Consider the following 141616-nt stretch of genomic DNA (forward strand, 5'->3'; position numbering starts at 1 on the left):
TCACCGAGAAAGTACTTTCACAGCACCCACACACGTGGTCATGGTAACTACTGCAAAACTTCACTATTTCATAAAAGGTAGTATAAATTCAAAGCTGTTAAATGATCTCCGACATACCTGCTTCTGTTATGAGTACTGATAAAACGTCTATATTTTTAAAAAGTGCAAGAGGAGAGTAGATTTGCTTAAAAGTAAGACAAATTGACATAATGAGGTGAAATACATCCATAAGCAAAACAGCATTCAGTAAACCAGTGGGTGTTTTAGGTGGAGAGAGGAATGAGAGGAACAAAGTGGACAGCTGACCTCAATTTCTCAGACCCTGGTTGGGTACTTTAGTACCGATCTCCTCTGCCAGGTTCTTAATTAAGATGGAAACTGACCAGTCGTTGGAGGAGAGAGGTACCTGGGGCTGAGCTTAGGAGACTGGCTTACTCTTGTTTAGTTACAGAGGTGCCTTCTAACCCCTGGTTACTGCACGTTGATGACTAATCACAACAGCACAAATAATCCAGGTCACCAGGATTAAAGGTCTGTGTACATCAACTTTTTGGAGTTACCTTTTTTTTTTTTTTAACGCCACAATCCACCCCACCTTTTTCCTCATGAGGGAGGTCTCCTTACGCTAGGATTGTATATATACCATATGTAACTAGCTCAGTATCTGTGTATGGTTGTGGTGGATGTCTTTAGACCCTCCTGTCTTCCTCCCCTGGGTAATAACGGTGGTATGGGGGACTTCAGAGACCACATATTTAATACTTCAGACCATTAAGCATGTGGTGGAACAACTTGTGAATGGGATAGCAAGTTCTGTTCTGGTGGTGGCGATAATTCGGGTGATGGCCATGAGTAAAAGAGGTGTTTACATGTATATCGGTCTATGATTGTACGTAGGTTTCTAGGTGAGGTGTGTCTGTTCAATTTACACAGAGAATCCCTTTTTTGGACAATTCATGTTTTATTGTGCTTGTGTGATTTTGAACCACCTCCTGCAAGTCCGTGAGCACTTGCAGTGCTGAGCAATCATTGCTCAGACTTTGAGGATATGCAGTTTTAGTCCTCGCCTTCAAGGGGCGTACAACTTAGGGCGACGAGTTTGAGTGCCTAGAGAGACCATAAGCAAGTGCGGCAAATACTGTGTTACGTGAGAGGAAAGAGGCGCTAATGTTTGGAGGAGGGAGAGAGAATTGGCTGGGCCGTCTGGGAGAGCGCCTGGACGGGGAGAGGAGGTGAGGACTTTAATTTGTGATTCTGTTGTCAAAGCATTTGGTAGCGGACATTGGGATTCCAATTTGCTGAATTTAAAACCTTATTTTGTACGTAGAGAATGGTGCGAGGGGCTGGAAAGTCAAGTTTGAAGATGAGATCTGGGAGAAGGTCATCGCTACAAACAGGGGGGCGGGGAGAAGGAAGAGTGGGCAGAAGAGAGTACACGGAGGGAGGCGCCGCCATGGAGCACGCTTGAGTGGCTGGGGAGGGAGTGACTCATTTTGCCCTGGAAGTCAGAAGGCTTTGCTTTGGAGGTGACGTCGGAGCAGGAGTTTCAGGTTGAAAGGGGGCATTCCAGGCAGAGGGAATTGCAGGCAGAAGCGTCGGCGTGAAAAGAATGGTGGTTCGACTTGAAGTGACTTAAGGGCAAGCGTTGCGCTTGTTTGTGGGCGTGAGGTCAGGAAACTCAGCGGGGCCAGTGAAAAGCCTTGTGGTTGCTCAGCTGTGTACACGGGGCACAATCGAATTGGGTTTGGGGAAGAAAACTGGTGGGAGGAGCCTGGTCTCTAAGAGGTCGGTTGGGAACTGGAGCTAGATAGAGCACCAGGAACGCGGTGGCAGGAGAGGATGCACTGGAAGAAATGAAAATTTGGTGGTGGCTTCCAGGCGTAGGGGGTGGGGGACAACATGACACAGTGTCTGTGCAGCGCCCCGTGGAGAAGTTCCGCTCCGTTCGCAGGAAGGTTGGGAGTTGCCAGCTATTTGAGGCAGTCGGGCCAAGCAGCCCCTTCCTCTTCCCACACGGATGGGGAAATGTCCAGTGTCCCGGCAGGTGTGCCCTGGGAGCTAGCCATGCGGGCCGGCACCACTTTGCCCCTCTCCCCTGCACAGGGGAGGAAGGGCCAGCCCATCGCTGGGGTCCCGGAGGGCTGGTCGCCTAATTGTCCACGCCGTTGCCCCCAGGAGAACCACCACTGGCAACTTCGTTCGATTGGAACCCAGACCTCCCCGGAGCCCAGATTCCGGCCCCTCCTCCCAGCTCCCCTTCGGAGGAGGCGGACGCTCCAAGAGGAACAGGGAGGCCCGGCGTGGGGGAAGCTGCGGGCCGAGCGGAGGCGGCCGCGCCCTCGCGCCGCCCTCGACTGCGCCGGGCTCCCGCCCCGGCCCCCACCCCGGGCCTGGCGCCCGGCGAGCGTGCCGGGCGCGCCGGGCCCCACGAGGGCGCGCGCTCCGGCTCCGGGTCTTGGAGGCGGCCGCGGGGGAGGCGGGCACGTGTTGGGGCGGGGGCTCCACCTGGCCACGCCGCGGGCCCTCAGTGGGCTGGCCCGGCCCGGATGGGCTACGCGACGGGCGCCCGGGGGCGTGGGCCCCGCGCACGCTCCGGAGGAAGGCGGTGCGTTGCTGCCGTCGGGGCGGCGGGCTCCAGACACGGGCCGGCTTGCCCCCGCGGCTCCCTGCCCAACTTCGGGCCCGCCGGTGCCTGCCCCCGTGCGCGCGACCGCCCTCCGCCCGCCTGCCCCGGGCCCGGCTCCCACGTCGAGGTGGGCGGGCGGAGGGCGGCGCTGCGGCCCGGGCCGACCTCCGCGAGGGCACTTGGGCGAGTCGGGCCCCGCCCCCGCCTCGCCGCGGCCCCGCCCCCCGCCCAGGCTCCTCCCCTTCCTGCCGGCCGGCTCCCCGCGGCCGCCCGCCCGCCCGGCGCGCCCGAAGCGAAGCCCGCTGCTCCCCTTGGCCGCCCCGCCCCGCCGGCCGCCCCGCCCCTCCCGCGCGGGCGGCCCGAAAACCCGGAGCGCGGGAGCGCGGCTCGGCCGGGCCGGGCGGCCGCACTGGGCATGCTCAGTAGCCGGGGCAGGTTTTTTGGTCGCAAGTAGGAAGCTTTTTGCACTACACCGGAGAGGGGGAGCCGCGGAGCAGCGCGCCGCCGTGCACCGCCGCCGCGCCCGCCCCAGCCCGGCCCGGCCCCGCGGCGGCGCGATGAGCCCGACCCCGAGCCGGCCCGCCGGGGAGTGAGCGCGGCGCGGAGGGCGCGTTGCGCAGCTGCTCCTGCGCACAACCCGGCCGGCGGCCCGCACCGGCAGGAGTGAGCGGCCGGTCCGCGCTGCGCCCGGCGCCGGAGCCGAGCGGGAGCAGGAAGCGCAGGCCACGCAGGGACCCAACTGAAACAAAGTGTCGGCCGCCGGCGGCGCGGCGCCTCGCCCGGCCCGGCCCCGCGCCCCCCGCCCCGCCGCCCACCATGGCCTCCGAGGAGCTGTACGAGGTACCTCCCCTCCCCCCGGCCCGCGCCCCGCGCGGCCCCCGCCCGACGGCCGGCCCGCCGCCCCCTCCCCCGCGGGCCGCAGTTTGCTGGACGGAAGCGCGTGCGCCCGGGCCCGGCGGCGGGCGCCCGAGTTGTGGGGCCGGGGGTCCCGGCCGCGGGGAAGGAGCGCGGGCGCCGGCGACTTGCTCGGACGGCGCCCGAAGTGCCCGCGGCGAGGCGGTGGGTGCGGAGCCCCCGGCACCGCCCGGCGGGGGCTGTGGGCGGCGCGGGGGTGCTGCCCTGGCCGTTCGGCGGAGCGCTCTGGGCAGGGTTTGCCTCCGGTTCTGGGGGGCCGAGAGGAAGAGTGCAACTGTCTCCCGACTCCGCTGCGGGCCGAAGCGAGGCAGGATATCGCCCCGAAAAGGCTGCGCGCTGACCACATGCTTTAATTAGGTTAGCCTTGTGGCCAGAGCCAGGAAATTTAAATTGAACGCTGATACACCGTCATTCATTTGCGCCGCGGCCGTGCGAGTGAGAAAGGGCACGATCAGGACTATAAGTTGTGGGCGATGGGCTTGCCAGCTTCGGCTTCAAGTTGTGCACTTACCAGTTTGGATCTTGAGACATATTTCGTACGCCTCGATGTAACTTCTTGACGTATTGCAAAGTAGACTTCCTGGGAGTACGGAAGCGTGGAAGGCTTTCTGTTCTCTTGGATAAGTGAGTCTTCGGTTGCACGTGCATACTGACACATCCATCTTCTTAGGAGACTGAAAACTTCTGGATACTCTCCGGATCCACCTCTTTGACGCGTTTAGGAACCTGGGCCTTTAGGGACTTAAGGAAGCCTCTGTAGCAAGTAGAGCCCCTTGGCCCTCGTGAACCCTTCGTAGGTTCCCAGTGAGCCTTCCTGAGGCGTCTTCTCTTGTGGGCGTGTTATGCCGCTGGCACAGAATGGAGCTCTGCTGCCAACAACGATAGCCTTCTAGCAACTTTCTGTTGCTTTTTGAAAGCAAGTGTTTGCAGAAGTTCAGAAGGAGGCTGCCTTCTGTAGATTTAATGGCGAGGTGGTGGCCTCCCCGTACGTTGTACGTGATCAGTGTGCCTTAGCTGGCACTGAAAATGTTCCGTTCTGTCCATTTCACACATTAGCTGTGCCCTACTGTAGTCAAGGTACGATCTTGGGTCCTCTGGGGATGTAAAGAGAAAAAAAATCTCCCTGTTCTCAAGAAGCTTCCCTTCTAGGAAGGCCAGTTTTGTTTGGGGAAGGCCCAGACATGGGGGTTAAGAACTGCAGTTGGGAAAGTACATTGCATGAGGGTGTGAGGAATTTTGGTTTCTACACTTTTTTTTTTTTTTTGATAGTTCAAGCTTGAGTATTCACTCTTCACTCATTTTTGTGATTATAAATACACAGTCAGTTAACCCATTCCATTAGTGTTTCGGTGAGGGTAGCACCTTATACATAAGTTGTACCTTACGTGTATAGGTATTTTTTGAAGCAGCACATTTACCGCTAGTGCGTTATGAACTAAATTTAGTTTTTTCTTTGCTTATTAGCTTCAGGTTTCCTTCGCACTGCTTTCCTGGCAGAATTCATTTAGAAGTTCCATTTTGTACAGAGGTTGCGTTCATTCAGCACGTTTGTTGAATGCTTGCCCTGCAGAGGGTCAGGAACGGGTGAAGGATGAAAACGGGTCCTTCCCTCAAAGGGCATCTGTTGGGGAAGAAATTAGTACGTTGCAAAGAAGTGACCCAGCTATGCAGCTGAACTTTTGACTCTGAGTTTTAGTTTTGGAAAAAAGTGTTACAGGTGTGTAGTTAGTTGAGGTGATAGTAAAGAAGGTAGTGGGTATCTTTGATGGTAAATTTCCTAAGCTCTCCTTCCAGAAGTTCAGAAGGAGGCTGCCTTCTGTAGATTTAATGGTGAGGTGGTTGACTATGTTATGATTGGAAGTTGATCTTTGAAAGTTCTGCTGAGTGGTTGGGAGCCTGGACCTGGAGTCAGAAATCCTGGTTGTTGAAATCCAGCCCTGTCACCTTGAGTAAATTAACCTTGAAAGCTCAGTGTCCTCATCTGTAAAATTGGGATCAAAGCTTACCTCAGAGCTGTGAGGTTTAAGTGAAAAAATATGTAAGCATACCCGCATTCCCAGGGAGAGCGCTCGGTAAGTGATGGTTATTGTTGTGTTTTAACTGATCTGACGTGCCTCCCCGAGGCCTGGTTTTGTTTCTAAAGCTGTAGCATTGGACTGTTTTAATCAAGGCAGTATTACTTGTGAGGCAGAAATGGTAGCAGTTGTCAGGAAGCAACTGACTGGCTGTTGGACGGGCTGGGGAGAGCGCCAAGATGTCTTAGTGGCCAGGTCCTGGGGCATCGCCTGCCGCGTTTTCTCCAGTTCTGCTGCCCAAATCGAAGTACAAGTTTCATGTTTGGCCTCCAGCTCCACAATTCTACAGGGATATAGTCACCGAGGAGGAAGTTCAGAGTCTTGCTTTTTGCGGTAAATTCGTGTGGTGAGAGCAGGGATCTTCACCCCCAATCCCTGAATGTGGAGGGTGGTACCTGATTGCCCAGCCTTGGTTTTATCACCGACCCTGAGCATGGTTCCCGGGAGGTGGTGGTAGGTCCTTGGTGAATATTTAAGTGGTTACTATAACTATGCCTTGTGAATAAAAAATAAGGAAACAGAACCGAGACAAGATGGGATGGAAGGGTCAGCCTTCCTGAGCTGGAGGAGCTACTGTTAGTTGAAGGACAGAGTTCATTTACCCTCTGCATCTCCAGCAGCTCCAATCGGGGAAGAGCCTAGAGGTTTTTTATTTACTCATGCTACGAACTTTATAGTTTTCAGAAAAAAGGCAAGCGTTCTTTAGACCAGGGTCCGTGAAGTTCATGTAAAGGACCAGAGGGCTGTTAAAACTTTAGCCCCCGCAGGCTGCGCGGTCTGATGCAACAGCCACGGACCAGGCCTGCAGGAGTGAGCGCTGAGCGCCAAGAAAACTGTCCATGGACAGCAAAATTCACATTTCATAGAGTTTTTACATGTCGTGCAGTGTTCTTTCTTTTGTTGTTGTTGTTGTTGTTTTTAATCACTTAAAAATGTACAAAGCAGTCAGCCCGTGGGTTCTACAGAAACTGGCCGTAGGCGGGACTTGTCCTGCAGGTCTCAGTTTGCTCACCTCTGCTTTAGGTGAGGAGCTGTTCTGGAGCCGAGGTCTAGCCTGGGGTTGGGGTGGATGGAGGGTGGGATGCCCAGTGATGAAGGGCTTTCGAGCTCCAATCCCAGCTCTAGACTTGGAGCCAGCAGCTCTGGGCTCCACTCCTCCCTTCTCTGTAGGAAAGGGAACGGCTGAGTTCCTCCCTCTCCTGAACGTCCACATCTGTGAAATGGAAGTGATGATAACTGCTCCAAAGAATTACGAACACTAAATAACGTTAGCACCTAAAAGCAATTCCGACTTGATAAAATGCTGTACCCCAGGGGCCAGTGGTTCCAGTGTCTTACGAAACATCTTTATCTTCTTCCATTCTTAAACAGAAACAAAACCTCCCAACACTCAAACCCTGAAACCAAGCCTTTTTTTCCTTGGAGCTTTCAGAGTGTCAGGTAAATTGATTATATCACCAAAGAAAACTGTGAGATCCAGAGGGTCTTAATTTATCTAGTGGTCAAATAATCACCATAAGATTTGGTTCACATGGGACTGAGTAAGGAATCCAGTCTAATATAATGGAAGCAGCTGTTTTGTTTGTGTGTCTTAGTCATTCCTTTTTCTCAGTGGATGTGGGGTTTTTTTCCCTGAGAACTACTGTAATAGCGAATTTAAATTTCAGTATGATCTTAGCGATCTAGTCTCGGCCTTCTGAGAAAAATATTTATCCAACACGTGCATGTTTCAAGTGTGGAAGTAAGCTTTTAAGAATGAAATTATACTTGGCTTATAAAACATGTCTTAAAGTTGATTAGTTTCGAAGAATACTCAGGATTTGGGGGAAAGTCGGGTCTTTTGAGTCTCTCCTTACTTTGGGATAAGATTGCTCCTTTCTCCTGTGCACCACAAGAATTTTGTGTGCACTGACCAAAAGCACAGTTATAAATAAAATCTGCAGGTGTGGTTCAAATGGAGGTCACAGAGGTCAAGAGATCTTCCATGGATTTTGGTCAAGACAAACCAGCATCTGTTGTGTGCAGTTAGCTGGCTCTTAAGATCGAGATCCCCAAAATAGGAAAAGAGAAAGTGACTTGACTGCTGGACTTGATCGTGGGGTAGCGGGGGCGAACGTGTGTGTGTTTTGAAAATTAACACACTCTCTTAAGTGAATTGCTGCGGATATTTATGTGTTTGTCTCAACAGGAGTGTGGAGGCATCTCAGGTGCTTTTCCTTTGAATTTTCTTCCAGTTCCCGTGTACTCGAATAAGTTTTCCTGTGACCCTTAAGAATCGTTGATTTTTTTCCCCCTTACGCTCTATAATGATTTTAACCATCGAACATATTTCCACGGTTTATAGGAACTACTTTATTTTCAGTGTTCTGATTCCCAGCTTTGAGTATCTTGAACTGCACAAAGCCAGTCTGAGTCAAGTTTTTGTGAACAAGGAGTCAGCATTTTTATATTGTGTGTGTCTGTAGGTGCAACAGCCTCATCGAGGGTCCTGTTAAGATACAGATTCTTGGGCCCTAACTATGAGATTATAGTTTTCAGTGTTTGGATGGAGACAGGAATCTGTTTCCAAAAGCTTCCTTCTGGGAGGCAGGTGGAGTTAGAGCCTGTGGCTTGCACTGGCCTGTTTCCGACTCAGGCTACAAGCTGAGGTTAGGGAAGTGGGGCTGGGGTCTGCCTTTGTGGAAGTCTGGCTCCAGATGGACCAGATGAGTCCTTTTTGCAGGGTCTTTAACCATTACGGGTGGTTAACTGAGTCATTCCAGGAAGGGAGCATTAAAAACACTCGGTAGGTAGGTAGGGGCGGATTCTGGAATGTCTGTTTTTTGTCCTCCTTGTGCAGCATGCTTGTCCACCAGATTGTCAGGTTGGTGTGCACAGTCTTTAAAACTAGGAATTTCTTTCTGGTCGTTATTTCCCACGGTTCAGATTCTGCAGTGGTTGCATACTTGCTGAATTACACTTCAGCGAGAAGGGGTGAGTTACAGGAACGACCCTATCTCCGGATTCCCTCTCCCCAAAACGGTATGCCCCCTTCTGTTCCTTTCACCCTTAGTTCCTCATCTGAATCTGCTTTTAACTCTAGAATGGGGAGAACTTCTGACTTTGCTGTTTCCCACACAGACTTCATTCTCTCCAGCTTAAGCTGGGGAAGGTCTTCTGCACTGGTCTGAAAATCCATTCAAGTACATGAGAGTGTTTTTCTGGGGGAGAGGATTGACAGTTTTCATCTGTTTCTATGCCCTCCCGGAAGTATTGAAATTGTTCTTGAGACCTTTGAGTTCAGACCTTTGAGTTTCACTGCCCTTCATCGACTGTTTTGACATTATTTTCGCCAGACCCAGCTCTGCCGCAGCCGTGTCCATATTCAGCTTCATGTGGAGCCACAGAGCTGATGTGAAACCCTGTTAAAACCTCACTGACTGGGTTTGGAAGTTGTATGCTATTTCCAGGCTTGAAGTGGCTGTTCTTAAAACTATACCTACATAAAACCTAAAGTTAACCACAGTTTTAGTTCCACTTCTGACAGCAGGGACTTTAGAATCCTTTACCTCTGATCCACCCCCGAACTTACATGCTGTTATTTTCCAGTGTTAATTACTGTCCATGAAAAAAAAAAAAAAAAAAAAAGCCCAGGAAGTAGAGCATGATGACTGCGCACGGACGGTCCTGGCATAGCTTTACTGGTGCCTTTACCAGATCCTTTGACCATCAGTCTTCTATCTCAGAACTGTCTTCTGGGATTTTTTCCCCCCTTGTCTCAAATACATCCTTTAGAGATTTCTTTAGTGAAGGGTTATTGGTGTAAAGTCTTAAGTCTTTTGATCACCTGGAAATGTCTTTATTTTCCCTTCATTTTTGAAAGATAGAATTGATTCTGGATAAGCCGGTTAATGGGTTCTTTTCTCTCCGCGTTTTGAAGCTCTTCTCCCATCGTCCTCTGGCCGCTGTTGTCCTTGAGGTGGTGGGTCTGGACGGTTCCCTCGCAGGATGTCTGTCTGCTGCCTCTGGCTGCTCTGGGATCCTCTCTTTGACTTTGGTGTCCTTACTCTTGACAGTGTAGCCCCCTGTGACTTTCCTTTTGTTAATCTCAGTAGATGTGCTTCTTCGTGGACTTGCCGCTCGCTCACTCTGGAAGGTTGCTGGCCGTCTTACCAGGTGCTGCTGCCTTAGGTGCCCTTCTCTGGAGTCCAGGGAGGCACTTGTTACATCTTCTGTCTCCTCCCTCTCCCTTCCAGCTCCTTGTTTTTGTGTCATTTGCATTCTGGGTACATTTCCTTGAGTCTGACTTTCCTTGAGTCTAAACAGGAGCTGAGTCTAATCTGCTATTTAACTCATCTATTGAGTTTTAATCTTCAACAATTACATTTTTCACTTCTAAATACTCTGGGCACCCCCCAGTCTGTCGGTGTGTGGCTGGCTGGCTTCATCTTTGGTGGGTCTCTTCTTGCCTGATTGACTCGTTCTTTGTGGTTGGGTTGGAGGGTGTTACCAGGCACGTGCATGTTTCCCTTGTGTCCTGCAGGGTCAGTGAAGTAGTAAGAGTTACATTTTCTGAAGATCTAGCTGTTTGTAGTGAGAGTGCCCTTTGGAACCTTGTTCGCTTTTTTTTGCCAGAAACCATATCGATTTGGAATTTGTGGGATCGTGAATAGGGAGGGAGGGTTTAAGCCAACACTTGAGATCTTCCTAAAGATACTGAGCATGCAAATAAAGTATCAGCTAGATTTCAAGGGCACGGTTCCTGAAAATGGAGATCACAGTTACAGCAAATGCTTCTGAAGCAAAATGTTCAGCATCTTTGTTCTGCCTGCTTTGGTTTGTAAGCATATCTTGTCTAACTTTCCTTTACCTGAGGTTGGCTGTTGAGCTGGTCTGAGCCCAAGAAGCCATGGTTGCTGGCTCCCTGGGTCCACACCTGCACACCCCAGCCCTTCCCCGTACCTCTGTGTTGCCATGTCTTCAGTAAGTGGTGGGTCCCCCGCTCGCCAGCCCCCGTGGAAGTCCTCACGCAGGAGCAGGAAGCCTCCCTTTCGAATTCCGTGTGACTAATTCACCTTTTGTTTTGCTCTGTTAATAATTTGTACTTGCTTATGCGTTACTTCCTCTGGGTATTAAGCTCTGTTTTCTCCCGGAGAGGCCAGCTACCTGTCTCTCTTTTGGTTTCTTGCTACTCCTGATCTGAGGATGTGAGTGTGAGTCAGTCATTGCTGACTTTTAGCTAAAATACAAATATTACAGTGACTGGAATTGCATTATTTGAAATTATACCATATATGTGAGAGTTGTGCATTTAGGTACCTTGTTTGAAAAGCCATATGGTGTTTTGGAGGAAAGTTATTTCTAAACTTGATACAAATAATTTAGAGGAAAATTATGTTCCTGGAAAGTCTGTTTGAAATGTTGGCCACAGCATTTATATTTACCCCCCCCCCCACTGAAAATGGGGGGGCTGTCTAACAATAGTGCTCCCTAGTTGGAGAAGTTAGCTGCAGTGTATTTAGGAAATGTCCTTGCTCTTTGTCTCCTTCCATTTGTAATGGTCTCTGTCTTATGTTTTCAAGATGTTGGTAGTTGCCAGTGTTTGCTGATGCAACCCCACAGTGTTGATTGCAGGTCATGAGTATCTTTGGTTAAAATGTTAAAATTTTTCATCAGTAGTTGACTGTTTAGGGTTGCAGAGCATCACAGAGCTGCGTGCAGAAGCATTTCTTATCTTAGCCTGTAACTGATCTGGAAGCCTCAGCTGTTCAGAATATGTGAGAACCAAGACAGAAAAAGGCCTCTTGGCTGTAAAAAGTTGTCGCACCCCGTACACATTGAACACTCTGGGTCTCTCCTTTATTTTCAGCATGGCATGCTTGGACTTAGCTGGCTTCCTTAGCACGTTAGAACCAGATCATTGGTAAGGGAAGGGAGCCGCCAGAGGCAGGTGCGTTGACATGAGTAAGTTTACTCGTGAGGTGCTTGAGGTGGGTCGGGCGCCTCCAGGTCATGGATCACAGGACTCCTGAACCCCATGGAGCAGGTGGGGAGCACATCACAGAGTGAAAAGCCATGTGTTGGAAAGAGCTATCAAAGGTGATTTTTAGAAAGTTTGGGGATATAAGTGACAAAGCAAAGTTTAACTTCATGGTATGTTTTCCAGAGTTTGCACCCAAGTAGTCCTAATGGTGGGAGATAGAGAGCAGGTGTCCTCGTAGGGGTGGAGTGGGGGTGGAGGAGTGCCGGCTGGCCTGTTGTTGAATTCTCATTCTCCTGTTGTCCTGAACCTGACAGTGTGTGCTGCACGGAGTGGCTGGGGCTTGACATCATGCGCTTTAAGGGTAACTGCCATTAGCTCTTCTCCGTAAATCTTTGGGTCGGGTTGATGCTTCAGGAAGATGAGCTGTGAGTTGGTGACTTTGACTCTGTATCCCCTGCTGTGTACACGTGTGTCCCTCCGCCCCCCGGGGTGTGAGCAGGGAACTGCCGGGCCGTCCTCCATGATGACACTTGGTAAAGGAAGGATCAGCTGATGTGGTGAGGTGTAGACGAGAGCACGTGATTGAGTTATCGGTAAAAGGTTAAAAAAAAATCTTGTTTCTGAATGGTTTTTACCGTTGAAGTTTAAAGAGATTTGTCCTTTATCTGAAGTCGTGTTACTGCCGGGCGCTCAGGTCTGCCTGCTGATTCTCCGCTTGGAGGAGCAATGGTGCCGTTCCTTGGAGTGTCCTGGGAGCGTCTGTGGGGTCCCCGCCCGCTTTGTGATTCCTCCCCACCCCCGGGCTGGGCCGGAGCCCCCTTAGAAAACTGTCTTCTCAGGCGTCTCTGTCCGTCATCCCTCTCTCCCTCCTGGATTTTCTTGCCCCGTGTCCAGCTCTGGAACCTGCAACCTGATTTCCATCCCCCAGCCAGGTCCCCTTTGACTCGAGGCTTCATTCATCCTGTGTGGACCATGGACATGGCTTCTGCACTTGCTTGTTGCCCGGGGAAGTACCTTGCTTTCTATCCGTGCAGTTCAGGGAGCAGCCCCCACCAGCCTTACGCCTCAGGCCCCTCCTAGATGCAGATGCGCTTTTGAGCTTAAAGCAACAGGTAGATGATTACTTCAGTATCCTTTTCAGGGACGGAGAGGGGTGTGTGTGTAGTGGTGGGGGTGCTCCCGGGAAAAGGATCTGTAGGGCTCCTTCCTTGGCACATACGGGTGAGAGGAATTTCCCCCGGAATCATTTTACATGCCATTATTCGACACCACTAGCTTCAGCTCATACACGAGCTTTTTGAAACTGTGTTGATTAAATTGACAGGTACAGAGCTAAAAGGGTTCTCCCAGGGGAAGCAGTCTGTCCTGACTAGGTCCAGGCCGGAACTGATAAAAGTGATGGAATTGCAGTGATGACGTAGAAAGAGTGCAGAGGATTGCAGGCATGCGATCCTGCTGAAGCGCGTGTGCCCCTGGGCGGGAGAAGCGTGGAGGCCAGGCGCGCCCTGCTGACCCAGGAACCTGGTTCAGGTCCACAGATGAGAGACTGTGGTCCTGAGTGGGCAGTGCCACCCGGCGCCACACCGCAGCTCTGCCAAGAAGGTGGTCTCGGAGAGGAAAAGGCCAAAACCACCTAGTGAAGGGGGGCAGGGTTGCTCTGAATCCCAGGTTCTTGCTGGCATCATCCCACCAAAAGGAGAACTGACCCCTCGGGCCTTTCTCTTGCCTGGTTTCTGCTGCAGTCGAGGGGCCTGCCCCAGAGTCTGGTGAATGACTTAAGAAGCTTTTTCTTAAGTGGAGCTCCCTTTGGGGAAGAGGGCTCCCTTGAGCGTTTGAGGAGGAAGCCCTGGTGGAGAGAGCTAGGAAGTCCGAGGGGCCCTGAGAACTGCCGCCCGGCTCAGGCCAAAGACCAAACATCCTTGAACCCCTTGCCCTCCTGGGTGGTGCTGGGGAACCAGGCCTGAGATGGAAGTTCCCGTCCCTCCCATGTTTCCACCCCCTCCTGCCTCTCTGGGATTTGGAACCGTCCCACGCCCGCCTCAGGGGACCACAGCCCAGGGCCACGCTCCACTGAGTCTGGAGAACCTGCCCCCCGCCGGGCACCATGCCCCCCTCCCCGGGGACCGGAGGCCAGCTCCAGCCCTGGGTGCTCTCTGAAGCTGGCAGGGGGCCCAGCAGAGGTGAGGGCTGCCTTCTCTCCTGTTCCTGATGCAGCGGGCATCACTGCTTGTCAGAAGCTCTTGGTTTTCAGTGAGGCTTCTGTGCTTCGTAGCATCACCCATCGGGGCGGATGCAGGAGTCAGACCTGGCCAGGCCCGTGGTCGGCCCTCCCTGCAGCCTGTGCGTGCTTCCCGGACCTGGCAAGCCCCCGGCCCCCCTGCACCTCTCAATTCCTGTGGGCAGGGTCCCCAGAGACTCCCACTAACACACCTGCTGCCAGGGAGGAGGGACTGGAAAGCCACACGAGGGCTGCTCGGGGGACCTGTGTAGCCCGGGCCCCTGGGCCTGCAGATTGCTGCGGGGTCTGTTACTGGACTAAGACTCTGGGGGGGGGGGGGGTTTCCTCAGCTCTCTTGCATTTTTGGTGGTTTCTCACTCTGGGTGGAGGGCAATGAGGTAAGGTGTTGCTGGCCTGTCCGCCCGCGTGCTGGCCTCCCCGCCTCTCCTCCCAGCCAGTGGGCGAGCCCGACCCCCTCCCCCATCACATAACATGGACTTGAACTGTTTACAGAAGTTTAATGAAAAAACCCAGCGAACAATAGTACCCTTCCATCTTCCCCAAACAAATCAACCTTCAGACTAAACGAAGCTACCCTTGTATTTGTGCTCCGTCTCGTTTTCCCTGTAGCTGGTTTGTCCTTAGTAGAAAACGGGTTTCTCACTCCTGCTGGACGTCATTATCCATTCAGGACCCGTCATCCGGGCAGGTTTTTGCTGGTCTGTTACGTGTGAGACGTTAGAATGATGCAAAGAGCAGCAGATGTGGAGGGGACTGACCGCTCCCTCCGTCTCTTTGGGACACATGTGAGCAGCAGTTAGCAGGAGCTGTTTAGTAAACATCCTTAAATGATTTGTGTGTTTTTTAAAAATGGCGTTTGAAAATGTTCTTGAAGAGACTTTATGACGATACCCTTTAAATGTGAAGATTGCTTAAATCTTAAAGTTTTGATGTGCAGTTAACACTGACTTGACGATGCTGTGTTTACGCGTACGCGGGCGATCTTCCGCGTGCTTTATGAAAGTTTCTCAGAGTTTGAGAGGTAGTGCCTTGGTGGTTTAGGGTTTACGTTGAGGTATTTGGAGATACTGTTGTTCTGGCACATAGTAACATCTTAACCAAAAAAAGAAAAGGAAAGAAAAAAAACAACCCACTCATTGTTCTTGCTATGAGGACTGGAGTTATAAGGGTTTCTTAAACTCTTTGTAGTACCAGAGTTAACAGAGGATGGTACTTCAGTCACAAAAAACAAACAGGATCTTAACGTCCTAATCTGCCTTTTCTTCCGTGTTCACCACACGGGGATCACTCAGCAGATGTAGAGAAGAGGTGACTAAAACAATGACATTTGCTAGTGTAGCTTGTGGAAGCTCACAATAATTACCTGTAATTTTAAGGTAGCCAGTAGGTTTCCTGTGCACAGCAGCATGGAAAGCTTTTGTATGGACCTAAAAAGGAGTGACTAATTATAGGGTAGAAAATGAATAAGCTTTGTACAAGATGAAGCAGATTTGCAAGGAGCATGAACTTAACACACCAACGTGGGTGACAGCCTTTGACTGTCACCCAAGAGTTTGAGTTCAGCAGGTGTCTATAACGAAGCACAGAACATCAGTGGAAACGGAGGCAAGGCCAGAGATTCCACTTCTCCAGAAATTGGTCCGAAAGATCATTTGAAAGTTTCTACAAAGATGATGAATGAACATGATGATTTGACGTTTACTATCACTTTTAGTTTGTTCTCTTTCTTTAAAAGAAAAAAAAGACGTGTTTGGAGACCACATGAAAGGAGAAGACAGGCCAGTAGAGACCTTAAAGGGCTCCTGCGCAGCCACAGGCAGTCACACCCTCAAGAACCAGGAAGCTCCAATGTCCGAGAAACCAGCATGTGATTTTTGTCACCAGTAGCGTCATTCCTGGTACAGCCGAGTCCTCGGAGTCAAGTAGATTTAGCAAGTGGGAAATCAGACGTCTGAGACCCGGTGGGACGCAGCGGGGGCAGGCCTGAGGCCGTGGGGGCCCTTTACCGGGACACTTCGCTGTGTCTGTGGGAAGCCGCGTCACATTTACAGCGCGTCGTCACCTCAGCTCACCAGCCTTCCTGGTTTTGAGTTACTCTGGTTCATTCCCAGATTCATTTCTGTGGATTTTGGGCACCACGGGGGACATTCCAGAGACGGCGTCCGAGGGCAGCCCTGGACGGGGAGACAGCTCTGAGACTTCTGTGTCACCAGCAGCCTCTTTGAAATAAGAGTTCGCCCCGTTAAGGTCGCTCCTTGAACCGGCTGACACGCACTTGGCAGGCAGGTGCTTTGCATTTCGTAGTCACGCCACCTTGCTCGCGGTTTGTACGTAGAGGCCCCGTGCGTGTTTATTGAGAAAAGAAAGTGGAAATGAAAAAAGAAAAAAGTCGCCCCCGGCTCCGGCACCCAGACTGAGCACCGCAGCCGGTAGAGGACCTCGTTCAGGACGGCTCCGTGCGGGCGGCGACGGAGAGGGGGCGGAAGGTCACCGTGAGCGCGAGAACGGAGCTGTATCCGTGCTGTCTCACAGACGCGCCACTAGGCGCTACTGCTGCAGGAATTGTGGGACGTCCTGTGGAAACCTTTCAGTGTTACCGGTCCGTTCTTCTTTTGCGTTTTTCTTGATTTCCTGGAGTTCTTTGTAATCGATGCTCATCTTTGTTATTTATGGTGCAAGTATCTTCTCATCTGTGCTGTGTCTTCCCTCTTCGTTAAAGGCTTTTAAACCTGAAACATAATTAACATATTTCACCCACCAAATTGATGCGATTCTATATTTCGGTGCAGTCAGATCTGTGTTTCTCATGTTGTTTCTTGTTTAGGGAGTCCTTCCTCCCCCAGGATCATTGTGTTCTATCTTTCTGTCCAAAAGTTTTGCTTCTCACAGTAGCAAACGCCCGCAGTTTTATGTTTTATGGAAGTACAGTTGGTTTGCTTGCAGGTTGTTTTCTGGACGGTATGAAGTTGGGATCTGATTTGGTTTTAACTGTGGGTAATCCGTTGTCCCTGTTTATTGAATGAGTCCATCTCTCCCCCACTGACTTGCCCCCTCCACCGTATATGAGGTCTCGTTTATGTGTGGGTCCCTTCCTCCTGTTCACCTGGCGATTTTTCTTGGTGACACCAGACCATTGTAATTAATGTGGATTTGTAGTGAGTCTTGGAAACTTGCCCTCCTGGATATCTTCATCTTGTTCTCTTTCTGAAAAGCATCTCAGGCGCTTCTTGGATGCGTTTGTCCGCTTCCATGGTGGGATCGTCTTGGTGACACAGGAAACCACGCGGGGCTGGGGTGGGCTTGATGCTGCGTTGTGCCTTCGGGTCCCTGCAGCACTGGAGAGACAGCAGTGGACCCGACAGATCAGTCCCGTCAAGGAGCTGACATGCTAGTGGTGGCCGCAGGTTCAGTGGGATGCGGCTGGTGGCTTGGGGTGTGGGTTAGTTTTATGCAGATTGTCAGAGAAAGCCTCATTGATAAGGTGACTTCGGGGACTTGAAAGCCAAGGAATGCCCCCTGAGGCTAGCGTGTTCTTGGCCAGTTTAAGTAGCAGCAAGGAGGCCTTTGTGTCTGGAGGCTGAGAGGGATGGTATGTGAGGTCAGGGGGCTGGTGGGATCCAGGTGGGCCCTTGGTAGATGCGCTGAATACTTTGTTTTATTTTTACTGAGAAGGAAAGCCCCTGGAGGAGTGAGGTAATCAAATTAGAAATAGTAAATGGTCATGTTGGATGCCAGACAGAGACCAAACCGTAGTAGGACTAGGAGGGACTCAGGGAGGCTGATCAGGAGGCTGGCAGAGAATTCAGGCAGAAGATGACGGTGTGTGGAAGCCGAGTGGCAGGCTGAAAGTGATGAAATGGGAAGAGTGGGAAGAACTCAGGCTTCTCAGGCTTGAGCAGCTGGAAGCGTGGGCTCGGCCAGTTCCTCAGGCAAGTGTCCCTGCCTAGGGCTTGGCTGGGGTGTTGCCGCGCGAGGGCTGATAGGTGATAAGCAGGAGGTGGGTTTTAGGCTGTTGAGCTCAGGATGGCCTTTGTACATCCGGGCGTAGGTGTGGGCAGCAACAGGCTCTGCAAGTTGAGAGCTCAGGGCATGTGCTCAGGCAGGGGATCATTTGGAAGATGTCAGTGTATGCGTGTGGGTTTTTAAACCATAGAGGGACCGAATCATCCAGGGAGTAAATGTTGGGAGAGAAGAGATGTGAAGGTTGGGTCTTGGAGACTTTGTTATCTAGAGTTTGGGGGCAGCTAGAGATGCAGTGAAGGATGGAGAAGAAAGTGGCCAGGAAAGCAGGAGAAAAGAGCAGAGCCCCGGAAGCCAGGTGGAGACAGCTCCCAGAAGGAGGGGACGGCCCACTGTGTTTTGCGCTGCTGAGGAGCTAGACGGGACCGTTAGATTGGGCACCGGCTGTTCTAGGGAGCCCAGGGACATAGACCTGGCATGGGCTCATGAGAAAACTGGAAAAGAGGAATTGGAGGTGATGATTATAGGCAGTTCTCAGGACCAGTTTTTCAAAAAGGGAACTGGGCGGCAAGGTAGGCTCCAGAGTTTGTTTGCTTTGAGATAGAGAAGTGATCGGATGTTGTGTGATGCTGGGAAAGAGCTAATAGAGGGGACATTAAGGGATCAGGGAGGGAGGGCGAGCAGTAGCTTTACCTGGGTTGGCAAGAGGAACCTCACTTGCTCTCCTCTTCCCACCTTTTTGTCCTCCAGTAACGTTTTGTTACGCACTTTTAAAAAGTTTTGCACACCTTTTCTTAGCTTCATTCCTAAAAACTATAGTTTTTGTTGCTCTTATTAGTGGGACCTCTTTAAAGTTGCATTTTCTAACTAGTTAGTACTTGTGCATAAGAAGGCTGTTTATGCCTGATCTTTAAATCTAGTCCTTGTTGAACTTAATAGATTCTTTTGGATTTATATGTAGATAATCGTGTCTTGTGCAAATAGGGATGGTTGTATTTCTTTCTCTTCAAACTCATACCTGTTACTTTTTATTTTATTTCTTTGGCTGGGACCATTTGGTACAATGTTGAATATAAGTTGTAACAACAAGCATTTGTGTTTTATTTCTAATTCTGAAAATTCTGTAAAAACTTTATTATTAAGTAAAAGCTGTAGATGGTTGCTAGATGCCTTTTTAAAGTCTGGTTAAAGTTCTCTTATTTCTAGCATGTGAGGAGTTCTTAATCACGAATGGTTAATAAGTTGCATGGACTGTGCTTTCTGCATTTATTAGAAATTGTCATTTTACCCCCTCTTTCCTGTTAATATTTTAATGTTGTGTATTAATATATTTGGTGTTAAGCCATCCTTGCATTTCTGGGATAAACCTTGCTTAGTCAGTGTATTATTTTATATACCTTATTAAATTCTTTTCATAATCAGTGTTAATAATAGTCACTTAAAGGAAAGGAAACCGACTTGATATTTTTTTCTATTCTGAAACAGCTGCAGAATCCTTGGATCTTCTGGGGGTTTTTTTATTTTCTGTTTTTGAAGATTTTGTTTTACCTGCATTTAAAATCATCTGGACCTCTGTTTCCTTTTAAGATAGGAGAGGGACTGTTTGTTCATTGGAGTTATCTTTTATTGATTTATTGGTGCTTTCTATTTCTTAACTCAGTTGTGGCCTAAAGCTTTTTATATTAGAATATTTTAGGATATTTAAAAATCTATACTGGATTATATGCCTTTATATGATTATATACCTTATATGATTATATACCTCTATGATTATATACCTTTAGCATGCCTTATTTTTTTATGCCTTTTTCCTTACAGATATTTTTGTCTTATTTGATTCTTTTTAAGAATTAAGTTTTTTATCTTATTGATTCGTTCTATTGTTCTTTCTTTCTTGCTCTTTATTTTCTTCTTCCTTCTTTAAGTTATCTGGTTCTTTTACTGGCTTACTGAGTTGAACATTTTGCTCATCTTGTTCTTTCATGAAGGCTATAAGATTACCTTGTAAATACAGCCTTAGCCGCATCATACAAGTTTGGTTATTTTCATACAAGTTTGATTTATTTTTTAAATCTCAAGTATCTTTAGCATTTTCTTTGTTTATTTAAAACAAATTCACTTACTTTTTTATTAAGATATTTATTCATATGTTTTAAAATTCAAAAAGTATAAAAAATTTACAACCACAAGGACTTTGTTTTTGAGTACTTACATGTACTTAAATTTAGATATTTTTAAAGTGAAAATCTTTTTCTTTACTAGCTGTTTTCTAACTGAATTACATCATGGTCAGAGAATGGTCTTTATGATCCTTATTTCATGGGAGTTTCCTTTTGTGATCTTGTAAAATGGTTTATTTGGGGATTAGAGTTCAAGATTTGTTTGGTTTAGAGTTCAGATACATACATAGGCATCAAATAGATATTTATGGAATAGTGACTGTACTTTCAATATGTAGGGCTCCTGTTAATGAAATTTTCCCTTAAAATTTGTTTTCATATGTTGCTACACTAACTTATTTTGGGTATTATTTGCTAGTCATATCTTTTTCCTTTTTAATTTAAAAAAGTCTGTGGTTTTATTTAGAAGTGTCTATTGCAAGCAACATATAGTGAGATTCGCAGGCTTCAGTGTGATGTCTTTTATGAGTTTAATGTATTATGCTTTCTGAAATATCTGAAATATTTGGACTTACTAATGTTTGGTGTTATCCTTCTTTCCTTTTTTTTAGTTGTCTGTTGGTTTGAGAGATTTTTCTCTGTGGGTTGAGTATTCTTTTGCTAGTCGGAAGATACAGATTCTTTGCCTGACCTTGTGGTTTCCCATTAATTTCTTTAGATTCTGCTTAACTGTTAAACTGAATGATCAAATTGTTCAGTGATTTCTACTAAAATGTGACATAGTTTTTTTTTTTTTACCTTTTGAGTGTATCTGCTCTCCCTGTCTTATGCTCATTGAGAATGTTTCTATTTTTAATATAATGAGATATGCATTTAATAGTTAATTTTTATCTGTCTTCCTTGAGGACACAGCAAGGGCACAGCTCACTAGTAACTCTTCATTGAAATCTCCAACCTCACCTCCACTAGATTAAGATTATTGTCTAGTACATGTTCTATCTTTTAAAAATAAACCAACAATTTTTTAAAAATCACAGGTTATTTAAAATTTCTAGCTTTACGTTTGAATGCTTGCTTCATTTATCCCTTCTTTTCTGTCTGGACTGACTTTTGTTCCTGAATTGCACCTTACTTACTTTCTTTTTCTGTTTCTTTTTCTTTTTTAAGATATAATTTGGATACCATAGAATTCCTCCTTTTAAAGCATACAGTTCAGTGGTTTTTAGTATATTCACAAAGTTGTACTTACACCGTTACCTGATTTCAGAACATTTCGTCACTTCAGAAAGGAACTCCGTACCCATCAGCTGTCGGTCCCTACCCCACACCCCTGCACCCCTGGGGAGCACTAGTCCACTTTCTGTCTCTGAATTTGTCTGTAGTGGACATTTCATATATATGGAGTCATACAATATGTGGGCTTTTGTGTCTGACTTTTATAGTATGCTAATAATTTAACACCTGTTTTCATGAATCATTCATGTTGTAGGATATATCAGTTCATTATTTCTCTTATGGCTGAATAATATTCCATTTGAGGGCTAGACCACATTTTGATTATTCATTCACCAATTCATGGATATTTGGAGTTGTGTCTATGTTATGAGTAATGCTGTAATGAACATTTATGCAGAGGTTTTTATGTGGAACATTTATGTAGAGGTTTTTCACTTCTCTTCAGCATATATTGAGGAGTAGACTGAATTTACATCTTTTGGTGATTATTTTGGTAAAGATTTGGGATAGTAAATTCTTGATATTTGTACATCTAAAGATAATATTACTATTATGTAATGGCTTTCTAGCTGGGTATAAATTTTATAGGTTGACAATTAAGATTTATTAGCTTTGCAGCTGATGAAACATCTCCCCCTCTTTCCTTTGTAAGCATCTGAGTCTCTGGTAGTTCACGATTGCTTACCCTTGAGAGTTCTGCAGTTTTATTACTGTGGGTCTAAGAGTGGATATGACATACTTTTGATCTGAATATGAATGCGTCTGAGGATGTTTGGTCCTTCTGATCTGTGTTAATGCCTTAAGGAATTGTTGTGTCTGTGTTCATAAAGTTTATGGGTCTGTAATTTTCTCTCCTTGTTTCATGTCAAAGTTACGCTGGTCTCGTAAAGAAAGTTAAGGAGCATTCCCTTATTTTCTGAAATCGGTTGTGTTGTTCTCTGAAATTGGTTTTAATTCTTTCATGAATGTTTACTAGAATTCACCAGTGCAGCCATCTGGTACTGAAATTTTCATTGTGGTACATTAAATTATGAATGCTATCTTTAATAAATATAAAGCTACTCAGAACTTGTATTTCTTCTTGAGTTTTAGTGTTATGTCTTTAAAGGAATTTACTTTATCTAAAAGTATTGGTGAGGAGGTTATAGCTCAGTGGCAGAGTGCCTGCTTAGTATTAACAAGGTCCTGGGTTCAATCCCCACTACTGCCATGAAAATAAGTAAGGAAGTAATGCTAATGACCCCACCGTAGCAGAAAAAGAAAAGTAAAAGTATTGGATTCACTGGCAGATAATTGCTTCTCTATTACTCATCTTTCACTTTTGGTTTAATTTGGTTTTCTTTTCAGTTTTATAAGGTGGAAGTTTAGGTCATTGGTTTAAGGGGTTTCTCGTTTTCTAATATGAACATTTAACGCTGTAAGTTTCCTTCAAGCCCTGCTGTAGTGTGTCTTGCAGAATTTGGTGTGCTTTCATTTTAGTCTAGTTCAAAACAGGTTCTAATTTCCCTTGTGATTTCTTTGACCCATGGGTTGTTTAGAGTTAGGTTGTTTAATTTTCATATTCTGGTTTTGATTTTTTTAAAAATTCCATTGTAGTCAGAACATTTTCTCTTAAGATTTTTAATTTTTTTGTAATCTATTTTGGCTTGTTTTATGGCACAGTATTTGTTCTGTGTGCGCTTAACAAGGTTATATAACTCTTCGGTTATCAGTGGAGTGTTTCATAAATATCATGTAAATTAAGGTTGATGCTGTTATTTGGATCTCCTATATCTGTACCATTTTTAAAAAATTGGTTTTATCAATTTTTGACAAGTGTGTTAGAATCTCCAACTATGAAAATGCATTTGTCTCCTTTTACTTCTGTTTTTGCTTCGCATATTTTGATGCTCTGTCATTACATATGTATATGTTTATAATATTGGTATGAGTATACCAATGTACTATTCTGTTGACCTTTTAAAATCATTATGAAATGACCTTTTTTGTCTGTACTAATACTTAAAGTCTATTTTGTTTTATATTAATAAAGCCATTCTAGCTTTGATATATATTTGTTCAGCCTTTTAGTTTGTTTCTGTCTTTATAAAGTGCTTCTTTTGAAGCTAGAATGTAATTGGTTCTTACTTTTAAAGAAATCTACCAATCTGCCTTTTGATGAGAACATTTAGTCCATTTACATTTAAAGTAATTATTGGTATGGCTGTATTTCAGGCCTACCATTTTCTACTTTTTTAGGGAAAGATTTTTGTCTGTCTTATGCCTGCTCTTTTGGTTTTTGTGTTAGTCAAAGTTAAATTTCTTTTTAATTTTTTTCTGTTGGTTTTTTAGCCATATTTCTTTGCTTGAGTTGTGGTGGCGGCAGGGAGGGGGGCACATGTTTGCTCTCTAGGGATTACAAGATGCATTTTAGCTTTATCCCAGTCTGCTTAGCATTGGTATTGAATCTCCTCGGGTAAAATGCAGAAATTCTTCAATAATATATTTCAATTTTTCCCTTCTTAGTAATTATTGTTATATATATATTACATCTAAATACTTTGTCCTATAATGTATTTCTACTTCCTCCTCTTACTCTCAGTGTTGTCATGTGTTACATTTATATGCCTTGTAAACTCGCCAGTAGTATTGTAATTTTTGCTTTAAGCTCTCGTCTTTTATAGAAACTAAGGTAAGAAATTTATACGTTTCATATACAGTCGTCCCTCAGTATCCACAGAGCACTGGTTCCAGGGCCCCCTGTGGATACCAAAATCTGCATATGCTCAAGTTTCTTAACGTAAAATGGTGTAGTACTTAACATATAACCTGAGCACATCCTCTCATATACTTTAAATCATCTCTAGATTACTCATAATATGTAATACAATGTAAATATTATCTAAATAGTTGTCAGTGTGGCAAATTCAAGTTTTGCTATTTGGAACTTTCTGGAATTTTTTTCCTCCAAATATTTTCAATCCACGATTGGTTGAATCCATGGATGTGGGACCCACAGATACAAAGGGCCTACCACACCCAAGTAATCACTGTTTCTGGTGTTCTTTATTTTTCCCTGTACATTTTAAGTTGCCGTCTAGTGTGATTTCCGTTCAGACCAGAGAACTTTATTTAGCATCTCTTGTAGTGCAGATCTGCTGGTGATAAATTGTTTTCTACTTGAAAATGTCTTTGTTTCACCTTCACTTTTAAAGGATAGTTTTGCTGGATAAAGAATTCTTGGTTGACAGATTTTTTTTTCCCCCTTCATCAGCAATTTGAACGTTTGGTCCCAGTGTCTTCAGACTTTCTACTTTCTTAATGAGAAACCAGTTTATGTTCTTACTGTCTTTGTTTTCGTGTATAAAGATGTCATTTTTCTTTGGCCGATTTCAAGATTTTATCTTTGGCTTTCAGCAGGATGACTGAGGTACGTCTTAGTGGTTTTATTTGTCTTGATTCTGCGTGGGGTGTGCTGAGCTTTGGGGAGATTTTTCAGATGTTATGTCTTCAGAAAATTATTTTCCTTTCTCTTGTGGGATTCCAGTTAACATGCTGCTTCCTGTTGTCACACGTGTCTTTGAAGTCTGCGCATTTTTTGTCCATCTCTTTTTCTTTTCTTCCGATTCTTCTCTATTCAGCTTTATTACAGATGTTAGATGAAAGCATCCATTTGTTTAGCGAATCTGCTGAGTTTGTTTTACTCATTGTTTTGTTCATTGTTTCTGTGTTGATATTGCTTTATCTGTTCACTCATTGATAGCATATTTTCCTTCAATTCTTTGAGCATATTTTCCAAATTCTTTGACCTGTTTGTTAGCTGCTTTGAAGTCTGTTAAATCCAACATCTGGGCTCACCTGGAGTCAGCTTCTTCTGACTGTCTTTTTACTTGCATGCGGGTCACAATTTTCTGTGTTGTTTTGCTTTTCTAGTTGAAAATTGGATGTGTGGTGACCCTGGGCTCTTGTGTTCTCCTGAGGATCACTGGGGTTTTGCTGTAGCAGTTAAATTGCTTGGGGTCAAACTGAGTTTTGTTTTTCCTGGGACGGGTGCTTCCTTATACCCCTGCTCTGTTCTTCTGTCTTTCCACTGGTGTTTTTTTTGCTCTAGGGCCCCTTGCCTCTCCCTGGTGCCTGCAGGGCCTGGAAGCTGGCTTAGCATCGGGTAGAAGTGGGCTTGCTCTGAGGGCCCCCGGGTTCCAGCTGCCGTGCCAGCATGGCTTTGTGTTCTGAGGTTCCAAGCCTTTCGCAGCCCGAGCTGAGCACAGTTGAGAAAGAGCATCGCATTCACAGGTTTGGGTCCACATTACCCTTTCAGAAGATTTCTTCCTGGTCCCTGACTGCTTTTTCCCGAGGCCACTCCTGGTTTCCTTTGAGCATCCACAGTTCGGCTGTCAGCCCGGGATTTCAGCATTTGATGCTCTGAATTTGAGTGTCACCCCTTCTGTAGTTCTTGTGCTTTCTGAAAGCTCTGAATTTCTAGCTGCTTCCCCAGCTCTGAACTCTGCTGCCTGGCACCTTTAGCTGGTCCGCCTCTGTCTTTCCCAGCCCCTGTCTCTGCAGCCCTCGCTTTGTGGGTTGGGCAGTGCCCTCAAGCCAAGAAGCCACGTACTCTCAGTTCTTACCCCGTAAGTTTGTAGTTTTTGAGATTTAACCCTCTCACTGCCTGGTAAACACCATTTTTAGGTAGGTTTTTTCTTCCCATTCATTTTTTAATAAATGTTATCTGTGTGTGTTCTCTTGACCTCTTTGGTCTTCCTGCTGTTACAGAGAATTGACTCTTGGTTTGTTTTGAAACATTAGGGGACAGTTTATCTGTTTCGAGAACAATGTATTCCTGCGTGCTTTCATTGTTTATAGGGTCATTTTGTTCATTCTTTTTTTCTTGTCATATGTTTGAATAAGATTCAACCAGCCTTCTTTTTCTATTGTTCATTTTTATTTGAGATTAGTCTCTGCGTTTTAGGAAAGGGGGCAGGTCAGGACAGGTTTTCTGAAGTCACAGCTCCAGAGCTCCCTCTTCTGTCACTTTGAAAATGTGGCCTGGTCCCTCCTGAGTCCTGGCTCTGTTCTGCCATCCTCACCCGTCACCCAGACCTCCTCTGACCAAACCTGTAGTCCCTGACACCTGCCTCCTCCTCTCCCAGGGTGAAATGACAGCTCAAGCTGTTGGGTGTGCTCCGATTTTTAGTTAAACGGTTTCTCCATGATTAAATTAGCAATACTCTCTCCCCACCCCTTTGAACAGCATAACAGCCCTCCCTCTGGTCTTTCTCTAGCATGTGTCTCAGACTTGACTAACACAGAAGTGGCTGTTAAGGGGGAAACTCTTTTGCTAAACACATTCCCCACCCACACCACTTAGACATTGCTAGTCCTTTGAGGAGACATCTCTCAGTGACAAATTAACCTTGAAGAAGAGTAATTAGACTTAATGATTGGGTTTTTTTTTTTTTAGTTCATCACTTAAATGAGAACATAAAATCGGAAGATTCTGTAGACCTATCGGCCCGTTCAGCGTAAGTGTCTGTCGCATTTCTGTGCCTTTATCTCACGTGTTCCAGGTTTCTCTTCCTACTGGTGTTTTTTCTACTTTTTTTCCTTGTTTCCTTTTAGGAAGGAGATTATATAGAGATTTCCCTCGACTATTCTGCAGTTAGTTTTTGCACATCTGACATGGTTTTGCACATTGAGTTTAGTTACGTTTGTTTTGAATGTGATAAAAGGAGGAGAAACTTCATAGTAGCTCCATGGTGTTAACAGTGATTTTAGCTAGAATGAAGGTTTCAATTAAATTTTCAAACTAGATAAAAAATTAGACAAAACTGGACGGTGCTTTTGAGTGGGAATAATCCATATGAGCCCAGGTCTAACTCAGGACACTAAACCTATTACTGTGCTAATCACTAAATGAATTAGCTTTTCTCTCTAAACTTATGCATAAATTTTGCTTTACTTTTAGAGGTTTCCAAGACGAATATGGTAACTCCTGTTAGTCTAGCCCTCTTGGCAGTGAAGATGTGTGGTTGGTTACGGAAGAGGATTGGGATCGGTGTAAACAGCAGGAAGGTGGTGCCAGGACTCGCCTCGGGCTCCGTCCGTCCACAGGCGACAGCACCGCTGGTTAAGGGGGCACCTCACGTCCAGGGTTATTAGGCTGCAGGAGCCGGCGAGACTGGCGCACACAGAAGCGGCAGCTGCAGAAGGCTTGTCGCGCCCCGGCGGCTGGGCAGGGGGCTGCGCGGCCGCGCACACCGCCTGCCGGGGACCCGCCGGGCCGCTGCGGGAGGGGCGCCCCGGGCGCCGGCCCCCCGCACCCTCTGCGGGCGGAGGGGGCCGCGGCGTCAGCTCCAGGGCCACCAGCAGGGCGAGGGGGTTCGTTTGTAACTGAGAGACTGTCTGTGTTGTGCCCAGGGTGAGCTTTCTAAAATTTAAAACTGCCCGGACAGGGAGGGTACAGCTGGCAGTGGGTACAGCCTGGCGGTGGGTACAGCTCAGGGTGGGTACAGCCTAGCGGTGGGCACAGCCCTGGGAGGGTACAGCCCGGTGGGTGGGTACAGCCTGGCGGGTGGGTACAGCCCAGGGTGGGTACAGCCCGGTGGTGAGTACAGCTCAGGGTGGGTACAGCCTGGCAGTGTGTACAGCTAAGGGTGGGTACAGCCCGGTGGTGGGTACAGCCTGGCAGTTGGTACAGCTCAGGGTGGGTACAGCTCAGGGTGGGTACAGCCCGGCAGTGGGTACAGCTCCTAGTCAGAGAGTTTGGGCTCTTTCCAACACCCTCATTTTAACTTAATTACTCTTTAAAGGCCTTCTTCCCAGGTAGTTACTTTCTGAGATGTTGGGGGTTAGCAACTTTGAGTTTTGGGGGACACAGTTTGGCCCATAACACCTTCTCCATGCATCACACCAGGAGGAGGAAGGGTACTTGACATTGTCTCACTGCTGCTGGTCCTAACCTCAGTCGCTTGGGTAAGGTGGTGTCTGCCATGCTCCCCGCCTTGTGGTTAACACATGTCTCGGGGGAGGGAACTCTGAGACTCGCAGATCCATTCTTTCTCCCTGAACTTTTCCCGGTCCCTTTAGCGTTCCGTTGGCGAGTCTTGTCTGCAGTAGGCACATCTGTGGGGTTTACCTGCTGCTGACTTTCTATTTCCCTTGCTTCTCCTTTCTTTTCCATTTATTAATTGGAGTTTTTCTGTAAAGGAGGAGCTGTCTCTTCTCTGTATATTCATTCATTCAGTGATTTATATCTTTATGGAATCACGGTTTTTGAAAACTCAATGAGTATAACCCGATGCCCTTACTTTGCTAGTCAGATGGCTCTAGTTCTGGCCCCTGGAAGCTCCCGTGGCCTTTTGGCAGCTCCCGCCCTCTCCTTTCTGGAGCCCGTCCTCATTTTCAGCCATGCCAGATGCTTGGGGCTCACCTTGAAATTTCCTTGCACAGCCCTGGAATCAGCCACCTCCTCAAAGAGCCCTGCTGGTGTCATTGGAGAACGGCATTTAGAAACCCCGATCTGGCCACGGGCTGTGCTCGCTGCCACTGAGGTGTCATTGCATGTGGACCCTCCCCATGGGCGGAGCTGTGGAAACGTCCGTGTGTCCGTATCCGTGCCCACACAAACCTGCACATCTTCGTTGGTTCTGCGTCTGTACTGACACCACCAGGGTTCAGGCTGTGACCACCTCCGTTTCCAACCCAGCAGCACAGTATTCTTGCTAATAATTCTCCTTACCTTATTTGCAGCTTCTTTCTCCACCAGTGAGAAGTCTGGTCACTGTTCAGTATATGTTTGCTCAAGTCTCGTCTGCACATATGAGCAGTTTCAGAATTGCTAACTGGGACCTTGTGAGAAATAGCCTTACTCACGAGACCAGGCGTCAGTGGACTGTGGCCCGTGGACAAGCCTAGTCCACCTCCTGTTTTTGTAAATGAAGTTTTACTGGAATGCACCTGCCCGTTTGTTTCTGTTTGGGGCCCCTCCTCACTCCAGTGGCAGAGTCCAGTCATTGTAATGAGGCGGGAAGCCCCATAAAAAAGACCGGCAGGACCCAGGAGCAGGGCCACTACTCTCCTGCCAGCACCATCCAGTTCCCTGGCCCAGAGGCTCTATCTCACTTTTTGCCTCTGAAACGGCTTACTTGCCCCTAAAATTCTATTGGTTCCCTAAGCTCACTTCTGATTGGGTATTACTTCCACTTCTGATTGGTCCACTTCCCCAACTTCTGATTGGTACATTTGTAGTACTTCATTTGCATGGAGCTCACTCCTGATTGGTTATTTCTCTCACTCCTGATTGGTCCAGTTCTACAAAGCTTGTTCCTGGTTGCTCAACTTCTGTTGTACTCTATTTGCATATGATGTTGCAAAGTGTAAAACTGGCAGCCTATAAAAGCCTGTGTAAACCTACAGCCGGGGTCCAGGGCTTGGAGTGTTAAGTTCTCTGAGCCCGCTGGTGTAATAAACCTGAGTTCTCGTATTCTCCAACTGCTGCTTGGTCTCTTGCCAGGATCCAGGTTACTGTCACAACTGAACTGTTACACCGAGCTGTAACACGTTTTTCCGCGACGTTTTCAGAGACCAGGCTGCAGAGCGAAGCTACTTACTGTCTGGCTGTTTATGAGGAAGTTTGCTGCCTCCTGAACTCTGGAGTGTGGGTTTTGTGTTCAGTTCTTGTCTTCCGACCCGGGGCCTGCCTGCGCCTCCCCGTGGGTGCCCAGTGTGTCTTTTATGTGTGGTTCCTTCACAAACCAGATGCCTGTGCGCTTTCTTGCATCTTCTTTCTTCCAACAGAAGTAGCGTGTTCTCCACGCTGTTCTGTGCTTTGCTTTGCGTTTTTCACTTAGCCGTCAGTCTAGGGACTAGGGAGTCAGTCCAAATCAGTGTATGCAGATCATCCCCATCTTAAAAATAGTCGCATAGGAATTGCATTTATAAAGTATAAACCAGAATTTGTAAAACCACTCCCTTGTGCATGGCATAACTGGTATTTTGCAGTTGTAGACGGTGTTGCGGTGAATAACCTTCTGCACATGTAGTTCTATGATGCTGGGAGGGTCTGTCTTCAGTATAGGTTCCTCCAGGTGGGGATGCTGGGTCCGAAGGTATGTGCAGGTGTGGTTTTGTGAGCTCTGGCCCAGTTCTCCACAAGACCTCGTCCCAGCTTGTATCCCCAGGATCACTGTGTGAGAGTATGCGTTCCCCACATCCTCGCCAGCAGAATGGACGTGTTGTCATACTTTGCCCTGACTTGAAAGGTGCTCAGTGTTTTTGACTTGAATTTCTCTAATTGTGAGTCTCAATATTTCTTCATATGTTATGTATTTTTTTGTGACATTTTAATATGTACATTAATATTTTTATATCTCTTTTTAATTGCTTGTTCACATGTTTTCCCCATTCTTCTATCAGATTTTGGCTCTGTGTCCTTCAAGTTTTAAGAGTGTGAGTGTATGGTAGGGATGTCATCCGTTGGTGCTATCTGTTGCCTGCCCCACCGCATTGGCCTTTGACTTTGATTGTGGCGTCTGTTTCTGCCTTCATGACTCCCTCTGGTCCCTGGGGTGAAGCCCTCATTCTTAAACACACACACACACACACACACACACACACACACACACACACAGCTCACCCTTTGCTGTGCTGTTTGTAGTGAACACTTCCCAGCACTGCTCAGCAAGACTCAACTCAGGGGTCAGTTCCCAGCTGATTTCTCAGGAAGGTATCTTCGGCCTTTCGGAGGGTGCTGGGCTTTTTAAAGTGGTTTGAGCCTCGTAGTGCCTTTAGTGACTGTGATTATGTGAAGAGGACCGCTTGACTAAGCCAGAGTTCCTTTCAGATTTCATCATCACCATGTCTGTGTGGAATGATTCACCACTAGAGTCGAGACTTTTTCCCCAGTTAATTGTCTAGGATTTCACGAGTGCATTTCCACCAGGATCTCTGCCGTAGGATAGGATGAAACGTACAAGTCCCAGTGTTAGCCTGAGTGGCCATTTCTGTACATCTGGTTACTGCAGAGGACTCCTTCAGCGAATAGTGGGACATCTGCCCAGCACACAGTGCGATGGCTGCAAGGCACCCGGACTTAGTGGGGCTTCAGGTTCAGGCCCCCTCACTTGTAAGGGCCGGGCCTGGAGACTTTCTACTAGTTGTCATTAAAGAAGGGACCTTTCTGTGTACTCATTAATTCTTCCGTCATTAAGAAGAATTTCCTCTGGAAGGATTAAATAGCAGGAGTATTACGCAGAGATGAAGCCTAGTGGGCCATGTGAAAAACTCTGGAATTATGTTGCACAGGTATTACTCCCGATAGAAATAACCGTTGTTTATTTTCAATAAACTTAACTAGACTTAAAAAGATTTCAATAAAAATAGAACACCTAACTTAAAATAGTGCTTGTAAAAGTACCTGTGCCGTGGTGATGACGGGCTGGCACCACTGCTACCGACAGACTTTCTCCCCTGCTTCCTCTTCCGGCCAGTTACTGAGCAGTATTGAGGAGCAGAGCCAGCCCATGCTACTTGACCCTCCCGGTGTCCCTGCTGCTGTGAGATTCCTGCAGTTCAGTAACTGTGCACTCAGAACGGGTCTGGGTGGGTTTTTAAAAAACTGGCTCTTAATTGCATGGTACTTAACTACATTGTTCTTATGAAATAAATGAAGACATTGTAAGTCAGGCTGAAGCCTCCTTTTACTCCTGGGACCCTCACCCCCTTCCCACCTCAGTCACCCGGGCACCAGTCTCCTCAGGAGCCTTTAGAGCAACTGTGGTCCTCGCCCCACCCGGGGGTCCCTCTCGTGGAGGCGGGGGTGGAGGTGGTTAGAAGCGCAGAGGCCTGGCACGTTGTAGACCGACTGAGCCAGAAGCTGCCTTTCAGCAGGACCCTTAGGTTTTCATACCACGTGATTTTGTTTACATCTAACGACGTGTAGAAAACGCTGCCAGTGTGTGTTTAAAATTCGCACAAATGGTCTGGTGCTGTAACTTTTCCCCATCGACAAGAGGCCCTAGAAGCTTCTGCAGGTCTCCCCACGCTGGTGTCCGCTGGGCCTGTCTCTTTCCTTGCTGCTCCCCCGCCTGCCCTCCCTCTGCTCCATTGGGAGACCCGTCATTTTGTCATTTCCCTATCGAAGGATGGCCAGCGTGTTTGCCACCCTTTGTTTTTCCTAGACATCAGCGTTGCAGTGAACTCTCCGGGGTCCTGTATCTTGTGTGCGTGCACCAGGGAAATAACTCGGCTTTAATTTAAAATGAACCCTCCAAAGGGGCTGTATCAGTTTGACCCTCATTTTGTTTTGGTGACCACTTTGCATGTTCCTCATTCTTAATGGCATTGTTTGAATTACTGCAACTTTTATGTCTTCTTGTCAGGTTTCATATCAAGACCCATCTTTCGTGTAATTCAGAATTATAATGGCTTTTAAAGAAATTTCACATTTGTCTTCTGTAGGAAATTTAAAGTCAGCTCACCAAGTTCTGTGAAACATTTCATGGCGGGAAACTGCACTGAATTTCTAGATGAATTTGAATGAGAAGGTGGAGCCTTCTGGTAGGCGCTGCTGGGCGTGGTGTTTCTGTTTATTTCAGCCTGAGTGGACAGTGAAGCTTCGTAGTTGGTGGTGGGTGTGTACATGCATCTGTGTCTCTGTGGGTTGTGTAATGTAGTTTTGTTTACGCTCTGCGAGATTTATTCTTAGGTGATCTCTCTAGGTATTGTGAAGGGGATTTCTTAAAAGATCAGTTTTTAATTGATGGCCAGCCAGCAGGAAAATCACAGGGGTTCTTTCGTATGTTAATCTTGTCCCTGGTTCTTTTGCTAGACACTAATAGATTTAATTATCAGTTAGATCACCATGGTTTTCTGAGTAATTATGTCTTAGACTTTTCCGTTAGTATTTATACATCGATTTCATTCTCTCATCTAACATGGGCTGAGTGCTTCCTGCGTAGAACTAGCACGACAGATAACATTGCTATCGCCCTCGGCTCCTGGGGAGTGCTTCTAATGTGTCACCGTTAGCGTGTGACAGTTTCTGAAAACATCTCTCACAGAGCTCTTCTTCTGTGCAGATGTTTTGGCTAAGAGGGCTTCAAGACTTGTTTAAGTCGCGAGTGGCTTTAAGTCGCTGGTCTGCTTTTCCAGCATCTGCCGACACTGTTCCGCGTCTCCTGCACCGGATGGCAGTGACCGTGGCCTTGTGCGGACTTCTGCTGATCCTGGGTCTCACCCCACCGGGTCACCATTTTTTTTTTTTTTTTTTGCCCCAGTGGAGTCAGTTTGCTCACTTATTTGTTCAGGAAGTTTAATTCTGCTCTAAGTCAGGTTGTCCCCACGTTGTTCTTCCTTTGTGCTGTTCTAGTTTGGTTTGGGTATCAGCTGTTGTTAGAATGTACTTACTTGTTTCTTGATGTTTTCGTGGAATTTGTCTTAAAGTTTCCACCTCAGACTCGTAAACAGAATGATTGGCGCTGTGATGTGTTTTTTATTTCTAACAATGAGCAGGAACCTCTGGCAGGTCTGTGCGGTGCTCATAATATTTTCATTTCCACTTTTAGTTAAAATTATTCTTAGCAAACTTTGTGGGACAAAACATATTTTCTGAAAATGTTAGAGCAGTAAGTTTTCTTAAACTTTGTGTAAACTGCTCTTTTTATGTTTAGTAAATTACTTGAGTCAAAATTATGAGGGAAGAGAACCTGTAAGTAAAGACTTGCACCTTCTAGGAAATGAAACTGAGCAGAGAGTTTACCGTTCTTGTGCGCAGCCAACGGGGGAAGTCAGAGGAGCTCAGAATTCAAGGAGGCTCTGCTTCAGGTGACTGAGGATTTACAGCAGTAAGAGCAGAGCTGACGACAATTTTGGGGTTGCAAGTCCATCCTACGAGTCGGCCCTGTAGGACTACTGTCCACTTGCGGGGCTGTTGACATGAATGCATTTGGGGAAGAGACCCAGCCAGAGTGAGATGACATCGCAGGGCCAGCCAGTCTCCGCCCCATGTGTCACAGACATCCCCAGTGTTCCCTGTCCGGGACGGTTACTTTGTCCTCCCTCCAGTCTCAGAGTCAGATTTGTAACCTCTCGGTAGGAACGCGGGCTTTAACAGTGCATGCTGAGATCCCAGTAAAAACAAGTAACTGCAGGTGGAAAGGGCGGGCAGTGGGCTTTCTCAGCCTCCCCCCTCACCTTCCAGAGCATGCACGTGTGTCTGTATACTGGAGAGAGAGGACTTTTAAAATATTCGCTAGAAGTTCATATAAATACAGCTGTGTGGCTTTTTCTTCTTGAATTTCATAATGCTTTACATTACAAAACAGAAACAGACTCACAGACAGAAAACAAACTTACTGTTATGGCAGTGGGGAGAAGGGGATGGAAAAGAAATTGGGAGTTTGAGATTTGCATATACTAACTAATATACATAAAGTAAACAACAAGTTTATACTGTATAGCACAAGGAACTATATTCAATATCTTGTAGTAACTTATGGTGAAAAATGTGAAAATGAATATATGTATATTCATGTATGACTGAAGCACTGTGCTGTGCCCCAGAAATAGACACAATATTGTAAACTGACTACACTTCAATAAAAAAAATCAAAATAATAATAATAATAATAATAATAATAACAATAACAATAACAATAACAATGTTTTATGTCTGGTTACATGGTCATTTGGTACACAGCCACTTGCCCTGCCTCTTTTGAGAGCCTTGTGGATTTTATTCCCTTACTGTGGATATACTATAATTTATTAAGCCATTTCTTTGTTGACATTTAGATTATTTACAGTTTTTCAAGTAGACTCCTGAGTCAAAAAGTTTACACATTTAAATATTCTGTGTCACTAGATGGCCTTCCAAATAGTCTGCTTGTTCACATTTGAATGGAATGTCTTTTCCTGTTTTTGTATCACCTTTGTTTATCAGCGGCATTTACGTTTTGCTAATCGAATGGACAGAGATGGGTATATGAATGTCCTAATAGTGAGAGTTAAGGTATTTTTCTTTGGTCATTTTAATTAGTTTTCTTTTCCAAGGCATGCTCGCGTTAATGTTCCTATCAGTCCGTAGGCACTCTTCATGCTGTAAATAACAGTCCTGTGCTGACGGTGCTGTTCCTAGTCTGCCGCTGGTCCTAACTTTTCAAAATGCACGTCTTTTGCTCTACAGAATGTTTTTATTTTGATAGTCAGCCCTGTCTTTTTCTCGGTGCTGCTGACTTCTGTGTCTTGGAGACAGCATAGATTTGCGATGGACCGTCCGTGGTTCAGCCTCACTCCCGCCGTGCACACGCCCACTTCACGTACGCCCGTAGTTAATGTGGTTGACATTACAGATTTGTGTCCTGCTTTTTACAAATCATGAGCATAGTGCTACATGAAAAAATGTCACATATGAGTTATGAAGCATAACAATAGTAGGAGTCCCTGGGAACCACCTAATTTCAAGCCTTTTTTAAAAAATTGAAGTGTAGTTGATTTATGATACTGTGTTAGTTTCAGCTGTACTGCAAAGTGATTCAGTTACATAAATATATTTTTGTGTATATCTGTATTCTCCTTTTTTTCAGTTTTTTTTTTTTCCATTACAGGTTATTATTACAAGATAGGAGCCTTTCTGATACCCAAGCATGGAACTCTGGGTTCTTTCTCTAAAGACATTCAGTTACTGTTACACATTTATGGTAATACCGTGGCCCACTCTGATCACCCGGCCCCTATTAAGAGGGTGTTTGAAATTGTTTAAATCTGGTGAAAAGACTGGATCAGAAGCCATAATGTTTAGCTTTTTTTTTTTTTTTTTGAAGCCAAATGTTCACTCTCACTGGGGTCATCCCAGTGGTCCCTTCCCTGAATTGGAATCACAGATAAATAAAAAAAAGTAGCTCACTGATAGAAAAGAGTTATCTTTTCATTTGCATTTCTTAGCTAAGTGGCTCAGAAATATTAGCCCTTTTGTAGTTAGATTTTTTTAAAAGTCACTCTTTTTTAAGCTTTTTATATTAAAGATATTCACTCTTTGTGGCAAATATATTTTCTCAGTTTATTTTCTTTGTACTTCTGTGCTTTTTTATTCATCTGAGTTTTACCTTTTAATACGTTGGCACGTCCATTGGTCTTTCTCTTTACAATTCGAACTTGAATAGTGCATTCCCAAGTGCAAAGTTAGTATCTTTATCCTTTGAAACCTTTAAATGTATAATTTATCCATCAAGAATTATTTTGCCCTGTGTTTTTTCTTGACAGGCTGAATCTCACAATCAGCTAGGCGGTATTTCCAGCATCGTTTATGACTCATCACGCCCATTTCCTGAAGTTTAAACTTCTGTGTCTTGGGGTCTCTTTTGGACTGGTGTGCAGATCCAAGTGTGGAATTTATCCACATCGTCCCATTTCTTGGGACAAAGCTTTCCTCCAAAGGACCTTTGAAAGAATACCTTTTTTTTGCATATTAAAAATGTTTATTTCAGTATTGGTAGCTCAGAGGCTACGCACAACGTTCCGTTTTCTCAGCCTTGTAGTTTAGTAGCTAACGAGTGACGAACGTTTAAAATAGAAAACACCAAGGACAGGAGTGGGTGATGAGAATGATCTCAAGAAACCCTTCCGGGGAGGGTGGTTTGTTCCTAGCACTGGAGGGATTTCTGAAGCCTTTGAAGGAGGCGTGGAGTATTCAGACGTGGAGGGGGTTCCGCTAGCCTCTCACTGCTGCCGTCTGGTGCGGGCAGTGAAGCCCTTGCTTCACACCTTTCGGGGTCTCTTGATAATGTACGGAGTATTTCCAGTGAATCCTTTAAATGCTGTCTGCATCATGCACATAACAAAAGGACTCCCATATACGTGACCAATGTGTAGCCCCAAAGCTCCACTTTTGTGCTCAGGAGGGAGTTTGTTTCATCCTGCGTGTGGAACATTACACGACAAGGATAAATCTGGGTGGCTTGCACGCGCCAGCGCCTTTGCAGGATTCGGAGACTCATGAAGCTATTGTGGACTGTGCCTTTGCCCCTGGATGTCTCTGTTCATGTGGTCGGAAGCACTTCCTGCAGGGAGTGTGACAGCCTAGGCTTTGGAGTTTCAGGGTTAAGTGGCAGTTGGGATCTTGCCCCATCTCTGCAGACGGTGGGGACAGGACGATTCAGCATCGTTCCTTAATAAAGGTTAACATTTTGAGTTTGCCTCTCTGTAAACAGGGAGTAGATTTCATAGGTTCCCACTAGTGTTCGTATCTCTGTGATGACCTTTACCTTAAGACTCTTAATCGCACAATCTTTCCATGGTAGGTTTAACAGAAAGAACAAATATTCAGAGAACAGTCCCAATTCCATTTCCCAATTATGTACCTGTACATAGTGCATGTAATAAAATACTGCCAGATTCTGGGGTAACCTTTGGTCTGTCACTGCTGAGGATGTGCGGGTACTGCAGGGATCCCGTGTTCAGGAATCTTGATTGGACTTTGGGCGTCATACCCAATCTGTCTGTACTTTTCTCCTTTATACTGATAAAATGTATAGAACATAAAATTTGCTATTATAGTCATTTTAAGTGTGCAGCTCAGCAGGATTGATTCGGTGTTGTGAAACCATCACCACTATCTGTTCCCAGAACTTTCCATTCCCCCACACAGAAACTCTGTGACTGTTAAGTAGTAACTGCATTGTCTTCTTCCCCTGGCCCCAGGAAACCTCTGTGCTACCATTTGTCTCCGTGAATTTGCCCATTCTGGGTATTTTACTTAAGTGGAATCATAATGTTTGTCCTTTGTGTCTGACTTCCTTCGCTTAGCATACTATTTGCAAGGTTTATCCACATTGTAGCATGCATAAGCACTGTGTTCCTTTTTATGGCTGAATAATATTCCACTGTTTATGTATATATACACACCACATTTCATTCATCCATTCATTTGTTAGGGGACTTGGGGGTGGTTATTTCCACATTCAGACTTTTGTAAATAATGCCGCAGTGAACATTAACATACAAGTATCTGTTTGTGTCCCTGGTTTCAATTATTAGGGATTTACAGCTATTCTCCCACTTTTCAGAGTTTGCTTTACATTACTCTTCACTTTTAGAAAAGACCTACATCGGTACCTATTTTCACTAACCGTGCAGGATCGGAAGAGGATTTTTGCTTTTCTGAAGAAGGCTGAAAAGCAGAAGTAATGAACAGCGTGGGGTTTGCAGCGAGCCGGCGCAGAGGCCGCGGGCGGCCCGGCGGTGAGAGGGCGCCGCCAGGCTCCTTCCCCGGGAACCGCGCGCGGCGCTCAGCGTTAAGCCGCCGTGGCGGTGAGCCGTGTCTGTGAGCATCTGTGCTTTATCTCCGTTCATTTTGTGTGCCTGTTAGCAGGGCAGTTGCTTCTTCACCTCTCACCATTTTGGATTATGAAAGGTTTCCTGGAAACACTCTAGTTTCAGATGGCGGGAGCAACCTGTGTGCTAGGGTTGGGCCCCACGGGCTGTCGGGTGAATCGTTGCTGGGTCACGTGCTCATTCTGTGTTTCACTTTTCAAGGAACCACCGAGCTGTTTTATAGAGCAGTTGCTCCATTTGACGTTCCCATCGGCTACAAACACCAGCACTCAATTTCCCCTTTTGGGGGGACAGTCGTCCTAGTAGGTGGGAAGTGGTATCTCGTGGTTTCGATTTACATTTTCCTAGTGACTAATGGTGCTGAGCACCTTGTCGTGTATTTGTCTGTCTTTGCCCAGTTCTTTTCGCTGGGTGGCCTGTGTTGGTGAGCTGTCGGAGGTCTTCGTGGATTCTGGGCATTAAGCCCTTCTCATACATGTGGTTTGCAGGTATTCTCTCCTGTTCTGTAGGCTGTTTTTTCATTTTCTTGATAATGTCCTTTGAAACACGGACGTTTTAAAGTTGAAGTCCAGTTTATCTATTTTTTCTTTTGTTGTGTGTGCTTTTGGTGTCATAGCTAAGAATCCATTGCTGACTTCAGTGTCATGAAGATTTGTTCCTAGGTTTCCTTTTAAAAGTTTTATGACTTTTTTGCTCTTATATTAGTATTGATATTAAAATCCATTTTGAGTTGAGTTTTGCATATGGTGTGAGGTGGGGTTCCAACTGCATTCTTTTACCTGTGAATGTCTTGTTGTCCCAGAACCATTTGTTCGAGAGACTTTTCTTTCCCACTGAGTCGACTTTGGCATCTGTGTTTGTCTTGTGTCCTGAAACTTTGTTGAATGTGTTTGCTTTAGTGGCTTTTTAATGAATTCTTTATGTGTAATTTCAATATACAAGATTACGTCATCTGTGAATAGTGATAGCTTTACTAATTCCATTTTAACTTGAGTGCTTTTTATTTTTCTTGCGTAATTGCTCTGGCTAGAACTTGCAGCACGCTGTTGAGTAGCAGTGGTGAGTGTGGGGCATCCCTGTCTTGTTCCTGAAAGCTCCACTTCAGTCGTTCACCCCTGAGCATGATGTTCACTGGGGGTTCTTCATAAATGCTTTTTATCATGTTGAGGAAGTTCTCCTCTGTTCTTGGTTTGCTGAAAGTTTATCGTGAAAGGGTGTTGGATTTTGTCAGTGACTTTTCTGCATTGGTTGAGATGGTCTTGTGTTTTCTCTTTGTTTTATAAATATGACATATTACATTGGTTTTCTTATGTTGAACCACCCTTGCATTTCTGGGATAAATCACATTTGGTCTTGATCCGTAATCCCCTTAATATGCTGTTGGCTTCAGTTTGGTAATACAGTTGATCCTCGTTTGTGGATTCCATATGTGTGAATTCTCCTACATGCTAAAATTCATTTGTAGCCCCCAAATGAATATTGTGGTGCTTTCATGGTTACTCAGGGCATGCACAGAGTGCTGAAAAACTGAAATCACGTGACACGCACCTCCCCAGCTGAAGGTGACCAGAGAGATACTAAGCTTTCTTGTTTCAGCTCTCACGCAGAGGTGACCAGAGGATGCGGACAGTAGGGGGCAGTGCAACACAGCGCAAGAAGCTGTGGCTCTGGGGCCAGCTGACCAAGTTGGATGCGCAGCTCTGGTGTTTGTGGTGGGGGGCAGTCTCGGGAAAGTCACTTACCACTTCTGAACCTCACTTTCTGTTTTATGATGTAAAGAAGAACAAGTCCATCGGGGTAAGTTGTTCTTAGGATTGAAGATGGTGATCTACGCAAGGGGTGTGTGTGTACACGTGTACTTCACAGTAGGAGCAGCGGTCCAACGTTCACTAATTCAGTATTTATGGCAGCTTTACAAGACATAACTACTGTTAGTATTGCGAAGCCACTGTATTCTGTTAAGGATTTTTGCTTCTGTATTCATAAGTATGCATAGTTTGGTTTTCTTGTGACCTCTTTATCTGGCTTTGATAGAAGATAACGCAGGCCTCATAGGATGAATTAGGAAGTATTCCTCTTCTGCTTGGGGAAGAATTTGAGAAGGCTGATGATGTTGATGGAATTCACCAGTGGGAAGGGTCTGGAGAGTAGGTGGTTTGCTGCTGGTTGGCTTTCGGATTTAACCACAGGTTAAAACAAGAACTCTGTTCACTGCACGTGTGTCTTGCACACGACTAGTGAGACCATGGCAGAAGCAAGACACACAAAGCAGAGGCTGGAGAAGCTGCTGCTGGCTTCTTGTAGTGTGAGGGCAAACCGCAGGGCTTACTTAAAAATGAAGAAGGACACGTGTGAGGCCAGGTGGACACTGAGGCAGCAGGTGTAAGTCAGGGCTGTCCTAGGCCAACCAGCACATGCGGTGGTTCTTCTAAGTCCGTGAAGCTAGCTTTCCGGGACTCCCTTTCCATTTCCCAGCTTGGAGCCAGAGCAGCTTCCCAGGGGGTTTCAGCCACGGCCTCACATCCGCTGGGCTGCTCTCCTCACCTCCAGTGCACTCGCTGCATTTACACGCCCTGCCTTGCCGGCTGTAAGACCCAAGTCTGATCACGTCCGCCCCACGCCTGAACCCAGCACCGACCACCTGAGAACCACTGATGGTCCCCCAGTGACCACGTGCACCAGTGTCCTCGGGGTGTGAGGGCAGTGGCAGGTTTCTGGTTCCCGGCCCAGAGTGGAGGCACATGGAAATGGCTGTCTCATTAGTCCTTTACCTCCCCCGATCCCCCGACCCCAGTGTCACAGTGGGATGCCACCCAGCTGTGGCAGTCCCCAGCGTCCTGCCGAGTGGACCCGGATGTCTTTTTTCCACATTCTTCCATCAGCCAAGGGGCTGTTACCGCCGGAGCATCTCGAGATAGAGCGGTCTAGGTCTCCGATCACTTCTGTTCTGCGCCTGGCGCCGGAAGCTCACGGCGACAGCCCGGTGGTGCTCACAGGGCGGACGTTCACGGTAAGGCTCCTTCTTCGTGCTGTTGCTCTTGTCCCGAACTGGAGACGCTGAATGAGGGCGGGGCTTGTGCGGTCACTCCCTGAGGCTCGTTCTGCCGGTGGCTGGCTAAGACTGACCGGGGCTTGTGGCTTAGCCCTCGGGCCGCAGGCACTGTCCCCTCACTGACTCAAACAGATGCAGCTGTTCTGTGGGGAGGTCGCTTGGTGGGGACAGTGACGACACCCACTTTGGTGGGCGTGGCTCCTCCAGGGTGACTCATTCACATGGAAGCAGAGGGCGTCCTGCCTGGTGGAGGGCGACTTGGGTCCACGCCCAGCGAGCTCTGTTGCTAATTCCGTAACCTTGGGCAGGCCACTCAGTTCTGGGCACCTTTGGTTTTCTCACCTGTAAAGGGGTGTCCCAGGATCCTGGGGCTCCTGTGAGGCGATTCGTGAAGATCCCGCCCAGCGCTTGGCACGCTGACGGCTGAAGTGCTTGGTCCCAGTTAGCTGTCCTCACTGTGAGCTCGCTGAAGTGTCCCAGGTCTGATCTCACCTAAATCCCCAGTCCTGCAGGCGTCCCTGCTCTCGGGAGGTCTGGTTCTCCCAAGACCTCCAGTGCTGTGGGCGCAGGGAGCAGAGTCTGGGGTCGTCTGTGGTTGCAGGTCTTTGAGTTGGGAGAAGCACGCGTGCACGTGCACACACAGGACCGAGCAGGGAGCAGTGAGTCCATGTGTCTCTTCCCTGTCTTCACAGATTCGTGCACCCCGTGTCTTGGTAAAAGTCCCCCTGGGCGGTCACTGATCTCCACGGGCCCCGGCATGTGGCTTCTCAGCCTTGTCTCGGTGCAAGCATGTCGCTCACTCTTCATTCTTCACCGCGAGAGCCAAACCATCAGGTCAGGGGCTAACCTGCTTCCGGGCAGACGGCCCCAGACTACCAGCCAGCAGCTGGAGGGAGGTCAGACGTCAGCAGTGGCGATGAGGACGCTGGTGAACACCACGTGCCGTGTGATTCCCTGTCCTGGAAAGCCTCCTGCTTTACTCATCTTACTTTGATTTTTTGAAGTGGCTGGGCCGGTCTCTTGTTGTTTCCTTGCCCCTCCTGGGAGTTGGAAGTTTGGGCTGAAGGCCGGCTGCTCGGTCTCACACCCCCTCCCTGGGCCCGGGGTCAGGTGGTCCCGCTGGTGGGAGCTGAGCGGGGCGGGGCGCCTTCCCTCCTCTTAGGAGGGCACCCGGGGGCAACGCTCGAACCCGGGCGGGAATCCCGTTTCCACCCATGTTTCGTCGTGTGAATCTAGCATCCACTAGTGGTCCGCGCTGAGTCTTGGCTGGTGTTGCAGGGTGGTGATTTCTGTCATTTCTTCCGGGTTGAGGAAGCAGAATTATGCTGTAAAGAAGGGCCTGCTTGTTGTCATCAGCAAGGGAGAACTGCCTTTCCCCCAGAAACGCAGGCGTAATGCTTTTTACCAGTTTTAACAGTTGTGGTTTGGTATAAAAGTCACTCTCATTGATAAGTGAGGGTTTTACATTTGTGTGTGTGTCATCAGGCTTTTGATTTTTCCTCAACAATTCCAGTGCAGTCATTCTTTTTGTTTGCATTGTCCAAGTTTTAGCCCGCGGGAGCGTTTTCTCGTGGGCTCCTTTGTTCTTCTCACATCTGCCCATACCCCTGTCAGACGTCGTGCGCTCTGCGTTTGGGCTCAGCGAGGTGGCCCAGGCCCGCCCCCGCCCCCCGTGCAGCTGACGATGTAACGGGTGGGTGGGCAGGCCTGCGCGCCCCCTGGATGTCAGGCTCCGGCTCGCACTTCTGAAGTGTTCACATCATCCTGTGTGTGCGAATTCCCACAGTTTGACGCTCAGTGCTGACCCGCCAGGTCTCAGTGTGAATGTGCCCCTGGTGAGCTGTGTTGGCGGATGCAGCAGTGGAGGGGGTGCCCTCCACCCGCTGGACTTGCCTGCAGGCACTGTCATTTTAGGAGGAGTGTCTGTGGAGACAGGACAGATGCCCCGCATCTCCTAACGTGGTCAGGGTTCTCCGCTGGTGAGAGGCCAGGCTGCGGGGACACAGTGCCACCCAGTCTCGTGGCCATTTGTGAAGAGAAGCGTGGTTCCAAGGCCGGCAGGTGGGAGCTGGTCCCCTTCGGTGTTTACAGACGGGAGTTCTGCCCTGTCGGTGGCGGCATGAGGAAGACTCGGTTCCAGGCGGCCGGCAGCCTCCAAGTCCGTGTCCCTGGGGTGTCGGTCACGGGGAGGTCTCTGTGCCTGAAGCTCCCCTGCACTGACTCACATCTGGCCTATACTCTCCTGGGCACTTGTGCTCAAAGCTGGCGAAGGTTAAGGGAAGGGCAGGTCCAGCGCGGCCGAGAGTCCGAGCCTGGGTGTCGGGACAGGTTGGAATTTGACCAGATCTGGTTGCAGTCATGAAATATGCAGGGAGAGTAAACAAGAGCTTATTTACCGAATGCTGGGATCCTGGGCCTGCTGTGTGTCCAGATAGGGTTGGTTTAGGAGTAAATGAAAGGAAATAATTATTTCACGCGTGGCAGCTTTAGGATTTCAGATCGACGCTACAGCTAGATGGAAGAATGGTTTATTTACATTAGTTGATTCATGACGGATCCCCTAGGAAGCGCCCGTGAAAGCACAGTATCTAACCCTGTAAGTGAAGGAGAACTGGCCTTTTCCTCTGCTCATCCCCTCTTATCGCAGCGATTTTTAACCTCTGTGAGCCCCAGATCCCTCCGGAATCTGCCAAAAAGCCACAGACTGTCCAGCGAGAGAACTACGCACGCAGCACCCCAGAATTTCTCCTCGTAGCTTCTCCCCTTGGGGAGTAGGGCCAGGGGAGTCACAGATCCTTCTGACAGTTCTTTGTGGCCCCTTTTCCTCAGAACTTTTCTTGACCGTAACCCACAGTTAGAAATACATTTTATATCACAGCCTCCTTACCATATGTAAGTGTATGAAGTGTAAAGGTTCACAGGACATCACCCTGCCGTACGCAGCATCCTCTGCTCTGCTTCATTTTATTAAAGGTCATCCATGGAATTGATTTTATGACAACAGCAATGAGCCTCCGCCTGCACTGATTTCTTCTGTATCTCAGTAAAATCTGTCCTTGGATTCGGGAACCTTCTTTCTTTCAGCCTGCTTCTCAGAAGGTCCTGTTGAACTGAGGCTTGTCCCGCCCTTTCCTCTGACTTCGCGGGGGTCTGATGCTTGCTGCTTCTCCTCCAGCTCTCTCGGGGGGACTCAGCCGGCTTCTGCTGGGATTTCCTTCCCACCCTGCCCGTTGAGGAGAAAGACCACGCCTCGTGTTCGGATGCAGATCTGTATCCGCGCCCTGGAGGCTCGGCTCCTTCACGAGTTGCTTGTCCTCGTGCGCTGCACCAGCTCAGGGTCCCTGCGTCCTTCCCTGTCTCTCCGGCCCGTCTAAGCTGTGCTGATTCTTAATGCAGACTTTCAGTTAGGACCCTCACTCAGTCACTCTCTTCCCTGACTCCTGTTATCTCAAAATATGCTTCTGATCCCAGGGGACACCTTACTCCTCCCGCCCTCCAACAAGAACAGCTTTGATTTTTGTATGTGGGAGACTTAGTTACACAGGAGATTCACGCAGCCAGTAAGTCACATCAGGGACGGGGGAGCGCAGGGGGGGGTCTGACATCAGACCCAGAGCACTGGCACGCCCCCCACCCTTCTTCCTGGTCTCGCCTCCTGTTCTGTGTAGTAGCAGGAATCTGGTCTCAGTAGGTGGCGGCCCTGGCGTGCTTTCCCCAGGTGCATCAGCTCCCTCCCACAGCCGCCCTCTGGGGCAGGTGCCCCCGTGACCCACGGCCCCGCAGAGAACGGGGCGTGGAGCCTGAGGCCTGGGGGCGAGCACCTCCGTCTGGGGCCCTCCTCCTTTGCTGGGGTGTGTCGGTGTCGTAAATGCCTTCCTGTGGCCTGCCCTTTTTTTTTTTTTTTTAATTCAAGGACAGATTAGAATTACAGGCTTAAAACTTAACAGCCGTCAGCATGAAGGTGGAGGGTTTAGACCCCAGAATCAGGCTGTCTGGGTTTGAGCTGGGACTGCGTACTTCTCTGTCAAAAGGGGCGCTAGACTCGGTTTACCTTGTAGGGTTCGGGAAGAATTAAATGAAAGCACGTAAATGGCGCAGAAGCACTGGGCAGACGCTGGAAGCCAGACGGGCTCTGCTGATGCTGTGTGCAGTGCAGTTACCTCCTGTGCCCCCGGGTCACTCCCGGCGTGTTTGCCAGTCATCTGTCGGAGGGCCTTCAGAGCGGTCCCGGAGCTCAAGTTCCCCTGGGCACACGTCGCAGATAGACTGTTTTTCTAAGGGTTGTTCATGGTCAGGTTTTTGGTTTGGTGGCTGGGCTGTGCCTTCTTATGCTTTCCTTGATGATTTCTATTTTGTGATGTTTTCAGAAAGACACACAACCAAAGTCCTCGTAGAAATGTGTTCAGTGGAATAAACCTGTTCTTGTTTTTTTAATTGAAGGATAGTCAGTTTACAGTGTTGCACCCATTTCTGGTGGACAGCACACTGTCTCAGTCATACACATACCCATTTTCATATTGTCTTGCATTATAGCTTACTGCAAGATATTGAATACAGTTCCTTGTTGCTGCAAATGGCACTTTCTTTGTGTGGCTGAGTAGCTTTCCATTGTGTGCATACGCCGCAGCTCCTGTATGAGGTCATCTGCCGTTGGGCAGTTAGGTTGTTCCCCCGTCTTGGCTGCTGTGCACAGTGCTGCTGCGAACACTGGGCAGCAAACCCGTTCCTGGGTTAGGATGTCAGAGTAGTGTCACTGCGGTTGGGAGCTCGGCCCTGTGAGCCGGGTGCTTCTCCTGTAGCCCTTGCCGTCGTGTGCGGCGGGCCTGCGGGCTCTGGGAGCCTCGCTCGGTGCGTTTGGCCTCGGCCCCTCGGGCGCGTTGCACACGAGGACCCGGTGGGGCCGCGCGCCCGCCGTGGTCCTGCCCCCAGCTCATGCTCTTTGTGAGGGAAGCTTGGCTTGATGGTGGCGGCCTTTTCGGGGGCTATTATTACATAAAAGGACATTTCTACTGTCAACTTTGCTCTTGGAGAATCAGATGGCTTTGACGAGCGCTAGTTCTGCAGGCCTGCGTTTTAGGGCCCCTCCGCCTTGTTTAGGGGAGAGTTCTGTTCGCTGCCCCCACTTACAGAGAGCTTTTAAAAATGTGAGCTGGGTGTGTGCTGAATGAAGGGGTTTGTGTTTGCCGGCACCACCTCTTCTTTCTCCTGGCCTCCCGGCTTCCCGCTTCCCCTCAGCGCCTCCCGCTCCGACTGCAGGGGGCAAACTGGCGGTCCGGGTGGCTGGCTCGGGGCCAGGCTGGCACGAGAACGCCTGCGGATGCAGATACAACGTACGAGAAGCTTAGGAACAAGTTCAGGCTTCTGTGTTTTCTTCTGAACCACAGGCTTCGTGTTTTATTACACACGTGTGATGTCCGGGATGTTACGGATCATCAGGAGGGTGCAGAGAGGGGCTAATTCATTAGCAGCAGTTGCTCGCTTCTCTAGCACAGAGCACTGAAAACACAAGACAAAGCGTGTGGGTGCCGGTGGGACACGCGGCGCAACAAGCAGAACGTTCTGGTACCATGTGCGTGTTCCTTCTAGTTCTGTTTGCGGCTCATCCAGTGATGCTTTGATGAACATCCCTGAGGTCCTCACCGGCCCGAGGGGCAGAGGGGCAGAGGGGTTGGCCTGCTGTCGTCGCCTCAGGGCCAGGCCGGATGGCACTGTCTGCGTAGGAACCACAGAAACCATGAGTTCAGTTAAGGTTGAACACAAGACAAACAAGTAATCAACTGTGTTCCTGTAGGCAGAGTACCAAGTTGCTTATATACTTTTACAAGATTTACGATAGCAAAAACACTATAACCACAAACCTGTAAATCAAATAAAATACGCAGAAAGCATTGTAAAGCTTTACTGAAGGAAATTAAAGAACCGAATGGAGCGGTTTCATGCTCGTGGACGGGGAAGGCTTGTTTCTGTAATGTCTGTTTCTCCCGAGTAAACCATCAAGTCGGAATTTTCTCTATAAGTCCCCAAATAAAGTGTGTATTCATTTTCATTTTGCCTACCCCCCACCGCCCCTGTTGAGTTATTGTTACACGACACACGTTGACCTTGTAACACGTTGGGAAATGTTGTGCCAAGAGTAGCCAAGATAGTTTGTAAACAGAACAGGGTGCTTATTATGTGGCATTACGGACAGCATGGTGCTGATGTTGGGAGCAAACAGAACAGAAGGGTGAGTCGTGGGTAGACGCTTGGTAAGTGACAAAGATGAGGTTACAGACTAGTATGGAAAGGACTGTCTCTTCAGGCCATGGTGCTGGGATATTCCACCATCCGTGTGAGAAAGAAACAAAATTAGATCCCCTATATATATGGCCGAGTCGGCAAAGTGTGAACAGGGGCTCACGGGGAAGGAAATCAGGATGGGAAATAAAGTTTTGTAAGAATTCTCTTCTCGTCCATTGTCAGGAAGGTGCAAAAACAGAAGCTACCACTGCACACCAACCGAACTTTTAAGATGTTACTGTGTTGACGAGGCTGTGAAGAAATTGCTGCTGATTGAAGTGTAAACAGTTAATCTAACCTCTTCTGGCAGCAGTTTGGTAATAGTCTGGTTACGTTCTGGGCGCTTGTACCACCAAGTTTAGGAGTTTTTCTCCCAGGTGCATGTACCTTACGGAAGTAGCCATGTGCATGAGGAGTTGTTGACAAGGATACCTGCATTATTGTTTGCAGTAGACAAAAACGGGAAGCAACTCAAACGTCCATCAGCATGAGGATGGGTAAATGGATGGGTGTATTGCTCACACTGTGGAATACTACGCAGCCTTTAAGATGAGTGAGCTAGGTCTGCATGTATGAAAATGGATTAATTTCAGAAACATTGGTGAGAATTAGAGAAGTAGATAGAGTTTAAAACCATGTGAAGTGCTACTTACTGTGTGTTAGATACACACACATAAGTAGTACACTTTTCCAGAGACATGTGAGAGTGATAAACATCACGTTCGGAACAGTAGTTACCCCCGAGGAGCTGGGGTGCTCAGCGGGTTACAACTGTATCATACTGTGTTTTTATTTTGAAACACCCGAATCAGTTATCGCAGAGTGTTAGGGTTGATTAGTTAGGTGGGCAATCAGGATATAGATAATTCTCTTCCCCCCACTTTCTTATATTATCAGAATGTTTCTTTTGGGGAGACCCGAGGAAAGCATTGCTGTCACATGAAGTAAGAGTAATCTGTCTGGTAGGAAGTTCTCCTCATGAAATACAGGCTTAAAAACATTATTAAAAAGCAGGCGCTGGGAGATTGAGCAAGCAGAGTGTTAGTTACGTCGGCACATCCTTGGCACTAGAGCCAGGGGGGCGGTCAAGGTGAAGCAGGGTTCCGTGTCAGGAACTGTTCCGGGACACAAGCAGCAGTGAAGGTGCTCATGCTTCCTTGTCGCCCCCCACACAGTATACTCCCTGGGCTGCTCATTAGAGCAAGAGCCAGTGTTAGGATGTGGTTGGCTTTGGTCCTGCAGATGGGCAAACTAAGCAGAATCAGATGAATTCGCCTCAAAGAGGAAGTTTAAGGCTGATGAATGGACCAGTCTTGGGCCTGCGTCAACATGCTGGTTTTATAAATTCAGATGATGTTATTCTCTGGGTTTAATGCCAGACTTGTATGGTTAAGGCCATTAGTGCTGATGGCGGGTGTTCCTCTGCCCCAGAGTGTCACGGCGGCTGTGATCCACGAGAAGAGAGCTGGAAACCAAGGGTCTGAAGAAATGTGTCAGGGACACAGAGCACTGTGGCTGCTTCTCCACAATCAGCAACGCTGCTTTTAGTGGCTGGTCACAAATCCCAAGCACCGTCACGACCCCGTACCACACTGTACGTGCAGATAAAGCATTCGCGAGTCTTCCATTTCACCCTGGTCCTCAACCTCCAGCTCCTCTCCCAGCTTCCACTCTGTGAAGGCACCCTGAGTACTGGCTGCCGGGCGCGGTGGGGCCCATCACTGTACAGAGCATTTATTTAGATCATCTTTAATTTCTTCCAGTAACATTTTGAAGTTCTCGGAGTCAAATTCTTGAACTTTTATTAAACTGATTCTTAAGTATTTTATCCTTTTCAATATATTGAGTGGGATTGCTTTCATATTTTCACTTCTGGATCATCCTTTGCTATAATATAGAAATACAGCAAATATGGAAAAGCAGTTGACTTTTACACATTGATCTTGTAGCCTTCAGCCTGTTAGTTCTCATAGTTACTTTGTAGATTCCTCAGGTTTTTTCCCCTGCGTACCAGATCATGTCCTTTGCAAGTATAGATAATTTTACTTCTTTCTTTCCATTCTACTTGTGTTTGCCTTTTGGGCTGCATAGAACCCATAGCGTGAGGGTCAGCAGGAGCGCTGAGAACTCACATCTTGCTTGTAGTTTCTAGGATGTTTAGGGGAATATCTTCAGCCTTTCACGTTAAGTTCACAATATTAGCTGTAGAGTTTTTGTGGCGTTCCTTATCCAGTTGAGAAAGTTTCTGTTTCTAGTTTGTTAAGAGTTTTGGTCATGAATTTTTATTTCGTCAGATGCTTTACCGGTGCCCACTGAGATGATCATGTGGCTTTTACCCTATATTCTGTTAATACAGTGTATGACATTAGTTGATTTCAGATGTGAAATTGACCTTGTATTTTGGGGATAAATCCCACTTGGGCATGGTGTGTAATCCTGTTTCTGTGTTGGTGAATTTGGTTTGGGATTTTTGTGTCTGTGTTTTTTGGAAATAGTATTCTGTAGGGGTTTTTGTTTGTTTTTATTGAGTTTTGCTTTTGTGATGTCCTCGTTTGGCTTTGCTGTCAGGGTAATACTGGCCTTGGAGAACGAGATGGGACGTGGTCTTTCCTGTCCTCTGACTGTTTGTATGGGATTTTTTTTCTTCATTAGATATTTTGTACAGTTCACAGACGAAGACATGTGAGCCCGCACTTTGTGGGAAGACTTTAAATTACTAACTGTATATTCGTTCACTTGTAAATCTGTATAGATTCTGTTTCTTTCAGGGTCTGTTGTGCTAATTTATATTTTCCTAGGCATTTCTCCATTTCACCAAAGTCGCCTCATTTGTCAGCACAGAGTCACATTACGTGCTGTTTCCTTGTGGTCCTTTAAATTCCTGCCACGTAGATAGTGATGTCCCCTCTTCCATGTCTGCTATTGGTAATTTGTGTTCTCTTCTTTTTTAGGTCATTCTAGGTAAAGCTGTATCAGTTTTGTTGATCTTGTCGAAGAACCAGCTTTGGGCTTTAATATTTTTCTAGGTGGTGGTTTTTGCTGTTACACTGATTTCTGCTCAGATGTGTATCACCTGCTACCTCCCCCTTGCTGTAGACTTCATTTGCTCTTCTGTTCCTGTTTCCCCAGGTGGAAAGCTTAGATGATTGATTTTTAAACTTTTGTCCTTCTTTTCTGAATAGGTGTTTTAAAGCTATACAGTTCCCTCTAAGCACTGAAGTTATGCTTTTTTCATTTACTTCCAAATGCCTTCTCACTTCCCCTGTACTTTTTTCTGGAAAATTTCCAAAACTGTTGGTTTCTAATTTAATTCCTTGTGGTCAGTGAACAAGATTTTCTCTTTGTCTTTAGCTTCTGATAGTTTCGGGGTGGTGTGTCTAGGTCAGGGTCTCTGTCTTGAATCCTCTGAAGTTTATTGAAATTTGTTTTAGGGCCTAGAACATGGTCTGTTGTGGTACATGTTCGGTGTACACTTGAAGAGTGCGTATTCTGCTGTTCCGGGACGGCGTGTTCTGTAAGTGTCAAGCAGAGTGAGGTGATAGATAGCATTCAGGTTTTCTGTATCATTACTGACTTTCTGTTTTATTCTGTCAGTTGTTGATAAGTAGGATATTGAAGTCTTCAACTTTAAATGTAGAGTTGTCTGTTTCTTTCATTTCTGTTAGGTTTTTCTTCCTATAACTCTTTTAGGTATATGCATGCATTCATGGTCATTTTACCTTCCTGAAATGCTGACCTTTTTTTATCATGATGATCATGAAGTGTTCCTCTCTGTCTCTAGGAGTATTTCTTGGCTAAAAGTCTGTTTTGTCTAATGTGAATATAATCACCCTCAAATGGCTACTCTGAGCACAGCATATCTTTCTCTGTCCTTTTACTTTATTTTTACTTCTGAATCTAAAGTCGAGTCTTTTGTGGAGCACATAGTTGCTTTGTTCAATCTGTCAACCTCTGCTCTTTGTTGAGAGTCTTTAGTTTTCCTATTTCATGTAATTATTGGAACGATTAGATTTAGTGTGTCACTGTGCTAGTTTCCTATTTATGTCATTGTTTCTTCTTTCCTGCTTTCTTTTATGTTAAACACTTTTTGCCTTCACCATATTAATTTCTGTGATTTTTTTTTAAAAAATGATATATTTGAATTATTTTCTTAGTGATTGCTCTGAGGATTATAATATGCATTTTATTACAGTCTACTTCAGGTTCATACTACCTTAATTCCAGTCAGTATATCATCCTAACTCAAACACGTCTCCCATTTCCCCGCTCCCTTTGCGCTGTTACATACATTATACCACGTAAAGTTACATACACTACAGCCAGTGTATCAGGTGTGTACAGTGTTGTAATGTTTGCTTTATACAGTCTGGCTTCATTTAAGAAATTGACTAGAAGGAAGACACAGTATTCAGCCAGTCTTGTGTATTCCCCCACCTGTTTGCTGTCCCCCCCGCTTCCTGTCTTCCCCTGCCTTTGCATTACTGTCTGCAGTCTTTCTCTTTTAACCTGTAGAACTTCCTTTGGTGTTTTTTGTCGGGCAGCTCTGCTGGTGGTGGCTTTTCTCAGTATCACTTATTTGGGAATGTCTTTATTTTGCCTTCATTTGGAAGGGTAGTTAAGCTGAATATAGAATTCTTGGGGCCTTTTTTTGTGTGTGTGTGTGCTTTGAATACGTCATTGCCCTGGTTTCTGCTTGTCCATTGTTTCTGATGAAAAGTCAAGCATTAATTGTATTGTTGTTCCCTTATGCATGTTACCTTGTTATTTTCCCACTGGTTTTAAGATTTTTCTCTGTCTTAGCTTCCAGAGTTTCAACAACTGTATCTCTAAGGGTCTCCTTGTATTGACATTAGTTGGGCTTTATCAAGCTTCTTAAATGTATAAATAATTACTTTTCATCTTACTTGGAATGTTTTCAGCCATTATTTCTTAAACATCTCTTTTTTTCCCTCCCCCTCTCTCTTTCCTCTTAATCTTTTTGCTCTGTTCTTCACTTTGGATAAAGTCTGTTGACCTCTCAAAAATTCACTGATTCTTTCTTCTCCCCTCTCAAATCTGCTGTTGTTCACCTAGTGAATTTTTAATTTCACTTTGTTTTGCAGCTCTAGAGTGTTTGCTCTATGTTGGTAGGCTCTATTTCTTTGTTATTCCCCATTCTAATTGGCATCATGTTTTTCTTGAGTTCTTTAAACATGTTTTTTAAATGTACTTATAAAGGTTGATTTGAAGTCTTTTTCTGCTACATCCAAATTATGAGTGAACTGAGAGATGGTTTTCATTGACTATTTTAATTCCTGAGTGTGACTCATACTTTCTGGGTGTTGTGTGTGTGTTTCAGAATTTTAATTTTTTCCCTGAATTTATTGAGGTTGTTTTGCGAGTGTGTGTGTGTATGTTTTAAGTCACTTGCCTGAATGCCATGCAGGGAACTATGGCCACGGATTTCTCTGCTCAGCTCCCTCCATCCCAGTTCTTACCTTGATTTGTGGCCTGACTTTCTAGGGGTCACTCTTGCGTCTGCATAGATTGTGAGTCCGGTTTTGGTCAGAGGCTGTGGTCAGATGCCTCGAGCCCGTAGGCTTCCACCCTCTGCACTGGGTTTGGGTTGGGTTGGGAGTGCACTCAGAGCTCAGGCGGCCCCCAGGCCTGCCGGGTTTCACTCTGTGCCGGCCCCCTCGAGGGCCTCCTGGACACGTGGCAGGTGGGCTGCTCCTCAGGCCCCGGGGGCCGCCTCACTTCCAGGCTCCCCCTTCACATCTCTGCCTGTCCCGCCATTGTCGCTCGCCGCTGCTGGACTTCAGCCCGGGCCGGAGGGCTGCCGCCTCTTCCGCCTTCTGCTTCACGTCGTGCCAGTCCCCCTGCCCGCTAAGCTTCAGGCTTTCCAGGCCAGCCCCTCGCTGCCGGAGCTGGGGGGCAGCAGGCGCGGGCAGCACGGCCACCGGCCTCCGCCGGGGGCACTCAGCTCAGCGGTTCTCATGAGTACCTGCTTCTCAACCTGATGGTTGCCTCTGGATTCCTAGGGCCCTGAGATAGCTGTTTTGGACAACTTTGCCAAGTTTTATGGTTGTTTTTTCAGTGGAAAGGGTTTGTCAATCTCTTCTTTCCCCTCTTGTGGGCCTGATTTCTTCTACTGAGGTCATCAGACGTGACTGACTGACCCCGCTTCAAAACACTTGGCTTCTGGACCCACGTCTTAGTCCCCCTCCAGTGCCGCTCCTCGCTCTTCCTGCAAGTCCCTGCCGGCTTCTCCTGTCCGGTCTGCCTTCTGCGTGGCTGAGTGTCTCAGGGCCTGGTCCTGGAACTCCTTTCCATCCTCACCCACACTTCGCTCCCTGCCTGGTCTCACGGGTTTAATGACTTGTGATGCCTGCGAATCGCAGGCTTCTGTCTCTAGCCCGCATTCCCCATGTCTGAGTCAAATGACCTCCTCCCTATCTCCACTTCATGTGTTTAAAACTGAGTTCTTGTATCTCCTCGCATCCCAGTGGACGTCAGCTCTGTCCTTCCAGTTACTCAGGCCAAGTGTCTTGCTTGGCCAGAGTTCTTCACTTTCCCGCACAGCTTGTATTCGGCCCATCGGGGGGTCTTATTAACACTTCTTTGAAAGTAGATCCCAGATCCAGCTGCTGCTCACCGTCTCTCTTCCATCACTGCTGAGTCCAAGTACCACTTCTCTCTCTAGGATGATCACGGCACCTGCTGGTCCTCGTTAATTCCACAAAGTGGCTGGTGTTGTAATTCTGAAATTACTTGCTTCTGCCCAGGACCTTTCTGTGGCTTCCATCTTGCCGAGAGCAAACCCCAAGCAGAGCTGGGCTGCAGGGCACTGAATGGAGCCCTCCCCCTGCCCCCAGCCTCCCTGGCCTGGTCGACCCCATTTTCCCCGTTACCCCCACCCACCTGAGCCTCTGTGGCCTTCTCGCTGCTCCTCACACACTCCAGGCACACCCTGCCTTGTGTGGGGTTCACGTCGGCGTCCCCCGGCTGCATGTTCTCGGTGACCACTGGCTCACCCCCTCCTGAGCCACCTCTCCATCTCCCTGTCCTCTCCCTGTGGTTTTTTCATCTAAACGATTATATGTACTTAATGCAGTTCCCATTTATTAATGTGCCTGACCCCTTTCACTTGCATGTAACTGCCAAGATAGAAGGCAAGACCGTTTTTGTTTCCTACTGTATCCTCGGTAAAAGCAGGGTTGTAGGGACTTTGTACCTGTTGGTGGACTTGGTGGTTGGATTGACTCCAGGCAGCAGAACTGGACTTTAAAACCCATCGGGTGCCAGGGCCTCCCGCCAGGCCAGCAGCACCTCGAGACCAGAACCTCTTCCTTGGCAGACTCCGAGTCTCCCATCCCACGATCACCTCTAGGTTGTTGGGTTTTCTGTAAACATTGTATGTGCCCCCTCCACCCCAGCAGTCTCCCTAAATGGGCTTTGGGGGAAACAGAAAGGGACCCTTCCCCACAAAAACTGCTCATCACCCCTGGTCCAGGACACACCGTCCCTGATACTCATGTTACTGGGGAAGAAACTAGACTTTCAGTCCCTCTTCTGCGCCAACCCCTAGTGTCCCTCCCTGGCGTTACATCAGATGTGGCGTCACAAGGCGGCTTCCGTAATAACATCAGGCTGGGATCTCTGTGCAGGAGTCGAGACTTGGGTTTCTGGCCAGAGCAATTATGTTCTGGCTCCTAAATGATGCACTTGTTTGCTGCTGGTCTGTGTGCAGGTGTATCCGTGTGTGGTGTTGCAGTCTCCCCTGAGCTGCCTTCGTCCCGGAGCGGGCTTTTCCCTCTGGTGGGTGTGCTCATTCCTGTTAGTGGGGCACTTGGGAGGTTTCCAGCGCAGAGCTGTCCTCTCTGTGAGTCAGCTGGTCATTCCTGAGAAAAGTTTCCACCAAACTGCATCCGTGAAATCAGTCACAAACATTACCTCTGCTGAGCACTAAGTGTGCGCCTGGGGTCTTCGTACTTGACCTCATCTTGCTGTGTCTTGGCATTTAGGCTTGGCTTTCTTTGTAGCACATTTAGATTTTAAAATGAGTACTTTGGCAAAGTTTTTTATAGTTTAAGATATATGGATGTTTGCCTGTAGGGCTGTAGTTTCTAACTTTGCTATTTTGTTATGAGAATATAATGAAAGAGGAAAGTCTCCAACTCAGAAATCCTTGCTTATCTGTTCTCACTTCCTGAACAGTTTGGTCTTTGTCTCTATCCGTTTAATAAAGCCAGACAGCAAAGCACAGATCCCAGCATTCCGACTCAGGACAGGAATTTCTTTATTATTAATCAAGCTCTCTATTTAAAATAGCTTTTTTGGTTTGTGTTGTCAGTGAAAAATAACAAATGCTTTATTCTATTTTGAGGTATCTGAAGAATGATACAGTTGCTATGAAATATGCTTTTGTAGGTTTTCAGTTGTAGCAGCTGTGGGGGAAGTTGTGATTCACCCTTGTTTACACAAGAGACACACATAGATTCAATCCACTTGGTGGTTTGTTTGTCAAGTGTGCCAGAAGCAAGTGGCTTCATTTGTACCAGACACCGTCCCACTCTTATTCAGAACAAAATGCCAGAACTGTGACTTACTGGTAAAATTTCTAAATGGCTTAACCTTTAAAAAAAAAAACAAACCCTGAATCCATTTTCACTTGTGTAAGGCATGTAAGTAAAAGCGGATAGACACGGTGGGAGGAGGACGCAGGTCCCTGAGGGCCTGTCTGCCGGGAGCATTTCTTCACTCTGGGTTCCTCCAGCCTGAGAGCTGCTGGGCGTTTTCCCGTTAAGTTTGTTAAGTGAGGAGTGACCGGTTCGGTAGGTACCTGGATCGCAAGTGTGCGGTGGTTCTGACAGATGTCGCACGCGTGTGACCGCCGTCCTGACGGAGGAAGAACGTGCCCCGCTCTGCTCCCCCAGCCACGGACACCCCCGCTGCGATCCTCACCACGGGCGGCCGTGCCTCCCGCGGGCCCTCGAGCAGGTGGAGTCACGCACGTGTGCGCCCCGTGTCTCGCTTCACGGACTCAGCGTGACGGGGCTGGACTCCCCCGCGTTGGTGCCGGGTCGGCGGTGCCGCGGTCGTGCTGCGGGCCGCGTGCGCGGTGGGTGCGCTTCGTTCTGCCCATCCCTCCGCCGTCCAGTTGATGGTCCCTGGGCCGGCTCCGTCTCTGGCTGCTGGATGAAGCTGCCGGGAACGTTCTCCTGCAGGCCTTTGTGTGGACGTGTGTTCCCGAGTCTCTTGGGCAAATGCCTGGGAGTGGAGGGGCTCGGGTGCGTGTGTGTCCCAGGATCCGCCGCGCGACTTTCCACGCTCACCCGTGCTGACGTGAAAAGAAGCCGACCGCCAGGTGTCTTCCAGCAGAGCCCGGCTTATTCGGGATCAGCAAAGCAGCGCATTTCAGGGTCTCCGCCAGACAGGCCGCGGGTGAGTCCCCGCCTGCGACGGAAGGAGAAGCTTTTATAGAGGAGACGGGGGTGGGCGGGCTCAGCATACAGCCCCTGGCTTCTCATTGGCCGAGTCCTCCTGGGAAAGAAGAGTCTTCTCCTGTTGGCTTGGCTGTCGTCACAGGGGTAAGAGCTCCCCCTGCTGGTCTCCCGACCCTATTAACAGAGCTTTCTGGTGATTAATGTTTCTTACCAGCCGTGAATGAGAGTTCCAGTTGTCCTGCGTCTTCATCAGCATTTACAATTGTCGTCTTAATTTAGCCATTATAGCAAGTCTTAAATTTAGGTAACACAGCCCTCCAACTTTGTGCTTCTTTCAAGGTTGTTTTGTCTTTTCTACATTCCTACCTTTGACATATAAAATTTTAGACTTTTGTCAACTTACGTTAAAAACCTCTAGGATTTTTGATCAGGATTTTGTTGCATCTCTGTATCAATTTAAGAAAAATTGGCAACTAAATAATATTGAGTCTCTCAATTTATAAACGTAGTGTATCTTTCAGTTTATGGGTATTCTTTAATATCTCTAAGCTATGTTTTGTCGTTTTCAGCAGACATTTTAGACATTTTTATTATATTTATTCCTGATATTTTGCTCTTTGATTATATTGTAAATGGAGAGTTAAAACTTTTCATTTTTAGTTGTTTAATACCACTATTTATAAAAAACACTTGACTTCCTAAAAATTTTGACATTCACTCAATTTTTCAAAATTTAACCCTGTGGCTTAATTGAGCTTGCTTATTTTTCCTAGTAATTATTGTAGATTCCTTTGTTTCTGAGTTCTTAAAATCCGGAATGAATATTGACTTTTCCTCAACGATTCTTTAGTTATTAAGAAAATTAAAACGTTCACCTGCCCACTACACAGCCTTTGGTGAACGTTGTTCGGCTTGCCACCCTGCTGTCCGTCCATCAGTCCATCTTATTTGTTGACACGTTTTAAAGTACGTGCTGACATCCATGCATTTCCCCCTAAAGAACTTCGTTTAGCACACATTTCATTAACCTGAATTCCGTATTTGTAGTTTTTTCTTGTGATGTAAAATTTCCTAATAGTGCAGGGCACTTAAATACTGTATGAGCCGCTGAGCTTAACAAAGGCGTCTGCCAGTGCCCCCCAAGGCTGGAGTCAGGGAGCCGTCTCCCCGGAAGGTTCGTGGCTCCCCTGTCCTAGTCAGCTCCCTACCAACCTTTGTTTTTGCTTTTTTTCAGTAATAGTTGTTTGGGGGTTTTGTTTTTGTTTTGGGGGGCTTGTTTAAGACTTTTCACTTAAGTAGAAGCATACAGTGAGTATTCTTTTGAGTAAGGGTTTTGGTTCAGCATAATATTTTGAGACCCACTCAAGTGTCTGCACGTCTCACTAGTTAAGTTCTTGCTGAGATTATTGTACTGGCATATAACAGGTGGTCCAGTTATGTGGACTGTTTCTAGTTTGGGTCCATCGTGAACAGAGTTGCTATAAATAGTTTTTGTGCAAGTCTTTCTGGAGATGTATGCTTTCATTCCTTTTGGGTAGGTAATTAAGATTGGAACTGCTTCCTGGGTCATAGGGCAGGTATTTGTTTAGCTTTATAAAATGCTGTCAGGCCTTTTTCCAGAATGGCTGGACCGTTTTTAAATCCTGCCATCGGCGTATGAATGTGCCAGCTGCATGTCCCTGGTGTTTTTCCATTGTAGCCACTCTGATGGGTATTTTGTAGCATCTCTTTGTCTTTTTAACTTGCATTTCCTCACAGATGATGACATTCATCACTTTTTAATGTGTTTACTGGTCATGCACGAATCTGTTGGTCGGCGTGTCAGCAGCCTCCCTCCCAAGAGCCCCGGTGTGGTGTCACCACCAGCACGGGCGGCCAGTTCACCCCAACAAACCGAGGGGCCTTCTTGCCGTGGAAAGGTTTGCAGGACTGTGTGGGCAGTAGCTTCTGTCTGTTCAGCCCCAACAGGAAAAAGGAGGCCCGGCCCCTTCCTGGGCTCTGGGGACTGGCAGCGGTCTGGCCTCACTTGGGCGTTGTCCTCCTCAGCCCTTGAGCCAGGCCGACTCCCACATCTGTGTCCCTTGAGGCCAGACCTAGCAGACTGGGGTCGGGTCAGTCCCGGGTGCTGTTGGTGCACACTGGAGCGGGCAGCCCCTTCTGAAAAGTGGCTGCTGTTGGTTGGCTGTTGCTGCCAGGCCCTCTTCCGCCTGTCCCAGGGAGGTCTGTGACTCTCAGACCTGGCGCCCCCTTTACAGACCGGTCAGTTTGAAATCGGTTCCTAACACAACAGGAAGGGCCCAGTGCACTCGGTTGTTAAGTGGAGATGCCGCGTTGAAAACTAGACACCTTGGCATCGTGGCTTCATGTGAAAAGCTTCAGGAATCCATATCTCCCACTCTTCCCTAAATAAGCACAGCCACTGACTCGGGGGGACCGCTGACCCCCAGGATTCCCCCAACGTGCCCGGGGCTGGTTCTCCATGGTTCAGGGAAGCCGGGGCCCGATGCTCTCTGCTCAGATGCTCCGCTCGTTGGGCAGAGCCCCGGGAGTCTTCCTCGGGGATGGCAAAGCCCTGTTTAATTACATGTTGGATGAAACAGGTTGAAGTGACGTCTTCGCAGGGGACTAAAATGTCACTCTGGGACCTGCCAAGCAGCGCGGGGTGGCTCCAGCTCCCGCACCTGCCACACAGAACATCTGTTAACGCCCCCCTCCCCACAGCTGTCACCGTCATTCCGCAGTGCAGACGAATGCCACCGGGCTGGCTGGGTGGGCGCACTGGATGGGCTGGACTGCCTGCTGTCAGGCACTGCCTCCAAAAACAAGGGCAAGGCCGCTACTGGGACTGTGCCAGCCGGAGAGCAGCGGTCGAGCGCCCGCGTGGGGGCCCGGCCGCCGTGATCAGCGCGTTCCCACGCCGGCATGCGCGCCGCGGGACTGAGCGCGCAGGTGGGATGCACGTCCCTCCCGCAGACACGGTGACCCGGAGACCTTGACGTGTTCCAGGAAAGTCAAGCAGTAGGTCCCGCCGCCCTCCAAAGACTGGGGTTCTCTCCAGAGTGAGGCTGCGCCGGGTTACTCAGGGCGGGTCCCTGGACGGCTGCTGGGCTTACTGTGTGTGCCTCCCGCAGGCCAGAGCAGAGAAAACGTGGTAGGAAGTTTGTCCCCGTGAAGACACGTCAGCCCTGGAGGGGTCCCCGCCGCGGGCCAGGACAGATCCACGCCGTCACTGATGCGTCCTGCGTGCCTGAGTGCATGCCCGGAGCAAGAGGGAAAATGAGTTCAGGAGCTGAGGAGCCGCCTGGCTCCCTGAGATGGCCCTGGTGGCTTGTGGGGTTTGCTCAGCCCGCTGCTGCAGGGCCTGGGAGGACCGCTGAAGGACAGGGTTGCAGTGCTTCTCCCTGATGGTAGAGTCACGCTGGTAGTCGCTTTACTTACGAGCTGAATGAGACAGGTTGGATGGACGTGGTCCCAGCCTGGGCTGGTCGGAGCGGCTGACGGAGTGGTGTACACAGAGGGCAATTTCCCAGAAGCCACGCAGTGTGGAAACCAGGGGTGGACACTGTCGGGAGACAGTTCTCGAGGGATCCCTTGCATCTCTGTGTGTCTTGGGAGCCGAGACTCTGACCACATTTGCTCTAGACTTGGTATCTGTGTAGCAAACAGTTGTAGACAAAGCTGGTGTCTCCCTTCAGGCCTCCGCCTAGGTTTGCCTACAGCTCTGGGTGGCAGAGAGAGGACAGGCGTGCTCACCGGCCATTGGGAAGTGTCTGGTTCCTCTCCTGTAACCCCCCGCACGAGCTGCTGTCTGCCTCCTGGCCCTCCTTCTGTTGCCCTGCAGAAATGGGGTCCAGGTAGCTGGTACAAGCGGAGGCTGATACTCTGACAGTTGCTCTTGCTGTGAGTAATTTTTTTTTTCTCTCTGATGAGGAGTCTTCTAAAAACCAGCATCCATGAAAATGTCAGCTTGCAATAGCTAACTTGCTAGATGGCAAATAGGTGAAATTTCAGACCCTTCATGGCTCTTGAAGGTCGGCTGCCGGAACTTCCTTCAGCTCTTGTTCCTCTGAAAATATCTTTATTTCATCTCTGCCTTTCTTTAAACAGCTTTTTAAAAAAAAAAAAAAAAGATGAATGCACATACCAGACAGATCACCCATTTAAATTGCTCAGTTCAGTGGCTGTTTATACAGCATTGCATCCGTCAGCACAGTCAGTTTTAGAACAATTTCATCACCTCAGAAAGGCATCCAAATCCATTAACTCTCACCCGCCTCCTCTGCCTTCCCTCCCCACCAGTACCCCTGCCCCCAGCCCTAAGCAACCACTGATTTGTTTTCTGTCTCTAAAATCACCTGTTCTGGGCGTTTCTTACAGATGGAATCCTGTGTGGACTTTTGTGACTGGCTTCTTTTGCTTAGCATAATGTTTTCAAGGTTCATCCACGTCGTAGTAACTGTCAGTACTTCGTTCCTTTTCATGGCCGAATAATATTCCCTCACAGAGCCATGCTATTTTGTTTACCTGTTCATTGGCTAATAGACATTTGGATTGTTTCCACTTTTTGACTGTTATGAATAATGCTGATATAAACATTCATATACAAGTTTTGGTGAGGACACAAGTTTTCTTTCTCTTGAGAAGACTCCTAAAAGTGAAATTGCTGGGCCATGGGGTAACTACCTGTAACTGTTGGAGGGGCTGCCGCACGGGTTTCAGAAGCGGCTGCGCCATTTTACATCCTCACCAGCAGCGTGTGAGGGTTCCAGTTCCTCCACATACTTGTCAGCACTTACCTGTCTTACTTTAGCCATCCTGCTGATTTCTTCTTTGGCCCATTGATTATTTAATATGGGTTGTCTAGTTTCCACATTTGTGAATCTCTCAAATTTTTCTATAAATAGTTTTCAATTTCACCCAGTTTTATTGAAGGTAAGACTTTGTATGATTTCAATGTCTTTAAATTTATCAAGGTTTGTTGTGTGAGATAGCATGTGGTGTGGTCTCTGCTGGGGAACAGTCCATGTGCGCTTGGAAGGAGCGTGTTCTGCTGTTGTTGGGTGGACGGCCCATGGATGTCTGAGGTCTGGTTTGGGTTTGGTCTTATTCGGGTCTTCTGTTTCCTTGTTCGTCGTCTGTTTGCTCTGTCCACTACTGAACGTGGGCCTTGAAGTCTTCAACTATTATTGTTGAATTGTCATTTCCCCCGTTGCTTTGATCGGTTTTAGTTTCACGTGTTCTGTGTACACACGCTTATCACTGTTTTATGTTACATTTCTGTATGTTAGAGATCCAGCAGTAAAGTCACATACATACTATTTTATACAGCTGCTTGTTAAATAAGAAGAATGCAGAAAAACAGGCATTTTAAACTTTTAGAATTACATAAGTCCCTTTACTAGTCTTGATTTTTGTTTTTTTGTGTGAATTCTGATTGGCCAGCTTCCAGCCTGAATATCCTTAGTATTTCTTGTAAACAGTTCTGCCAACAACAAATTCTGTTTTCGTTTATCTGAGAATGTCTATGCTGTGTTCTCATTTTGAGGGGCAGGGGTCGTCTGCAGGCTTTTTAGAGCAGTTTTACGACTCACAGCTAGTGGAGCAGAGAGTTCCCCTCTGTTCCCTGTCCGCCCGCACGTGAACAGCCTCTCCCACCATCAGCACCCCAACCACAGTGAGACACTGGTTGCTAGGATCGGTGAACCTACGTTGACAAGTCAGTATTGCACACAGTCCATAGTTCACATTAGGGTTCACCCCTGATGTTGTACACTCTGTGGGTTCTGACACATCCATAATGACATAGATCCACAGTCGCACAGAATAGTTCCACTGCCCTAAAAATCCTGTGCTGTACGTACTCGTCCCCTCTCGCATCCCAGCCTTGATGAACACTGATGTTTTCACTGTCTGAATGATATTTCCTTTTTCAGAATGTCATAGTTGGAACCATACAGTAGATAGTCTTTCCTGTTTCCATTTTTTGAAAGATAGGATTGCTGGATATAAGATTCTTAACTGACAGTTTTTTGGTTTTAATACTTTGAATATGTCATCCCACTGCCTTCCGCCTGCACTGTTTCTGATGAGAAGTTAGCCATTCATCTTCCTGGAATTTCCTTGTACGCGAGGGGCTGTCTTCCTCTTGCTGCTTCCAGATTGTCTCTTTCCTGGTGACTTTCAGTAGTTTGACTGTGCTGTGTGTTTGTGGCTCTCTCTCTGAATGTGTCCTCTTTGGTTTGTTGAGTTTCCTAGACGTGTAGATTATTGTTTTCGAGTAAACATGGAAAGTGTTTATGTCAATAAATGCGGAAGCCATTATTTTTTGGGTCTTTCTCGGCTCCTTCCTCTCCCGTCCTCCTTGTACTCCCACTACACGTATATTGCTCTGCTTGAAGGTGTCTCCCATTTTTCTTCGGTTCTGTTTATTTTCGTTCTATTTTCTTTCGTTTGTTTGGATTGCATAATCTCTACCCACCCTTTTTTCCAGGTTGATTGGTTTTTCTGCCAATTCAGATCTACTGTTGAGAACCTCTAATTCGTTTTTCCTTTTAGTTGTCCATTTCAACTCCAGAATTTCCATTCGGTTCTTTTTGCAATTTCTGTCTCATTAATGATATTCTTTGTTTAATGTGATACTGTATTTACACCTTTCTTTAATTCTTTGACTTATTTGAAGTCTTGTTTCCACTACTGTGTGAAGCCTTGATGTGCCCCCTCAGGGGTCACGGCCGTGGACAGCACGTGGCCGCCCGGGAGGGACAGCAGTTCCATCTCTGACTCTCCCCCTGGTCTCTCTAAGCTGCTGCTTTGTTTGGTGTCACACCTGGCCTGTTGGCCTCCCCTGATCACTGGCTGGTCACTGGGCTATTTTCGACACACCCAGGTGCGTAATTGCTCGTCAGTCTGATTCAGTAGATTGGGGCAGGGTGGCATTGAGGCCAGTCTTTGAGGTTGGTTTTTACCCCAGGCACGCTCTTCGCCATCTCTCTTTCTGATTCTCCATGGTGAACTAGGTGAGCGGTGGTTTAGCTTGTTGCTCTTAATTTATCATTTTCAAGAGCATCCTTAGGTTTAAAACTTCCCACGCTCTGTCTCAAACAAAGTTCTTGTAGGGAGCAGCTCTCTTGTCTTACAGGTTTTCTCCCCAGGCTGTCTCTGAGCCACTCTTCTGGGTGCTGGGTGTGGTGTAGCCGCTGGTCTTCTCGGCTTGCCTCTCCCAGCATGGAACCTGTACCCCAGTATGACTTGGGGCAAGAGCCGTCAGAGTTCCTGCATCCTGGCCCTGCTACCACGGGGGAAGGGCCTCTAATGGGTCCCGGGCCAGGCAGAGAAAGGAGCTCCTGGTCCCCGCGGCAAGCCTGGCTTGGGGGCAGAGCGGCGGGGGCGCCTGTGTTCTTGGCCGAGCCCACCCCAGGTGAGCCCCTGCCACACTGAGCTGGGGCGGGGGGAGGGAGGAATTGGGTCGGGACTCAAATGTCAAGACTTTCTCTGTGCTTGTTGACTGTTAGTAAACTTTCTTGAGTAATGTTTCTTCATTTGCTCTGTGGCCTTAGGGCCATTTTCAGACGCTTAGGCTGGTGTGGTTTTGAGGGGACGGGGTCTGTTTCGTTGGTTGGGGGGTGTCTGCAGAGCTCCTGATGACACCGACCTGGAGGTGGGGTCTGCCTTGCTCTTGAAGCCTGGTTTCCCCTGGAATTCTGAGCTGACAGTCCCTTCCTTCGGTGGAGGTGCGTTTCCTTGTCTCCTGGCCTCCGTGGTTGTGGCCCTGTGTGTGTCTTCACAGCCTCACTCCACCAGCCGGTTTGTGTTTTTCTTATCTTGGTTTTTTTAGGCTTGACTGTGATGTTATTAGCGTGATTTATGCTGACCACCTGCTTTCCTTCTAAAACTCTGGGGTTTTGATACATGCTGGGCCGAGAGGGTGTGAGCAGCCTCCAGTGCAATCCTGGGTGCTGAGGCTCTGAGGAGATTGTCTGGTGACAGCTCGCTGCTGGAGGAACAAAGCGTGTCCTGGGTGTCCTGAGTGACCCCCCCCTGGCGGCTTGCGCTTGGCTCCCCCGGACCTCACCCCACACACTTTCCCTTTGCTGGTTTCCTCTGGGGCCATCCTCCCGCAGTGAATCACAGCCACGGGCGGGACTGTGTGCTGGGGCCTGGGGCGGGCTCGGTGCCTCCAGCACGCCAGCTGCTGCGTTCCCGGCCTGCTGCCATTCCTGGCCTGCCCAGCTTTCGAAGGGGTTGTCTGTTGTTTCAGGGGCTTCCCTTCCATGCGGCCCTCATGCCCGGGGTCCCCTCCCCTCCACTCCTGCTTCCATCCCCTGAGCCCGTAACACTGTGCTTTCTGCCGAGTTCTAGGGGTGCAGGAACCACTGGGTCCCCTCGTTTCAGGGGCCCACCTCCACCCCCGGTTTCCATAGGCCTTTGGTTTCTTTCCAGTGTCGTCAGATAGCTAGGTGAATATCATTCCTGTTTCTTGAAGTGGGAGGATGTATCTGCCTGTGTTTTCAATAGTTAACAACTGCTGTTAGTAGCTACGGCAACTTGTCCTTTTAGGCGTCAACACAACCTTCTCGTGGCTGGTGGGAGCCTCTTCCTCATCTAAAGGGCTGTTGCTTTTCCGGGGCCCACCAGCATTCTCTGACGTGAGCAGGGTTCTTACTGGTTCTTTTTTCCCTAGTGACGCTCTGTTGTTCCCGGTTAACTGGGCACTGGCGTCAGACTTAAACCTGAGAAAAGCTTTCTGTGTTGCCTCTGTTTCAGAGTCATCCTGGGAGCTGCACCCTCTGTTCTGGGAGGGACCAGAGCACGGCCGGTTACCGATGACGGTGCAGGCGTCAGGCTTCGCCTCTTGCAGCTCCTTTGCAACTTTGGTCTTTTTCTTGTGAGCGTGTATATTTGCATGCCTTGACCTGATCTAACTTCTCAGGCCGTTTGGTATTTTAACTGCAGCAATAGCTTTGTCCCTCGTCTTCCTGAGCTCTTTAACCAGGGTGGGGTTCTCTGCGGGGCTTTGCTCATAGGGTAGTGACCTGCATCCATCCTTTTCTGTGTCCTGTGCAGCCCCCAGCACATCCCAGCCCACCCCTGCGCCCCGAGACTGCGGGGCAGGGGGGCGTTCAGAACGACCCTTTCGGATTCATCTCACTGCTCCGTAAACCTTCAGAGGACTTCACACTGTTACAGAAGCCTGGTTCTGCTGCTTTGACATTGCAATTTTTTTTTTAGATTGAGTTTTAGAAGGAAATCCTAACAAAAAGAACTTTTGTCTGCAATTCTGTGCTTTCATGAAGAATTTGTTTTATAAAATTCTTTGCATTGAAATTCTGTAATTAGAAGTGGATGCCTGCATACACATTGAGAAAGAGTTCGTGGTTACTGGTTTTCAGAACCAGTTATTAGTGGGGCGGGGCAGGGGTGGTGCTGGAACCGAAGGGGGAGGAGCTGAAGACCCACGGAGAGATTTACTTATGTGTTGTCTTGTGAGCAAAGCTTCCTCCCGCACCACCACAGAAGTGCTCTGGAAGTCGTTTTCTGCTTAATACTCTAGTAAAACCTTGTTGAATCCAGGTGATGTGCCTCTTTGTGGGAGATGAATTTATTTTAGCCACACGGACTAGGAATCAGCATGGCTTCACTTTTAAGCTTTCACAGTGGGGAGGACATTTGTCCTTGAATTGGGGAGGGGGTCCCCGTTTAGTGTGAAGTCGGTACAAGGGGCCTGTGGTGGTTGTGGCCTGAACCTCTCGCCCCGTGTCCAGTGCCTGGCATGGCTCTTGTAGACCAGCCACTTCATGTGTGTGTCCGTGGGTTCAGCCATCTGTGTTGTCAGATTGAAGCCACGTCCCCCCGCAGGGCGGCCGAGCAGCATAGGGGGCCCCGAGTGCCCAATGTTCCTCCCCCGTCCAGCACTGGGGCCCACAGGCCAAGTCCAGGAGTGGTTGCCACAGTTTTCAAGTAGTTGAAGAAAGTCAGAAGTATAATATTTTCAGACATGTGAAAATGACGGAATCCTGACTTTAGTGTGCATAGATGGTTGTTTTCAGTGCCATCTCGTTTACGTGGCATCTGTGGCTGCCGTGGCAGGGTGGTGTGGTTGGGGGACCACGTGGTCCCTTACATAACATTTGTCACGCCACAGGCTCCCATGTGCCTCTTCCTGCCACCGAGGACACACAAAGCCCGTGTACGCCCCACAGCAGCTGCAGGGCCTTCCTGGGGGTGAGGCAGGGCCGTGGGGGGCTGGCCAGGGGTGGTTCTGGGGGAACACGGGCCTGGAGAGAGCACACAGACACAAGGAGAGGCAGGGAGGAACCTGTCCTCCCTGACCAGACCCTTGCTCCCGCTTCAGGGAAACTCATTCAAGCCAACTTAACGCTTCTGCGGTGGAAATTTATTTAGAAAGAAAATAAGTATTTAAACAACACGGTTTGCTCTTAAGAGATAATCTCTTTACCCCTTGCATTTAAAACTTTCCAGTTATTTCTGCTGTGAAATTGATTTGCGTGGAATTTCCCAGAAATATGTGTCTTACTTAAATTGAAGTGCTCACGCCCCTAAACGTAACTCGTCACAAGCGGAGGAGTGAGGGGATCACTTCCAGAGCTCCCCGAGCTGCACTGGGGACCATGTGGCCCCCAGTGCAGGTCTGACGCCAGTGTCCCCCCTCGAGACCTGCTGGGCGTGAGGCCCGCCTCCTGCTGAAACAAGGCCTTTCTTTGCCTTTGACCCTTTTTGCACTGAAGCAGTAACGTGTATTTGACTGGAGACTTTCCTGGAGTTAAGGGCTTAAATTCTGTATACCCCAGGTGGATGTATTGGAGAGTTTAAGGAGGGTTTTGAGAGCAGGGGAAATGTTGGGGTGGGATGGCGTGTATCTCCCGTTATAAGCGTCTGCAGCTGGACTCGGTGGGCCTCTGCTGTTTTGCAATGTTGGAGAACTCGATACGTCGTCGTGTCACCTGACCTCACCTGTAACTTTGCCAGAGCTGTGTTGATGACCTTGACAACGGATGGACTTAGACCTTGCATCCTTAATTGAAGAGCTGCTTGCCGTGTGGCTGCAGGCTGCCACCTGCAAGGTGCGAGGCACGTGCTGCCTCCCGGGAACCAGGCTGTGGGTTTTGTGTTGCCTGGAGGGGTGCCAGCAGATTCCAAGTGTTTGTCCAGTAACGTGGGGGGCAGTATGTCAATATACTTTGTTCACACAAGTCATAGGCGATCTCCATTTACGCTTAGGATGTCGAGGTAGTAGAATTTGTCACAGTAATAACTGTCATGACAAGTCTGTGTGAATTCATAAAGGTGGTGTGGGGCGTGTTGATCATCAGATTCAAAGATTAACAGCATCTCCCTTTAAAGAGGACAGCGTAAAACTAGTTAAAACCTAGGTTTGAAGGTAAATAACCTGACTGATCTGTACCATTTTAGTACCAGTAGAGCAGTAAGTCCTCTGCTGAGCTTTTTAAGTTTAACCGAGTGCTTCTAAGTGACACTTGCAGTACAGACCACGTTTCCTGGGTGGGCGGGTCCGGGTCCCCCGCTCAGAGCTCTGCAGGCTCCGTGGCCGCGCTGTTTCTTGCGTGCTTGCTGTCGGTAGCCTGAGGACGACCGGGCAGAAGGCTGGAGACGACTGGTTCTGTTCCAGTTGCAACTGTGAAAACCAGCTCAGACTGTCAGTGTTCAGTGTAAAAGATAAAAGCCCCCTTTGAAGCACCTAAAAAAATAAGCTACCTAACGCACACCCATATATTCCGAGGATTTTGTTTGACCAAATTTCAAGGAAACTGCTGGAATCCCAAACACCGCGTTCCTCTTCTGTTTTCAGGCTGGGGAGGCGGTCACCGTTGGCATCGCCTGTTGTGGTTTTTATGGTTTCTGCTGCTCCGCTGGCACTTTCTTCCCCAGATGATTTGTTTACACGCTTCTCTTCTCCTCTGCACACAGGTGGAAAGGATCGTCGACAAGAGGAAAAACAAGAAGGGGAAGACGGAGTACCTGGTTCGGTGGAAAGGCTACGGCAGCGAGGACGACACGTGGGAGCCGGAGCAGCACCTGGAGAACTGCGAGGAGTACATCCGCGACTTCCAGCGGCGCCACAGCGAGAGGCAGAGGGAGGGCGCGCTGCCCAGGGCCCCCCGGACCTCGCCCAACAGCGCGCGGAAGCAGGTCTCCAGGTCCACCAACAGCAGCTTCTCCAAGGCCTCCCCGAAGCCCCTCGTGATCGGCAAGGACCCCGAGTCCAGAAGCAGCGCCTTGTTTGCAGCCAGCCAGAAGTTCAGGAAGAACACGGCCCCGTCCCTGTCCACCCGCAAGAACATGGACCTCGCCAAGTCAGGGATAAAGATCCTGGTGCCCAAGAGCCCCATCAAGAGCAGGACCACGGTGGACGGCTTTCAGAGCGAGAGCCCCGAGAAACTGGACCCGGTCGAGCAGGCTCAGGAGGACACGGTGGCGCCGGAGGCGGCGGCCGAGAAGCCAGTGGGAGCTCTGCTGGGCCCCGGCGCCGAGCGGGCGCGGATGGGGAGCCGGCCCCGGATACACCCGCTAGTGCCTCCAGGGTCCGGCCCCGTGACTGCGGCCATGGCCTCGGGCTTAGCCGTGAACGGGAAAGGTGAGTGCCGGGGCAGCTCGAGGCCCGCCCAGGGATGCTCCCGGGTGGGGGCGCCCCCCCTCCCTCCTGGGGGCTGCTGCGGGCTCTGCTCTCGGCAGGTGCCGTCCACGGGGGCCTGGGGGCTTTCGCCAGCCTTCCCCTTCTTTACTTGGAGGCTTCGGCCTTGGCCTCTTAAGTCAGCCTGGGCTGTCTGTCTCATAACCGTCCACCCCCTGCACCAGCACGTTGACTTGATTTAAACAGTGTCTCACTCTCAGTCATTTACGGGTTTTTTTACTGCTGGTTTCGTTCTGAAGCCACCTACATCAAGGCGTCTCTCAGGCCCCGGCTCTCGTGCTCGGAGCCCATCTGGCTTTTCTGAGTGTGACCAGTATTGATCATAGTCACGATCCTTGTTTTGCTGACCCCTCTCGATGACCAGAAATGCCTTTCACTGAGGGTCTCGTTGCTGAATGCAGCCTCGGGGACCTGGGCTTGTCTCTGAAACAGTCGACTGTTGGGATCTCTTTTTCAGAGGAGTCCATCAGCATGTTGGTGTTTTCTGTTTTATTTTCCCCGTTCCTGCCCCTGGGGGTCTGGTGGCCTCCCTGACCCTGAGACAGCACAGCTGGGACCAGCACGGGCGGCCTCCCTCCCTGCGCTTTGCTTTCCCCGTGCCGGGCTAGCCCCCCTGATTCTAGAAATCTGTCACACTGTCTCATGTGAACCATCCACAGCTTTCTAATTGGTCTCCCTGCTTCCTGCCTTTTGACAGTTCCATCCATTTTCTGTAATTCTTGGCCAGGAGGGGGGGTCCCCAGTCACCAGGCTGGTTGTACCACCATCCCCTTGGTCAGCAGCTGTGCCCAGCCCTGCCCTGCCCGCCCAGCTCCCTCTCCCCACGTCAGTGCCCCCTCCCCTCCGCCAGGACCTCTGTCCCCCTCCCTCCCTCACCTCGGGAGCTCCGCTGCTTCCTTCTGGTTCAAGGCCATCTGCTCTGTGTCCTCAGTCTCCCGGGCCCCGCCCTCCGCACTGCAGGGCTGTGGTCCTCTGCACCTGTGTGCATCTCCCTCAGCCCCCACTTAGCAGGATAATAGGAGGCAAGGCTGGGTGATGTCGGCTTGTGGGGGCTCTCTTCCTCCAGTGAGATGTGCCCCTGAGACGCCGCTCTGGCTCTCCTGCTGTGCTGCCTCCACAGACTTGGTCTTGGGCCCGTGTCGCACTGAGGGGGATGGTTCCTGAAGTTTGGGTTTCCCTTTGCACGGCCCTGGCCCCCCTGCCAATGTCCCCAGTTGTCACTTTGCCCGGACACTGCTGTTCATCGCGGCTCCTGGCCTTCACCTGCAGCTCATGCGAGCAGACTTAGCATGTGGCCCACCTGCTCTGGGCACAGCTCCCTCTGACCTTATCCCAGGAAGGCCCATGGAGGCTCAGGAGAGACTTGACCGTCATCTAATAGCAGGCTCTGTTTCACAGCCAGGGAAGTTGAGTGCAGGGAGGCCGTGATGTTTCTCACTTCTCACTGTTGCTGGCCGCCTCCAGTAGGTAGAGAAATACCTTCTTTAGGGATAACTGCGGGCCAGGCCCCTGGGGGCCCTGGTGCTGCAAACAGACTGCAGCCCGCAGGCCAACCCTGTGTGGCCTGTTTCCAAGTGGCCCGTAAGCTAAGGATGGTTTGCACGTTTCCGAAGTTTGAAAAAAATCAAGAGGGGTACTACTCCGTGACACGTGGAAATATAAGACATTCAGATTTCTGTTCCGTAAAGAAAGTGTTATTGGAACCCGGCCTCCTTTGTTGGTTCACGTACGGCCTGTGGCTGCTTTCCAGCCGCTGGGACAGAGTTGGGTCACCGTGACAGAGGCTGTAGCCTGCAGAGCTGAAGATTGACAGTTGGCTCTTAGCAGAAAAAGTTTGCCAACCCCTGCTCTAGGAAGCCACAGTCCTGGGGCAGGACTGGAGGGGGCGGTAAGGGGTACAGAAGGCCCTGTGGTTCCCCTCTGTCCACAAAGCTTGTCGGTGCTCATGATCTTCAAAACTCTGACCCGTGAGTTTCCACGTCTGCACTTAGCACAGCTCCGCAGGGCTGGCTGCCCTCGGCAAAAGCCTTCCGTTTTATATATAAGGAAGGTCAAGGCTTCTATTTAAATAAGGAGTTGGTGACTTTCTTTTTTATGACTCTTACCATTTCAAAAAGTCTTTGGTGTCTCTAAGGGTGACTGTGGGGAGGACCACGAGGGACATTAAGGGTAAAGTCTTTAATGATTCTCTCTCGTTCTGTGGACTTCAGTGGGCTAGGGTGGCGGTAACAGATTTCCAGCCCCTGTGACCGCCCTTCTCTCCTGGCCCCGAGTCCAGGGTTGAGAATCTGCTCCCCACTCAGATGAGGGGACGACCGGCAGCCCCCAGGAGTGTTTTTAGGGCAGTGGTGGGGACATCCCCACGGCTTGCAGATTAAGAGAAGAACCAGCACGTCCTCTCTGAACGCAGGGCCGTGGCGGACGCAGTGGTGCCCGGACAGCTCGGCACCGCAGACGCCCAGCCAGATCAGCGGGCACCTTTGCTTCCCTCCCCCACCCTGTAGAGGACGCTTTTGTTCTTCCCCCACTGGAGTGTGGTCTTGCGGCGCCCGGAGCAGGGCCTTTGTGTGGCGGGGGCTCCGAGGCTGCTGGTGCTGGGATGCAGGTACACGGATGCTCGATGCTCGGTGCTCGCTGGAGAGGAGGCCGTAACGCACCCTCTGTGGCCTGCTCACTGGGCCACACTACATGGGCAGGAAGGGGCAGGAAGGGGCAGGGCTTGCTACTGAACTGACAGCGCACAAGGGCCACAGGAATGCTCCAGGAAGCCCCCTGGTCGCCCTCAGCCTTCTCCTCCTGAGCAGAGCGGGGCTGAGGCCCTGCTGGCTGGTCGGTCCAGGTGCATTTCTGCCTCTCACGTTCACTTTAGAGCCACACGGATTTGTTTTTCTAAAATGAATTGAAGCAGCTCCTTGGAGCGTCACCGGGAAATGAACCGTCATCTCCTGTTCAAAACATTAATCGTGTTGGGATATTTTTGCCACCAAGTGCAACAAATATTTAATGTCTGTTACCCAGAAGAGTGAATGTTTCTGGAGAATTTTCTCGCGCGCGCGCGCGCACACACACACACACACACACACACACACACACAGTGACTTTTACAGAATAACCATATGTGTGTGTTGGTGTTTAACTGTTTTCAGTAGGAAACAGAGATTGGAAAAATGACTATATGTTCAGAAATATTAAAAATTTTAAATTCAGGCAATGCAGCTGCCTGCTCTTTTTATTAATAAGTAAATGATAATGTTTTCGTGCTCTTTTAATCGCCTGATAAATTAATCCCACCAAAGAAACAATTGCTTTTAAAAGTTGAATTATCATTACTTTGTTCTTTCCTGAATTCAAATATATAATTGATCACCATTCCACACGTATGACATTTGAGAAAATGTATTAGCGAACTTTTTCCTTTTTCTTTTTTTTTTTTGAAGTGTGGTTGATTTATAGTATGTTTCTGGTGTACAGCATAATGATTCAGTTATGTGTGTACATGTATATTCCTTTTCCTTATAGGTTATTATAAGATATTGGATCTTTAATCCACAACTAAATTGTGTTTGTTATTTTTTTAGGTTCTTATCGTTAAATAGATTTAGTTCCTATGCTTTCCTGACATTTTGATTTAAAATTGTCTTTAGGCATCTGTAAATTATTTTTAATAAATATTATAATTAAAAATTTTAAATCACCAGAAACATAAAATAATTAAAACATCTCGAAGGAAAAAGGAAGAATAAAAGCCCCCACCCCGCCCCACCTCCTCTGCTAACAGCTTTTTCCTTCCAGAAGCTGTAACAAACATGCGCATCTTCTGAATACATCGGTGGGCTCGCACTTGTCGTGTGGTCCCACCACTTAGGTCTCTGGTCTTATTTGGGAGTACTTTCGCATCCACAGGAATGGCCCCGCTCTGTTTAACAGGTGCGGCTGGCGTCTCACCCCACCTGCTGCTGGTGATTCCGTGTCAGTGCTTCTCAGCAGGGGCGCCGTGGCGTTTGGGCCTGACGCGCCCCTGGTTTGGCAACCCGTGCCCCGCCCTCAGGGTGCTAGAGTGGCCTCAGGCTGGCGACCTGTCACAGCGTCTCTGGTTCCCGTCCGCCTGCACACCCGCGTCTCTGCAGGCGCCCGGGTCTGGGAGCATCCTTTGGGTGAGCACCGCAGCTGCAGACAGTGTGAGTATTTTCCTTGTAAATGAATATGTTTCACTGATGTTAACGGAAGTAATAATGTGCCTCCTGTCGTAAGCACAAGTAATCTGTAAATACTGTGAGTTTCTACACAGGTAATTTAGAAGTACGTTGAGCAAAATAGGGAAGGCGACCATTACCTCCTCCCCTCGGTACTGTTTACGTCCCCAGACGGGACATGAATGGTCTGTCATTGCAGGCTTCTTTCTGTGTGTTCATACTCTTCGATACGGGACCATACCACATAAATCTTCTTGGATTTGTCTTTTTCATTTGACATCAGATCCTGGAGAACTTTCTAAGAGTCTCCCATCTCTGCCTCACTCCTTTGGAAGCTGTAAGCTTGATTTTTGTATTTTTGACAATGATTTCAGACGTACGGAGAAGGTGAAAGACCAGAACAAGAAACCCCTACATCCACTTCTCCCACGTCCACCGATTATCTGTATTTTTCCCCATTTACTGCCCCCTGCCCTCCCTCCCCCGCGTGTGGGACCACACTCGTCTCTGGGTGTCTGAGCCCCTGTGAGCGCACGTGCGAAGCCCTCGCCGATTCCTGGTTCTCCTGGCCCCCGCGCAGGGGCTGGGACTTCCATGCCACGGGTTAGAGTGAAGGGGCCGTCTGGTCTCTGCCTTAAGGGGTTTTACAACAGTGTAATGAGAAAGCCTCAAATTAATTTCCATCAATTTTATGGTCCCTGCTCAGTTTTGAAACAAAGTGTATTATTAACTTGGAGTTTTATAATTTAAAAAGAACGCAGGTTCCTTAGGTCATATGTCAGGAAAGCATCTTTCCGACTACAGCTCCTGCTCCTCCTGCACTTTGTAACTGACTGGTACCAGGGCCGAAGAGGAAGCATCACATGTGCAGGTGAAATCCTTCTGTAAAGTGTTCGCTCTTGTCAGTGCCAACTGGTGGGAGCAGAACACCTGTCACGCGTCCCCCTCATCTTCTGCATCCCCTGTTTGTTGCTGTCACCTGCGGCAGGGTACCAGTCTTCCAGAATATTCCTCCAGGGACATCCTGGACCTCAGGGATGAGAGCAGCTCTGTATGGACAGAGCACAGCCATCCAGGCTCACCTCCAAGCCTGCTGTCACGTTGTCTCTTCTGTCCCGAGTTCTCCGAGGTGCTCCTTCCTCCGTCAGGGCCTGCGTGTGTTAAGGGCGAGGCTGGTTGTGAAGGGAAGGCGATTTGGTGAAAGCCACTCAGCAGACCTGGGGGGACAGTCGGGTCCACATTAGAACCTACTCGTGACTCCTGTTTAGTTCTTCCGTGTCCCACTCTATTGAAAATTAATAGAAAATTGTTGTATCTGTGCAAAACCGAGCTAAAGAATGCATTCGGCATCGGCAGACAGGCGGCGGTGACAGCGCTCCCTGCAGAGGTGCTGGGCGCGGCGGGAGAAGCCTCCGGGTCCTGTCCCCCTGGGAGGCGGTTCGGGGGCTGGGCTCGCCTCGCCTCGCCTCGCCCGCTCTCTGTGGCTGGGCTCCCGGAGCTGGAGCCGGGTGTGCTGGGGTCACTGCCCTTGGCTTCGGGCACGGTGTTTGGCTCCTGATGATCTGTCCTTGGTGACCTCTGAGTTTCTGAAGTGGATTTTCCTCTGGTCTGAAGGCATGTTGTAAACCGTGCCTTTAGTTTCTGATTGAATACATTCCCTGCTGACGGTCAGCTGCCGCCGCTCAGGAGAGACGGAAGCTCGGTGCCTCCTCGTCACGTGCCCAGTGAGCACCTCCTGTGTGCCAGGCTCCGTGCTGGGAGCTGAGAACTCGGAGCTGGATGACACACAGCCCGAGACTGCTAGGCGCCGGGGAGGAGCTCTCGTGTCTGACCCCAGGGCCCCGGTGAGTGGTAGGCCGGGTCCAGGGTGTGTGGAGCCAGGCCGCGGCGCGGGACTCAGCCCTGGGCTCCCAGGCCGCGCTCCCTACGGCGGGCGCCGTCGGCCAGACCATCAAGGAGGTTACAATCAACTCGTCCTTGTGCAGACCCACTCTCGCTGGAATGATGGCTTCTAATGAGAGAAACTCATAAAACATACAATTCTCATACAGTAAGTACCCGCCTCGCCTAGTGATAAGAATCTGACTTGATCGCCTCTCAGTCCCGGACCGTGAATGGAATCTGCCGAGACATGCAGAAGAAGAAATGCGAAGAAAGCAGTTAACGTCTCAACCTCCAACGAACCTTCTCTTCCGGGTGTTTTCCGAGCGCCGCGCTGGCTCCTCAGGGCGGTGGGTTTGCTGCTTGTGCTTCATTCACCAGGCCGCCACCGCCCGCCTCTGGGCAGAGGGCGCTCTGTAGTCAGGTTTGTTCATGGTAACACCTGGTCTGCCCTCCCTGCTTCATTATTTAAGAGTTGTTTGTGCTTAAAAATGCTTTTTCAGTGGGAACATACTAAGTTCTCAAAACGATGGAAGACTGCCCCCTTCCCGCCCGGTCATCTCAATCCCGGTCACCTCTAACTCCTGTCCGCAGGAGCGGTTTACTTAGGAGCGGTTAGCAGGCGGAGAGGCATGTGCGGTCAGGAGGAAGGACGGGAATGACTTAGTGTCTCCTCACACGGCTGCAGGTGGTACCTAGGACCGTACCGGCCACTGGGGATGCAGCCGTGGGCTCGGTGTGGCTCCCCCCGCCTGCCCGCCCCATAGTCCACATGCTAGAATAGAGACATTTTGTCACCAGCAGACCACCTCAGTCCCCGTGTCATTGACGGCACCACGGCATCAGTGCTCCTGTCCTCGGGTATAGCCTTTGGGGTAACCACCATCCTCGCCAGACCAAGATGTACCCCACCTACCCCCAGTGCTACCTGGAGGGCGGTTCCAGAAATGACTGCGCACCCCAGTCTTACTGGCGCTGAGTTTACGTGAGTTTGTGTGGTGGGTTCTGTCCTCTCCAGCCCCGACGCTGGGTGAGGAATGTTAAGCCCACCGAGGAGTCCTGGCTGATCGAAGGCACTGTCCCCCGTGGCGAGGTCAGTCCCAGCTGAGTACTCGGGATCCAGTGTGAGTGTGGGTGCTGCCTCTCCCCAGCCCCTAAGACAGGCCTGGTTTGCCCCCAAGGAGGGTAGTGTCTCAGTGCCTCTTCTGCGGTGACGTGCTTGGTCCTGGGGACGGGTGTGGTTGGGGGCAGTCTGTGTGGGGGTGAATCCCTGCATTACTTGTAGGTAATCACAGGGAGTTATACCGTTTGCTTTTGAGAACTGAATCAGTGACGCCTTCGGCTCCGTCTGGGTGGGGAGTGACGGCTGTGGAGCCCTGAGCCTCGTTTCACATCCGCAGGCCCCTTACTTCCCCAGGGCTGGCTTCTGAGGTGCTGGACACCTAACGGTGGAGAACTTGCATCAGCTCACGGGGCCATTTCTAGTGTTAACTGCCATTGTCACAATTCCTGTGACTCTACAAGGATTAGAGCTTTTAAAAAAAAAAAAATTGCTGGTTCTAGTTAAATCGTAAGTCACACAGTGAGATGCGGTGCGTGGGGAGGTGTGCCCCGTCTTCACTGAGCTGCGTGTCGGTCCTGGAGGGCGGCTTTGCATCTCACCCAGTAAGTGCCACACAGGTGTGCGACGTGACTGGTACTAACTGTGATGCACGTTGTTACCTGGAGCCCTGAGTGGACAGGGGTGATTCTTCATCTTGCTGATCCGGTTGTAAATTGCGTATCCCTCTTAGCCCCTTATTGTCGCGTTTTCTTCCTTGGATGACGCTCTCAGCCGAGCCTGGCGGCTTTTTCCTGTACTACTGAGAGTTAAATGGCCCTGGCTTTGTGGGAACACTGTGCAGCATACGTGAACGTTGTCAGCGTTATTTCGGAAGCTCGTGCTGTTTCATTACCGTGTCGCCGGAGCTGTGACCAGGCCGTCCGCACACCACCTCCGGTCTCACAGGCCGCAGCACAGGTGTGGGGCCGTGGGTCGCAGGACCGGCCTTGGAACGTGGGATGTCTTATCCGGAGTGTGACTTCAGCTGCAGCATTTCCAGGGCCTGGCATTCAGGCTGTCTTAGGGGCTTGAGAGGGAGAAAGGGAAGCAATCTCCCTTTCCGTCAGAAGTTTGATCCTGTGCTGTGGCCTTGCAGACTAACCTCACTCGATGGGGTAAAACGTCTCGGTCTGCTTTCTGCTTTGTTTCGCCTTGTGTGGGGAATGGGGTTGTGCTTGCAAATTTCCCACCTGTGATGAAGCAGCCTGCTTTTCCCGGGGGGTTTCTCGTGTGTGTTGGGTGAGCAGGTTGACCTTGGGGTTCTTGCGTCCACACCCGCCTGGGGAGGGGCCACCGCTGTCTGCAGAGCTGCATTCATCATCACGAATCAGATGCACGTTAGAAACTGGGGCTGAGTGGTCGGGTCATCCCTGAGCGCTGGGATGTCACCACGGTGTGCTGCTCCAGAGTGGGCCGTCGGAGCAGGCAGGAAGCGCCACGGCAGCCGTGTCTGTGACCCTGATTTGTCGGCGAGCTGGAAGAAGAGCCCCCATACAGCTCTGCTCTCACTGCTCAAACCGGATTTTAAAATCACTGTTACTTTTCACGTGGTATTTAGGTCCCTTAGCAAGTGTGGCTTTCGAGGTTTTGCTTTACATTTTGAGGGTCCGTGCCGAGGTCCATTTTCTGTCTCAGCCTCTGAGCAGCTCTTGTCCTCATCTGTGAAATGACGTGTTGGATTAAATGCTCTCTTTCTTCAGCATGTGATTCTGGTCTTTGTGAGGTGGGCGGCAGGTCTGTGGACGGCTCTGCCCTGAGCTCTGTGCTCCCCGCCCCTCCCCGGTGTCCGTGGTGGACAGGCGCGCCCCGCCCGCACGCGTGGAGCACCGTGAGCAGACGCTGCCGCGAGTCCCGCGGGTCTCAGCCCCGCCGCACGCTGTGCACACCTGGGCCCTGGCAGAGGGGGGCGCGGGCCTGCCTCATGATCGTGTGGAAACCAGTTCAGAATCGCAGCCTCGGGGGATCCTTGGTGACAGCCTGACTCTGCCCAGTGGGAAGGGGCACGCCACCGGCCCTGTGGGTGGTCACAGGGTGAAAGCAGACATTGCCCCTTGCCTCTCCCCTCACAGACTGCATAGTGCGGCCTTGGGCCCCAGTTTGAGAAACACTCGTCCGGACCAAAGCTGGATGCTCGTGTCAGCAGTCGGCTCTGGGAGATGCGGTTTGCTCAGCCTGCCACTCTGCAGACCAAGCTGGCTGCCCAGCAACGGCAGACCGGCCCCGGGCTCCCAGCCGCTGTCCCCGTGTGGCCCAGCTCCGCCTGGTTTCAGGGCATCTCTCCCTGAGGTGGCCTGTGAACAGCAGGCTGGAGGGACGGGTCAGCTGGCCTCCGGCCTTGCCTCTCCAAGGACCTGGGCCCAGTGTTCTTAAGCTTAAAACCTTCTGCTGCTTTGAAGTCCTATAAGGACAGTGCCCGGCCTGTGAGGTTGCCCCTGTCTGTCTTTTTCTCCCCTCCATCCTTGAAAGAATGAAACTTTAATTCCCATCGGGGCCGCCAGGTGGTCCTTAGACGTCTTGAGTCACTAAACCCTCCGGCAGGCAGCGTTTCACACCCACATGGAGGTGTGCTGTGCGCCCTTAACTACCCCGGCGACGCGTACTCACTGGGGGGTCACCCTTCCTTTCCTTTCTTTCTTTTCAGCACTGACATTGTGTGGTGATGTGCCCCCTACACCTGCCTTCCCGAGGAGGGAACCCCACCCCCGCACTTAACTGTAGGTGCCTGGATTTTCAGGCCAGCACGCACAGTGCCAGCCCCGCCCTCTGAGGAGCTCGTGCTATATTTTAACCCTCCTGGCACTGGCATTCACGAGATCGTGAAGGAGCAGTGACGGGGGAAGCGGGCGGGAGCGAGGTGCACCTTTATTTTCCTGTCTCCAAGCTCTTAGCACCATACCTGACTCCTCTCACCGCAGAGAATTAAGCGCTGTGTGTCAGACCTGACAATGACATAGATACAAACACGCATCTCAGAGTTGTTGATGTGTACTTTCACTTACAGTTGACCCTTGAACACCACGGGGGCAGGAGCACCAGCCCTCTGCATGGCTGGAAATCCATGTAGGACTTACGCTCGGCCCTGGGTCCCCGGTTCCTCCACGTCGCATTTACTGCTGAGAAAATCTGCGTCTTAGTGGCCCAGAGCAGCTCAGACCGTGTTGTTCAAGGGTCAGCTCTATTTACTTTTTAGTTTAAATTTATTGAATTTAATAATTTAATATGATCTCTGTACAATACTCGGCTCCCCTGTTGAGCCTGGAAGTTGTCGCCGACAGTAGGGAACAGTGTAGCTGGGTCCAATCTGGATTTGGTCCATGGTCGCTGGTTTGCAGACCCCTGGACTAGCCTGTTGGCTGGTCATCATGTTCTCTCCTTCCATGTCCTCCCCACCCCTTCACCTTTGGGGGCACAATTTGGCGTCCCAGAGTGAGGGCCCTCACCTCTGACCTTGGAAGTGCCCTAGACTCCCCTTCACTGCAGTCCCCTGCCTGCACAAACAAGCCGTGCTGATACTCCAGGGGCAGCTTCTCAGTGATCTGAGATACTCTCTCTGTGTTCTGAGCCCCCAGGCCCTGCGTACTCTGTGCACTGTCCTCGGTGCCATCTCTTTGTTGGGGGTGTTGTAAGGGCCTTTCCCAGCCTGTGGTTGATTTTTTATTCTCTGACGGTCTTCTGGTGAACACAAGTTCTTCATTTAATGTACTCCAACGGATCCATATTTTCCTTCTTTTGCTTTTTGGGCCCTTTAAGCGAATTTCTTAAATCTCCAAAGTGCTCTCGCACGTTCCCTCCTAGAAGCTCTCCCACGAACATCTCTCGTTTGCCTTGGCCAGTGCGTAACCGGCAAGTTTTGTACCACTTGGGCGCTGCTGCCCACCTGCGGTGTAAACCCGGGGGGAGGACGTCCCCCACCAGTCAAGCCTTCAAGATACTGCAGTTAAGACAGCGTGGGACCCGCAGGCCAGGATGTGGAAGCAACCCAAGTGCCCCTCAGCAGACGACTGGACAGAGCCGACAAGAGGTACACTCACGCATGTGCACACGCACATGCACGCACACGCACGCACACTGGAGTACTAAGCCAGAGAAAAGAAGCAAGTCTCGCCCCTTGAGGCAGCATGAGTAGACCTGGGGGGTATTGTGCTAAGTGAAGTAAGTCAGACGGAGAAAGACAAATGCTGTATGATTTTACTCATTTATGAAATATTTAAAAATATATAAACTAATGAACAAAACAGAAACACACAGTGAAAACAGATTGGGGGGTTCCCAGAGGGGAGGGGGTGTGGGGGGGTAAAGGGGGGTAACTGTGGTCACAGATGGAGGCTGTGGACCTTGGTGGCGAGCACGCTGCCGTGTGTGCAGAAGTCACACTGATGCTGCACTCGTGAGACTTACATAACATCATAAACTAATGTTACCTCAATTTAAAAAAATACCTTAGGGCTCTTTTTAAATTACTCTTTGTTTCTAATTCTAGAGTTATAAATGATAGACGTATTTGTTCCTGAAACTCTGTCTTTTTAAACGTCCCCCTTCAGCGATGCTGTCCGGTGAGGCGCATTCTCGTGCTTTGCTTTAGTTCTTCTGACATTCTTTCCTTTAATTCTTGACCATGTTTGAACCAGCCGGTCACAGTCCGCGGTGCAGTCCAGCGTCTGGCCCCTCGGTGACGGTTCGTGTTGATGGCTCTTTCCCCGCATCGGGGGGTCGTTCCTTCTTGTGTCTTTGTGTGTCCTCTGAGTTGTTGTTGTTGAAAACGAGACTTTTAAAATAATGTGGCAACTCTGGAAATCAGATTCTCCCCTCTCCCAGGGGTTTGTTGCTGTTTCTAGCTTGAACAGTTGACTTTTCTTACAGTTTCTGGTCTTTGCTGCAGACCCTGTCACGTGCACCGCGGTTACTGTGATGTCCCTGCGTGCAAGGACGGCTGTTGGGTCGTCTCCGAGTCTGGTTCTGCTGCTGGCCTTGTTTCTTGACAATGAGTTGTACCTTTTCCTCGATCTTGGTGTGTTTCATAATGACTGGGTGGTGTTCCACCGTGTACACACACCACAGCTTCTTTATCCAGCCATCTACACACGGACACTGAGCTTGCTTCCGTGTCTTGGCTGTTGTAAATAGTGCTGCTGTGAACATTGGGGTGCAGGTGTCTTTCCGAATTAGAACTCCCTCCGGATATATGCCCAGGGTCGGGATTGCTGGACCACAGGGTAACTCCATTTTTAGTTTTTAAAGGAATCTCCATACTGAAAAACTGGTTGGTTCTTAAAGTCAAGATAAACATGAAGAAAAGTACTGAGAGAATTCAGTCCTGTGTCAAATAAGATAGAGTCACTTCTGCAGGAAATAAAGCCTTTGTAGATATGATTACATAGCAAGTTCCACCGCTGAAGGAGCATGCCCCGCGGGGGTTACTGGTAGCCTTCTGTTCTTGTTTTTCTGGTTAATCCATCCTAGTCCCGGCACTAAAGGAGGGTGTGAGTCTGATTATTTTCTGTTCCTTTTTTGGATGACCTAGGCTGAAGATTTTTGCTGTTGTTTTCCTTACCAATATTCAAAGCTACTGATAAGGGAGATAAAAGGCACTGAATTTGAACTTCCACCTGTCTTGCTGGATTTACTTTAGGAACTTACCCTGTTGAGACTGATAGGATTTTTGATGCTAGTGATTTCTTTAAGTTTGTCATAAGTAAAACTAAACTTAATAGCTTGAATTTGTATCTATAATGAAAGCGATCGTGCTTGAATAAAGTTTCCCATTAACTTCGTGAAATAATACACTTCGTTTGTAAGGATTTCCATTTCCTCGGCATTCTTGACTTTCCTTCTGAAATGCTGGTGCCAGTAGCTTTGTAACTGCGTTTCTGCCATTCGTGTTGAAGAACTGAGTCCTTTGGCCCCCCAGGGACCCGTGCTTCTCGGGGTCTAGGAATCCAGCTTCCCTTGGGGATGGTGCTCTGTGAGGAGCCAGCTCAGCTCAAAGTGGAGACTGAAGCTGACAGAGGCTCTAACACGTACAGCAGGGCTGCAGAGGACTGACCTCTATGCCCGGAAACTCCAGAACCCAGCCAAGGACTCCTGATGGTCTCTGGTCGCGCCCTGAACTGACGGTAGCTGTTTGTGTAGTTGACAGTGACATTGCTAATCAGAGTGCTTTTATTTCAAGAGAACAAAAATCCTCAGTTCTTTTTACTCTCCTCTTGTCAAAATGTCATTCAGCAGACTCGGTGAGCGTCCTTAAAAGCAAAGCTGGTGCTCAGGACCAAAGGCACGAGCGCAGCAGGACGGGGTCCTCCCCTCCGGGAAACGTGCACACCGCTGGCCGGGAGAGCGAGATTCCTGGCCGTAAAGAGAGAAACAGATCTTGTATTTTGAGGCTTTTGCCTCTAGACTAAGAGCCTCAGAATTGGCTACAAGTCCTTGTGTGATTTTCCTTTGGTTGTATTAACCCCTCTCCAGCAGTTAAATAAAGCATTTTCCATCCTTGTCTCCTCTGCTTCCCCGTCCCAAGAAAACCAAAGAAATTTAGCAAAGAGATGGAAGTGACCACGGTCCACCCCGTGATTTGGATCTTCTCCAAGAATTTGATTGTAATTGCTAATTAGACACCTTCTAGCTAGTTTAAGAAAATATTAAATATAACTTTTTAAAAAATCAAACATAGAATTACCATATGTTCCACTTCCGTATCAACAGATAGAGACATTTCTGTATAATCTGTGTAATTACCAGTCCCACTTCCAGGTATGCATCCAGGGAACTCAAAGTGGGGATTCGGGTATTTGTACACGCGTGTGAGTACGTGTGCACGTGTGGCATCATTCACAAAAGCCGAAGGTGGAAACGGCCCAAAGTCCACTGATGAATGAACGGATAAACAAAATGTGGTCTTTGGGAAATACTGGAGAGGAATATTATTCAGCCTTAGAGAAGAATGAGTTCTGACGCCCGCTGCTTGGGCGCACCTCGGAGATGGGGCGCGACCTGAGACGAGCTAGGCACGGCAGGACGGGTGTCGTGTGCTGCTGCTACTGTGAGGGACCTAGAACACTCAGATTCACAGACACAGAGCAGAGTGATGGATGCCAGGAGAATGAGGAGTCAGTGTTCGGTGGGTTCAGAGCTGCAGCTGGGGAGGTGGGACGTTCTGGAGACGGTGGTGGTGGTGGTTGCACAACCGTGTGAGTGTACCTAGTGTCACTGAACTGTACACTTAAAGATGGTTAAAATGGTAAATTTTATGTGTATTTTACCACTGTTTCAAAATTATGTTTGCTAATACCCTCTTTAGGGCTTTTGCGGAAAAAAAAAAAAGTATGTACCATGTATAGACACTCATTGTTACATACGCGTGCGTGCATACGAAGCCAGGGTTGCCTGTGAGGTGCGGGAGCGCCCTTCCCCACGCCGGGCTGGGTGGCAGGAGTTACCGGCGGCGAGGATGGTGTGGTATCGTGACGCCACGAGTCATGAGTCACGTCTTGTGTGGTTCTGATTTGTGTCGTCTGTGTCAAGTTCTGACGTCAGAGTTAAGTTATCTTCACGAAGTGGATTTGGGTAGATTTCCCTCTTTTCTGGGTGCTCTGAGACCGTTAACTTCTATTGCTGGCCTAGCCCCAGGATGGTTTTCAGAGGTAATTTTTAGTAACTTTATTTCTGTCTTTCCTTGGTCATTTTTCTTTTTGTTTCTACTGTGTCAGGGGGGTCAGTCTTGAGAATTGATATTTTTCTAGAAAGTTGTCCGTTTCTCGATATTCTGGTGTATTTGCATGGTGCGCACAAAGTGGTGGTTGTCCGTGCTGTCAGGATGGTTGGAAAGCAAGGGAGGGGGTTTTCTGTGGTCCGGCCCCTCGGCTGATACTTCCCACCTCCCGTTAAGCTCCACGTGCAGCCCGCGCGGCGCGTTCCGCTCACGTTCCCCCGCCTTCCTCTGTGCGCATCCAGGCTGCTGCCCGACGGGTTCTGGCTCAGGGGCCCCCTTTAGCGTTTCGTCCAGTGCAGGCCTGCTGGCCGCAGACTCGCTCAGCTCTTGTGTGGGGAGGTTCTTATTTCTCCTTTGTTCCCGAAGGACATTTTTGCTGCATGTTTGCTGTGTCCGAGCTGACTTTTTCCCCTCGGTCTATGCACTGTAAAGGTGCCTTTCCTTTCCTTCTGTCTTGTGTACTTTGAAAGATAAACATACGGTGTTCTCACGTTGTTCCGTCTGTTGTCTTTTCTCTCTCCCCTTCCCTGCTTTTGAAGATCTTCGTGTGTCGCCAGCTTGCAGCGGATGGTGATGGTGTGCCTTGGTTTGGTTTTCTGTGTTTACCCTGAGAGGTGCTTGTAAGCTTTGGTCTGCAGGCTTCGGGTTCTCATCAGATACAGAAAACATCCAGCCTCTGTTTCTGCAGGTGTTTTTCACACACACACACACACACCCCTTCTCGGACTCAGATCAGCCGTGTGCCCGACACGCCCCCTCCCTGCCTCGGCTCCCTCCTCTCTGCTTCATTTGGCATCTCCTGCTGTGTCTCCAAGTCCTCTGATCTTCCCTGTGTCGCACCTAATCTGTGAAACACATCCAGTGACATCCTTACCTCTAACCTCCCATTTCCTCGTACGTTCCTGTTGTCCCTTAAGTAAACCCTCGAGCACCTCGGGGTGATGTGTAACAGCTTTGGGAAACGTCCTTTTCTATTAATTCCGCCACCTCTCACTTTTAGATCTCTGTTAACTGATGTGATCTTGACCGCGGGTCCCGTTTTCCTACATCTGTGTGCATCTGGTGATTTGGGGTCCCTGCACCTTGTGACGTGTACATTTTGGGGCGGGGCGCTGGGTTCCGCTGTCTGCTTTCTGCAAGCGCTGCGTTTGTTCTGACAACCCGTTGTTACTAACACGTGAGTCTGAGCCTTTCCAGGCTTACTTTTAAGCTTTGTCGGTGAGTTCTCGAGGATCCTTTGCTCTAGAGCTAAATTCGTTCCACTCTAGGTACGTGCCTGTTCTGGGCTCTCTACCCAGGGCCCGGGAGCTCAGGGAAGTCTCCCCACCAGCTGGTGCGGACCCCCAGCCTAAGGTGAACTCTGGCGGCCCACTCAGCTCGCAGGTCATCGCACTTTGCCCAGAAGTTGCTCTCTGCCCAGCCTCATGGATTTCGCCCTGCACGTGCCCAGAGTGGTGTTCAGCAGGGACTCAGAGGCTCCCTGGGCAGTCCTGGAACTTTCTCTGTAGCTCTCTCCTTTCCGCTACCTGCCCCACCAACCACAGCCTCCTGGGCCTCCTCGCCTCCAGTCTCTGTTCCTCCCCAGGTCAGCATTTTGCCCGCTGTGTCTGGTTCCCCTCCCTGCGCCCATAGCAAGGAAGCCGCCGCCTCCAGGCAGGAGGCCAGGTGGGTCTTTGGGCTCACGCTGTCTGCCCCCTTCACCATGGTGACGTGGTCCTGCGCTGCCTTGCTGTCCGGTGTCTGAAACGGCCGTGCAGGTCGTGCAGAGCCAGTGCAGAAATCCAGACCCTGTTCCTCTCTCATGCTTGGAAGCAGAAGGCATGTTTTGTTTTGGGGACATGCTTTCTGAACAGTGAATTTTAACAGGTGAACACAACCGAGGGTATCTTTTTTGCTCTCAGCATGTTTTAAAAGAAAACTGTTTTCAGGAAAGACACTAAAACGGGTTTTCTCCTAGCTGAGTTCTACGCCAGCACCCCCGGAAAGGCACGCAATTGTCCCGGCGCCCGCCTCCTGTGTTCAGGAGCCATCAGCTCACAAGGCAGCGTTTGCTCCTGTGTTTCCATCAGAGCTGCTGGCCTGAGTCACACTGAGTGCCACGTGCCTTCCGTCCGGGAGATGCTTTCTCCTGAATGTCAGTGTTAACCTTTCACTTGAGTCGTTAGCGGTTGCTTCTCTGAAATGCAGCGGTCCTGCCCCTGACCAGCACGAGGCTGGGCTGAAGGCGCCTCAGGGTCCGCTCCCTTCATCTGTTTAGTCAGGGGTTGGTGGCTGAGTGTTCCGAGCACCAGGATGCGTTCGTGACGAGACAGACAGGGACCCTGCTCTCAGGAGCTCGGTGGCGTTGGTGCAGCTCAGTCTGAGGTGGCACTGGAGCTGCCGTTCAGATGAGCAGAGACCAGCCGTTGGAAGCTCCAGGTCAAGGACGATGAGGCAGAGGGAGGGGACGGGACAGAGGCCCCAGGGGAGGCAGACCTGCGGCAGGAGAGCGTCGTGAGGAGGGACGAGCCCAGTGCTGGCCCCGTGAGTCCAGGCTCAGTCCTGTTGTGCGCACTTCTGCAGCTAAGTAGGGCACAGTCAGGTGTCACGAGGCCCCTGAGGTGGGCCCCAGAGGGTCCTTCGGGGGTGGGGGTAGTGGTTGAGCCACTACAAGATTACAGGGTCTGCAGTCAGCAGGAGCCGTGATAGCACCAGAGAGCCAGTGAAGCTGGACAGGGAGACAAAAGCCAGATTCCACCGTCCTGGTCAGCACGAGCCGCCAAGAATCCATGTCTAAGTTTGCAGAACCACGGAGAGCTCCGGAGGACCTGCTCCCTCAGAGATGCTGCGCTTTTTCCGAAGGCCCCGTGGACCTCAGCCTAGAAATCCTGCTTTTGTGGAAGGAAGGCTCGAGGAGAAGTCTCGGGAGCTGAGGAGCATGTGACTTTAAATAGGGAGCGAAGAGTCACGGAGAAGCGGGAGCCGCTCAGGGTGGGAGGGCTGCCCCGAGGCCAGGGGGCTCTGTCCAGCGGACAGCAGGCACCTAGCACCCTCGGGCCTCCCCGTGTCGCCAGGGCCCTTCTCACCGCTCTGACCCCGCACCAGCTGACAGCTCAGGCCAGGGCTGGTAACCCTGAGACCCAAGCAGCTCTCGATGTTAGCTCACTGGCAGGTGCCGCCCACTGTGACGCAGCATCTGGAGAGAGCCAGAGCCTCCGGCCCACGCCCACTGGCCCTGTTACCCGGGGTCATGTGGCAGGAGAGAGCGCCATCTTCAGCTGTCTGACAGTGTAGTAGAATTAGGACCGGTGGACAGAGGTTATAAGTAGCCAGGGCCCAGGCATCAGAGGGAGGACCCCCCCGGAGTCTGGAGCAGCCGGGGAGGGGGCTCTGCAGCCATGGCCCCCAGACTGCACCGTGTGTCTGCCGAGTGGGTCTTCACTCCAAGGAGTACACCTCGGCTCGATGGCAGGCAGCCTCAGCTCTCATAATGAAGCAGTAAGATGGTGATTTCTTTGAAACTCGGTGTCCTTTTTTCTTTCCACTTCTCGAGCCTGGGATGGCACCCTCCATGAGACCCATTCTCTTTCAATTCCAGTCTTCAATTATTGCAATTTTTATTGCAAATAGGAAGAAGCAAAATATTGTCGCTTCTTTTGGGCCAGTTCTTGTCCGTCTTTATCTTACGAGGCAAGATCAGCACGAGGGCGAGTCCATTGTCAGACTCGGAAGGAAACCAGATGCCTTTAAAAGCTGACCTTCCCAGGGTTCTGCTTCTAAACGCGCCTGCCTGAGCACCCCAAACCCTGGCTCCGTAACTCAAAGGCGACCCTGGGGAGCGAGTCAGTAGCGGGGAACTCTCAGACCTCTGTGGTTTCCACTCCCGCAGGTACCTCTCCGTTCATGGATGCGCTGACAGCCAACGGGACGACCAGCATCCAGGCGTCGGTCACGGGCGTGACAGCCGGGAAGAGGAAGTTCATTGACGACCGGAGAGACCAGCCTTTCGACAAGCGGCTGCGGTTCAGCGTGAGGCAGACGGAGAGCGCCTACAGATACAGAGACATCGTCGTCAGGAAGCAGGACGGCTTCACCCACATCTTGTTGTCCACCAAGTCGTCAGAGAATAACTCACTGAATCCGGAGGTGAGCGCTGTTTCTCGGGCTGGTTTGTGCCTCCCCCGTGCCCGGCCCTCGCTGGGTCTCCCTGGGACTCGTGGGGATGGTCTGCGTGTGGACACCCAGCCACCTTCTTCAGGGTGTGGGCTGCGAATGGGGGCTGGCAGGGGTTCCTCTGTGCTCACCTCCAGGGCAGGAGCCTCGGGCCCCCTGGAGCCACCTACCAAGTGTGTGCACCTGCTGTCCCTCAGCTGTCACCAGACTTTGTTCAGACGAGACTCAGGTGCCCCGAGTTCCGCCCCACGGGGTATTTTACCACCGTCCCCGGCCCGAGTTCAGTGTTACCTGGGGAGGAACTCACGGTGACAGTGGTTTCAGCATGCCCGTTGCTGATCAAACCTGGTAAATGTCGCTTCCAGGGATCTCGCGAGGCTGGTGCTTGCAGAGGTGTGAAAACTTAGTTCTCTGAAGTATCAAAAATCAGAAGTATCTGAACCTCACTCTATCATGTGTAGAATTTTAAGTTCTGGTAGTTGTTTTCCACGTGTGAACACCTGGGTCAGGCTTTTTCCAGACAAGAAAACCAAACTGCAGGAGGCTGGTGTGTCAGGTCAGGGTCACGGGACAGAGCAGTTCAGGGCTCGTCCCAGAACCTTGTTGGACTGCAGGGTCCCTTCCCTTCATTTAATTATCTAAGTGCTTTACGTCCTTTAAAACGACCCCATGCTGGTGTGCTTGTTCTTCACGTATGCACCAAACTTGGGGTTTCTGTCCCAAGCATGGTATGCTGATGTCAAAAAAAAGGGCAAAACAAGGAACCGAGAGCGTCTCTGAGCTGTCTGCCTGTGCCACCTGCCGCCCAGCCTGCAGAAATGCCCGGTGGGTGTCCTTGTGGCTCCCCTCCCGGGGCCTCGAGGACCGGCCACTGAGGTGCCTTAGTTGCTCCCCATCCATAGTTGCTCAGCTGATGCTCCTCTGTCCCCATTATTCCCAGTGTCTGGTCTCAGAAAATAAGAAATCTGTGAATTAATTTTTTTTAACTTTTTTTCCCTTAATGGAGGCACTGGGGATCAAACCCAGGACCCCGTGCATGCTAAGCACACGCTCTGCCCGTGAGCTGCTCCCTCCCCCTGCAGATTTCCCTGTCCCTGGTGGCAGATACAGGGAACAGCTGCGGGCTGCAGATGCACTTTCTCCAGATCCAGATGATCCGCTAGAGAAGTGCTTCTGGGACGCTCTTTAGGGAAGACCCTGTGCCCCCCCGTAACTCCTGGTGACTTGCAGGTGATGAAGGAGGTGCAGAGCGCACTGAGCACGGCTGCAGCCGATGACAGCAAGCTGGTGCTGCTCAGCGCCGTGGGCAGCGTCTTCTGCTGCGGCCTGGACTTCATCTACTTCATTCGGCGCTTAACCGACGACAGGAAGCGGGAGAGCACGAAGATGGCCGAGGCCATCAGGTACGCACGCCTGTCCGCCGTGGGCCGGGGTTTGACCCAGGCCCTGAGAGGCCAGGCCTGAGCAACCGGTGAATGAAGTGTACGTCTCCCCACTGAGACCTGGTAGCAGAATGCATCAAACCCTCTGTCTCCTCTGAGCCAGCAGAGAGTCCCACTGGCCTTGAGCAAATAACTAATTTCAAGGCCAGTGCGTGTGCAGACGTGCCCTGGTGGTCCGAGCACACAGCGCACGCGGCCGCAGCCCCAGCCCCAGCCCTTGTGCTGCGCGTGGGTCCTGGTCTCAGCCCTTGAGTAAAGATGCATTCTCTTTCACGTAGTAACTCACCATTTGCTCAACCCTGAAGTAAGCTGGCTAGGCTTCACGACAACATAGTTCCATAACGTCCCGTGAGAAGGGTTTTTAGTACCAGCAGGACAGTCAGGTTCATCCCGAGTCCCAGCCACACGGAAAGCCGTCTAGTACAGGTGAAAGCTAAAAGTTCCCTTTCCCTCACCCCCAAGGCATCCACTGCTCATTTGTACGTCCTGAACCTTTTTTGAACATTTTCAGAAGAGTATTACACACACACACACACACACACACACACAAATAACATACATGTCTTTTAGTTCTGTCAAATAAGTGGAATCACACTTTTTTTGTTTTGCAACTTCTTCCATTTAGCAGAGTGACTGTGGATGTTTGTCTCTCCTGTCGTGGGAGCCGCCTCTCTGTGTCGTAATGTGGCACAGCCTTCCCTGGAAGCCCGTGACGCTGCACCAGCACGTGCGGGTCTGTGCTTAGTTACGTCCCGCGCCGCTCATGCCCGTCGCTGTGCGTGTAATGAAAAAGTCTGATTGCTCAGAGGCTACTTTTATTGAAGTGACTGAAACCCGGTCACCAGCCAGACTGACTGTTGTACTGCCCGCCCCCCCACCACCTCCCTAAACTGTCGTGTCTCTAAGTGACGCTGAAGAACCCTCGTGTGTCTTTGTAGTTTACAGGATGGACACGTTTGGAGAGACGCAGGCCTCCAGAGTGGCAGTAAAGTTGGCTGGATCTCCTCCAAAATCCACAGATTTCTGGAGAGCTGAAGTTGGGCTGCTTTTGCTAGTTACTGGGCCCCAAGTGGCTGAGACTCCAAGCACTGATGTTGGAGGCACTGGGCTTCCCGGTCCCCTAAACTGCTTGAGGGGTGCCCATCAGGAGGGTGGAACCCTTTTCCTGCCTCGGTTTGGAGCGGACGGGGCATCACTCTCGGACATCTCTCCAGGTGTTCTGACGGGCACGGGTCCAGACAGCCCATCGGAGGAGCCCTGAAGCCACCCATCTTGGGGCTACGGGCGTTGCCTCGGCCTTTATAACATTTTCAGTGATTCTCAAAGTTAGTACGTTTTCCCACGCTGCAAGCACACACGTGTGCGGTTAGTTCCTTCTTTTCGAACGTTGCCGTTGCTTAGCCTTTCGTACAGTCGCTCTTCTTTCAAATATAGTTTGAAATTTAAAAATCTGATTTCACTAAGCATTGTTTCTGGCCCCCTAAATAATTTCAAAGTGGCAGTGTCCTAGATAGGACCACCTGGTTACTCAGTTTCAAACTGAACTGCTTGATCAGGGCAGGGAGTTCCTTGACAAACCATCAGTAACTTGAGGGCAGCTGGTAGACGCTCCTCATTATTAACCCATCCCTTCCTTCCAGGGGGAGTTACAGTAACTGAATTTTCTGTATTTAATTGAAGTATCATTGACTTTCAGTGTTGTGTTTCTGGCGCGCAGCACAGTGACTCAGCTATACACACACAATCTTTTTCGTATTCTTTTTCATTATAGGTAACTACTAGGTACTGAATGTCATCCCCTGTGCTCTGCAGTAGGACCTGGTTTATTTTATATATAGTAGTTAGTATCTGCAAATCCCAGATTCCTAATTCATCCCTCCCAGGAATTTAATTTTCATTTTTTAAATACAGACTCGAAAGCCTCAGAGGGTGGTGACTGTATTTTCCATAAGGTCACACTGATTTTCCACGCACTCGTGTGACCTGGGGGCTCTGCTGGATAAGGAAAGAGGATTTGTCCACCTCGGTTCTGGCCCCCGAGGGCCCCCTGAGCCCCTCTGCTGACCTTCGCTGTGCTCCAACCCCAGTCCAGCCCTCTCTCCTCCAGGGTGGAGTTGCCCGGGACCGCAGCAAAGGCTGGTGCTGTCGGGGTCAGGACAGACAGGCGGGGAGAGCTCCTCTGTCGAGCTCTGGGTGGCTTCCAGCGTGTAGTTTCTTGAGCTGCCCGCTCCATTCCTGGAACTCCAGACTCTCCTCCCTCCCCGCGAAAATCTGAATCGGCATTCTAGGGAAAAGCCAAATTCTGCTCTAGGAAAAGTCCTCTTGGTTCTTCTTTAAATGAATATATTTTTGGCAGGAATCCAAAAAAAGAGTCGGTTACACCAGATTCCCTGAACCTTCCCTCTGGCTCACTTGCATCGAAGTTCATTTTTACGTGACTGTGGTTGGCTTATCCACCTAAAGCTATGAGTATGTGTATTCTTTGTTTCTGTGTGTCTTGTCTTGAATTCTATACACCTTTGGGGCAAAGAATGTCATTGCACTGAGTTTTCTAACCAAAGTGGGAACAGGAAGGTCAGACTTAAACATTAGATCATCACGTGTCTGTGGCGGCTTATCCGTGGTTGGGACTGGTGGTGGTGACCAGTCTGCAGGTCAGTTGCCGTAAGACAATCCCGCACATTAGTGATGGAAACAGAGTCATCACAAGTCAGCTTACAACGTGAGGCTTTGAAGTCGGAGAAACCAGCAGCTGACACTTCGTGTCTGAAGGACCAGGAGCCTCCCCTCCCAGAGGGGCTGCGGAGCGAGTGGAGCCGGCGAGGCGGCGGCCCCCGGGCCAGACCTGCTCCCGGTCAGTCCTGCCCCAGAGGTCTGGTGCCGGGACAGCGCGGCTGGGAGGTGGCGGTGAGCTGGCCATTAGTGCGTCAGACCCTGGTGGCCTCGTTGCCCCAAATAATTCCTAGGCTCTCGTTTTAGGAGATTTTCTGGCTTCTTGGTGATGTCTGTAGAGTAGTAAATGTTCTTCAAAAGAATGGGAAGAATTTCGATTTTGTTTAATTTTAAGTCCTTTTTAACTAATTTTGTGGCAAGTATCATCCTTCCTTCCCTGCTGTTCCCAACACGGCCTTTCACTCAGTTCACAGGTAATTCAGAGGAAACTGACATTTATGCTCAGTACATTGCACTGAGCACATTTGAACATTCATGTGTTTTAAGTTTTAAAATGCACTTGCTTGCAGCCACATGGCTCAGCCTCTGTGACTCTGGGAGGTCTCTGCTGAACTGGAAAGCAGTGCTGGGGACTTCTCTGTTGGTTTCTGGGGAGCGTTGTGAGTTTTAACACAAAAGGAATTTCTCCGGCCCACATCCACTTTGGTGTCTCAGAGCTCAGCAGACTGGCCCGGCAGCGTCCGCTCAGAAGCGGAGACGGTCCTCGCCCCCGAGTGAGCTGGCTAGTTCACTCTCCTCCTGGAAACAGCCTCGGGCTTTAGATTAAGTGATCGTTCCAAGCAAAAATAAAAATAAAATCATCTTCTTAGGAGGAAAATTCTCAGTTCCAAACAGGTTTTTCTCCAGCCTGTTAAAATGCAGGCTTTGATTCTGCAATACTATTTTGGAAGCAGATTTTTTTTTCCGCTTATACAAACATGTAACATGAGAAGGAACGGCGCTACGTGGAATAATTAATTCCTTTTACCATTTCTCTGTAGAGCCCCTTTGTTGCTACCCTGTCTTGATCACCTCTTTCATTTTAATCTGCCCTGCCGTCCGTGGTTTCCAGATGTCGGCCCTGGAACAGCTTCTCCTTTGCCCCTGTTCACGAGCTACTCTGGGGAGAACGTCTGCTTTAAATCATGGAGACAAGTCAGCCGTTACCTTCCTCAGACTCATCGGTAACTGAGCATAGAAAACGCATTTTCATCATGAGTCATTGACCCCAGGTCCTCAAAATGTAGCAGAGCTGAAGTAGCTTCATGTAGATGGTCCAGGGTTACTTCAGGGACCTGTCTGGCAGGCTGTCTGGTTTTCTGTGTCGTTAAAGCCCAGTGTGGTCTTATGATGGGGCCTCGGGCCCATTGAGAAGGTCTCTGCCACTTGTTCATTTCAGAGAGTTAATTCTTCTCATAAGTGCCCCCAAGCCTTCGGGGACCCTGGGTGGGCTGAGGTCTGCACTGCCTGCAGGGGCCTTCGAGAACAGTCCCCAAAGGCTTGCAGGCTGCCGGACTCAGGGGTTCCCCCCTCTCTGTTCACACACACTGCCCTCCACGCCCCCCCAATCCTGCCATCCAAAAAATATATGACCCCTCGTGGTGGCATCTGGGGAGAAGGAGAGATTATCTGAGATGCTAAGTCCTGATTTTCAGAGACGATCTGAACAGATTTGCTCGACTGTTAAACTGCGGAATTGTAGGGCACTTCCAGACTGTTGTTTTGGGTACTGAAGATGGGGGTGGGGTTTAGAATTGGAATTCTGTGCTTAGATCTAGAACTTGGACTAGCTTAAAGGACTTGTCCTGTATTCATTCTGGGTGTGTTTTTCCTTTTCTTCCCCGTGTTAAGTCTTCACAAGAAGCAACCTCTGAACACAGAATGAGCTTCCAGTGGCGAGAAGGAGGGCACAGCCCCAGTGTGGTGCGGCACCTGCTGGCCCTAACTAGAAAGTGCCCACCTTTCCGCCTGTTCCTAAAACAGCTCCCAAGATGGCGCTGGACGGGCCGTGAGCGAACCCACGGCCTCCGTGGAGGCGGCCCTGGCCTGGCCTCGCTGTCCTGAGGGCTGCTCGGCTCTTGCCCAGCGCTCGGGGGGAGACTCTGTGCGGGCGAGCGTCCCAGGGTGATGATGGTCTTGGTGGGCCTTGCATCTGAAACCAGCCCGTGAGCCTCTTGTCTCTACGTCCCCCAAATCGTTCCGTCTGGTTCTGTATAAACTCAGAAAATACCAGTTTTCCAAATAACCAGTGAGCTGTCTGCTGAACTCACACAGCCAAGTCCAACCCCAGTGCACTTGTCTCTGCTGAACAGCAGGGGGCCCCAGTCGCCCCGTGACACGTCCCTCCGGGACACCTGCTACACTGGTCCTCTGAAGCCCAGAGCGTTTACTGGGCTCCTCATGTCTTCAGGGGAAGGTGCGCTGGGGAGAAGCGTGTGCTGGTCCTGCAGCCCGAGCCCAGCGCGGCCCTCGGCGGTGCCGTGCCCCCGTCTTCGCACGGGTCCTGTGGCGGCAGCCGCCCCGGCCCAGCCCCCAGGGCGCCGGGGGGCCTCGGCAGCACACGGTGGGTGGACCCAAGGCCCTGGGAGGACGCCTTCAGCGGACCTCAGCCCGTGGGGAGGTGCACAGAGCTCACCTGCTGGTGTAACTGCTACTTGAATTCCTCAGGAGTAGTCGATTCTGTCTTGCACTGTCTCCAGCCTGCACTGTCTTGAGTAATCTGTCCCATTTATTTTTCATTTTAGAAACTTTGTGAATACTTTCATTCAGTTTAAGAAGCCGATCATTGTAGCTGTGAACGGCCCAGCCATCGGCCTGGGCGCGTCCATTCTGCCGCTCTGTGACGTGGTCTGGGCCAACGAGAAGGCCTGGTTTCAGACGCCCTACACCACCTTCGGACAGAGCCCCGATGGCTGCTCCACCGTCATGTTCCCCAAGATCATGGGAGGAGCATCTGTGAGTACCTCTTTTTAAATAATTCTGGAAAACTTCCTGAAGTCTAGTTTGGTTACTGGTTTTCTCAGTGTATACAAGGTGTCATTCTTTGAGGACGTTCCGTCAAATGCACTTGTAATTCAGCCCTAGTTCATAAAGTGAACTACTTAATTCATGAAATCCGGGGAGGTTTTCCTGTTTGGGTTCATGGAATGTTGACTGATGCTGTTGAAGTTTCGCCAGGGAAGGCCCTCACCCCCGAGGAGCCCCTGGGTGATGAACGCTGCTCTCACGACAGAGTGGTACACACCCGCTCTGTAACCAGACACCAGAGCTTGCAGTCGGAAGGTTCTTGACCTAATAACCTAAAGCTGCCCTTTTAAGGAAAAGCGTGAGGAACAGAGTTGCTTGGGATCAGGGGGGTTTCCCCACAGAATTGTGGGGTTTTGCTCATCTAGCCATTTCATCCACCCATAACAGGAGTTTGTGCTGTAGCTTGAGATTTATTCAGGTTACATGTGTCGCATCCGTGTTTCCTGCGAGGGCAGAGGCGGTGTCACAGGTTGGAGTGCAGGAGCAGATGCTCAGGAGAGTGACGGGTGGGAGAAATCTTGGCCCGTGCGGAAGGGACAGGGCGGGCCCAGCTGGACCCAGAGAGGTGGTGCTGTGAGGCGGGCCCCCCAAAGCCTCCCCAGCTCTTGGGGCATGAGGAGCTGAGGGGCATCTGTGGCCTGTCACAGAGTCCAGGGAGGGAGGGAGCACGGTGCCCCCGTGGGTCCTCCGGGCGGATGGCTGCGGCCCTGCCTGCCTCCACCCCTCCTTCCCAGGCCTCGGTACCACACCCTCACAGGGCTCGCTGCATGCGGGGCTCCTCTGGTGCTGGGCCCAGCTGGCAGCCCCTCACGTGTTGGGTGGGACTTGGCCACGGAACCCTGTGGCCCGAGCTGGGCAGGGACCTGTTCTGGTGCCACCTGCAGACCTGCAGGCAGGAAGCCGTCCCAGGCCCCACCGTGTGGCAACCGGCTAGTCTCCTCAGGCCTCGCGCCAGGCAGGATCTGGAAGCCGGCCGCTCAGCATCACGGTGGCTGAGCATGGTGGACGTCACATGTCCACCCGCCTCTCCCCCGACTTCCTGGTCCCCAACCCTCCAGGCCCTGACCGGCCAGCCTGGCCATCACCCTTGCCCTGGGTCACTGCCTTCCCACCTCCATCCACTTCACACAGGCGGGTGACCCAGAGTATCCCCCTCACCACTGTCTTTTTGAGCCCCTGCTGGGAGCAGCTCCAGGGGCTGCTGTCCGCATGTCGCTGACTCAGGGGAGCCCCATTCAGCTGTGGTTGGCAGCAGAGGCCAGGTGCTGGGGCGGGGGGAGCAGGCGGCCTGTGCCCTCTGGTGTCTGTGTTGCATTTTAGGGTAAATTTGGAAATGCCCATAGTTGCTCTGCACATCCAGCCATCTGGAGTGGGAGAGACTCTGCTGTGACAGCAGGTGTGGGGTTGGCCCAGCTCCGAGGGAGAAAGGCCAGCGGCCAGAACAGCTTGAGACTGGAGGGGAGGGGAGTCCTGCCTGGCTCTCAGCCCGCCTTGCCACCCCAAGGCCTGAGAGTCCAGAAGAGGGAAGGAGACAGGATAGAGGTGAGCGGTGGTCAGGCTGTAACTGACCTCCACGTGGCAAAAAATGACATTCAGGGAAGTGACCAGGAAGGACAGAGATGGCCTGAGGGAGGGGCCAAAGGATGCGTGCCCCTCATCCACCACCCCCTAGACAGCACAGGGCCCGGCCACATCTGCGTCCATCACTTGAGCCACAACCCTGTGGTTCAAGTTGGTCTTTTTTTTTTTTTGAGTTATAGTCAGTTTATGATGTGTCAATTTCTGGTGTACAGCACAATGCTTCAGTCATACATGAATATGCATATATTCATTTTCATACTCTTTTTCACCATAAGCTTATAAGATACTGAATTTATTTCTGTGCTATACAGTATAAACTTATCTATTTTATATATACCAGTCAGTATCTGCAAATCTCGAACTCCCAGTTTATCTCTTCCCCCCTGGCAACCACCAGTCTGTATTGTCTGAGTCTGTTTCTGTTTTATATATTTTTTTTAAGATTCCACATATGAGTGATATCATATGGTATTTTTCTTTCTCTTTCTGGCTTACTTCACTTAGAATGACATTCTCCAGGTCCATCCATGTTGCTGCAAATGGCATTATTTTATCATTTTTTATGGCTAAGTAGTTTTCCATTGTATAAATATACCACAGCTTCTTTATCCAGTCATCTGTTGATGGACAGTTAAGTTGTTTCCATGTCTTGGCTGTTGTAAATAGTGCTGCTATGAATATTAGGGTGCAGGTGTCTTTTTGAATTAAGGTTCCCTCTGGATATATGCCCAGGAACAGGATTAGTGGGTCATATGGTAAGCTTGTTTAGTCTTTTGAGGAATCTCCATAGTGTTTTCCACAGTGGCTGCACCAAACTGCATTCCCACCGGCAGTGTAGGAGGGTTCCCTTTTCTCCACAACCTCTCCAGCGTTTCTCTTTGTGGACCTTTGAATGATGGCCATTCTGACTGGTGTGAGGTGATACTTCATTGTAGTTTTGATTTGCATTTCTCTGATAATTAGTGATATTGAGCATTTTTTCATGTGCCTATTGGCCATTCAAATGTCTTCATTGGAGAATTGCTTGTTTAGGACTTCTGCCCATTTTTGGATTGGGTTGTTTTTTTCTTTAAGTCATATGAGCTATTTATATATTCTGGAAATCAAGCCCTTGTCTCAGCTTTTGCAAATATTTTCTCCCATTCTATAGGTTGTCATTTTGTTTTGCTTATGGTTTCCTTTGCTGTGCAAAAGCTTGTAAGTTTAATTAGGTCCCATTTGTTTATTTTTGCTTTTATTTCTATTGCTTGGGTAGACTGCCCTAGGAGAATGTTGCCAAATGTATGTGAGATAATGTTTTGCCTGTTTTCTTCTAGGAGATTTATTGTGTCTTATGTTTAAGTCTTTGATCCATTTTGAGTTTATTTTTGTGTATGGTGTAAGGGAGTGTTCCAGCTTCATTGTTTTACATGCTGCTGTCCAGTTTTCCCAGCACAATTTGCTGAAGAGACTGTCTTTATTCCATTGTATATTCTTGCCTCCTTTGTTGAAGATGAGTTCACCAAAAGTTTGTGGGTTCATTTCTGGGCTCTCTATTCTGTTGCATTGATCCATATGTCTGTTTTTGTACCAATACCATGCTGTCTTGATGACTGTAGCTCTGTAGTATTGTCTGAATTCTGGGAGAGTTATTCCTCCAGCCTCTTTCTTTTTCTTCAGTAATGCTTTGGCAATTCTAGGTCTTTGATGGTTCCATATAAATTTTATTATGATTTGTTCTAGTTCTGTGAAATATGTCCTGGGTAATTTGATAGGGTTTGCATTAAGTCTGTAGATTGCCAATCCAGGAGCGTGGGATATCCATTTTTTTTAAGTCTTCTTTAATTTCCTTCATCAGTGTTTTATAGTTTCCAGTGTATAAGTCTTTCACCTCCTTGGTTAGATTTATTCCCAGGTATTTTATTACTTTAGATGCTATTTTAAAAGGGATTGTTTCTTTCCTTTCTTTTCCTGTTGATTCATTGTTAGTATAAAAAAAATGCAACTGATTTTTGTACATTAATCTTGTATCCTGCTACCTTGCTGAATTCTTTGATTAGTTCTAGTAGTTTCTGTGTGGAGCTTTTAGGGTTTTCTATATATAGTATCACGTCATCAGCATATAATGACAGTTTTATCTCCTTTTCCAATTTGGATCCCTTTTATTTCTCCCTCTTGCCTGATTGCTGTGGCCAGGACTTCCAAGACCATGTTGAATAGGAGTGGTGATAGTGGGCAGCCTCGTCTTGTCCCAGATCTTAGTGGGAAGCTTTTCAGTTTTCCACCATTGAGTCCTATGCTGGCTGTAGGTCTGTCATATATAGCTTTTATTATGTTGAGATATGTTCCCTCTATACCCACTTTGGCGAGAGTTTTTATCGTAATGGGTGTTGAATTTTATCAGACGCTTTTTCTGCATCTATTGAGATGATCATGTGGTTTTTGTCCTTTCTCTCGTTGATGTGATGTATTACATTGATTTGCGTATGTTGAACCAGCCTTGTGTCCCTGGGATGAACCCAACTTGATGATGGTGTATAATCTTTATGTGCTGTTGGATTCTGTTTGTTTGCTAATATTTTGTTGAGGATTTTGCATCTATGTTCATCAGTGATACTGGTCTGTCATTTTCTTTTTTGGTGGTGTCTTTGTCTGGCTTTGGTGTCAGAGTGATGGTGGCTTCATGGAATGAGTTTGGGGGTACTCCCTCCTTTTCAATCTTCTGGAAGAGTTTGAGAAGGACCGTTACGAGTTCTTTGTACCTTTGGTAGAATTCCCCAGCCATCGGGTCCTGGACTTTGGTTTGTAAGGAAGTTTTTTTTTTTTTTTATTGCTAATTCAATTTCATTTCTAGTGATTGATGTGCTCAAGTGGTCAGTTTCTTCTTGACTCAGTCTTGGTGGGCTGTATGTTTCTAGAAGCGTGTCCATTTCTTCTAGGTTGTCCACTTTGTTTCCATATACTTGTTCCAAGTTGGTCTTGAGAACACACTTCAGCCCTTAGCGATGGGGTAACGGTCTTGTCTCACTGCATGTTGGGAGTGAGAGGAACACAAGCTAGGAGAGGAGAGCTCTGGTCCCCCGGGGCACTTCCCCTCCCCCGGTCATTCTGTCCCCCTTTCTCGCCACGTTTGACTCTAAGTCCATCGTTGGTTTTAGACCTCCCTTTGCTGAGCAGCACTTCGTAGAACGCCTCTAGACTCAACGCTCACACCTCTGCCCAAGCCTGAGCTCAGACGGCAGGCTCCACCTGGGGTGGGAATTGAGACGCTGGCGAGTCCTCCTCGCTGGGACCGGGGACCAGGGCCCGGCCGGCACCTGCTCTCCCGTTCCCTGTGGCTCCCCGAAGTGCACAGGTGTGGCGGCTGAGAGACGGCTCAGCGACCGCGGGGCCTTTCATGACAAGGACTTTACCTCTTGGAAAAAAGTGTGTCTTACCTGAACCCCAGAAGCTCATGCAGGTCTTCTTCACGACCATCACTCTTCAGGTGGGTTAACCTGCAGGACAGAGTACAGGGAGGAAATGGTCACAGCACGGCAGTTTGTTTGTTTTAACATATACAAACGTGAGCTTCCATCGAGTCACCAAAGTAACTGTGCAGACGAACAGTGGTCACCCAGGGCCTGGCTAGTTTTATTTTCACATCCCAGCAGTGAAGCGTGGCTTCCGGTGACCCTGCGGCAGACACATCACTGCCCGGAGAGCGTCGCGTCGGCCTCTCTGACAGAACGTCGTGTAGCAGCTCTGTGCCCCGTGCACATCCCCGAAATCAGAAATTGCTGTGAGCCTTCCTGACGGCTCAGCTGCCCAGGAAACTGGCTTGTGTCCTGAGTCCACATGTGGAAGCTGACACTGGGGGGGAGGCAGGCAGGGCGGGACACACCAGCGACTTCAGGTCTACAGCAAACAGACCTTTCCTGACTGAGTTCTTGGTTACATCGCCCTCTATAGTCTCCTTGAAACATCGCCGGCCGGTTTGTCACCCCCTCTGCCTCGTCGATGTGCCTCCCGGGCTGGCCCTTGGCGGGGCGAGTTTTCGGGCGGGTCTCCGCCACCTCTCACGCCGCCGTCCCCTCTTCTTCCCTCCAGGCCAACGAGATGCTGCTGAGCGGGCGGAAGCTGACGGCGCAGGAGGCGTGCGGCAAAGGCCTGGTCTCCCAGGTGTTCTGGCCCGGGACCTTCACCCAGGAGGTCATGGTTCGCATTAAGGAGCTCGCCTCCTGTAACCCGGTTGTACGTCCAGTTCCTTCTTCCTTTTTTTTTTTTCCCAACCATGACATCTCCCTGCAGGGAGCTCATGCAGTGAAGGCATCTCCTGCATCCTGCACGAGCCTCTGCTCACCCGGCCCTCCCCTTGCAAACACCCCAGAGCCAAGAGAATGCATTTGAAGCTGAGATTAGTAACCTAAAAATGCTCTGTGAAAGTATACAAAAAAGCAACATTTCTAAAGCTCTTGAGGGTTTCCAAAGCCCTTTCATGGGTAACCAAACTTTTTTTTCACCCCTCAGTGGACACAGTTTTTGTTTCATGAGCATACAGGGTAATAGTCCTCTGACAGAACTGCAGGTGGCCAATGACAGGATGAAATGTTGTTTAATATTAATGGACCCAACGCCTATCTAAGCTCTCCTAGGCGTCTGAACTGCTCAGTACCGAAATTAAATTGAGGCTAGAAAACCCCTCGGCAGGCACTCCCAGTCCCTGGTGAGCGTCACCAGCGTGCGGGTGGGGGTGGGGGGCCTGGATGCGGGGCAGGACCAGGGCGGGGAGGGCACTGCTCTCGGGAACAGCTTAGCAGCCGAGTGAAGTGGAGCGTGTGTCCGACCTCCGCCTGCCGGGCCTGGGGAGGAGGGCCAGGTGGGCCTCGGGTCGATGGTGCCCCCATCACTAACCTGCTGCCTGTGGCCCGGCCAGGTGCTCGAGGAGTCCAAGGCCCTGGTGCGCTGCAACATGAAGGCGGAGCTGGAGCAGGCCAACGAGAGGGAGTGCGAGGTGCTGAAGCGCATCTGGGGCTCAGCCCAGGGCATGGACTCCATGCTCAAGTACCTGCAGAGAAAGATCGACGAGTTCTGACGCCGGGCGCCCCCCGACCCCGGACCCCGGAGCGCGGCGCGGACGGCAGGGCTGGGTGCCCTCCCGGCCGACACACGGTCACCGGAGCTCACGCTTGGGACTGGAAACATCCAAGCTATTTATTACCAAGGAGTTTTTAAGTACTGTAACTTTAAAATAAATAACTACAAAGCTCCTTTGTCCCAACGTCATTATTTTATGCTGAATATACACTCAAGTGTAAACATATAACGGTGAGCTCCGACGTTCGTGACCTTTGGCTAGTGCCGTATACAACGTGTGCTTCCCTGGTTTGGGTGGCAGAACAAGTCCGGAATAATGTTTTCCTTATCTCTTCCTTCTAGAAAACAGAATCTAAAGAGGTGTTAGCCAGCCTCACCTCCCCTGCCCCAAATAGAAACATGGAAAGATCTGAGGCGTGGCCTTGACTCCAAGAAGGTACAAACCCTCAGAGCTGGAAAATTCTAAATCGTTACTTATCTTTTAGGATAAGTATTTCTGATGACCGTAACCTCTAAGCTAAAACACGCTTAGGATTCATGCTGAGAAATCAGTTGATTCTTCTTTCTTAAATGTGTCCAATTCTTACCCAGTTAACATGAAGAAACCACTCTCTCTCTGGGGGAAAAGCTTGTTTTGCAGTATTAGTGAATCACTGACTAGCTTAAGTATGATATCTAAGTTCTAAGTTAATCTTAGTGGGTTTATAATTAGTTTTTCAGACCCTTTTGAAAAAATAACTACATACGTGCTTCTTGTTGCTGGGTGAGAAATACTACTTTATATACAGTTTTGGGTTTCTATTTGCAGGTATGATTGATGTATTACACCAAAAATAAAAGTATTTTTATGTTTATAAAGTGTAATTTTTAGGTTCACTTAGAATATATTTTATTTAATAAGTTAAAATTCTTTTGGCACACTATTAAATGCAGAAAAACTCCTTTTTAAGAGAAAGAACTGCCTTCTATTCGACGTTTAATGTTCTTGGCCTCTGCTCTCGTGGCTACACAATACACCAAGTGCAGGATGCGGTCCGAGAGTGCCCTGTGTAAATAGCCGCCCCCCGCCCGCCGGGAGGGGGACCGACTCCTGATTCTAGACGCCTGTCGTTAGGTAGGCTTCTGAGCTTGCAATCATATTGAATGTATGAAGAATGAAATAAAATCAAAACCTTATTTTTGTACAGTTTTGAAGTTTATACTTAGAACCGACCGCCTCCCGGCCTTGGGGAGAGCTGTACAGCGTGTAAATTGGCCTTTACCTTGGATTGGTTGGTGCAGTATTTTTGCATCTGTGGGACCTACTTTTTCGTTCAGTAGTTTGAACTATATATAAACTGTACAATCTGTAAAGTTTTTATAGAATAAATATTCAGCTGTGAAAACTGGTTAAATAAAACTAATATTTCTTAACACATTTGAAACGTTCCTCTGATCATTCTTCTGCAGTTTCTCATGGTATACTCACTCTTTCTGGGAAACATACACACGGGTGTCCACGATTGTGCGCTTTACGGGAAATCCACGCCCACGATGTAGACAGAAGGGCGGGGAGAGCAGCTGGCTAGGCCTCCGCACTGTTCGTCTTGGTCACAGGGTGACGAGGGTGAAGCCTGTGGGCGGACCAGGGGCCAGGGGCTGCCTCCTCTGACTGCATCACAGACACTCCAGCCCGCTCGTTCATGACTTCCCTTACACCAGTGCAAACAAACATCTACATCTACATAACATGTACAACCAGTGCAAAGGAAGGAAGCTCTGTGTTACAGGAGAACTGGCATCTACCAGATAGTGACATGCGTCACAAGAGGGACAGCCAGGGCACAGGGCTCTGTCTGCTGGGTCTGTCGCTGCCCTCAGGGAAGCTCAGTCTCATCCAGTCAGCCCCTCTGGTGGCCTCTGATCACTGACCTTTCCATCCCTCCAATGGGCAGCTTTCCCAGCCACACCCTTCCTGTCCCTGAGTGTTCTGGGGGCCTCCAGAACATGCCAGGGCAGCCCTGCCCCTCCACAGGCAGGGAGAGACCCCGGGCAGCTGAAACAGTCCTCCGAGTAGGCCCTAGAGTAGAGCCCAGAACATGAGTGACATGGTGAATCTGACCTTCCACACACCTGTTTAGCTTTACACACGAGGAAGCTGAGGTCCAGAGGGTCAGGGGATCTGCTTATCACCCTCAGCCTGTACGTGGCCTGGCGTCCAGGAGTAGCCAGTGCTCCCCACTCCTCCGCGGGCCTGCCTTCCTCAACACCTTTACCTGCCACAATCAAATGGAGATGAAAACGCGATGGCTAGTGTGGAGCAGAGGTTGCCCAACTTCAGTGCCTCTTTGGAGCACCTGGAGAGCTTTGACAACTCACGATGCCCTGGCCGCCCACGAAACCAATTAAACCACCACCTCTAGTCTGAGAGCCAAGCATCTGGGGTACCTGGCCCAGGGCAAGTAGCGTGGCTTGTCTGTGTCTGGAGTGGGGAGGGGCAGGAGAGGGGGCTGGGGAATCCAACCCACTCTGGCATCCTGCAGTCTGGGAGAGGAAGTGGTGGACGGCGAGGGTTTTATGAAGATGCTTGGTGGCTCAGGATTTAGGGCTTTCTCACATGGAGGCTGGACTTGCCCCAGAAATTTGACGGTCTGCAAACTATCCTACCTCTGGAGGAGCTGGACCAGTCTACCAGTACTAACTTAGAAATGAGCAGCCTCACGGAGCTCACCCAGGATGGCAGAGTAGGAAGACCCCAAGCTTGCCGCCTCTTGGGGGCGCCGCAACCACAACCGTCTGCAGGAACACCATCAGTGAAAGAGACTGGAACTTACCGATAACATCTACAACCAAGGATACAAAAAGGAAACGGCCCCAGTGAGAGGGGCAGAGTCACCACACAGTCAAGTCCCACACCGCAGCCCACAGACAGGAGGATGGTGACAACGGCAGAGTTCTCCCACAGGAGCGAGGGGTCAGCCCCATGTCAGGCTCCCCAGTCCAGGTGTCCTATGCCAGGAAGACGAGCCCCAGAACACTTGAAGGGCTTATCTTTCAGAGTCCCAGAGGGCTGGGGGAGATGGCAACTCCAGTAGTAAAGGACGTGCACAAAATCTCACACACTCCGGGACCCTGGTCAGAAGCGGTCATTTGAAAAGAATCTGGATCGGACCTACGTTTTGGCCCTGGAGAGCCTCTGGGAGAGGCAGGAGGCAACTGGGGCTCACCCTGGGGACACAGACACTGGCTGCAGCCGTTTGGGGAGCTCATTCTACCACGTGGACACTGGTGCCGACAAATGCCATTCTGACATATTCCCTCCGGCCCATCGGCATCAGGACCCAGCCCCTCTCCTGCCCACCAACCTCTAGTCCCCAGTACTGGGGCTCCTCAGGCCACACAACTAACTGGTGAGGGGGCAGCCCCACCCACCAGCACACATGTGCCTTAAGACCCCCTGAGCGCACAGCCACCCCTGGACACAGCCCTGCCCACTAGAGCTCACACACCAGTGCCCAGACTGGAGACCCAGGACCCCCAGGGCCCTGCAGCCAGAGACCCCAAGACCCATCTCCACCCACCAGCAGGCAGAGAGCAGCCACAGGGCATCCGCAGCTCCGCAGCCTGTGGGCCCAGCCCGCTCACCAACAGGCCAGTACCTCTCCTGGGAACCAGCTAGGCCCTGGTGCCACGCATGAGCAGGCCAACACAGACTCCACCGCCAGCTGGATCAGGAGCCAGCCTCCCCTCCAGCAGTCTGCCACGAGCCCTGCAGCCAGACCCAGACCCCAGGACTTGGCTTCACCCACCAGTGGGCAGGCACCAGGCTCCAGGGTCTCCTGGACCCCAACTTCACCCACCAGTAAGCCAGCTGTAGCTCCAGGGCCCCCTGGGGACTCTGCAACCAGCCACCTCATGACCCAGCCCCAACTACTGGTGGCCAGCAGCCTCCACCCAAGGCCAGGCCTGACCACCACCAAGACCAGGGCCGGCAAAGCCTATCAGGCCGCCCGCACAATGAGCCCACCACAGCGGAAGGACCCGCACAGCCCACGCTGGGGGCACCCCTGGAGCATACAGCTCTGGTGATGAGAGGGGAGAGCACTGCTGGGGCGCAGAGAACGTCCCCTACAGAAAGCCACTTCTCAGAACATGATGCTGTGCACCAGAAATTAACACAACGTTGTAAACTGGCTATACTTCAATAATTTTAAAAAAGCCACTTCTCCAAGGTCAGGAAATGTAATCAACCTACCAGACATATAGAAATAAACACAGCAAACTAGGCAAAATGAGGAGACAGAGGAGCACGTTCCAAACAAAGGAACAAGACAAAACTCCCGAACAACTAAGTGGAGTGGAGACAGGCAACCTACCCGACAGGGTCAGAGTAACTCGGAGAACCGGCTCCTTGAAAAGAAACAAAATTGATGAACCTTTAACCAGACTCACCAAGAAAAAAGTGACAAGGCCTCAAAAACCAATAAAATCAGAAATGAAAAAGGAGAAGTTACAACTGACACCATAGAAATATAAAGGAACCTAGGAGGCTACTGTGAACAACTAATGCCAATAAAATGGACAACCTAGAAGTGGACAGTTTCTTAGGAAGATGCAACCTCCCACGACTGAAGGAAGAGAAGGAAAATATGAGCAGACCAACTGCCAGGAATGTAATTGAATCAGTAATTTTAAAAGTCCTAACAAACAAAAGTCCAGAACCAGATGGTTTCACAGATGAATTCTACCAAACATTTAGGGAAGAGTTAACACCTATCCTTCTGAAATTATTCCAAAAAAACAAAACTCAGAGGAAGGAACACTGCCAAACTCACTCTATGAGTCCAGCATCACCCTGTTACCGAAACCAGACAGAGATATTACAGACCAGTATCACTGATGAACGCAGATGCAAAAACCTAGCAAACCCAATTCAACAATACATTAGAAGGATCACACACCACGATCAAGTGGGATTCATCCTGGGGATGCAAGCACTTTTCAGTATCTGTAAATCAGTGTGATGCACCACATTCACAAATTAAAGAATAAAAACCATATGATCATCTCAGTAGATGCAGAAAAAGCTTTTGACAAAATTCAACATCCATTTATGATTTAAAAAAAAAAAAAAAAACTCCAGAAAGTGGGCACAGAGGGAACACACCTCAACAAAGTAAAGGCCATACATGACAAACCCACAGCTCACACCACACTCAGTAGTGGAAAGCTGAGAGCACTTCCTCTAAGGTCAGGATCAAGACAAGGATGCCCACTCTTGCCATTGTTATTCACTATAGTTTTGGAAGTCCCAGCCACAGCAATCAGGGAAAAAAAGGAATCCAAACTGGAAAAGAAGTAAAACCATCACTGTTTGCAGATGACATGATACTAGACACAGAATATCCTAAAGATGCCACCAGAGAACTGCTAAAGCTCAATGAACTTGGTAAAGTTGCAAGATATAAAATATACAGAAATCTGCTGCATTTCTATGCACTAACAACAAACTATCAGAAGGAGAAATTAAGAAAACAATCCCATTTACATCCAAAAAACATAATACTTAGGAGTAAACCTACCTGAGGAAGTTAAAGACTTGCACTCAGAAAACTATAAAGCAGAAAACTAAAAAAACACTGATAAAGAATCTGAAGACAACACAGATGGAAATACATTCTGTGTTCATAGATTCGAAGATAGGGTTTTAAATTACCATGTTACCCAAGGCAAACTACAGATTAAATGCAATCCCTATTAAAATACAAATGGCATTTTTCACAGAACTAGAACAAATAATTTTAAAATCTGTATGGAAACACAAAGGACCCTCAATAGCCAAAACAAACTTGAGAAAGAACAGAGCTGGAGGAATCACACACCTTGATTTCAGACTATACTGCAAAGCTACAGAAATCAAAACAATATGGTACTGGCACCAAAAAAGGCACATAGCTCAATGGAACAGGATAGAAAGCCCAGAAATACACCTACACATTTATGGCCAATTCATCTGTGACACAGGAGGCAAGAACAGACAATGGAGAAGAGACAGTCTCTTTAATAAGTGGTACTGGGAAACTGGACAGCTACCTGTAAAAGGCAGAAATCAGAAAATTTCCTAACACCATAAACAAACTCAAAATGGAGTAAAGACCTAAATGTAAGACTAGAGACCATAAAACTCTTAAAAGAAAATATAGGCAGAACATTCAGACAGAAATCTTCTCAGTACTTTTTTGGGGATCTGTCTCCTAAGGCAAAAGAAACAAAAGCAAAAATAAACAAATGGGACCTAAGTAAACTTAAAAGCTTTTGCACAGCAAAGGAAACCACAGTCAAGATGAAAAGGCAACCTAAAGAATGGGAGAAATATTTGCAAATGATACAACCAATAAGGGGATTATAGCCAAAATAAACAGTTCCCACAACTCAGCATCAAAAAAAAAAAAAAAAAACCAAAAAAACTGAGTAAATAATGGGCAGAAGAACTGAATAGACATTTTTCCAAAGAAGATATACAGATGGCCAATAGGCACATTGAAACAATGCTCAACATTGCTAATCAGAAAAATGCAAATCAAAATCCCAGTGAGATATCACCTCACGCCTATCAGAATAGCCATCATCAAAAAGACCACAAATAACAAATGTTGGTGAGGATGTGGAGAAAAGGGAACCCTTGTACACTGCTGGCAGGACTGTAAATTGGTGCAGCCACTGTGGGAAAAAATTATGGAAGTTCCTCAAAAAACTAAAAATAGAACTGCCATATGATCCAGTAATTCCACTCCTGGGTATATAGCCAAAGAAAACGAAAACGCTAATTTGAAAAGATACCTGCACCCCCAACGTTCATAGCAGCATTGTTTACAATAGCCTAGATATGGAAGCAACCTGAGTGTCCTTCAGCAGATGACTGGACAAAGAAGTTGTGGTATCTATATACCGTGGAATACTACTCAGCCATAAAAAAGGAAACATTGCCATTTACAACAACATGGATGGACTTGAAGGCTATTAAGCTTGGTGAAACGAGTCAGACAAGAAAGACGGATACTGTAGGATATTACTTATATGTGGAATCTAAAAAATAAAACAAACTAGTGAATATAGCAAAAAAAAAAAAAAAAACAGATTTAGAGATACAGAGAACAAACTAGTAGTTACCACTGGGGAGAGGGAAGTCGAGAGGGGCAAGATACGGGTAGAGGATTAAGAGGTACAAACTACTATGTATAAAATAAGTATCACAAGGATATACTGCACAGCACAGGGAATACAGTCATATTTTATAATAACTATAAATGGAGTATAACCTTTAAAATTTGTGAATCACTATGTTGTACACCTAAAACTTATATAATACTGTGAATTTACTATACTTCAAACAAAAAATAAAAATAAGTAAAAATAGTACCCTTCTGTAAAAAAAAATAATAATAATAAATAAAAATAAACAGCCTCACTGCTTGGCAACAGGGGAAAGGCTGACAATATTCCAGGAAACTCCTCCCTGTCCCTGAGGAACATTACAATGGTGTCTCTGAAGATGCTGACAAATACCTGCTTGGTGACAATAGCACTGCACAATTTTAACACTGGTTTAAAAGTTACTTTTTTGGTGGGAGAGAAAACTTTGGTATTTCAAAGGTAAAAGTTGAATTTATGATCTTAGAGCCATACTATGTCCTTAGGTGACTAATAGATTGGTTAGCACAGGCATTTTGTAAACATAAAGGCTAAGATCTAATGATTTTTAACATTAATTTATATTTTCCTAAATTTTATGTGGTATTCTAAAACTGAATTTAAAAAGACTAAAATCATACAACCTATGTCCTTCAACCACAATGGAGTAAAATTAGCTATTAACAAATTTAGGACATTAAAAATGCGTGGGAAGATCACATTCCTAAACAAAGACAAAACTCCTATAAGAGAGATTAAAAGATATCTGGAGATAAATGAAAATGAAAACGAAAACATGAGTATTTGAATAAATTATACAATAACAAAACACCTATATTAAAAAGTAGAAAAGAAAACAGATATTAAGTCAATAACATTCCACCTTAAGAAACTAGAAAAAAGAGCAAACTTAACACACAGCAAGCAGAACGAAGGAAATAAGATTAGAGCAAAAGCAAGTAAAATGACGAATATAGAAATGGGAGAGAAAAATCAAGGAAACCCAAAGTTAGTTCTGTGAAAAAAATTAGACTGATTTAGGAAAAAAGCATATTCAAAGTACTAATCTCAGGAGTGAGAGAGGAGATGTACCACCAACCCTATAGAAATAAAAAGAATTAAGGGAACGCTATAAGCACCTGTACGCTGACAAATTAGGTAAGCAACACGAGATGGGCTAATTCCTAGAAAGAAACAGACAACTGTGAATACACCTGTAACAGGAGACTGAATCAGTAACCAAAAATCTTCCCACAAAGAAAAGCCCAGGACCAAATGGTTTCACTCATCAATCCTATCAAATGTTTACGAAGGAATCAGTACCAATCCTTCATAAATGTTTCCAAAAGATAGACAGAACGCTTTCTAACTTCTTCTATGAGGCCAGTATTGCCCTAATATCAAAACCACACAAAGATGTCACAAGAATATTGTAGATCAATATTCCTCAGAAATGCAAAAATTCTTAACAAAATAATCTGGCACCATATAAAAATTATACACCATGACCAAGTGGGATTTATGGCAAGAATGCAAGGTTGATTCAGCACACAAAAGAAATCAATGTAATAACAATATTGTTAAAATAAAGGATAGGACCATATGATCTCAATAAATGCAGGAAAAGCACCTGAAAAATCTGAGCCATCATAATAGACACACTCCACCGTCTAGGAACAGAAAGGACTTCCTCAACTTGCTAAAGGGCGTCTATGAAAAACCCACAACTAACATGATACTTAATAGTGTGAAAACTTTCACTTTAAAATCAGAAACAAGAGAAAGATGTTTGCTCTTGGCACTTCTATTCAGCATTGTGTTGAAGGGTGTGACAATTACACAAGGAAAAGAAATAAATAATCAAATATTAAAAACCACTAATTTGAAAAGATAATGCACCCCAATGTTCACAGCAGCACTATTTACAATAGCCAAGCTACGGAATCAACCTAGGTGTCCGTCGGCAGATGACTGGATAAAGACGACATGGTGTCCATATACAACGGACTACTACCTAGCCATGAAAAATAATGAAATCTTGCCGTTTGTGACAACACGGAGAGACCTTGGGAGCGTTATGCTAAGTGAGGTAAGTCAGAAAGAGACAAACACCATATGATCTCATTATATGTGGAATTCAAAACAAGAACACCAAGCTCACAGACACAGAAGACAGACTGGTGGCTGTCAGAGGTAGGGGTGGGACGGGTGGGTGAAATGGATGACGGGGGCCAAGATGCATAAACTTGCGGTTATAAAATGAGTCAGTCATGAGGCTGTGATGTACAGCACAGCAACTATAGTTAATACTGTGTATGTGAAAACTGCTCAGAGAGTAGGTATTAAAACTTCCCATTACAAGGAAAAAAAATTGTAACTGTGTGCTGACAGATATTTACTAGACTTACTGTAGTGATGATTTTGCAATACACACAAATACTGAATCACTATGTTGTACACCTGAAACTAATATACCATTATGTCAATTATACTTCAATTTATAAAAAGAAATAGAAGGCTTCCAGACTGTAAAGGTAAAAATATCTATCTATAGACACGATCTTATACAGAGAGAATGCTAAAGAATCCACACATCAAAAACAAGAAAACTCCCCAAACCCAACCTGTTAGAACTAGTAAGTTCAATAAGTTTGTAGAATACACAAAAACCAATTGTATTTCTAAACACTAGCAATAAACAATCTGAAAATGAAATCAAGTAAGCAGTTTCATTGATAGTAGAATCAAAAAGAATAAAATTCTTGGGAATAAATTAACCAAAGAAGTGCAAGACTTGTGTACTGGAAACTACAAAACATTGCTGAAAGAAATTAAAGACGACCTAAATAAATGGAAAGATACTCACATGGATTGGAGGACTTAACATCATGAAACTGGCAAAATTTGCCTACAGATTCAACGAGGTCGCTATTAAAATTCCAACTGTCTTTCTTGCAGAAATGGACAAATGAGTCCTAAAATTCATCTGAAAACGCAAGAGGTCCAGAATACCCAGTTCAATTCTGAGAAAGGGAAGACAAAGTTGGAGGTCTCACACGTCCCAATTTCAAAACTTACTACAGAGCCATAGCAAGCAAGGCAGTGTGTGCTGGCGAGGAGAGACATACAGATTGATGGACTAGAACTGAGAGTCCAGAAATAAACCCTTTCTTCTATAAGCAACTGAGTTTGAACAAGGACGCCAAGACCATTCAATGATGAAAGAACAGTCTTTTTAACAAATGGTTCCTGGACAGCTGGACATCCACCTGCGAAAGCACCAAGTTGGACTCACCACAAACCAAACTCAAAACGGATCAAAACCTAAATCGAAGAACTAAAAACATAACACTTTCAGAAGAAATCACAGGTGTAACTCTTTGTGATCTTGGATTAGGCAATGATTTTCTTTTTAGATATAACACTAAAAGCACAACCAAAGGAAAAAATAAACTGAACTTCATCAAGTAACATTTTTTAAACTTGTACTTCAAAGAACACCCAAGAAAGTTAAAAGCCAACTCACCGAATGGAGAAGGTATCTTCAAATTATGTATGTGATAAGGGTCTACTGTCCAGAATATATAAAGAACTCTTAATTCAACAAGAGGCGACCCAATTTAAAAACAGGCAAAGGATCTGAATAGACATTTCTCCAAAGATACACAAACGGCCAATAAACACATGAAAAGATGTTCGATATATCATTAATCATTAGGGAAATGCACATCACAGCCATAATGACAGATCACTTGACAACACTAGGATGGCTATAATGAAAAAAGTGGAAAATAACACATGTTGATGAAAATGTGAAAAAACTGGAAGTCTTCTACACTGTCAGTAGGAATATAAATTGGTGCAACCATAGTGGAAAACAGCTTGGCACGTCCACAAAATGTTAAACACAGAGTTACTACATGATTCTGCATTTCCATTCCTAAGAGAACTGAAAACAAGTACTCAAATGCTTGTACACAAATGTTCACAGCGTCATTGCTCACCACAGAGGATAAATAGCCCTGATGTCCATCAATGGATGACAAATATCATTTATGTTCTTATATGTGGACTATTAAAAAAAAAAGCTACAAATTTTATTTACAAACAAGAAATAGACTCACATAGAAAACAAACTGTGGTTACCCAGGGGGAAAGGGGGTGGATAGATGAGGAGTTTGGGATTAACAGACACACACTACTATATATAAAATATATAAACAACAAGGATCTGCTGTACAGCACAGGGAACTATATTCAATTTCTTGTAATGAGCCATAATGGGAAAGAAACTGAAAAAATATATATGTATATAACTGAATTGCACCTGGAACTAACATTATAAATTGACTACACTTCAATAAAAATTTTTTTAACTTTTTAAAGTGTTCTGGAATGAGTGGTGATTTTGCACAGCTTTGGGAATATACTAAAACCCACTGAATATTACACTTTAAAGGTTAATTTTACAGTATTTGGACTAGCTCTTAATTTTTAAGCATGTATATATGCTCTCAACTAACACAGGGAAGAAGTGGGAAAAATACATAATTGATTCAGAACAAGGGACGAAAAATTTTAGCAAATAGAATCCAACAACACATAAAAAAGATTATACATCATGACCAAGTGGGGTTCATCCCAGGGACACAAGGCTGGTTCAACATACACAAGTCAATCGATGTAATACATCACATCAACAAGAGAAAGGACAAAAACCACATGATCATCTCAATCAACGCAGAAAAAGCATTTGATAAAATTCAACACTCATTTATGATAAAAACTCTCGCCAAAGTGGGTATAGAGGGAACATATCTCAACATAATAAAAGCTATATATGACAAACCTACAGCCAGCATAGCACTCAACGGTGAAAAACTCAAAAGCTTCCCACTAAAATCTGGGACAAGACAAGGCTGCCCACTATCACCACTCCTATTCAACATAGTCCTGGAAGTCCTAGCCACAGCAATCAGGGAAGAGAGAGAAATAAAAGGGATCCAAATTGGAAAAGAAGAGGTAAAAGTGTCACTATATGCTGACGACATGTTACTATATATAGAAAACCCTAAAAGGTCCACACAAAAGCTACTAGAGCTGATTGAAGAATTCAGCAAGGTAGCAGGTTACAAAATTAACGTTCAAAAATCAGTTGCATTTCTTTACACTAACGATGAATCAACAGAAAAAGAAAGTAAAGAAACAATCCCCTCTAAAATAGCACCCAAAGTAATAAAATATCTGGGAATAAATCTAACCAAGGAGGTGAAAGAATTATACACAGAAAACTATAAACCATTGATGAAGGAAATTAAAGAAGACTTTAAAACATGGAAAGATATTCCATGCTCTTGGATTGGAAGAATTAATATTGTTAAAATGGTCACACTGCCCAAGGCAATCTACAGATTTAATGCAATCCCTATCAAATTACCCAGGACATATTTCACAGAACTAGAACAAATCATAACAAAATTTATATGGAACCATCAAAGACCTAGAATTGCCAAAGCATTACTGAAGAGAAAGAAAGAGGCTGGAGGAATAACTCTCCCAGACTTCAGACAATACTATACAGCTACAGTCATCAAGACAGCATGGTATTGGTACCAAAACAGACATACAGACCAATGGAACAGAATAGAGAGCCCAGAAATGAACCCACAAACTTTTGGTCAACTCATCTTCGACAAAGGAGGCAGAATACACATTGGAATAAAGACAGTCTCTTCAGCAAATGTTGTTGGGAAAACTGGACAGCAGCATGTAAAACAATGAAGCTAGAACACTCCCTTACACCATATACAAAAATCAACTCAAAATGGATCGAAGACTTAAACATAAGACAAGATACAATAAACCTCCTAGAGGAAAACATAGGCAAAACATTATCTGACATACATTTCAAAAATTTTCTCCTAGAAGAAATAAAAGCAAGAATAAACAAATGGGACCTAATGAAACTTATAAGCTTCTGCACAGCAAAGGAAACCAGAAGCAAAACAAGAAGAAAACCTACGGAATGGGAGAAAATTTTTGCAAGTGAAACCGACAAAGGCTTGATCTCCAGAATATATAAGCAGCTCATACAACTCAATAAGAAAAAAATAAACAACCCAATCCAAAAATGGGCAGAAGACCTAAACAAGCAATTCTCCAAGGAAGACACACAAATGATCAAAAGGCACATGAAAAAATGCTCAATATCACTAATTATCAGAGAAATGCAAATCAAAACTACAATGAGGTATCACCTCACACCAGTCAGAATGGCCGTCATTCAAAAATCCACAAATGACAAATGCTGGAGAGGCTGTGGAGAAAGGGGAACCCTCCTACACTGCTGGTGGGAATGCAGTTTAGTGCAGCCACTGTGGAAAACAGTGTGGAGAGTCCTCAAAAGACTAGGAATAGACTTACCATATGACCCAGGAATCCCACTCCTGGGCTTGTATCCAGAAGGAAATCTACTTCAGGATGACACCTGCGCCCCAATGTTCATAGCAGCACTATTTACAATAGCCAAAACATGGAAACAGCCTAAATGTCCATCAACAGGTGACTGGATAAAGAAGATGTGGTATATTTATACAATGGAATACTGTTCAGCCATAAAAACCGACAACATAATGCCATTTGCAGCAACATGGATGCTCCTGGAGAATGTCATTCTAAGTGAAGTAAGCCAGAAAGAGAAAGAAAAATACCATATGAGATCGCTCATATGTGGAATCTAAAAAACAAAAACAAAAACAAACAAAAACAAAGTGTAAATACAGGACAGAAATAGACTCATAGACAGAGAATACAGACTTGTGGTTGCCAGGGGGTGGAGGGTGGGAAGGGATAGACTGGGATTTCAAAATTGTAGAATAGATAAACAAGATTACACTGTATAGCACAGGGAAATATACACAAAATGTTATGATAACTCACAGAGAAAAAAATGTGACAATGAGTGTGTATATGTCCATGAATGACTGAAAAATTGTGCCGAACACTGGAATTTGACACAACATTGTAAAGTGATTATAAATCAATAAAAAATGTTAAAAAAAAAAAAAAAAAAGAACAAGGGACGAAAAAGGACAAATGGCAAACACATAGCTGACACGGATTTTAGCTCAAAGTATTAATACGTTAAGTGAAAACTGACTACACGCTTGTGTGAGAGTATCTAGCTATACATGTATGCTTACAAAAAAAAACACATCTAAAACTAAAAACTTTAAAGTGAAAGGTAGAAGATATGAGTTATACAAATACGAACAACAAAAAACTGGCGTAGCCATATCAGCATCAAAGTATCTGTTAAAGCAAAAAGAATGTTAGAAAAAACTTCATAATGACAGCAGACGGAGTTCTACTGAAAGATAAAGACAATTCCAAACTCACGTGTGCCTAATCGCTTACCCTCAAAACACATGAAGCGGAAGTTGATGTCGCGGCTATAGCAAATACAGAAAAGTGCAAAACCGTTAAAAGGGGGCTTTGGGCCCAAGGCAGTAAGTGACAGCATCTGACCTCTTACACCCTCAACAGCGATGGGATGTTCAAGAGTCATGTAATTGGTTTTGTGTTTTACTTTTGCACGTTTCCAAGTGAGTACAGAGGCTTCTAAATTTCCTCCCAATGACCCCACCTCCGGGGATTCGCACATGGTGTAATCCCCTCCTCTCCGTGGGGCCTGGGCCCAGCGACTTGTTTAAAACAGACAGAAAATGGCCAGAGTGATGGGCTGTCACTGCTGAGCTCAGGCTGTGGGCCTGTGACACTTGCTCCTTCTGCCTCGTCCTGCTCCCTCTGGGGAAGCCAGCTGCCCCCCTGTGGGCACCTAAGGAGGCACCAGGGGCCAAGGAACTGGGGGCCGTTTCCATTAGAGCCAGAGAGGAACTGAGGCCCTCAGGCCAACCACCCACGAGGAGCTGAGTCCTGCCAGGGCACCCCCGGAGGAAACCCCCCACCAGAGGACCCAGAGAAGCTACAGCTGGAGTTGTGGTCCACCAGCTAGGAGAGAACTGATGTCGTAAGATGACCCGTCTCCCAGGGCACTCTGGTACTTGACAGATACACAGGTGTCTGCATGTAAGGCGGGAGATGATAATTTTGGCTGAGACCCTATCTCGTTTTCTTTTTAAACATCCTGTTCATTCTTTGCATTTAAGCATTGCTTTATAAGGGACTGGACACATACATGAGTTTATGTCTGTACAATGGATTCCTGTGCGACTCTTAAGGATGTGTTATCAATGATGTATATGTTCATATAATGAATGTTTACTGCCCTGAGTGTAATTCTAGTGAGATAATTGCTAATCTACTGCAACTTTCAGGTGAGAAGACAAATTCAGGGAGGTTACATAATTTCCCTAAGGCCACCCCCGGTAAAGGGTTGGAACAAGTATTTGACAGCAATCAAATCACATCCTGGAACAGCGTTCTGTCCCACCTTGTGCCCAGGGCTCCGCGGACCCCCGGGGCCCAGGGAAGGAGCCCAAGCGCCCGGTCGTTCACAGCCTCTGCAAGGGAGCAGCGGAGCCCAGACTGGACTCACGTAGAAACGGGAGCGAACACGCCGCCGATCGCCTCTTGCAGTTAAGCCTCTGTACACCTGTGACATGCATGTCGCTACAGGTACCCTTGCTCTCTAAGCTCTTACTATCGGGCTTAAGAGTCAAATGAAGTCAGTTTTTAGATCTGTTCTGGGAACTCTTGCTACTACTTTAAACTCAGGAACCGAACTCCGCGGGACTTGTATCGGCCCCCCGACTCAAGCTTGCTGTCTGACTTCCATCACCCAACCCAGGAACCAGACAGATCCGGGAGGTGAGGGATAGTTACAAATACACAGAAAATACAAACTTCTGGCTTGGCAGTCACTGGTTATTTCGAGTGGGTGCCAATATGAGAAACTTAGTTTTCAAGTATATCAGTGCTAAGTGGTCTTAATTTTTACAAGAATATTTACATAATTTTTAAAAAGAAAATACACCTGTCGGTGGAATGCCCCTTTTGGGGAACCCTGCCCATCTCGAGAACCTCACCCAGATTCCCAGAGGGGGCCTCACCCGAATATTTGGAAGCCGACGCCCTCGGGGATACGAGGGCCAGCCTCGTCCCCGCTCAGGGATCTCGGCCCCAGCGGGTCCTTCCGCAGCGTGGCCTCCAGGCTGCTACGCTGGACGCCCCTGTGTTGAAGCAGCAGCCACTCACGTACCACGTGAGCGTCCCAGATATACTGCAAAGCAAGCAGTTCACCCCTCGAGCCCTTGCCACCCAGGGCCCATGGCTGGGACTGCGGGGGTGACGGGAAACCTTTCTGGCGTCTTGGGGCTCAGCAAGCTCTCTCCTTCTGCCCTGGAGCTGCCGCTCAGATGGCTGAGGGCTGTGCTAACAAGGGGTGAGTCTTGGCCTGGGGACCTGTCTGCCAGCCTCTGATCCTTTTCCCAAGACCTGGGCTGGCTGCCTGGTGGCAACTCTTAATCAAAAGGCCAAGAGAGCAGCTTAAATGACCATGGCCACCTCGGGGCTCCTGGGGAGGCTGTGAACCCTCCCCCCACCCCCCGGCAGCAGGGCAACATGTCCATAATCCTCCAAAGTGCCTCTTCCTAGACCTGCACCTCTTCCTGAACCCAAGGCACTGCTTGGGTAAAATGAAAAACCGGTTGACTTACACCTTACTTATACCTTGCTATAAATTTGTAGCAGCAGCCTGCCAGCTGTGACAGTTCCCACTTTCGCTTCCTTTGTTATCCGAAAGCGTTATTGCCTGATTACTTTTTACCAGCCTCCTGGGGGAAGAAATGGCCCAGCAGCCCCGTGCTTGGAGAGGAATGACCTGAGAGTCTCGCTCACGCCTGGTGTGTGGTCGTCAGGACAGCACCAGCCCTCAGCTGCGTTTAGTCCTCAGCTGCGTTTCACACCCAACCTGCCTTCTCAATTTCCAGCTGCCCCAGGAAGGAGGAGGGAGAGACACACAGCACCCCCCCACCCCCCCGCCGCAGCCCGTCACTTGTGGGAGGACAGGGACGCCTGCCGAGTGCCCTGCAGAGGTGAAAGTTCAGCTCAGCGGCAGGCTGCAGCATGTGCAGCAGTCACGGGGACAAGCAGATTGGGGATTGGGCCCTTCCCACCCCGTCCGCCCAGCAGGTCCTCTCCTCGGCTTGGACGTCCCTTCACGGGATCCTGGGACATGGAGAGTCGTGTCAGCAGCCACAGTGATGCCCCCGGAACCAGCCTCTCAGTGCTGGGCTCTCCTGTGACCAGGACACTTAGAAGAACTGTGGCTCCTGTCAGTGACCAGGTTTGGAGAGAGACGCATGCACCCGAGTGATCAGAGCGTAACCCGAACCACTTCACTGCCAACCATACGCGTGTGTGTGTTAAGCATCCTAACAGCTTCATCAGCCGGTGACAGACATGCTGTAACTGCACACATTTAAAGGACGCGACTTGATTCGTGTTGACGTGTGTACGCTGGCATAAGCAGAGAGAACACTTGCATCACCCCAGCCTCCTTGAGCCTCCTTGTGATCCCTCCTGCCCTCCCCCAAGCAGCCACTGGTCTGCTTTTTGTCACAAATAAGCAGATTTGCAACTACTTATCACACCAGCTCAGGGCCCAGCAGGCAAACACGCACTTTCTTTCTGTAGGTTGAGCCTTTTGTTGTGCGTTTAAAAGTCTCAATTCCCAGAGAGCCAGAGAAACAGACACAGATGAAAGGCTGGTCTGGGGCCTCCTCCCGGGAGTCCTGCCCGAACAACAGCCTTGCCTGCTGGGAGGCAACCCTCACCACCCTTCCCAGCAGGCTCAGGACGGCATGAGACTCCTGGCCAGTTCTGGACCCGAACAAGGAAACCCAGAAAGAGGACACAGGAAGCCAGCCGCTGCCACCTGGCCCCTCAGCCCACGCCACCCAGCTGCTCAGTGGAGCAACCTCCGGCCTCCCTCCCTCCCTGGAGCACTACCCTTTCAGCTCTTTCCTCCGCCTGCTTCTGTCACTGAACCAGGTCCGTTTTGCAGGATGCCCAGCAAACCAGAAAGCTGAGACGCCGGGTCCACAGCAAAGACGGGCAGCCCAGCCAGGAGATGGCTGAACAAACCTCAACGCCACCCCTGGAGAGCAAGGGGCTGGGGTATTTACGGGATGAGGACTAAGACGCAGGGCGATCAGAGGCGCAGGCGCATGGGGAGAGGTGATGGGGAAAAGGTGCGTGATCGCCGTTCTGCGCAGGCGTTAACTAAGCTACCGGCCTCTGAACCCTGGAAAGTCACGGAGCGCACGCTGGCGCATGCCCACCTGGAGGGTCATGGTCCCATCCAGCCTTAACCAGCTCAGCTCGACCTGGACGCAGGTGTCTCCAAGTTTTGGAAAACAACTTGGGGCCAACATCTTATTAGTTTGGGCTCCGTGCCGCGTGGAGGACAGGCAAGTCTTCAAACCACCTCGATTAGCGAAGGCAGGTGAAATGGATTCGACTCAGCACCACGTGTCACTCCCTTCCCCCTCCCCGCAGCCCCCGCGGCCCCAGGTCAAAGTCAACAGCTTCTTCTCTACCCTCAACCTGTTTGCAGAATGAGGCCTCCGACTCGGCTCCGCCCCGAGGACATCGTGCCTTCTCCCACAGGGCCCCACACCGACGGGATGCAAGTGCAGCTGGAAACGGGCGCCCGCCTGGCTCCCGCAGCCGTGTCCAGGCTCACCCTCTTACCACAGAGGAAGGATGTCCAGGCGTTGTGTAGCCCTGGAAATCGTCCAGCTTACAACGTTCTGTCCCGGTTTGAACAAACGATGATGAAGATACTGTTTTCCCACAAAACAGGCAGTCGCACCTGTGAAAGTGCCTAGTTCATTTCTGACAAAACAAGCATCAGAAAAGTAGGGTTTAGTAGGGATGTGTGGATTTTAAAAACTCCTTCGGGGACAGGTAAGGATCTCTTCAACAGGACACAAAAAGGACTAACCCAAAAGGAAAAGATCAATACACTGGGCAACAGTAAAATTAAGAATTTCTTGGGGGTGGGGACTAGAGCTCAGTGGTAGAGCACGTGGTTGGCACGGATGAGGTCCTGGGTTCAATCCCCAGTGCCTCCATTAAGGGGGAAAGAGAGAAAAACTAATTTCTTTTTTCTCTCAGTTTTGTTGAGATATGATTGAGATTGTGTAAGCATAAGGGGTACAACATAATGACTTGATACATGCATACACTGGGACATGATCACCACCTTAAGTTCAGTTAACAACCATCGCCACACAGTTACAACTTTTTTCCTTGTGATGAGAATTTTAAAGATCTACTCTCTTAGCAACTTTCAAATATGCGATGCAGTGTTGTTAACTACAGTCACTGTGCTTATGTCACATCCCCAGGACTTGTTTATTTTATGCTGGAAACTTACACCTTCTAACCCCCTTTACCCATTTTGGCCAACTCCCGCAACCACCAATCTGTTCTTCGTAACTATGAGCTTAGTTTTGTTTTTGTTTAGATTCCACATATAAATGAGATCATACAGTGTCTGTCTTTCTTAGTCTGACTTATTTCACTTAGCATAACGCCTTCAAGGTCAGACACAGGTTGTTTCCATAGCTTGGCAATTGTAAATAATGCTGCGAGGAACACGGGGGTGCAGATGGATTTTCCAGCTAGTGTTTTTAAGCAGAATTCCTGGATCATATGGTAATTCTGTTTTTAATTTTCTGAGGAACCTCCATACTGTTTTCCATAGTGTCTGCACCAATTTACATTCCCACCAACAGTTCATAAGTTCCCTTTTCTCCACACCCTCACCCACACTTGTTATCTCTTGTCTTTTGAGAATAGCGTCCTAACAGTGTGACGGGTGGCTCACTGCGGGTTTCAATTTGCATTTCCTGACGAGGATGAACTCCACCCCCCACAGCCGGCGGCACTGGGGGTTGAACCCGGGACCTCAGTGCAGGCTAGCACGGGATCCACCGCTGTGTATCTTCTTTGAAAAAAATACCTGTTCAGATTCTCTGCCCATTTTTTAATAGAATTATTTATTTCTTTTACTGCTGAGTTGTATGAGCTCCTTACATATTTTGGATATTAACGCCTTATCAGATGTGTGGTTTGCAAATATTTTCTCCCATTCCACAGGCTGCCTTTTCATTTTGTTGATCATTCCTTTTGCTGTGCAGAAACGTTTTAATTGGGAAATTAGGAATTCTTTTCATCCATCCCCTGAAGAGACCCTCCTGACTCTCCCTTGGTGCCTGGGGTGTCCTTCCAATCTAGGCAAGCAGACCCGGCTCCCCGATATCCTCACCTCAGAGGTCCCAGTGCCCTTCCAGCCTGAAGACAAAAAACACAAACCGACTGGCGGCTGCCCCTGGAATTCCAGAAGACTCTGAATGAAAACAGCAGTCACAAAAGGGAATGGCTTTGCAAACTGCAGCTGATTATTCATGGCCTGTCCTGGGTTTTAGCAGGACTGAAATATGCTGCCCAAGGATGCAAAGGGAGCCTTAGAAAGTGAAGGGGAAGCCCTGGGGACAAGTGGCTGGACCACCCCCACCCCACCGCACCCCTGCTCTCGGGCGCCGCACCCCCAACCCCCTCTGGGCCCTATTTGGCTGCGGAGGAAGCTCGGGCCCCAAAGCAGGGGGCGAGGAGGTGAGGGGGAGGAAAGCGGCTCCAGTTTCAGCTGAACTTGGCTGAACGTCACCCTGGGACCAGACCGGGACCCTGATGTCTCATCTTCCCAGCCAGCTTCGCCTTTGGCTCTGGGGTCCTGGGGAGCCCAGGTGTCCTCTCAGGCACCAGAAACGGCTGTGTGATTTCTCAGATGGGTCAGCAGGCTGTTGTGAGCGCCAGGCCTTCGATGGAATGGATTTTGGACGCCAGTCAAATATTTAAATGGGTGTTTTCCCTCTCTGGCAGGGCCCTTCCAGCCAGGGTCCTGTGATTCATGCTCCTTTAAATGTGCATTTTTTTTTTTCCTTCTTGAAAGTGCCTGAGGCGGGCCCCAGGCTGCGGGCCAGGCCCTGGGGGAGGCGGGGAGCAGGCCCCTCAGCTCAGCCAGCAGCTGAAAGGAAGCACACCTTTGAAGACGCCAGCCCCCTGGCCTGCTGGCTCCCGGGTCTACGCTGCCAGTCACAGGACTGACGGTTTATTGCAAGAGGCTGCTTGCTGTCTGCTATCTTCCAGGGAGGAATGAGCAGAGCGAGTCAACCCCCTTCCGTCCCTTTTTCAGTTTCCTGGGCGAAATGAACTCCAGGAGGAGTCTGCGAACTTCAAAGTAGGGTAACAGCGCCCACCACGGGGTAACAGCGCCCACCGCGGGGTAGCAGCCACTCTGCTCCCTCTCCCAAAACAGCGTCTTGTCACAGAAAACAAACTCATGGTTGGGGGGCTGGGTATACATTGGGAGTTCGAGGTTTGCAGAGACTAACACTATATATAAAATAGATAAACAACAAGGTCCTACCGTAGAGCACAGGGAACTATATTCACTACCTTGTAGTCACCTATAATGAAAAACTGTATGAAGAATAGACACGTATAACTGAACCACTACGCTGTTCACCAGAGACTAACACAACATTATAACCAACTATATGTCAACTAAAACAAAGGTAAAAAAAAAAACCCCACAGCGTCTTGTGAAATAAATTTTTAGCCATAAACCCACCTCAGGTATCTTCAGTATTTCAGACGGCTCCCCTCCCGCCCCCACTTCACTCACAGTGGGTCGAGAAGTGTGAAGCCGCTTCCTCCCGCAGCCCGGCCCGGGCACCTGGGCCCGGACCACGCCCCCGCATCAGGAAGGCAGCACCGAGGTGCACCCCTGCCTGGTGAGCAAGAGGGCCTGGGAATGAAACTAGAGACTCTCCATGATGCACAGACTTGCTGAACCGGGCCCCATTCCTGCCCCTACTCGTGGGGTTGCTGGGGACCAAGGGAGCGATGCCCGCAGGTGCTCGGCGCTGCTGGCCGGTGACCCACTGGTCTTAAATCTCCTTCCCTGCAGGCACTGGTCAGAACTCCATCCTTAGGTATCACATGTGGACCCGTGCAAAAGTGACGCCATGTTGGGTCTTGCAGCCGACTCCACGACAGGGGAAACGGAAGGCCTCCTGGACAGCGGGCGGCGTCATGAGAAGTTACCCACTGTTGTTATTTGAAGCCACTAGGTTTGGGGGGTGATATGTTACCTCACAATGGATACCTGAAACAATTCCTTTTTTGTCCTAATTTCAAAGATGGATAAAAGGGAGCTTGTTTAAAATCTCCAGCTGCCCAAACTTAATTTGTAATTTTGATTTCACTGCTTCGTGGCCTTGGGAAGATAAATTACCTCTAGCCTTATTTGCAAAACATGAGTGACACCTGCTTCCAGCGTTACGGAGTGGATCCTGGACGCTCAGGCCGCCTGAACACACAGGTGGTGCTTCGGGAACGACGGCCATTGTGATGGAATCAAATATATTGCCCGGCACTTTTATTCTGAGAACTTTGAATGGATTCAAAATGAAACCGGGGCCGCGTTCACCCGGCGAGGCCCAGAGACAAGTTTGGGAAGCTGAGACGGCATTTTGTGCCCACGACTTTCCCGCGGGAGCAAAGAGGCTGAGGCCCGGCGGCGGCGAGCAGCAGCAGGACCGATTCTGCCTGCGGGGCCGGGGGCCGCCCCGCGTTCTCCGGGTCTTCGCCGGGTCTCTCGCCCGCAGACGCCCCGTCAGGCCGTTCGGCCTGGAAGCGAGGGACCCGCCAAGGCTTACACAGCGCGCTGCCTGGAGACTGGCCCGTCACCTGAGGGAGGCCGGTGTGAGCGCCCCATAACCGACAGGGAAGGCTCCGACTTACCTCGTTAGTTGAGGGAAACAAAGAAAGCCTGCGGGAATACACGCTTTCTCGGTGCCAGCTTTTCCCTCAGAGAGAGCTCACAGACGCCAACAGGGTGGCAGCCTCTCGCCGAGGCCCCCCTGCTGACGGCGCTCCGGTGAAGGCGCGGGATTCGCACAGCTCCCGACACCCAGCTGGCCGCTGTTAAACCAGCAAGAGGAAATCAGGTAAGCAGCAACGTCCTGCTGTAGAGCAGGGAGCTACGCTCGATGGCTTGTGATAACCTGTAAAGGAAAAGAACGCATACGTGCAACTGACCCAGCGGGGAGCGTGTAGCTCAGGGGCAGAGCACGTGCTTAGCACCCACGAGGTCCTGGGTTCAGTCCCCAGCCCCTCCATTAAAATAAATAACTAACTAAATAAACCTAATTACCTCCCCTCCCCCCCCAAAAAGTAAAAACAAAACCAGCAATGTATAATTGTATCACTACACTGTATGCCAGAACACATTATGAATCAACTATCCTTCAATTAAAAAAGTAAATATATAATTTTCTTTTTTAAAAAAAGGGAAAGAAAAACCGGTCCTACCCAGGTCTAGCCACCTTGTCCCGGAAGTCTTCCACGTCCTGCAGTGAGAGTCGCTCTACCGAAGCAACGCAGGGACTGCTGTTCTGTACGTGGGGCTCAGGGCTCTGTTTATGAAAATGGTTGTTTCTACGCAGTAAGGCCTCCTCCTGAGAAACGTTTCCTCTCACCGTTAGAGAAAAAAGGCGCGTATGGAGTTCTTCCCAACGAGAGCTGCTGGCCTGACGGGCAGTGGCTGCCCGAACTGGCCAGTGGGGGCCCAGCAGGTGAGGGAGAGAGCAGCTTGTTTATTGAAAAAAAACCCTGCACAACGTAAAAGTTGAGAAGTATGTTTTATTTGGCGGACTTTCTGAGGACTCAAGCCCGGGGGTTAACCCTCTCTGACAGCTCTGCGGGACTGCTCCAAAGAGGTAGGGGAGGAGCCAGGACTTTTGCAATAAAAAAACCAGAGTCAGAACATCAAAAGAGCACTGTTAATTAAAGAAGTCCAGACATCTCACATTAGTGAATTCAGCACTTTATTACACACGGGGAGACGGAAGAGTCTGGGCTCACTGAATCCTTCCTTTGATGGGCACCGGAGCCATCTAGAGCCAGCGTCCTGTCCTTTCCAGTCCTGAGTCCCCACGGGGGCACCACTTGGGGCACCGCTGGGGTCGCCGGGGTAGCTGAGGGCTGGTCTCCATCCTGAGCTCCCTCGGGGCTCACCACGGGGCGTGGCAGTGGCTGAGGGCTGAGGCCCGCAGCATCCTCCGCTCGCTGACATGGTAGGTGACATTCTTCATTCTCAAACTCCAACACCTGGATGTTCCCAGCAGGCTTTCCTCCCAGGGGAAGGTCCTGGCCGACCCCAGCCTCCCTCCCCTCAGGACCCTCATCCAGCCCGTGGGCTGTAACCGTTACCACATCAGCTCGAGCCGACCGCTAGGGAGGTTAGGGCAGACCCAGCCCCCGACACGTCTTTTCCTCTGAAGGAGGCCTGTCATCAGTTTGCTCTGTTCTCACGGCCCCACCGGTGAGTTAAAGCAGGAGCTGTTGACATTACAGCAGACTCATGAGGGAGAGTGACGGCCAATTTTACGTGCCAGCTAGGCTGGACCACAGGGGATCCAGACACTTGACTCACTAATATTTCGGGGAGAGTCTGGGAGGCAGTTTCTAGATGAGATCAGCCCTCGTCAGTGTGGGTGGGCTCATCCGGCCCTCGAGGGCCCGAGCAGAACAGAAAGGCTGAGAAAGGAACAAGTCACACTCGCCGCCTGGCCGTGGAGCTGGGACCTCGGATGGGACTGACACCATCGGGTCTCCTGGGCCGCGGGAACCTTGGGTGGAACGCCACCGGCTCTCCTGGGTCTACAGCTTCTAGGCGGAAGATTTCGCAGCACTTCTCAGCCTCCGTAATTTCATAAGCCTCTTCGTCATGGTAAGGGAAGATGGTCCCCCTGATGGTCTGACTTAGGATTTTCAACTTCACAGTGGCGTGGAAGCGGTGCACATTTGGTAGAAACCGTACTTTGAATTTTGATCTTTTCCAGGGCTAGTGAGTGACGTGCAGTAGGGTACCACCACCCTGCGGCGCTGGGCGGTCCCCCTCAGACAGGCCGCCACCAGGTGAACAGCTGACACTCTGACAGCCGTTCTGGACCCAGCTGGCCATCCTGTTTCCCAATTTCAGTACAAGAGTCAGTAAGTTACCCAAGATTCTCAACACTTAATTATAAAATAGGCTTTGTATTAGATGATTTTGCCCAACTGTAGGCTTATAAGTGTCCTAAGCACGTTTAAGGTGGGCTAGGCCAAGCTATGTTTGGCAGGTGTTATTAAATGCATTTTCAACTTGAAATATTTTCAAATTATAAGGGGTTTATCAGGCTGTAACCCATCATAAGTCAAGAAGATCTGTATTTATAATATATATGATGGATATATTTATTATATGTATAAAATAAATATATTCATTGTATATAATATACATATTTATACATTATACAATAAATACTATACATGAATATATACCCATATATGCATCTTATACACACATATGTATATCTATCTTCGATTGGTTCTGTCTCTCTGGAGGATCCAGGGAGCTTTGTAGTGAAAATGGCAGGTGGAAGGGGGAGGGAACAGCTCAGTGGTAGAGCGTGTGCTTAGCACACACTAGGTCCTGGGTTCAGTCCCCAGTACCTCCACTAAAAATAAACAAACCTAATTACCCCCATCTCCTCCAAATTGGCACATGGGTTTAGAGGCAACATGCCAGGAGGAAGAAAACCCCAACCTTGGGAAACAGGAAAACGAGGCAAATAGTTCAATTATGAGAGAGAAAAATAATAATCTTTCATGTCTGGTCATTTCTTCTGAAATGGGTGTCACACTTGGCTTCCTGCTAACTAATCTAGTTTGATTTATTAAGATGAATATAGCAGTAACTTTGCACCCAAAGGGTAACACTTTCTCCTACTCTAGATTCTGAAGAACATGCCTGCAGTGGTCCTTCCGGCCCCCAAGTCCCAGCAAACTACACTGAAAGGGTCTGAGCACAATCTCAGCTCCTTAAAAGAGATGCTTCTGGCACAGCCGTTTTGGCCGTGTTACCATTTCCCCTGCTTCTAACTTAAGAAAACTGCCTTGGTAATCTAAGGTAGGTCTTTCTCGTTTTCCAGGAACCTCCTGACAATCGTTCCTTAAAGTCTAATTTCCTATTCATATAAATTCCTCGACTCAGTCTTTTAAAATTCCTCCTGTAGACCAGATTTTTATTTTAATTTTACATGGAACATAGTTGAACATAGTATTAACCAGCAGCTGTAATTTGAAAAAACTAGTCAACCCTGGATTATGCCAAAGAATGAACAGCAATAAATCTGACTCCCAACTTCAACCGGCACCTCCTAACTAAGTTTCTCATTACAAACACTTCCTCTCAGCCGTCAGGCCCCTTTACAGACAGATCACAAGGAGGACTTTCTTTTTTTTGGTCCAACTATTTTATCTTACTTACTTGGTTTTTTGTTTTTTGTTTTTTTTTTTTTGAGGGGCAGGTAATTAGGTTGGTTGGTTGGTTTAAATGAAGGTACTGGGGATTGAACCCAGGACCTCGTGCATGCTAAGCAGGCACTCCACCACTGAGCTGCACCCTCCCCTCATAAGGAGGACATTCTGAAAAACACCTCCTGACGTCCTGCTGGGGCTGGGTGGACACCACGTCCAGGGACAAAGAACGGAGCAGCTGGTGGCTTTTGGTGCTCTCTCGTCAAGTTCTGCAGCAGCCCAGGAGCCTACCCCAGGCCCTCTGCACGTCCACAAACACTTGAGAATCAGCTTACGTGCACACATACAGAAAACAGCTACTGGGATTACACTGAATGCACAGCAAACCTGTACTTTGGAATGACAGCTTAACAACACTGAGTCTCCTGACCATGAACAATATCCCTGTCTATTTAGGTCTTCTTTAATAGTTTTCAGTGTACAGGTCTTTCACATTTTTTGCCATTTATTCCCAACTATATTTTGATGCTGTTGTAAACACTGATTTTTATTTCAATTTCTAATTGTTCATGGCTAGCATATAGAAGTACAGTTGATTTTCTGCATTGTTTTATATCCTGCAATCTCGAAAAACTCACTTTTTAGTTCTAACATCTTGTTTGTAGGTTCCATTGAATTTCCTACATAGATGATCACGTCATCTATGGGAAAAAAAAAAAAAGACAATTTATTTTTCTCCATTTGGGATGTTCTTGATTCCCTGCCTGATCGCACAGTCTAGAATTGCAAGGACAATGAACAGACATCCCTGTGCTCCTGACGTCAGGGGGAACGTAGTCAGCCTTCCACAACTAAGTCTGATGTCAGCGGCAGGGTTTTGCAGATACCGTTTAATCAGGCTGAGTAAGTTCCCTTTATTCCTAGTTTGCCTGGGTTTTTATCAGAAATAGATGGTGGACTTTGTCAAATGCATTTCCAGTGTTAACTGAAATGCCTGTGTGAATGCTAACTCCACCCTGCACCCCCAGGATAGACCCCAGACCATATGTTACCTGTTTATTATACCATAGGTTTCAACTGACTAAATTTTTGCTTAGAATTTTTGCACCTGAGTTCATGAGAAATATTGTTTTGTCGTTTTCTCATAATGTCTGGCTAAGACACCTGGGTAATTTCGGTACTGGGGTTAACGCTGACCCCCTAGAATGAGTGGGGAAGTATTCCCTCCTGAGTTTCTGGGTGAATTTGCGTAGAATTGGCAGTATTTCCTCAGTTTGGTAAAACTCACCACTGAAGCCATCTGGATCGTAGGAAGGCTTTACCCGCTTCTTCTTGAGTGAGCTCTGGTACTTGTGTATTTCAAGGAACTTATCTCTGTTCTTGAATTTATTGGCATAAATGTGTTCCTAACATTCCCTATTGTTTTAGTACGTGTAGGATCTTTAGTGATGGTACCTCTTATTCCTTACACTGGTGATCCATCTTCTTCCCTCACCAATCTGGCTGGAGATTTATCAATTTTATTGATTTTTCCCAAAGGACAAACTTTTGGATTACTTTTTCTGTTTTTGTTTTTTGTTTCACTGATTGCCACTCTGACCTTTATTATTCCTTTTCTTCTGCCTGCTTCAAATTTAATTTGCTCGTTTTTCTAGTTTCTTCAAGCGGAAACAGGTGACCAATTTGAGCCCTTTCTTCCTTTCTAATACAGATCTTTAAAGCTTCACTTTCCCTCAAAGTACTGCTTTGGCAGCAACTCACATATCCCAGGTTTGGTTTTTTTTTTTCCATTCATTTCAAATTACTTTCTAATTTCTCTTGAGACTTGCTCTTTGACTTGTGAATTATATTTCCAAATGTTTGGGGATTTTCAAGGGTCTTTGTTACTGATTTCTAATTCAGTCCCATGTTGCCAAATAAAAATTTATTTAAGCTGCTCAGAATTATTATGGTTCACTGAGACATTAAAAAAAAAAAAAAAAAAGGTTCTTGATAGGTATTCCAGAAGTTTTAGCTGTTTTTCACCTGGTCCTTATCAGCCATGCTGCTGGCAAAAAAAGTATTCAACTTGTTCCTTAACAACATACAGTATCCAGAAGCCCCTGGTGACCCAGGAGCAGCCGGTGAGCACACACACTCAGGAGCCAGCTGGCCGGGATCCAGTCTCAGACCCATAAGCAGCGTGACCTTGGGGGCTCATGTAGGCTCCCCGCCTGTTCCCTCCCAGGACTGACGTGAGGATTAAACAGCACCAACCGCAGGAACTGGCTCTGGTAAGTATGATGTGAGGACTTCTTTCTACTATTGTGTGAAAGGTTGTAATCATGTGCCTGAGTCACAGCACACATCTTACCAGTGGTCCCACAACCCCTGGTCCCCGGCCATCCCGGCCCAGGGCACCACACAGTGACTCCCTCCCCGGGCTCATACTGACAAGGAGGAATCAACTATGAGCTTCCACTGGACGGCGGGCCCAGGTGCAGTCACAGGATGGGCCCGAGGCCAGAGCAGATGCCAACGGATGCTGATCTAAGAAATGTCATCACCATCCAGGTTGCAGTGAACACAGTCCTTCTACTGACGAGAAGTCTGAAAACTGGCATAAACATAAACAAATGTGACTTTAATCCTGCGCGTGTCACGGCGGACAGTCATCACGTGTCCTGCACGTATCACAGCAGACAGTCATCACCTGTCCTGCGTGTGTCACGGGGGGCAGTCATCATCTGCCCCGACAGCCATCTGAAGCCAGTAGTCCTGATTACTAAAAATCACAAAGTTGTATAAATGCTCTCCTCCTTTTCCAAAACTGTGCTCGTTTTCTCTCCAGGAAACAGGGCTGTCTGCGAAGCCTTGAACCGACAAGGTCACCCACGAGGCCAGCTTTGGTTCGTCAAAGTAGTGACTGGAAAAGAAAGGTAACTCTTAACCAACACGGGAGAGCTAGGAACGGTCACATTTCTTTCTTTACTTATTCAGGATGAGAGGTATTTCTGATGTTCCCATGAAGCTTAGGCCTTAGTTTTATTTCTAAGAATTAGGAGATGCAAATTAAATCCCTGGTGCTATACTGGGAAGTCAGTAAAGGTTCACCAGTATACACGCACAGGAAAACTTTAGCTGTTCCCACCCTTACTGTGGAAGACCATGTAAGACTGAAAGAACAAAAGTGTATGAGCATCGTCCCCCTCCCTGGGGCAGGGCTGCTTCTGGGGTCTCTGTAAACTGAACACTGCAGAATAATTTGTCCAATTCATTTCTTTTAACTGAGTGAATCTTTAAAACTTCAATCTTCTTATTGAGGAAAATCAAAGTACTAAGCTAATGATGTTGGGTTTAAAAAGGAAAACCCTGCACCCTTAAATCTTCACTTTCAAAGTGAAGACGGAGTAGGCACTGTGCTCCCTTGACAGTCCTGTCAGCGTGGGACTCGAGTCTCCTGCCACTGACCCAGGACCTCCCAGAGTGAACAGCCCAACACTGCCTGTCAGCATCCTCGGCCCGGCACCAATACCCAGTGGACGTCAGAGCTGGAACAGATCTCAGAGCTCATCTGGACTGAGTCGGTCAACTCTTCCCCACCCATGTCAGAATGAAGTGTTCTGCGGGGCTCCAATATTTACAACCGATTAGCCTGTGCTCCGCAGAGCATCGCTCGTTTCTGAGGCGATATTATCACTTCAACGGCACCACAACGCTCTTGGGGAGCAGAACAAGAAAAGTGAGCCATTTGTTCCGAAGACGCAGTTAAGCTCTGCTCTTTGTCTTTTTTTTCCCTTTCAGTGCAGCTGATTTGCAGTGTTGTGTTAGTTTCAGGTGTACAGCACAGTGATTCAGTTATACATAGACACACATACAAATATATATATATACTCTTTTTCATTATAGGTTATTACAAGTTACTGAATACAGTTCCCTGTGCTGTACAGTAGGTCCTTGCTGTTCATCTGTTTTATATGTAGTGATGTGTGCCTGTTAATCCCAAACTCCTAATTTATCCCTCCCCCACTCTGTCTTTTCATAAGGACAAGTATGTGACAGTATCACCAAGGATAATTATGTCACTTAAGATGGTCATGTTAACTGAACACGAGCCCAAGCAAGGAAGGGGACACAGCGTGAGAGGACCCTGGAATGCGGACCATGAGCGCTGCCCCTAACACATCAGAGCAGGACGTGAAAGGCAGAGAGCGCTCTCACCGCAGCTGCTCCAACAGGAGGTGTATCTTCTCCGGAAGTATGAAGCCCGTGATGGTGCACAGGTAGGCTTTTGCCACCACTGTGCTTGGCTGGGGACAGCAGTAGGTGGATATGAAATTATTTGGCTCATTATTTCTGTAACAGAAAAATAAAAAGAAAACATCCTTCTATCTAGCACACGATCACTTCCAAGTAGCAAGCCCCTGTGAAAACCGGAGGCCAGCCCGAGACCCCCAGCCCGCATACGCACAGCTCGGTGTGGCTGAAGACGGCGCCCAGCCAGTCCAGGAGCTCCCGGGCGCCGCACGCCGCCCCAGGCTCGCCCCCGAGCTGGCCGCTCCGCAGCACCGGGCACCGCAGCTCCGCCACCATGCCCAGCACCACGTCAGGCTGACGCTCCTGAATTCCGTAATCGGAAAAGTGTGACATCATCACCGATTCTTCTGCACCTGGAGACACACCAAATAAGGCCACCTGAGGCGTGCAGATGAATCCACCCCTTCCCACTGCAGAGCTCCGGGCAGCAGGCAGGACGCGGTGAGACCAAAGGGAGTTGTACGAAACCTTATTCAAATCAAGTCAAAATCATTGACGTTGGCTTCTGTGCCCTGCGCCAAGTTCTGTAAACATTCCGATCTTCTGTTACGTCTCTCAGAAACTCATCATACGTTCAGATCTGACCCATACTTGTTTCATCATTTGCTCTAAGAAACTTTTGATTTAATAAAACCCAAAGCATTATCTATGTTTAAATAAAATTAGGGACCACTACAGAGAAAGGACCGTATCTGCACATGCTCTAAAAAGGAAACAGAAGAGGAATGGAAAGACAGAATCTCAGTCAGGCTTGTTTTTAAAACTGAGCGAGATCCAGTGTATCCTGAAGGATTTTCTAACAGCCTTGGACCTTTCACAGGTCTTGACGAGCCCTTAAATTCCTAAGAAGTCTTAGGAACATGGAGCTCTCCAGAACCCAACGCATAGGAGGTCCTCAACAAAGACTTCGTGCAACTGAGATGTCGGCCCGTGTCTGTCCTCACACAGAGGAAGCACTGAAGTGTGACAGACCCAGGGCTCACGTGAGCAACCCTGCAGCGTCCAGGGACCAGGAACTCCCCAGGGGCAGCAGACAAATGGGACCATTTCCCAAATGGACCCCTGTGCTTCCCGATTCTCCAAACAAGAGAACCACACCACTGTAACTGTGACGATCTGATTCATTATAACCTTGTTTGGGGCCAGAGGTACACTTCTAAAAGGAGTGAGGCACACAGCCTTTGCAAGCAGATTAAAATGTTCGGCGAATGTCAAACTTGGAACTAAACGTTCTAATCAATTAAAAGTTTCAACAGATTAAGTCTGACACTTAATGACATGCCCGATTATCACCCTACAGTGATGAACAAGCAGTTTGTATGGATCACTGTAACGGGTGGTCATTTTAAGACAGTCCAGTCAAGGCTGTGGGAGGTAAGCTGGAGGAAGGAAGGGAAGAAACAGGTGAAGGTCAGCTGCTCTGAGACCACTCTTGGGAGTTCTGGACATAAAACCCAAGGAGATGGAGGCGGACGGCTGCACACCTTGCTGATCCTGGCCGCGCTCTTGGGGTGTCAGAGGGGCCACAGCAGCTTCCTTAATAATGTTTGCAGGTCGCTCCCGCCATCCGAAAGCAAAGCGTTCCTACGAAGCCCCTCGTTAAGTTGAAATGGCGAAAGCTAAGAAGCGATTACCTTAGGACGCATCTTGCTGACAGACGCGCAAAGCAAATCGAGGTCAAGCACAGATGCTCACGGACACAGATCAAAGCTCTGCCAGCTAGAGGCTGAGATGCTGGGGGTGGTCCTGGGGGAGGCAGCTTAGCGGTGCCTCTCACTGCTGGGGCGTGCACTGCCTCTGTAACACCTCGCTGCAAAACTCACGCTGAACACTATCTTCACTTCCCTCTCTTTTTGTAAAAGTAAAGTAGCATTAAGAGAACTTTTGACAAGCGGGGGGTACCTGTATCCATCCAGGTACACGATATTCCCTGACTGCTGGGATGGATCGCCCTTCCACCCTCCATGACTCCCCTTCACTTAACACTGAGATTTCAAAATCACTGTAGCATTACCTGTTTGATGCCAAGCCAAAAGGAAATCAAATTTCAATGGCTTCTTTTCTTTGAAGGACCAAGATACTCTTCCATATTTCTTAGAGTCCAGGTTAGAGGCTAAATCCATCAAGTCAATGGAAACAACTTAAAAAATGGAAAGAGGGATAAACAGTTTATTAGCATGTAAAGAGCTTGCACTGTGCAAAACGTAATGGGTTAAAAACATCTGAAGTTTCAGAAGCTTTATGGATTAAAGAAAGTTATTTTGTCCTTCTTGCCTCCCTTTGGTTCACCAAATCAAAACTCTGCCTTTCATGGGCATTTGTGGCACCAAGAGCTAATCACAACAGACCTTTTCAGCCCACACTCTTCCTAGTCGAGACCAAGGGCAGAGGCCCTGGAAGGTCACCTCTTACCCCGCCTGTGGAGGAGGCGGCCTGAACCACCGATGTCCAAGCCGGGTATTACGAGCAGAACTGCAGCTCTTCACTCGCGGCTGAACGTCTACCATCACAGAGCTTGGGAAAATTAAAGGAAACTCCTTATTAAGAATAAGTTGGGTTCATCACTTTGAAATCTGGACCCAAAACCTATGTATCTATCGGACCACAACCAAGTCTGTGATCTTTGTGAGACGCAGCCGACAGCCGCAGACAGACAGGAGCAACAGCAGTATCTCATCCTCGTTCCGGGCCAAGGGGCCCTGGAATCAGAAGTTTTAAAGGCAAGAAAAAGCCATCCTTTTTCGGAACAAAGAGAACAGAGGCGATTCAAACATTTACATTTAAATTGCTACAAAGACCACTGCCTTGTTAGAAACTGACAGAGCGAGTGTAACACTTACTAAATTTCATGACTTTCCTGCCGGAATACTGGGATGGACGGCCCTGAAGTCCAGTTTCTTCATAAGTGTCTTTATCCAGTGATAAAATTAGCTTCCCTACAAATCAAATCATAATTCCCATAAAAGAGATGTTAAAAATGTTAAATGTTCTCAGACTAAGAGAAAGCAAGGCAAATTGAGCAGTTAAGTATCAGTGCATACAGGGACCTGATTTACAACACAAGGGTGTCAATCAGATGACATACATCGTATTTCTAATACAAGGGTATTATTTATATATTATACATACAAAGATTATTTATTATAGTGAAACTAGAAATCATCTAAATTTCTACTAAAGAAGGAATAAAATTATGGTACTCTTGTTTTTTTTTTGAAGGGGATGTAATTAGGTTTTTATTTATTTATTTAAATGGAGGTACTGGGGATTGAACCCAGGACCTCATGCATGCTAAGCACACGCTCTACCACCGAGCTATACCCACCCCCATGGTACACCTCTTCTTCAAAATGTTTTCAAGACATTAAAAACAGTAAGTTAGAACTATAGGAACTGAGGTGGAAAGATGTCTATAATACTTAGCTTGGGAAAAAAGCCAATTGAGAAAAAATGGAATATATGTTTTATAAAAAAAAGAACCTGTATGTGTGTTTATAAACTCACAGAAAATGTTTAGAAGAATAAACACCTGCCTGCTCACAACAGTTCCTTCTAAGAACGGCAGGGAGTCTGGAGAGACGGGGATGAAAGGGGAGACTTTCACTTTATATACATCTGTATAATTCGACGTTTCCTTTTTTACAGTATGTATTTCCTTTATACTTAAAGAAAAAAAGCACGTGGTTACCATTTGGCAGCAGTGCGACCGTATTATCCTCATCGATATTTGTGTTGTACGTCAGCGCGTAGCATGAACCTGTAAGAGGAAGAAGCCCAGAGAAGTGAAGACAAGAAAAAAAAAATCACACCTGCAGAAAGTCAGTGGATTATTTTCACATGATAAATCTCCGAGGTCACTGCTCCCGCTCACTCAGCAACCCCAAAACCTGTGCAGGCTCAGCTGGAGGACACGGGAGGCTGAGCACAGCCAGTTCCTGGCCCCGCCCAGGGCCTGTTGTGCAAGCCGACTACTGTCCAGCAGAAAATGGACTCAGGATGGAGCGTGTGCCTTCGGGGAGGCCGGCCGAGATCCCAAAGTGGAAGACTAGGTTAAGTGTACACACATGAGAGGCAGAATTCCAGGTTAAGATTCAAAATGTGCCAAGAACTTGTGTGAAGTCAAAAAAGCCGTGCAATTTCTCTGAGCCTCAATTTCCTCCTACAATTTCCCCAACTGTGAAGTGGGGATCGAGGGCTTATTTCATAGTTTTGTTGCAAAGGTTAAATCAGGTAAGCTATGTGAAAGTGCCAGCATCCACACCGTTAACAAAACATCAAACTTCAAAATAGACAAAAGGAGTAATGTCAAAGGCAAGATGTAAGTGGCTCTTGTGCAGTGACTTATGTAGTGAGGGTGGAATCCCCAAAGACACTCTGAAATCATTGCATACAAGTGGCTCCCAGGAAGCAACTGGAACAATCAACCCATGTGAATGGGGTGGGCGGAGGAGGGCGGGAGCCTCAAGTCTAAGGGAAGACGCCGAACGACAGTCAGCACCTGGCTCCATGGACAGCTGCGGCGGCCGCATCAGGGCACCGACCTTCAGTCTGCCATGGGGGCTGCGGGGAGCACAGAGGTGTCTGCAGCCACATCCCTGATGGCAGTGCACCTGAACACAGCGATCCAAGGGCTACCCCCCCCCCCCGTTAACCCTCACGGCACAACAGCCCCACGCAACGCCTGTGCAAGTGTAACTAGAAACCACCACCCAATGTGGGCACAGAGAGTAGGACGAGGGACGGAGGGACGGAGGGAGTGACACATGACTTGAGCACACAGACTATCTCCACAAGCCCTCTTCAAACCCGGGGAAGAACCCTAGTATAGGGATGTGAGCGACCTCTGCCTCCTCATCTCACCGCGTTCACAGACATGACGCGGGTTTTCTTACCTTTCTTTACGAAAGTATTGATGAATTCGTGAGTGATTAACTCATGGAGAGGTAAATCCTTCACAAAGTAATAGGGTCCAGTTTTCATGACCACTTCTTTCAGTTCTTTTGATAGTATCCCACATTCAGGAATCAGAAGTGAAACCTATTGGAACGTGTAATACAAACAAGCCTTACTTTCATGTAGATCAACCCCAGGCTTTCAGGGATGATGCAACATCATGAAGGCTGCTGACTGTTCCTCCACGGGTTTCAAGAGGACTCTTAAATTTACTTACCAAACTCAGGAAAAGAGAAATTTGACAATTCAAGCTTTTCATTTCTGAATTCAAGTGTAAAGCTGAATGAGCAAAACAATTTTAACGGAAAGCACTTGCATTTTATCTTTTGCAAATGAGCAATGTGTTTTCTGTCCTATTCCTTTTACTACTTCAATTAACTTTTAGAGAAATACAGCGCAACTGAATATCCCTAGATCTGTTTATCCTGGTATCATGCTGGTCCCTTAGGGTGTAAGGAATTTAGAGGAACCAATTAAGAGGTTACATGGACGCAGAAGTCTGCTGGAGGATTCCACTTTGCAGATAGAAAAACTACAGATCAGACCGGGGGAGATAAGGCACACATCCCTGACTGCTCTCTGTGATGCGCTTTCCATCCAAAGCAGAGATATTAAAGGTGACAGGTTTCAAATGTCGCCCAAGTGCTCCCCACCTTGAAAATCCATTCTCCCAAAGCAGGAACACCAGCCTGTTCCACTTGTGTCTGAGAAAACTGGCCAGTCCGGCCTGAGCTGAGGTTAGGCTGATCCGTTTAAACTGTAAAAGGCTTAAATCATTTTCATTTTAAGGTTTTTTCTGAAGCTCTCTCGACTTCCATGGGTGAGTGAAACCGGCCCACCAGACACCTGCCTGGAAATTGGGGATGTTCTCTTCTACCCTCAGCAGATCCTGGAGAAACCGGTAACTAACCTCACTGACGCTGCAACCGCCACGCCCGCGAAAAAGGCGCCCCGTGAGGGTGACATTTTCACGAAGCAACAGCGAATGTTGCTCTAACGTTGTGCCTGCGGCCAGGGCCACCTGGCGAATTTCCGCCAGACGCTGCGAAGTGGTGACTCCGACTGGACAACGCAGACGGAACAAGCAAGGAGGGAAGTTCCTCAGATTTCAAACCAGAGCCCGAGAGCGCTTCAGAAGAGCAAGAGGCCTCCTGGGCCGGCTGGGTACGCCGCTCAGGAAAGACCGGCGGGCGGGCGCGCAGGGCCTCGCCTCACACCTCCCCATCGCCCCTCCCGGGCGGCTCCCCACCTGGGGCGGGGCGGGGCGGGGCGGGCCCGGCGGGAGAAAGCGGCCAGGCGCACGCCTCCCAGCCCTCCCTCTGACAGCAGGACTCCGCCCCGCGCCAGCGCACCCTGGGAGTTGTAGTCCCGCAGTGCCGCGGGCTACCAGCCCAGAGCGGCTGAGAGACTACAGCTCCCAGCATGCCTGGCGAGGGCCCCGCCGCCCGCGCGCTCCCGAGGAGCTGAGCGCGGCTTTCCCTGAGCCTCTTCCGCACGCGGGATGGAGCGTAGTCCTCGAGCCCAGGGCGGGACTCACCCTGTAATTGTGATAGTGCGTCTCCACGAGATGCCGGTGGCGCGACTTGTCGTGGCCGAAGTTGGACTTCTCGCACACCAGCAAGTGCCTGGGCACCTCCCGCAGCCTGCGCAGCGTGGCCATGCTCTCCCCGCGCAGGCGCTGCCGGGGCTCGGCTCGCCCCGCCCCTTCCCCGCCCCGCGGGCATGCGCAATGTCAGCAGGCCGCACGTGTTGTGGCAGCCCGGGGTGGGGGTGGGGGTGGGGGTGGGGGTGGGGGTGGGGGCGGGGGCGGGGGCGGGCCAAGACGTCTTCGGAACCGGTGCAGGCTCGCTAATGGGTGCCTGGAGGGTGTGCTGCCTGGAGTGAACTCTCCTACCTGAATCTTTCCTCTAGGGCCCGGGTTGCTCATCCCAAAATGTTAAAGAAGTTTGTGTCGGAAGGAAATGCACAATTTTTGCTTTTCGCCCTACAGTAAGACTCCTTAGGACTCTTTTAGAACCACTTTTAAGGTCTCTTTTTAAATATCCTTTGGAACCGCTTTTAATGATTTGTTGCTATGGGAGGTTATAGTGCTAATTAATTTTCCATTTGATTTTTCTTACCAACTCCAAGTACTATACTAGTACACCCTTCTCAAACGAGCACGCACAGCCCCAGTGCTATGCAGAGGGGATGCAAAACAGAATGTTTGTGGTGCAACTCTCTGGAGCACCAATTTCACTATGATATTTGGAAGAAGAGAAGTTAAGTAATTTAGAAGGTAAGTATTTACAAATCCAAAACTAAGACTGGAAAGTCCTCTCCCATTAATAAGCAATCTGTCCCTGAAATCTTAGATTATCTCTGAGAATACTCTAAGGAAAACCTATTTTTCATATTTTAAATAGGAAAAATTCTGAGGAAAGGCAAGTCAACCGAAAAACTACCAATCACAATTTGGCTCCTAGATGTAACTTATAACTATCGCATTCCAATGTAAAATGCGTAAAGGAGAGGACTTGAATCTCCGAAGTTCTCCCAGTCAGGGCTCAGGGCCAGACTGCTCCATCCCCTCTCTCTGCGGCTGGTCTCCCTCTGACAGGTTGGAAATAGGGGAAGAACACAAACATTAAAAATGGCAACTATGTGGGGGATATGTGAAATGTGTCAATATGTGGACCTGTACAAATGAAGGAGTATTTTAAAATCAGAACACTACACAGTGCTGTCTGTTACATCTCAGCAAAGCTGGGGAAAAAGCCGAACCCAAATGTCCCAGTCTAGGTGGGAGCGTGTAGCTCGGTGGTAGAGCACATACTTAGCGTGCACAAGGTCCCAGGTTCATTCCCCAGTCCCTACGTTAAATAAATAAATAAAATAAAACTACTTGCCCCCCTCTCCCCCCCAAATTTTTAAAAAATATATAAAACTTTTTAAGAAACGTTACAGTCTGATTTACAGGCTTATAAACAAATTTGGCAGAGTATTTGGAAATGGTTGAAATTTTTTATAACACTCATTTTTAGTTGGCTTAAACTTAAAAATATGTTTAGAAGTAAATTGGTATGTAAAAAATTTAAATCGTAGCT

General features: G+C 48.5%; 2 protein-coding genes and 2 long non-coding RNA genes across 5 annotated transcripts; 1 reads left to right on the forward strand and 3 right to left on the reverse strand.

The window, feature by feature from the left end:
* Positions 1-3179: 3179 nt before the first annotated feature.
* Positions 3180-104130, forward strand: CDYL (chromodomain Y like). Its single transcript, XM_064476156.1, has 7 exons — positions 3180-3466; positions 69140-69806; positions 88613-88869; positions 90127-90299; positions 95795-96005; positions 101727-101870; positions 102553-104130. Exons 1-7 carry the CDS (start codon positions 3443-3445, stop codon positions 102709-102711), a joined length of 1635 nt encoding a protein of 544 aa, XP_064332226.1. The 5' UTR covers positions 3180-3442; the 3' UTR covers positions 102712-104130.
* On the reverse strand, positions 97340-102576 carry LOC135318599 (uncharacterized). Its single transcript, XR_010376788.1, has 3 exons — positions 102531-102576; positions 101075-101134; positions 97340-100664 (listed from the first exon to the last, which is right to left on the reverse strand). It is a non-coding gene; the product is annotated as an uncharacterized LOC135318599 (long non-coding RNA).
* An 18-nt stretch (positions 104131-104148) lies between the features above and the next one.
* Positions 104149-121032, reverse strand: LOC135318600 (uncharacterized). The gene is made up of 3 exons (XR_010376789.1): positions 120855-121032; positions 104826-104968; positions 104149-104326 (listed from the first exon to the last, which is right to left on the reverse strand). It is a non-coding gene; the product is annotated as an uncharacterized LOC135318600 (long non-coding RNA).
* A 10523-nt stretch (positions 121033-131555) lies between these two features.
* On the reverse strand, positions 131556-140222 carry RPP40 (ribonuclease P/MRP subunit p40). Of its 2 annotated transcripts, none has more exons than XM_031435255.2 (8): positions 140068-140222; positions 138470-138614; positions 137266-137334; positions 136418-136513; positions 135592-135717; positions 133732-133930; positions 133482-133616; positions 131556-132186 (listed from the first exon to the last, which is right to left on the reverse strand). In XM_031435255.2, the coding sequence occupies exons 1-8, from the start codon at positions 140188-140190 to the stop codon at positions 131988-131990; spliced, it is 1092 nt and encodes a 363-aa protein (XP_031291115.1). In that variant the 5' UTR covers positions 140191-140222; the 3' UTR covers positions 131556-131987. The 2 variants fall into 2 exon arrangements, with proteins under 2 accessions (XP_031291115.1, XP_031291117.1); XM_031435257.2 differs by lacking the exon at positions 140068-140222 and adding an exon at positions 139441-139702.
* Between the last annotated feature and the right edge of the window lie 1394 nt (positions 140223-141616).

This window comes from Camelus dromedarius, chromosome 19 (assembly GCF_036321535.1).
Source record: "Camelus dromedarius isolate mCamDro1 chromosome 19, mCamDro1.pat, whole genome shotgun sequence".
In the NCBI taxonomy this organism is placed as follows: Eukaryota; Metazoa; Chordata; class Mammalia; order Artiodactyla; family Camelidae; genus Camelus; species Camelus dromedarius.

Bases quoted from the DNA above. Each gene is read 5' to 3' on its own strand.
- CDYL (XM_064476156.1), top strand. From the start codon at position 3,443: ATGGCCTCCGAGGAGCTGTACGAG. The intron at 96,006-101,726 runs GTGAGTACCTCT...TCTTCCCTCCAG, and splicing joins AGATCATGGGAGGAGCATCT to GCCAACGAGATGCTGCTGAG. The intron at 101,871-102,552 runs GTACGTCCAGTT...TGGCCCGGCCAG, and splicing joins TCGCCTCCTGTAACCCGGTT to GTGCTCGAGGAGTCCAAGGC.
- RPP40 (XM_031435255.2), bottom strand. From the start codon at position 140,190: ATGGCCACGCTGCGCAGGCTGCGGGAGGTGCCCAGGCACTTGCTGGTG. The intron at 133,931-135,591 runs GTAATGCTACAG...GTGTGTCTCCAG, and splicing joins TTTGGCTTGGCATCAAACAG to GTGCAGAAGAATCGGTGATG. The intron at 133,617-133,731 runs GTGCGTATGCGG...TTTCTGTTACAG, and splicing joins GTCTTCAGCCACACCGAGCT to AAATAATGAGCCAAATAATT.